This window comes from Glandiceps talaboti, chromosome 4, assembly GCF_964340395.1.
Source record: "Glandiceps talaboti chromosome 4, keGlaTala1.1, whole genome shotgun sequence".
Taxonomy (NCBI): Eukaryota; Metazoa; Hemichordata; class Enteropneusta; family Spengelidae; genus Glandiceps; species Glandiceps talaboti.
This window is the reverse complement of record NC_135552.1, coordinates 26,228,044-26,362,180: the sequence shown is the minus strand read 5'-3', so window position 1 is coordinate 26,362,180 and position 134,137 is coordinate 26,228,044. Positions and strand designations below refer to the sequence as shown.

At 35.3% G+C, this 134,137-nt stretch overlaps 10 protein-coding genes across 15 annotated transcripts in view; 5 read left to right on the top strand and 5 right to left on the bottom strand.

Annotated features, from left to right (window-relative positions):
* Positions 1-383, bottom strand: part of LOC144434545 (glycine cleavage system H protein-like) — a 5,192-nt gene extending 4,809 nt beyond the window's left edge. Inside the window, exon 1 of the mRNA XM_078123008.1 lies at positions 334-383. The gene's annotated coding sequence lies outside the window, so the exon portion shown is untranslated. The remainder of the gene's footprint in view (positions 1-333) is intronic.
* A 6,778-nt stretch (positions 384-7,161) lies between these two features.
* Positions 7,162-9,723, top strand: LOC144434658 (uncharacterized). The gene is made up of 5 exons (XM_078123164.1): positions 7,162-7,284; positions 7,516-7,614; positions 8,100-8,258; positions 8,619-8,714; positions 9,370-9,723. Exons 1-5 carry the CDS (start codon positions 7,195-7,197, stop codon positions 9,463-9,465), a joined length of 540 nt encoding a protein of 179 aa, XP_077979290.1. The 5' UTR covers positions 7,162-7,194; the 3' UTR covers positions 9,466-9,723.
* Positions 9,724-13,081: 3,358 nt separating this feature from the next.
* Positions 13,082-16,480, bottom strand: LOC144434666 (uncharacterized). The gene is made up of 4 exons (XM_078123172.1): positions 16,343-16,480; positions 14,434-14,763; positions 13,912-14,015; positions 13,082-13,347 (listed from the first exon to the last, which is right to left on the bottom strand). The coding sequence occupies exons 1-3, from the start codon at positions 16,343-16,345 to the stop codon at positions 13,944-13,946; spliced, it is 405 nt and encodes a 134-aa protein (XP_077979298.1). The 5' UTR covers positions 16,346-16,480; the 3' UTR covers positions 13,082-13,347; positions 13,912-13,943.
* Positions 16,481-17,845: 1,365 nt separating this feature from the next.
* On the top strand, positions 17,846-54,115 carry LOC144433821 (uncharacterized). 4 transcript variants are annotated; one of them, XM_078122192.1, is made up of 10 exons: positions 17,855-17,930; positions 43,491-43,546; positions 45,483-45,896; positions 46,980-47,088; positions 48,762-48,911; positions 49,181-49,286; positions 50,311-50,452; positions 50,933-51,115; positions 52,189-52,276; positions 53,152-54,115. In XM_078122192.1, the coding sequence occupies exons 3-10, from the start codon at positions 45,517-45,519 to the stop codon at positions 53,266-53,268; spliced, it is 1,275 nt and encodes a 424-aa protein (XP_077978318.1). In that variant the 5' UTR covers positions 17,855-17,930; positions 43,491-43,546; positions 45,483-45,516; the 3' UTR covers positions 53,269-54,115. The 4 variants fall into 4 exon arrangements, with proteins under 4 accessions (XP_077978319.1, XP_077978318.1, XP_077978317.1 ...); XM_078122193.1 differs by lacking the exon at positions 43,491-43,546 and having other exon boundaries at positions 17,846-17,930; XM_078122191.1 differs by lacking the exons at positions 17,855-17,930; positions 43,491-43,546 and adding an exon at positions 44,756-44,929.
* Positions 18,366-44,488, bottom strand: LOC144433820 (TBC1 domain family member 2B-like). 2 transcript variants are annotated; one of them, XM_078122189.1, is made up of 30 exons: positions 44,293-44,488; positions 41,950-42,032; positions 41,488-41,556; positions 39,970-40,044; positions 38,654-38,726; positions 38,111-38,179; positions 37,569-37,635; positions 36,640-36,781; positions 35,140-35,280; positions 33,860-33,892; positions 33,660-33,705; positions 33,117-33,241; positions 32,443-32,577; positions 30,819-30,918; positions 29,829-29,945; positions 29,400-29,506; positions 28,672-28,757; positions 28,043-28,145; positions 27,284-27,395; positions 26,874-26,960; positions 26,135-26,199; positions 25,509-25,584; positions 24,366-24,461; positions 23,750-23,815; positions 23,360-23,418; positions 22,579-22,722; positions 22,299-22,365; positions 21,980-22,159; positions 20,440-20,517; positions 18,366-19,934 (listed from the first exon to the last, which is right to left on the bottom strand). In XM_078122189.1, the coding sequence occupies exons 1-30, from the start codon at positions 44,470-44,472 to the stop codon at positions 19,842-19,844; spliced, it is 2,874 nt and encodes a 957-aa protein (XP_077978315.1). In that variant the 5' UTR covers positions 44,473-44,488; the 3' UTR covers positions 18,366-19,841. The 2 variants fall into 2 exon arrangements, with proteins under 2 accessions (XP_077978315.1, XP_077978316.1); XM_078122190.1 differs by having other exon boundaries at positions 35,158-35,280.
* Positions 54,116-57,578: 3,463 nt separating the features above from the next.
* Positions 57,579-66,059, top strand: LOC144433555 (26S proteasome regulatory subunit 6A-B). The gene is made up of 12 exons (XM_078121875.1): positions 57,579-57,623; positions 58,555-58,635; positions 59,203-59,328; positions 60,027-60,134; positions 60,830-60,939; positions 61,429-61,519; positions 62,088-62,160; positions 62,819-62,889; positions 63,511-63,756; positions 64,182-64,327; positions 64,847-64,928; positions 65,336-66,059. The coding sequence occupies exons 1-12, from the start codon at positions 57,579-57,581 to the stop codon at positions 65,444-65,446; spliced, it is 1,290 nt and encodes a 429-aa protein (XP_077978001.1). The 3' UTR covers positions 65,447-66,059.
* Positions 66,060-75,888: 9,829 nt separating this feature from the next.
* Positions 75,889-83,359, top strand: LOC144433917 (uncharacterized). The gene is made up of 4 exons (XM_078122322.1): positions 75,889-76,027; positions 77,698-77,799; positions 79,131-79,261; positions 81,555-83,359. The coding sequence occupies exons 2-4, from the start codon at positions 77,708-77,710 to the stop codon at positions 82,250-82,252; spliced, it is 921 nt and encodes a 306-aa protein (XP_077978448.1). The 5' UTR covers positions 75,889-76,027; positions 77,698-77,707; the 3' UTR covers positions 82,253-83,359.
* Positions 83,360-85,155: 1,796 nt separating this feature from the next.
* On the bottom strand, positions 85,156-88,195 carry LOC144433787 (large ribosomal subunit protein eL32-like). Its single transcript, XM_078122151.1, has 4 exons — positions 88,157-88,195; positions 87,008-87,129; positions 86,041-86,193; positions 85,156-85,381 (listed from the first exon to the last, which is right to left on the bottom strand). The coding sequence occupies exons 2-4, from the start codon at positions 87,104-87,106 to the stop codon at positions 85,223-85,225; spliced, it is 411 nt and encodes a 136-aa protein (XP_077978277.1). The 5' UTR covers positions 87,107-87,129; positions 88,157-88,195; the 3' UTR covers positions 85,156-85,222.
* A 3,541-nt stretch (positions 88,196-91,736) lies between these two features.
* LOC144434673 (uncharacterized) lies at positions 91,737-117,409 on the bottom strand. 2 transcript variants are annotated; one of them, XM_078123176.1, is made up of 16 exons: positions 117,275-117,409; positions 106,940-107,249; positions 103,577-103,645; positions 103,248-103,277; positions 102,681-102,866; positions 101,900-101,995; positions 101,344-101,464; positions 100,121-100,229; positions 99,627-99,720; positions 99,176-99,280; positions 98,204-98,318; positions 97,590-97,714; positions 97,350-97,437; positions 96,926-96,995; positions 96,127-96,364; positions 91,737-93,666 (listed from the first exon to the last, which is right to left on the bottom strand). In XM_078123176.1, the coding sequence occupies exons 2-16, from the start codon at positions 107,081-107,083 to the stop codon at positions 93,622-93,624; spliced, it is 1,635 nt and encodes a 544-aa protein (XP_077979302.1). In that variant the 5' UTR covers positions 107,084-107,249; positions 117,275-117,409; the 3' UTR covers positions 91,737-93,621. The 2 variants fall into 2 exon arrangements, with proteins under 2 accessions (XP_077979302.1, XP_077979303.1); XM_078123177.1 differs by lacking the exon at positions 117,275-117,409 and adding an exon at positions 111,844-111,999.
* Positions 117,410-120,314: 2,905 nt separating this feature from the next.
* LOC144433878 (U1 small nuclear ribonucleoprotein A-like) lies at positions 120,315-125,479 on the top strand. The gene is made up of 7 exons (XM_078122270.1): positions 120,315-120,467; positions 120,855-120,927; positions 121,402-121,574; positions 122,007-122,112; positions 122,942-123,091; positions 123,634-123,742; positions 124,260-125,479. Exons 2-7 carry the CDS (start codon positions 120,864-120,866, stop codon positions 124,417-124,419), a joined length of 762 nt encoding a protein of 253 aa, XP_077978396.1. The 5' UTR covers positions 120,315-120,467; positions 120,855-120,863; the 3' UTR covers positions 124,420-125,479.
* The last annotated feature ends 8,658 nt before the right edge of the window (positions 125,480-134,137 follow it).

The window sequence follows — 134,137 nt, the reverse complement described above, 5'->3', positions numbered from 1 at the left end:
AGACCGGTATTTCGACTATTGTAGGCATTGTCTAGGTAATGGCCCTAGCAACCTTTTTGCCAAATATGTAGTGTAGTCAGTAAGTAGCTTGTGTCACTGGCAAATTTGGTACACACACCAGTAGTCACGGTACAGTACAGTAGCCTACGTACGTGTATTTAGTCAAAGAACCACATGACGTGTATAGTATGTGGAATATTAAAAACAATCTTGCTCTTTTTGGTTGTGACATTTCTTTGCACAAAAGATAGACACACTACTCTTAACATACTCGATACTGGGCATGGGGGATAGGCAGGATGACTCGGAGGAGGGGCTAGGGTCAAAACTTACCTTGCAAAATTTTCCTTCGGCGCACTGTGTCTTGGTCGATGTTTCAAATGGTTCCAAGCATTTGTTTATTCATTGTGGCGGTTGGGGCAATGAAGCATGACGAAAACCTTCGATCGTTGACCATACAGGACAGACAGGTCAGTGAAATTGCGCCCTCTTTCCGAAAGACGAATGAGTTTTATTTGCATGACCAACACGTAACCATAATATGAAATTCCGCCCAGTTTTACTACGGGAAATACTTTTACAGTAGTTATTCAAATATCAGTCACACGTAAGTGGAACATCGTTCCTGAACATTTCGAAATGATTATTAAAGTAGCAGTAAACCTTATCTCAAATCACTTTGGAGGATTGTGTGCATTTCGTCAAGAAGCCCAACTATTTTAATATTATGCAATATTTTATAAATAAGTTCCGAACACACGTTTTTGTTTTTCTGTTTTTGCGTCCTTTCCGTTAATGATGCAAAATGACGTCATTAGAAATAATCCATCTGTAGTCTGAAACATACGATATCCGTGCCACGCTATCAGCTAACATCCAATGGTTTAGAAGCCTGGATACAGATAAGCCATATTAGTTCCATCCACACTTACAACTTGAGTCTCCTGTTTGACGACTGAATCCCTAAAGCATTCTTCACTTGCTGGTAATAACGTTGAACAAGTCTAGTAAACTTAGTCGCTAAGTAACGAAATTGACTGACAAAGTCGGGAGATTATTCTGTTGAAACCGAGCTGTACTGCCCCGGGCTATGCATTTCATTATCCATAATCACCAGACATAATTTTTACAGTAAGTTGAGGGCGCATGTCAATCTGTGGACTTGTACAAACGATTCCTTTGGATTTGGACTTTTCTTGAGTTCACTGTACATTTCCAATAACAGTTGAATAAATACAAACACAATTCGTCATTTTCATTCTATAATTAACAGCTCCACTACATATATTTAGATTTCTTACTTTGAATAGCGGTAAAATTCAAATAATCTACGAAATAACAACAATCTCGCAAATCAAAGCCGGTAAATTTTCAAGTTTCGTTCACACATAGCATAATTATAGCATGGCAATTTAACAACAATGAAACAACCGTGAAACACAATCTAACATCCAGGCTACAACCATCTCGGGCGTAGGCTTCTAGTATTTTGTTACGTATCATTTACAGGAAAGGCGTGTCACTTTTAAACGGAAGCTAGGAATCACGTTATGAGTTTACTCACAAAAATACATTTATTATTAACTACTAACGGATAGAATGTGTACAGGAAACACTTCTGTCCCCGTGTATTGTGAGATAACCTCATTTATGCATTCTAAACTTGGAATAGGAGTAAAATTAGAAATTACATGTTCACTTTCACCCATTCATTCGTATAGCCTTGTCCAGACGTTTGACAGCTATTATTTTGGCTGTAACCAAGTATTGATATACTAAGCTGCAGTGAAGCTGGGTAAGATACGAAATATTCTTATACTTAAAATTTTGTTTTAAAATCGAGAGAGCAAAATCTATTTTACTGAAGCAGTGTTAGACAAATCGATAAAAGTGGCCCATGAACTTTAACATAATATTAGCGATGTTATTTCAATAAGGGTTTTACCATTAATCTTCTAGCAATCGGCGATTGTAAAGTTTTGATTTAGAATCGATCATTGATCATTTATCCTTGTCAAAGATACCTATAGAAAAAGTACTACATTCTCCCAATGGTATCCGTTAGGGCAATTGTTATGTAAACTTACATCAAGACAAGGGAAGTACTAGTAGTCGTTATTTTTCATCTGATACACTTTCAATACCATATACTATAATGTACGCATGCTACACAAGGCTTATATACCTTTCAACAGTTAGAGTTTTCCATTTTGAGTGTAGTTCATGTTGAACCTATGGATAGCGTTTTGTTTTGAAAGACCGCCATTAAAAAATTAAAATGAATTACGTCATAGTATCTTTACACACATTAAAAGTTTCATCACGAGAATCAAACAGTATCGCTATCATGTTTATATGAAACTGCCATTATTAGAAGATGTTTGGCAAAGAAACTCAAAAAGTTAAACTTGAACTGGGATATCATTTGACATCTATAGACCGGACGTTTGTACAAAAAACGTAGACTTTTCAGATTCAAAATTTGACGACAGCAAAGTATCAGTTTAAAAATATATTTAGAGGATGAAGTAAACTAATACAACGATCACATTAACTTTTTAGTTATTGTTCTTAGCTCGTTTGATTAGAACATCCGAACGAACGGACGACAAAACCTAGTTTCAAACCTGAGATTTGAAAGCAATTATTTTGGAGAAATAAATTATCAGCCATTTACTCCATTTTTTGTGTCGTTGGGATTAGTTTTAGCATGGGGAATCACATGACCACAGACATCGCAATGGAAAGGATTCTTGAAAAGGACACGTTGATTTCCGAAGAAGACCGAGACTTGACGAAGTATGAGTATCCGTTTGAAAATCTTATTTTAGAAGGCGGGGGTATAAAAGGAATTGCTTATGCTGGAGTAAGTAAGGTATGAACAAACAATCCAGGCAATCTCTGACGATAAATTGGAAATGTATTTTTTTTTTTCTCCGGCCATTTTTTAAGGATAAGGATTGAAGTAGTTTGAGTGGTATTGTTTAACGTACTTCTCGTCATGATTAAATGCATACTGAAAGTTTCTTTATCTCCAACTGATAAATATAGTGACTAAATGTCAATATCGTACACCCTGAAGTATATGAAATCATATGTAGATAAATGTATGTGTGTAACTGTACACATAACACAATACAACTTGAATACCACCATAAAATCAGCATCACCCAATACCAAGCACACGGCGAATGTGAAAAACGGGGATTAGCGCGAGGTTATTAATTACCATGTGTATTGTCGTCTTCCATTTTGAGTATCTCACTGAAAACTTACTCACCCAAAACAGAATATCTGTCGTCATGATCACGTGATTAGCTTACCTGCCCGAAATCATTATGCTGCCACCAAGTTTAAGATCGAGGAGCAGTCGCCAACTTGCGATCACACATGTAACATGGCATTTAAGTAGTAAGGAAATTTTCTGTGGATAAAGTGCCCCAGTTACAAGTAATGCATGTTGAAATCTAGATTATTATACCACTGTACTGCAACAACAGAAGTTAGTATTACATGTACTTGTACAGGTCCTGATGGACGTTGGGATGTGGCAAAACTTTAAACGTTTTGGCGGTACAAGTGTAGGTGCGATGATAGCATGTCTGTTGGCTGTAGAGTATTCACCATGTCAAGTAGCGCAAATGATGAACGAAGAGCTAATACCCATTTCATCAGGTAAGTTTTTTTGAATGGCTGACCGATATTTTTGTCTTTCTTAAAAAATGTTTACAAAGGGGAAAGACAGGTGGTTATGCAGCACAGAGTAAATAAATCTATTGGAAAATTACTGTAACAGAGAAAGAATAATCAAATCATTATATTTATGCCATAAATACATAATTTACAAACCACGGTGATCATCAATTCTGTGTCGCTTTCTGGTTTTCCAAACACTATACTATATATAACACTATACTATAATACAAAGGGATTCACGTATTAATCACTCGATCAATGTGAAGTTCTTAAAATCGCTCCAAATTTCTCTATATGAAAGTATGTTTCAAAATCTGTTCTTTTTCAAATAATAAAAGAGCTGTTTATCGACTGTAATTTTCAAGGAAATCATCCATCTTTGATTTTCCCATATAGTTATCACGGTGACAGTATTCGGTGGCCATATTGGATTTAAAAATGGCATCTATTTTTAAAACTTCATATGGTGACCCTCATTATCCTTGATTTGAATCGAGAATGGGTTTCATGTCTACAAAGTACCAGAGGAAAAAGGTGTAGTCTAAACGTTATATTTCTAGGTGCATTCAACGTTAATTGTCTTCCAGATTAATTCGGTGCAAAGTACATACCCGTCAACATTTAATGATTTATGATTCCCGTTTTACAGATCATTCCTGTGGCATCTTTAGTTTTATCCCCAATCTTTTACGACATTATGGTTGGAATCCGGGAAAAAAATTGTTGGAATGGTTCGGTGAGAAGTTGGAAGCAAAAACAGGAAATTGTGACATCACTTTTAAAGAAGTAATTAATTTTAGTTATTTCCAAATATAAAGTGTCTTGCGAAGTTAAAGCGGAAATGACGTCATGATAAATGTTCAAATCGTAACTGGTGAAGCCTATTTGCATGCATGTTTTACTTTTTTCACTTTATTGCGCACATTTGAGGTAACAATTCTTGTTTCCATGCCAATATTACGATTCAGATGACTTTTTTTTTCAGTATCTTCAAAATCTTGATCTTGAAAATGTCCTCATCAAAAAGCTAAAATACTAATCACTTTGACACATACTAAAACCAGGTCACATCGATCGATTGTCGGGGGCAACGTGGTAAGCCTTATGTCATAATATACACTCAATATCAGAAGTAGCTTAACTTAACCACAGTGGGGGTCTTAAGGGAGGTGGTGGGTTTGAGGGAGGTGGGGACTTGAGGGAGGTGAGGGGAATTAAGCAAAACTCAGTCTATACCATTATGTAGATATCTTATAAGAAATTCATAAGAAATTCCATACGTTATGGATATACATGTATTATGTAACATGTTATAGGTATTCTGGGGGAATTGTTTTAACCTGCAAATACTATAGCATTTATGAAAACGCTCAACGCGAACGTCTAGCCTTGTTTACTTGCTGCCACCAGATGGCGCAGTAGCAGGTATAGGTATTACATTTCAACATTCTGAATAAATAACTGATTGGAAAAACAAAATATATTTCTTGTTGAAATATATGAGACCCTCATTTCTTTTCCATTTTTTAAGTTCATGTGTGAAGCTAATTTTAGTGTGTTGGATATTTTCAGCTTTTTTGTCGTTATGGTAAGGAGCTGTGTATCGTCGTGTGTAACGTCAACCAGATGAACGCTGAATTTTGTCACGTGAAAACCACGCCTAACATGCCAATAAGACTAGCTGTCAGAATGTCTATGTCCATACCAGGTAAGAAAATAACAAATCACTAAACTTGCATTGCATTGATCTGAGTAGCATGGATTGCCTGAATTGAATGTCAGTGTAAAGGAGTACTCGTTTTCTATTTTGTTACAGATGTATGAATAAAAATCAACACATCAATTTGAAAACAAATATAAAAACTAAACTAAACTCGAGTACATTAAGCCAGATATTCTTTCAAGTCAATCAAATCTGAGATCAATCAAACGAATTTAATATCAACTAGCGGCAATGAGAATGAAACACCGGCTGTCTAATATAGAGAATTAGCAATAAGAGCTTATACATATACCTTCTAAGAACATTCTTGAATTTAGTTTTACTGTTGATAGATTTTAATGAGACTCAGTATGGTATGTTATTCCAATCATAGCTCCATCATGTATAAAGGAGAGCTGGCCAAGTCTAAGTTTCCTCGCTGGTACACTCAAGGACATGACAATTTGTCACATATCTAATGAGGAAACACAATATGTGAAAATATGTAAATCCAATTGAATTTGAGAAGCCAATTTTACTTCAAGTAGTCATGCCAAGATCTTAGACTTAGACCAACTTCTTGGCCTAAATCTTTTATCTCTACCTCCTCCAGGTTATTATGAGGCAGTCACGTACGATCAGGATGTGTACGTAGATGGCGGTGTACTTGTCAACTATCCAATTCATTGCTATGACGGTAAGTATGTAGGTAGCAGTATACATATTCCAGATCTGTGTTATCCATACTCTACCGTATCACAAACCACTCCACCCCACACTGTCCTAACCTACATATAGCACTTCTATATCACATTGTGCCATTAATTACGACCAGTCAATAACTAACGCATTGCACCAAATCAAAGCCTTTTATACAGCTAGTAATATACATGTAATTGTATTACTATCGTTGGTGTAGGTTGGTGGTTATCTTTAAAACCAGAAGACTGTTTCCTGGTCCGAATGCAGCCTTTAAGGCAAATACACCGATTATGGAAAAATAAAGAACGTTTTGGTGAATTCAATGAGAAAACACTTGGAATCTTACTGGTATAGTATATATAGTTTTACTCATAATGATCTCAGCCTTGCTTTGGAAATGTCAATATTGAGCTTTTATTCCTGGATATTAAGTTTAATTACTGCATGACAGTCATTACAAATCATCAAATGGTTTTGATTCAGTGTCAAAAATTACCCATTTTGAATCCCGACCAAAAACAGTTGTACCGCGTTACCAATGACAACGGACGTCGGTTTGTAAGCGTAGCACGACTTCTGGATATTATAACGAATATCACAATTTGTTTGAATGTGGATGAGAACAGTTGTTACGATTGCAACACACTACAAGTCCAAACGTCTTCCTGGAGAGGGTATAAATATCACAATACAACAAAGGCGTACAATGCTGTGGCGCTTTGATTTGCAACAAGTTAATATGAAAAATAATAAATTACATAATAAATTTATGTTGATGCTTGTTTTATATTAATGGGAGACAGTGTTCTGAGAGAGAACCGGAAGTATATGAAGGTGTCATATTTGACAACGGTCTTGAACAATGTGCACGACCAGATACCACGTTAGCCAGGTAAATCACTAAAAGTTTATGTCTGAATTTTTTTTAACATTACCTTTCATTCTTAGTATTTTCGATACAAATTATTTGAGAATCATAAGATTTTGAAATAATAAATTTCAATGACATATTCATGTTTTCATTTAGGAAACGAGGAGACGAAGAACATGCAAAGGATGTTATCGACGCAGAGCACAAGCTTGTCTCCGAAGCAATGAGTACATTCATAACAGCACTGGCAAACTGCGACTTGGATAAGAATTGTACGATAGATAAGGAGGAGCTGAGTGATGCCATAAATAAGGTAAAGGTACATGTGTACTGCATGTCAAGGGTCAAATTAGTTTATATGTAAAATGCATGTCTTTGAATTTGCAAATAACAACCACAGCAAATATTTCGAATCAGCGTGTTTAGACGTAAAGTACATTTTCAACAATTCCGGAATATTGAAATGTTATAGTTGATGGCATGCTCCGTTTTCGTTTCGACCCTTTTATGGCATTGATACTGTGGAATACATTTCTTTACATAGAGTAGAGATTTTACTGAAGACCACGCCAAAACACTATTTGGAGTCGATTGCCAGATTGGAGAGGTTTTTGAACAATTAGACACTGATAAGAACGGAAAGGTAAGAAATAAATCGGCTACAAGAGAAAAATTGTCTCCATAGTCGTAAGGAATGTGTGTTATTTGGCTTTTCACGATACAAAGATATACTAGTAAGGTATGAGGTAGTTGAAAGAGTTTATAAAGTTACTAACGTTATACTTGTAACGAAATTGACATCATGCTAAGTCCCTGTCAGACATTGAATACTACTAGTTTTTACAAATTTACACAGAAACTATACCAGATGAACAACTCTGAAACTGTCCAGAGTATCAGCAATGTTACCGACATGACGCTGGTTGCATTGTCGGGCTTATTTCGATTCAGTAATGGTATAGCTTATATATCACAAATGGAAAGTATCTATTCAATATTTAGACAGGATCGAACGTGTTACTTTCTACTTGTATGTAGCCATAGTGTTCAACATCATATAACCAAGATTATATTGATAACATTTCAATTTTGGAATTTTGGACTAAATCTGTGTTATTTCGGTCTTAGATTACTTTTAACGAATTGATGAGATTTGCTGAACGGAGAGGGATCGACCTAGAAAGCCAATTCGTAGGGTACGAGCGTAAAGAAATCAGTAATATTGGTGAATTTCTGTCCCTTTTACGAGAAACTGTCTTAGTCAACCTGAAAAGGCTTTACGTCACGGTCAGTATATATTTTTTTAAACTTTTATAAACGATCTCTAGCGACATAACAGAATTCGTCATTCAATGAGAGCCAATATCTGCCTGTTCAGTTATTTCACATAGACTTTAACCAATTGTATTGCTGAGCTGAACAAAACTTAGTCTAAAACATCGTCACACATTGGCTGAATTATTTCTGCATACATTCCAGCTACCGTAACTTTTGCCTAATTCAGAGTAATATTGAATTTACTAAAATAGCTAAAGCCTTTCGGAAATATTGCTGGAATAGGAAACCCGATTGAGCAATAACAACACAACAATGTTTCATTTACACGACTTTATTTGGATATCGACCATTTTTATGGATTTGTTTTAGGAACGCGATGTCGATCGTACAATCGCGGTAGATGTCGATTACCTTAGTGCACTTGACTTCGAAATGGAATCTGAGGACAAAGTATTTGCTATACAGGTAAGCATTTCATATGTAGCATTCGTAACAGATTATGAAGTGATTGCATTGCATTGTGGGCAATGGGTGAAAACAACTGAAGTGTGCGAATGCGACTCATCAAGTACAAAAACACTATATGAAGTAACGTAGGGATGACATGGATACTGTCGTTGCATAACTTCACTGTAAGGATAGCTTAGAGCTTCTTTTCAATAACCACAACCGTGGGTTCTGTACCTTAGAAACGGCTTAGCCTGACATACGTTTTGGCGAAAGCAATCCCGACCTACCTAAAAAAGCAAATAAGCATGTATGTATTAGTTGTCGCAAGACGTCTGTGCTTTGATATGATAAGATAAGACGAGACGAGGCGAGGCGAGACACGACACGACACGACACGACACGACACGACAAGACAAGACAAGACAAGACAAGACAAGACAAGACAAGACAAGACAAGACAAGATAAGATATTCTTTTATTGTCCACTAAAACTGGGAAATTTTCCCTTGAAACCAACCGATAAAAACAACGAAACTACTTATAAAGACAAATGCTCTTTTGGGACCTACTTGAAATTTGTCCTTTTATTTAGTTATGTTCAAACTTTTCAAGGCAAACAATTCGTCATTGATAAGTTAAGTTTAGATATACATTTTTGTTTTATTTCCAGCGAGGAGTCAATGCAGCAAAACATTTCCTGAAACATTACATAAAGAAGAACAATCCACCAATTAAAGAAATTGAAACATTGCCAGAGACCAACTGAAAACGTAATCGCGTATACCATGGCATCTTCTATTGTTTTAACATAATTGGTGTTCCGAAAATAAGTTCTCGATTTTTGACTGAAAATATTATGGCTGTTCACTTCTCTTATATATCTCCGACAACTTGTTAAAGACATTTGCAAACTCAGAATGAATGGTGGAAAAATTCAAGAACTTTTGGAAGAAAATGGTTAACGACAAAATGTATCTCAATCGACAATGTGATGAAGAGATTGACATTTTAGTTAGTTAGCTACAAGTGGATCATATTTTGAAACTGTTTTGTTAGATAGAATGGCATACTTTCAATACTGTACACCACGAGGTGTATTGAATCATCTGAAGGTAAACTTGTCTATGTAGCTGTACACATAACACGGTAACGAAAACATAATGAATTTGTATTTTATGGGAAGGACCCTGGCCCTGTGATCAGCGCCGCCATCGACCAGAACAAGTTGAATTTTCATACAATACACAATCATTGTGTGGTGATCGCTCTGACTGCAAAAGTGTACCTCAATTTTGAATATCTAATGAGCACTGCCATAAAAGGTATCGAACCTGGTTCGAATTATGTAACCCTCAGTCCATTTGTGTGCATTAATTGTGGCATGGACCGATATTGCGATATTTAGTATTTTTGCAATTTCGTCCCATTTTTCTAGAATATATTAAATTCTAAATATAGTATCAACCGAAGCTTTGCTTGTTTTACTGATGAAGAAAACTAGGCGTCGCTATTGTGATCATTTGAGTGTAAATTAATCTCACTGCATTGTCGCCAAGTAGATTAATGAAAGCATATGACTTTGGTGTCTCAACAAGAGATTAGTATTCACCTGTTCATTTGTATCCTTGTTTTAACATGGTTCAGAATTCCACTAACGAGTTAACAATGTATACGACTTCATCTTTTAACTTTGAACCAATCATACGGAAGACACCCTGACTTCACTGTCTAAGAACAGAAACTGTGTAATGTAAACACTTTTTTTTTAATGCAATGTTTAAATTCAATAAAGTTCAAAAAAGAACCCGATGGAGGACTGGATCTCGATCTGGGAAGTAGACTGGAGAGCCGTAGATTTCGATGTGATTGAACAATTCCCATGGTGCGCTAGTGGTCTCGGTACATTATTAGTCCATGACTATATAAGGTAATTGTACCAAACGAGTAACTTATATATGATGTAATATACATATACTAACATCAAAAATGCTTGGCGGGCATTCCAATGACTGACTGAACGGATCAGAGCACCACCATCTGCCAAATATGAACAACATTGCATTGGTTTATCACATTAATACAATAACTTATGAGATGGACAATGACCACATTAAGCAAGCATGTCAAAGATATGGGTTTCTGTGATCTTGCAATTCTCGCTATCTGCAATACAATTCTACACATCACTGTGGAGTCAAATGGAACGAAGTCGCGCGACAACGCGTTCTAATGTCGACAACTACACTTCCGGTCGGCTATGCTAATACACAGGAATGTTTCTTTCCCATTTTCAACTTGTAGACATCTCTTGTAATTTTGCTCTGGAAAGATACTGTGCATATTTAAATTTCCCACCTCCATAATTATATGAGCTTAAAACTTGCGTTTATCTTATTTGTTACAAATTAAACTGTTTGGAAGAAACATTCACGTGTATTGACATAGGCGACCAGAAGTGTAGGTGTCGACAAATGCAAGCGCGGTCGCGAGACTGTGTTCCATCTGACTCCTTAGCGATGCATAGAATTGTATTGCAGATAGCGACAATTGAAGCTGATATGATAGCTGAAGGGTCCAATGGGCCATATGGTCTTCTAATAATAACAACTTTGCAAGTCTGCTCTACTCAGTGCCGACCCATGGCAGGCCATAGGAATAGAAACACATACCCGCAAGTTATCAAGCCTGTCCTTGAAAAGCATATGATCGGTCAATCCCGTTCACTTGGTGAACTGTTTAGTAAACGTTACATATGAGAAGTAAATTTATATGACGAACTGAAACTCGAACTGTCATGTTGTGAAAATGCCGAGAAGAAGAACGGGTAAATTTGAAACGATATACATTACTAGTATCACTAGAATCACTAGTATCACAAAATTAGATGTTTTTATCAAATTAATTCAACAACCTATGAGATGGTCAGTTCATGGAGAGTTATAAAGCTAATGACCACATTAAGCTAATATTGCAAAGATTGCCGGTCTGTGTGATCAATATAAATAACTTTCAAGTGGACACACCTATGCTCTTCTCAGTGCCGATCGATCGGCCGGTGGTGGGAATGGAAACATGTATCCAAAAGTTAAAAAGACCTGTCCTTCAATTACTCTGTCAGTCCACCCCATTCTGTTTGGTAAACTCACAAGTTCTAGAATTATTAAGACGCAAATTTAGGGGTTTCACTGACCCTTTGAAAAAACGTTACATTTGTGAAGTAATTTATATGAAAGAGTGAAATTCGAACTGTCATGTTCGCTTATAGTATCGAAAGAAAGCCCGAACGTCTAGCAGCAAGACTAGCTACTATAGCTTTGCTATTTTCTGTTCTCAATTTATCCTTTTACCTAAGAATGTAAAATATTTCTTCTTTTTCAATGCTGTAACAAATGGGTAATAAACAAATAAATAAACAAATAAGTAAGTAAGTAAGTAGATAAATAAATAAATAAATAAATAAATAAATAAACAAATAAGTAAGTAAGTAAGTAGATAAATAAATAAATAAATAAATAAATAAATAAATAAATAAATAAATAAATAAATAAATAAATGATGATGATGATGATGATGATGATGATGATGATGATGATGATGATGATGATGATGATGATGATGATGATGATGATGATGATGATGATGATGATGATGATAAATAATTAATAACATAAATGTCGAGGATGAACATCTGTCTAATCTTTAGTTACGTCAACACCAAATGTAAAATAAATCTTATCAACATAGGATGAACACAATTTAGGAGACTTCCTCTGCTGAAGGTCATCAACAGAACTTTGGGCCCTCAGTCCGCAATACGACATATTTTCGAGAAAAAATAAGATATGACACGAAAATTTCGAGAAATGGAAAGCCTGGAACAATGCTCAACGCGGCTATTTTAATGGCACATTACCGTAGTCAGTCAGTCAGTCAGTCACTTGTGCTTGGCAGTAAACCACTTAGGAATTGTGTGGTACGGATTTTTTTTAGGGAAACTCCCATGAAATACTCTTAGGAAAACGTTGTATCAACAAAACGAGAACATCCTTTGGCCTGTCAACAACAGCTGTTACGATCGGCGGAGAGCCTCTCGACAGTGTGTTGTGATCGCAGTCAAATTTCATCATTTGTACGGTATGGGTATTATTAGTCAATGGTGTTCAATTGAACTTATTTAAGTGGCACATGCATAACTCTATTCCCCTCACATATACATTTGTATAGACATTTATATTCATGTACAAATGGTTATGCAGACACGCCCATACACAACTACACACAGACACGTATATTCACATTCTAATCTGGCCATTTCTGAAAGCATACGTGACTATTTATTATATTTAGTTGTTATACAGATAACAGTAAAATCATTGCACAAATCTTACACAAGGCTATTAACTATTTAAACTATGCTTGGTGTCGTTTTTCCTGGTGGTTTTTCTGGTACCAGCAGGTCACAGTTTAATTAGCACGCTAGACTAGACTAAGTCTAGAAGTCTAGAAAGCAGTGTTGATGGGTTGTTGTACCATCGGGTAACACCATGTTTGCACATATCATCTCTCTAGTGCCAGTTACCTCTCCCACGGGTGCCCATGAAAACCGTCCTTGGTATTTGGGGAATCTAGCTGCGCAACCACCCTCAGCCTGCAAAAAAACCCAATGAATTGATGTTGTCATATAATATAAGGTATATAACTTATCTTATGGCAATCGTTCATATCCAAGTCATGTTTAATGGATCTAGAGTTTTGATAAAATGAAAATCGTGTTTTCAGTCAAATGCGTATTGAAATAATGCCGCTATCAAGTAGTATATTCATGTAAATTTGACCTCAAAAATCATCTTGTACGCTTCGAATTCGTGACGGTGAAAGACCAATGTCGGAATACGACTGAGAATTAGGGTATAAGAAAAACAGTTATCTGGCAGAGGATTTTTGAGAAAAATAGTCCATGGGCATGACAAAGGAATGGGCCTATCCTAACGACTAAAGTCATAGCAGTTCTATGAGAACGTGAGATTCAAATATTGTACGTTAATATAAGTCAATAGCTGTCAGTGTATGTTCTAGAATGTATGTAATGCGAATACTCATTTATCTTAGTCATAGTAATGTTGCTGGTTTCTTCACAAGTAAAATACACCTAAATATAATAGTCAACTCGTATTATAGCCATAATTGTTGTGTCTGTAGGTAAAGAACTTACTTCGCAATAATTAGTCACGCTGGTCGTGTCCTCTATAGATGCAGTGCAGTGTCACCATAGCACCGAAAGCAGTCATCCAACATATCAACACCTTCACCATCGCCCTGTAATTATAAATGATGAAAAGTTGAATAATAACTATAAATCTAAAGAACTCGAATGTGAAATCGCTATACTAATACTTGGGAAGGCAAACTAAGTCTCTAAAAAGGGTCAAATCGGAACGATAAAAAAGGACTGGTATGTTTGGTTAATTCAACTATGTCTAGACTATAGACTATAACAATAACAGGGCGTTTCGTTATACACAGAAAGACGGGCACATACAGTATTATTTCGTTGGTACAAATTGACATAAGCCATAAGTACATACTCTGATCAAACAATATAATGTTGAAATCAATATATCATAATTGCAAAGTGATAAAAAATCGCATTATTATATTACTTTTAAAAAAAGAAAGGAGATATTGAATCTGACGATATGATCATAACATATCCCTTGCCTGTGTTTATACTTACCACTTCATAATCCGCATCCCAAAGGTATTCTAGTACGCCGATCTCATAAGTGGCTTTCCTCCCCAAGTCTGCTCTAACCTTCAAGAAAGTTCCAGATTGCCTTGTTATATCAGGGTCATGTGCTTGGTTTGCGATATCTCGTAGCTTCTCCGGACACGATTCACGAAGTGTACAGTTGATGTATTCCAAACCAATCGTATCCCATTGGGTGATACAATTATAGCAGTCAAGGTCGTCGTAGTTGTCTACGAAAGCTTGGCCTTTGTACACCCGGTTAAAGGCCGAGCTCAGGGGTATTAGCATCAAACATATTATGAAACCTGCAATCGCCTGGAGGGAAAATAGACCATGCATTTTTATGAATGTATGTTCAATAAAAAACTTAGGAGACAACAAAGTTGTTTTCTCATTATGATAAAGAAGACAAGTAACAAATACCAAATACCAACCGACAAGTATGTGTCAGGAGCTATTGATGTGTATAATAAAGCCGCAAATCGTTGTTACTGATTAGACTATCAGAATCTACATTTCAAGTGGCTAGTGTTTTGCCATGTATTAATTATCAAAACCATACTGAAAATCCATTCAGTTGATATTGCATTCAATCTTTTTCTTTCTTTCTTTCTTTCTTTATGTATTTATTTATTTATTTATTTATTTATTTATTTATTTATTTATTTATTTATTAACCATCCAACAGCCCAATAACAGGAGGAAAGTTCAGTGTTAATGCAGGAAGAAACCGGGGTACCCGGGGAAAACCTGTGTTGTTCCGTAGAGTCAAACTGAACGACACTCTTCTTTCTTACAGCGTGGTAAATTTAATCAAACACAGCTGATTTACTAGTTGAATATAAATTCATAATAGTTATTATTCTACATCCTAAAGATTTTCTTTTAATATTTCAATGTCTATCCTTCTAATCTTACATCATTTCCACTAAATGTTCATAATGTGTTCCATGTGAGTAAAAAAGGGTCGTCCGATGATTTATGATACAAACACCTGCTGTGACATTAATAGCCGTAGTTTTGAACACTTTTATCCCGTGACACTAACATACCCGCAAGTTGTGTGACAAATACAAAAAAAAGAAGGTGATCACCTATGAGGTAATATTTTACAAAGTTACTTCTTTTTATGTTGGCATTCCTCAGCTGTTGATTAATACAGCAGGCAGACAACAAAATACGAATGCATCAATATGAGTATTATTCACCGTAACTTCTTGTATGTTAGCAACTTGCAAATTTGATGAAAGCCATGTACTTTCTCCCATAAATTATATTGGCACCCATTAAACCATAAAATAAATGGCTTTGTATATGAGTATATATATATATAAACTCCATTTACTTTACAGTGTACATGTAGTATCAGCTTTGGAGGATTTTGACAACAGAATCTTCGGAACAAATCTATCAATGTGACTATCTAACACAGACTGTAATTGCGGTCTACCTAGACTAAGGGGGGTACAAAAAGAAGGGTTTTACGCATGTTTAGCATTGATAAAACATCCATTTTCATAGGAAAGAAAACAAACGCCACACCCCTTTGCCACCGACTTTGTAAAAATTTTTAAATAAAAAAAATAGCTCTGTATACATCGATAAAAATGCTAATTGATGAACCATCCCATTGTACAAAATGTACCTGTGTGTGAACTCCAGGTACTTGTGAAAACTTCTCTGACACCAGGTCAACAAATTATTTTAATTCACGTGTACATAACCTTCTTGGAGTACGAGTATGAGGAATGATAATACACGGTTGCCCAGGGATATATATCATATATTGAATTTCAATGTAAATACTACTGAAAGGTTGAACAAGTGTCAGTCACGATCACTCTTAAAATGATGAAATAGTACAGATAATAGTCCCCTTTTAAGCTACACTTACCATATCGTCGGTTTTGTCTTCTACTTTCAAATCAAACAAACAAACCTAGCTACGATTTGTGCGATATAACGTTTCACTCACGAGTGTATGTTTGGCAGGGACTTATTAAAAAGATCTGTTTATATACGTCCTGCTTTGGGGGTCTGCGAATGCCTGAATGTGGTTATTTCATTAGCTGATATCAATATGCTAATTACCAGCAACCGTCGATAGCAACGATGTCATACTCTATTTTAACCAATACAATATCGTTTTACATTCAACTCAGAGACGTGGCAAAAGGTATGTAGTCCATTGCATTTACGAACGAAAATCAGTGTAACTGTCTTTTTTTTCGAAATGTTCGCCAGCTAAGGCGTAAAAAAATTGTGTGGTTCCGATTACATTCAAGTTTAAAATAGGTGGGCTAGGTATATTTTTTATTTTCATTATATTATATATTGTTTCATGTGTGAGTGTCTAGTTCAAGTTTTCCATTGTTTTCCAAATGGTCTCTGTGTTGTTTATTCTCTCCTATCAGATGTACAGCCATTACAGATTGGAAAAACAGTTTTAGAGTGTCTATTTTAGTTGATGGCAGTTTCCGCACCCACTATTTCTTGCGAGACTTCGTGATTTTCGTGATTTTATTATTATTTGTCTCGAATGCGTAAAAAGAAGTTTAGGGTCGGCGTCAAAAAACTAGTTGGGGTCGGGTAACCGGAACCAAACAATTTTTTTTCTTAATAATTCATCAAGGAAAAAATATTTTCTTGAGTCTGTCACAACCAAACTAAAGGGATAATATTTAGAAGTCGTCTTCTCCCATAGCGTTAACGCTGACCAAGTCTAGTTCCTGACGACCGTATTTCGATTTTACACTATGTTATCTTGCTGACGACCGTATTTCGATTTTATTAATATGTTATCATCATAGAAGATCATGTAGTGTAAAATAGGTATATGGTCGTCAGGAAGATGACATAGTGTAAAATCGAAATATGGCCGTCAGCAAGAACACATAGTGTAAAATCGAAATACGGTCGTCAGGAACTAGACTAACGATAGGCTTACATGTAAGCAATCATTTCAAAGACGCGGGTCTGTGTGATCGATAAAAATAACTGAAAGTGATACACAAATGCCCTACTTAGTTCTGATCGCTCGGCCCTAAGTTACCAGGCCTGTCCCCTTCAATGACTCGGTCAGTCATTCCAATATTCTGTTTGGTAATCCCCCATGTCCTTGAACTATTATGACGTAAATTTGGGTGTTTCATTAATCCTTTGTAAACCCTTACATCTGAGAAATAATTTCTATGACGAAGTGAAACTCGAACTGTCGTGTTGTGATTGATAAGGGTTGTCAACTAGAGACAAGCAAGAGGCAGGGGGGGGGGTAAACATTACATTTGAAACGAGGTACATTATTTCACATTTTCTACACTGTTTAGTTGACAGAGCCAATTTGAAAGTACACTATTACATTTATAACGTTATGGTTCGAATTATTGCTTTATCATCCAGTGATAAAGGCAGATCTATAAAATTGGGAACAGCCAGCTCTATCAAGTGGCAAGCAGAATACCTACACTGGGACATAGAATATGGTAAGTGTAGTCTATTTCAAATCTGGAGTTAGGGAGCCTTCAATATTCACAACTCAATCTAACCCACTGTTTAATTTAAAATGCCATAAAAGCTCAAGAACATAAAAAATAACGCCAATGGCCTTGTAACTCAACTGTATTTGGCTGCTGCTATGGGCGTGGTATTGTTGCTAGGCATATTTGCATACATTTTCAGTATCTTTATTCTCTTGCCTACCCTTCCCAGTTTTCATCTTTGCACTAGGTTGAATTCATGAAACTGACTTTTATAGGTCTCGAAAAATAAAGAAATGCAGTTACAACAAAATCAATCTCACTTCTGTTCCCCTTTAAGGCAAGTTTGGACTATTGGGCGATAATTTCACAGCTTTATCCCTGCTAAATATACTGAACATAGACCATCATTCTACTATGTACACGATTGTATCATGTTTTCTTTTATTCAATACCTGTGTATTATAACAATGCATCTTGTATTTCATATTGCTGCATGCCAATATTCAAAAATATAAACATGAAAATATACAAAATTTTGTAGACAAAAAAAAATTACGACAACATGTCTAATTTTAGATTTCTACAACAAAAGTACATAAATTTGCAAAACACAGAAAGTACCCATTGCACCAGAGACAATCAGTTATAAATTTCAAACTATACTGTCATCTGTCAAGAAAGACATTCTCAAACAACTTTTTACATCTGATTCTGTAAAACAGAAACTGTAAGTTACAGAATTGTGCACACAAGTTTGAATGCATATGCCATGAAGACACAAGTTACATTATCTGTCATGGAAGAATTCACAGTATATGACTGACAGTCGAATTACAAACTGAGAATACTGTTTATTTTCCATTTATTTTATGGTAATTAAAAGGAAGACATATGATGAGATCAAGATAAGGTGATCGGGATATGATTTGTAATTTTAAGTCTTGTATATACTATCTTGACTTTTGCTGCATTGTTATGTAATATAACCAAAAACACACATGAAAACACGATGGTCTCAGTATAACTCAACTCAAAAGGTTTCAAAAAGTTCTGACATCACTTTTACTCTATTAACAGAGCAATATCTGGTCAGGAAATATACATCTAGTTATATACTATAATTACTAGTTTCTTCTGTTAATTTCAGAATATAAAAGTTATTATATTTACAAAGTGGATTTGCCAAAAGTCTTGAGAGTGAAGCGATTAATTCTGTTCTTATTTGCATACAGGCCAGGTGTTTTTAAAATAATAAAATAAAGAGTTGCCAAACTAAGAACAAAACTTGCCAATGGAAAAAGAACTCTTTCTGATCAGCAATATTGTTTTGTGAGTTTGGCTTCTTTTGCACTGTCTTGCAACACCTGGAAAACTAAATCTTTATTGTCAGTGTCAGAAGTTTGGTTTGAAAATAAGGTGTATGTATGTGTGTGCTATCACAGTCCTGTTATGTACAGATCATTGTAAAGTATTTAAAAGTACTTCCAAATTATAGAACTATGCATGTGAAATATTCGGTTTTCCTCTTTTTGAAAATGGTACTGGACCTTTGACCTTGACCTTTGTCTTCAAGGTTAAATGACCAAAATTCAAACTTTAAGAATTCTAACAGTACAACAATATCAAAAGTAGGAATTCAGTTTGCATCTTGGTTTTTTTATTTGCCAAAGCGATGAATTATGGTGTTGACTTGGTCATGAGACACATAAAAATACAAAGGCTACCCTGATCAAAAAGTAGAAAGTGCTCAAAAAAAAAGATAACAGATATGGTGATATATTCTACCCCTGAGTATCAACAAATATATTTACAAAACAAAAGTACAAAAAGTTGTTCTGGGCATGAACGATATAAAGAGGAAGACAACCTATAATAATACTGTATAATAAAGTGAGGTGTCACCATGGAAACTGATTAGTTATCTTCATCACTAAAGAGATCTTCACCACCATCATGATGATGACTGATAAACTCTTCTCGAATTGCATTGAGTTCAGCAAGTTCTGCCTGTAGAATTCAAAATAATGTATACATTGGACATCAGTTATGACTAGGAACTAAATATATTGCAGTTTACAAAGATACATTGCATGACTATATTAATATGGTAAAGTTTTATATAAAATTGACTACATGACAGTTTTAAGATGTTTGTATTACACTTAGAAATATTGTAAAAATTAAAAGTATAAGTATATGGCTATCACAAAAGCACTGGGCTCTTGCCTGAGTGAGGGCGCTAACATGTTTCAATACGGTATTATTTATGTTTGAGATTCTGTAAGTGGTTTGAGAATCCACATTTGAAAAAAAACAAAGAAATTGATAATTAATGCTAACCCTATTTGACCATCAATTCTGACAGTGTGCTGCATACTTAGCTGTTGTTGTTGTTGTTGTTGTTGTTGTTGTTGTTGTTGTTGTTGTTTTGAGTTTTAAAACCAAGATGGAATGGTAAAAAGTTTATATCAAGATAAAATAGCACAAACACTGTCGTTACTATAAACGTTACCTTCACTTGCGCTAGGTGATATGCTCTTCTGTTGTTGATTGGTTTCCTTGGAAATGGATTCAAGTCATGGAATGCGATCTGTAATGGACAGAAATTGGTAGCATCTGTATGAGTAACAGTCAGGAAACTAATAGTCTGTCCGGCCATGTCCTGCTAAGTGCTAAATACAGGGTAAACTCAGAGAGGGTCATGTCCTGAGTGCTAACAAGCCATTGAGAATGACATAGTCCCCGCTATGATTGGGTTTTAAGGAATTAGCACTACTCTGATCACGCAACAACACTTGTGAACCTAAATCAAACAGACTTAGATATGTTGTGTCTGCTTGTCGGACATGGAACATGCCTACAACAATAAAGGATTGGTCGGGTATGGGGGATCATATCAATATGAAAATGGATATGCAAATGTATGTCATAGAACACTGTCCTAATACCAACTCTGAATGAGATCTGTTCAAGCATGTCTGAGTTATGGCTTTGGACATGGAAAATTCACAAACAAAATGGCTGCCAGGCAGCCATATTGGATCGTATCATGACGAAAATGGATATGCACATGTATGTCATAGAACACTGTCCTAATACCAACTTCAAATGAGATCTGTTCAAGCATGTCTGAGTTATGGCTTTGGACATGGAAAATTTGCAAACAAAATGGCTGCCAGGCAGCCATATTGGATCGTATCACAATGAAAATGGATATGCACATGTATGTCATAGAACACTGTCCTAATACCAACTTTGAATGAGATCTGTTCAAGCATGTCTGAGTTATGGCTTTGGACATGGAAAATTTGCAAACAAAATGGCTGCCAGGCAGCCATATTGGATCGTATCACAATGAAAATGGATATGCACATGTATGTCATAGAACACTGTCCTAATACCAACTCTGAATGAGATCTGTGTGAGCATGTCTGAGTTATGGCTTTAGACAGGGAAAATTCACAAACAAAATGGCTGCTGGGCGGCCATATTGGATCGTATCATAAAACAAAATGACGTGCATATGTATGCCATAGCATGTTGCCCCTGTACCAAGTTTGAAAAAAATCGGTACAGGCATCTCCAAGAAACGGCTGCGGACGGACGGACGGACGGACACACGGACGCACAGACGGAACCCAATCCATAAGTCCCCGTTCCGGACTTCGTCCGCGGGGACTAAATACAGGGTTAACTCAGAGAAGTTATGTCCGGAATGCTATATACAGGGTTAACTCAGAGAAGTTATGTCCTGAGTGCTAAATACAGGGTTAACTCAGAGAGGGTCATGTCCTGAGTGCTAAATACAGGGTTAACTCAGAGAGGGTCATGTCTGGAGTGCTAAATACAGGGTAAACTCAGAGAAGTTATGTCCGGAATGCTAAATACAGGCCAAACTCAGAGAGGGTCATGTCCTAAGAGTGCTAGATACAGGGCAAACTCACATGCAAATGCTATCATCAAAGAATACTTGTTGATTTTCTAAACGACCAAGGGTGTTATACTTATGAGCAGCTGTTACAATGTGTACATATTAATAAGATTATCCTTACTTGTGCAATTCTCCTGACATCTGTCATCTTCATTGGTATGTGTCTGAGATAGTTGAATATAGCCATGTAATCTGGTATCTTCAAGATATCCTCTTCACAAACTTTGAAGAAAGCCAGTGAAAATCGAAACAACACCTTGTTGCCTTCATACAAAAAGCTATCCCAGATTCTCAGCATGGTCTGATGGGAATAATACAGAGATTAAATGTACAATGTTAGTAACATATATATCAGCTGATATCAATGTTGCTCTGAGATATGAAATCTGACATCATTTTGAGTAGAACAAAAAAATATACACAATAAAATAAAAACTTACCTCTGTTGGAACGGTTTCGCAAAATACTGTGAGAAACCAATTGAAAGTGATAAGTGAAAGATCCACACTGTAAAAACAAATACATGAAAGTTAATTATTTCAATACTTTCATTTTCAGTTGTCATATGGAACATCTTAAGGCAGCATCAAGGAATACCAAAACTACACCAGCTGTAACTAACTGAGTGATTTAGCTGAAATATTTATTTACACTTTGAGTTCAGAACTAATACAAAACATGATTCCGGAGCAAGGAAGTACGATTTTGGGTTGTACTTACCTGTATTGGTCAAGATGAGCACTAAGTCTTGGCATTTTATCAGCTAGTAAGTCTTTGAAGACTCTTTGATCTGTCTGTGATCCAATCAGTGTTTTACTGTAATAGTCTTTGGGTTGTATGTGTTCTACGATTGCTGTTAAACACCTAAGATATCAATCAAATCACTTTGTCAGTATCTTAAAATATCATCAAAATCTTAAATGAACTGTAGATATACATGCACACACACACACACACACACACACACACACACACACACACACACACACACACACACACACACACACACACACACACGCACACACCTCCCCTTTACTAACAGTCAATGGTTATTACTCCATGAAATAAATCAAACTGTACTCTTTTGAACTGCCACAAAATATGCTACTTACATGTAAATCAAGATGTTGAGATGTCAACATACATTTGAATTCTTTAAAAGTATAGATAACAGACAGGGAGTTTTGGGCACACTAACAGGAGTTTTATTTGACACTATCTAAAGAGGAATGCTACTTCAGGATATAGAGATATTTTTGTAAACTTTGGGTTCTGGAGAGTCATTTCATGATTTCACATCACATACTAGTAATTTTCTGCTTGATTGCTAAGAAAATTACTTTATTTCTTATATTGGTGTTTCCTCATTAAAAGATAATGTTACTTGGGGAAGAACATTTAAAAGTCTTAAGGTATTATTTGAAATAAAGATAACATTCCACATTCAAATATTTTTTCAAGTCCCACAAGTTCACACAAAGTGTCACTAGTTTGGACCTACCAGAATGCATCTTCTTCTGATAAAAACAACAGAGCAATGGCTGCTATTCTATTCAACCCCTGTAAGTATAGAATACAAATAAAAAGATAAATCATACATGTACATCAGATAAACCTTGGAAGCACTGAACAGTTTCCAATTTCAAAGTATATGCTATGTAAGTATTAATGTCAAAATGTTCTTGAAAATTCAGAATTATTAGAATTATGAATTATTTGTGGTATCAAAATGAAAATGATGCAAAAACCTTTAGCAGTAAGTTGCAAATTTAAGACTGCATTGCCATCTATAAAGGATTTATTCTTGGTGATGACAAGTTTGTCACTGACTTTCAGACTAACATACACTCCAACTCACCAATCAGTAAGTAAAACAAGTAAGTACCCTTACCTGACAGTACCCAATATCTGGATTATGGCAACTATAGGCAAGTAATATTCTCCGCAGCTTGGGAATCTACATACAATGATATTATGACATAAATCAGCATTAAAAGTTGAAAGTGTACATGCAGTAATTATGTGTAGTTAGGTATGTACTATGGACATATAACAGGTGACACGAATCTGTACTGCACATTTATAGCTTACCCTGGTAATTGTGGCAATTCTCAATAATTATACATACTGTTGTACCAGGGTTTAAGGGAAGACCATGGCATGTATAGTAAGTAATACATTATTTATGCCTGACAGTGTATTTGTAGCTGAGATAACAGAATTGTTACTCAGATGGCATCCTCGTAAACCACAGCCTCTTTAACGGCACTGTCTAAGACGTACCGCCAGGAAAAAATAAACAGCTCTGGTTTGCGAGAATGCTGAAATGGTTAATATTGACTACTACATGTATGCTGGAAAGCATTTAAGGGGCTTTAACAAAAAGGCTTTCAATCAAGTCATTTTCTTAAAATATGCCTGAAACAGATTCAGTTTACACATCGACCATCAGTAGCAGTTACTCCCACTTCAGTGATGCATGTACAAAGAATGGAATGTATACTTACCCCCTCAGAATCCATATTTTCATAATGCTTGTTGTTGGGCAGTGTTCTCAGCAAATCAAGTTCTATCTGTTTAGCTGATGGCTGTAGCTTGAAAAGCTGAGAAATTAACAATACATTATTAGTCAAAGAATACACCAATACAAGCACATCATATCATTTTATTCTTTTTATAGGATTAGTTAATCCCAACAGAAACAATGATTTTAATTAATGAGTCTGATTTCTTTTTTTTTAAATCATCAAAAAATTCAAATGAATCACTCAAAGTAAGTTGAATATCACCAGAATCAAGAGAGAAAATATCAAAGACTTTGTGGATCTGTATTATCAAAGACTTGTGGATCTGTATTATCTAAGACTTGTCGATCTGTATTATCAAAGACTTTTGGATCTGTATAATCAAAGACTTGTGGATCTGTATTATCAAAGGCTTGTGAATCTGTATTATCAAAGACTTTTGGATCTGCATTATCAAAGACTTCTCCTGCATTCAACATTTTGATAAGGTTTTACAAACTCTTAGATGAGTAAAATTTACAAAATTTAATGTTTTCCTTACGTTATCTCATAACTTTGGAGGAAAACCCAGATAAAAGTACTGAGACCTAATTGAGATTTACATTTGTATGGGCTTTGATAAAAACACCAAATAAAAGTAATGTGAATCACAGAGGTCGTAGCATACAAGCAGTTCAACATAGTAAACATTGAGGTTTTAAGATTCATGAACTCACGGTTCACCGTATAAAATGATTATTTTTACTCATAATGTCAAAACATTTCTTGGAAGTGAATCTCAAAGTTTTGTAAACATCTCATCAACATTATTCTTTATCAATTGTAATTATTTCCAATCCCATGTATTAATTTATTTAATTAAGTTAACTAACCCTCTCCCCCCTCTCCATTTGTACGTCCTGTGTTTTCTCTGTAATGTATTGTTTACCTTTGTATTGTCTTGCAGTTGTTTTGGAAATAAAAAAAAATAAATAAAAAAAAATAAAAAATAAAAACATCTCATCATCAGCATCATCAGGGGTATACTACACTTCCATGACATTTGATAACAGCCCATTGTAGTACATGGACTAACACAGGTGTAAGAAGTTGGGATATTATTGTGACAAATGATACACTTCTTACCTTGGAATCCTGTAAATTTTGATAATATTCCTCTCCTTTCGCTTCCTTGATAAGCTTCATTCTCAGTTCAATACAACTACATTTGGCAAATTTTTTAAATATGAAATATACAAAAACAAAAATATCATAATTTAAATTTTGAAGTGTCATTGTTTGATATCATGACACAGTCTTATGTTGTTGTTCAGACCACTAACTACTAGTAGTGGTCTGAGGTTGTTGATATTGAACTAATATGTCCAGACTGACCTGGCATTTTTAACCTAGCCACTCCCTTGAAAACCACGATGATTACGGTATGGAGCAAATGCTCTTTTGAGTTGAATCTTAAATTTACTAGATTACAGTTTTTATGCTATCATGAGAAGTTTGAAATATGTTCAGAGAAAAGTTTCAAATTTATCAAGTCATACACATATTGAAAATCAGACTTTAAGTTGAACAAAAGAATTGCTACTATTTACAAGATCTTGTTTAAAACATGAAGGTTAAGAAATGCTTCTGAATAATTTTGACCATGTTTGGTGTTGTGGAAAACCCCCAGGGGGTTCCTAAGTCATTCACGACAATGAACCACAATTTGTAAATTTCAGGTTTGAAAACATTCTTTTGGCAATGGCACTTACCCTTTCCAGATTTTATCCCGATATTCATTTGGAATACCAGCCCTGATCAGAGATTTTAATTCTGGCTGAAAGTGCAAACACAACAAAGATTTATGGAAAATGTATCAAACAATACAACTGAAATGTAATGCAGACATGGAGACATAAACATGAACTACAGATAGATGTATAACAACTTTGAATCACACTGTTTGATAATGGTTTGTAACATCAATGTTATCCACATCAACATTCTGACAAAATAACCACCTGAAGTCAAGAGTAATGAAACACCACTCGGCTAATCTATTTCTATCAAAAACACTGATTTTGATTCATAAGAATGACATGACATAATCAACATTCACAAAATTGACAAAATTCACATTAATTCAAGGATTCAAATTTTCAGTCTGTAGACAATGGCAGATGAAGTACGATAATACACAGACACAAAGTAAAACTATCATTGTTGATTTAAGCTATCAATGGTTGTGGATGTAAACTACACTCAATGATGGGTGGCTTCTCTGATAGCAAGTTTTCCTCAAGTTGTTGTACATCCAACCTCATTTGGAGTTTACACTATCTCGATTAAACTCATATAACCAAGGCACTGTTCTTGTGTAATCTACCACACACAACTGTAGTTTAAATTTAGTCTGTGGCTATCTTTGTTTGCCTGTAGCATGTTTTCCCTATAGTAATATCTCATGATCAAGAAACTGTTATGATCTTATTGGAACAAGTTTTTACTTACAGATCTTGTAAATGGTCTGTTTTGTTGAGCAACAATATAGTTTTCCCATTTCACTCCGGTTGACATTTCCAAGTCCATCATCCTTGTCTGTGGATAGGGTAAAAATATGACGAAATGTAGTATGTTTGACATTTATCAAATTCCACAATGAATGTCAGTTTCGTGTACAGTATTATGTAATAAAAGCAGTACATAAGTAAATGTTGTCGATCTAAGAAATCTTTCGACTCCTAACTTTCAAAACCCAAAGAAAATTCTATAATTGTTACAAGAAATAGAGCATAACATTTTTTATATGTGAATGTTGGTGCAAAATTATCGCTTGTCTATAACGGTTGAAAAAACTTATCCAATAATTAGTCAACTTAGAGAGGAAGTCTTTTTCTACTGAAATATACAGAAAAACTTACAGCAATTTCATCAGATCTTCTTTGTAAATCTGTTGCCCTGGAAACCAGAGAATCTTCATCAGCACCCTCCAGTTTCATACTGAATCCATACCTGTCATAATCATCATGGCGACTGGAAAATAAAAATATTAGATGTCTTTCTTCTGACAATAGTAAAAGCAAACACTAAAAGTTACAGTGTAATAACCATTCTATGTGTTGTCAACTGATGCTGCATTAGGTGAAACTGAAGTATTTTTTGAGAGAGTTTTGTTACATATAAATTACTTACTCTTTGTGGTGATATTCTTAAATATTGCCTACAGGTAAACTTTAGGACACATTACCCAACAGCACATTAAGCATTATGAAAAATTATTTTTGGTGTCCTTAAATATGTTCATTGGGTCAGCAAACATACTTTATAATTAGTTCTTCTGTCACAATCAATAGTTCTAATTACTTACAAGTAATGTTTCATCTGTTCAGGTCAACATGTGTTGTCAAACTTTCTGTTTGCTAGCTTAATTAAATGCTAGGTAGCATAGTGGCAATGACATGTTTTGGTGTGCAGCTGAATCAGGTAATATACATAACTGCCAGTTCACCTTTGTTCTAACATTATGGGTTGAATATACAGGATACATGATGGGGTCATATAGTCTAAAATTGAAAATTTTATCTTTTACTTTTAAAGGCATTTTTTTTCTTCAAATTTTGAGATTTGCAAGATGCAAACTTCATTCTACTGAGTACATGAATGACGTTGTATATACTGACCTAAATCTGCCAGGTGGTCTTTGAATAGTGTCAGAAGTATCAGTGTCAAGTGCTTCCTCTAATAATCTAGAGACCATGTCATCATTTGGCCCAGAGACACCCTCTGAAAAAACAATGGAATAATGTTAGGAATCATCACCTTGCAAATGGTAGACAATGGAATTGTTTGTAGTATTGAATTTTGGTGTCAGGATAGTTTTGTGATGAGTTCAGAACAATCTCCTTTCACAGGTTATACTGTTCGATCCACAGGTCAGTGTGACAACACTTTATAGGTTAGCATGTGAAATTCAGTGTAACAACACACTGCACTTTTCTGGTTAGTACCAGTAAATAAAATTCACAATGACATTACCATCTCTCAAGGCACTTTTCCTGTTAACATATGAAATTCATCAAGCCCATCTTCGCAATGAATTCTGAAAATGTCTTTAGTTTTTTCGTTAGCAGGTAAAATAAATGTGCATTCCTACAGTATTTTACCACGGTTGCCACCAAAATTATGATACAAGGTACAAAGTACAGAAAGCTTTGCATATTTTAAAATATTTCCCCTATGTTCTCAGGGTTCCCCAACCTTAGCAAAAGCACTGAGTTAATTATCAAACCTGCATACAGAAATTACCTACCTCTTCTAGGTCTGTCCACTTCCTTCAACAGCAGGAAATATTTACTTTGAATTCTCATTAGTTCTGCTTCTTTCAGTGCAGACTTTCTACAAATTCAAGTTCAAAAAAGAGATAATTATGAACAATGCCACCGTGGTACTTAGGAAGGTTTAACTGTTGATAGTAATGCTAATATCATGGTAAGCAGCTATGCTGCAAAATCGAAAAAAAATATGTTTACTGTTTTATACCCATGTCAAATGTAACACAAAAAAATAGAAATACACAGAACAAATACATACAAATCAATTTTGACAGACCACTAGAAGTTTATTCAAAAACGTTTTCCATCTGCGATCTAGTTTCAATCACCCTATTTTTCTTTGTCCAAAATATGTGATGTCTTGTTTTTGATTGCATAAAGACTGCAAATTTACAACAATAAAAAACTCATTAGTGTTGTTGGTGTTGTACAGCATAACAACATACGGAAACAACATAAACCTAAAGTCGGCCATTTTGTGTCCTGTGTGACTCTGTTTAATATGTAGTGATTAAAAGTGTGTACATGATGACAAATCTTTCAGTTCAAAAAACACCACAACCTACATGTATACCTTAGTCTGTAATTTCAGTTCATTAAACACCACAACCTACATGTATACCTTAGTCTGTAATTTCAGTTCAAAAAGTTCAAGTACAATACTTAGAAATTGTCATCATTAGACTGTATGCTATAAAACACTTACTCAGCCTGTGTTCTTTCTCTGGTCATATCATTCTCTCTGAGCTGATTCAGTTCTAAGATCTCTTTATTCAGGAATTTATTTTGCATTTGGAAGGCCTGACATGAATCCTGGGAAAAAAGAATGACATCAGACCATAGTATTACAGAAATGATGTGATGCTTACAACATGACTGATCAACTGGAGTACCATTGATAAATAGTGCCACTTCTTACTACATTCAGTGAGCGGGCTTCACTGTACATTTTCTAAAAATTGGACAAAACCAGTACTTGGCAAATCAAGATGATGTTCAGGCAGAGTGATTGACCTATTTTTTTTTTTTTTTTTTTTTTTTTTTTTTGGGGGGGGGGGGGGTTGGGGGGTTATCACAAATACTTCTTTCCTGCTATTTCTCTCTAATTTATTATAATTTTATATGCTATTCTTACCTTTAGTGTTTCAATTTCCTTAGCATCTTCCATGGCTTTCAGTGCACTGTTTGTACTTGCTGATCTTGGCTTTTCTCCTCTGGCTAAACCTGAAGTGGTTTCTTCCAACTCAAAGATCTACACATATTTAACAAAGTACATCAAACTAAAGGTTATCATCATGGTTACAAATTTGAGGTTTAAATTACTAAGTTTGAATACAAATTACGATTCTTCAAAATGTCACTTTATTTGGAGTATTTAGTTTTTCTGTACATTTATCAATCAACCTCTATGCCAAAATTAGCAGTTATGAAAAGACATGAGTGACAGATTGCATATGTAAGATATGTGTGACACATTATGGCTTCTCATATATCATTCAAACACACAAATATTGGAATATTGTAGTATATATGTGGCCACTTTCATCAAAGGCCTGCTCATTGAAAAGAAAATGTACCAAAATGAATTGCACATTTTGATTGGTTGGCACCATATTCAGTATTTGCATATTGGGGAATGTCCATTGGTTGATTACTTGCAACACTTTCAAAATGTCATCATAACATTCTGGCATGTACAAAATGTAGTGGGACTCATTGAGAACAGTGTCTACTAATTGCACAAATCGGGTTTAAGCTAAGGAGTCTATCTCCATTCTTATCCCTAACCCTACCTTAACCAAACTCCCTAGCTTGAATATAAATATGTAGTATCTATAAAGTCAGACCAATGTTCTACACTCCTGCCAGTAATACAAATCAGAATTATGCTAGGGAGTCTATCCCTATTCCTATCCCTGATCCAATCCTAACCCAACTCCCTAGCTTGAATATAAATGTGTAGTATATATATAAAGTCAGACCAATGTTCTGCATTCCTGCCTGCAATACAAATCTGAATTAAGCTAGGGAGTCTATCCCTATTCCTATCCCTGATCCAATCCTAACCCAACTCCCTAGCTTGAATACCAATGTGTAACCATTGTGCATTGACTTTGTCACTCACCTGATTGGTTAAACTGACAACAATTTCATCCTTTGCTTTCAGCATCTCAGAATACATGGCATTCTGTTCCTTCAGAGTTTCTATTTCAAGTTTACATGACCTGTGAAGTAAAGAAACATCCAATCAACATATATACAAATACGTTCACAAAGATGAACTGTTGTGGCCAACTCAACCTTGCCACATTCAGTCCCAATCTATTACTATACCATCTAGGGGCAGTGATGCACAAAACTAGAGGTTCTAGTCAAAAGCGTTTCACAATGTTTTCATATTTGCAGCTGTGTGAATTGTTTAAAAAAATTTCAGAAGATATACTTCCTTTTTGAAATCAAATGCCATTCAGTCACATCATATACTGGATAGAGTTCAAACACTGGAAACAAATACATTAATCCATGGAGCTCCCATTATACCTCCATCATTAATCTATGCTCAACTACTGCTTTGTATTGTTGGAAGCACATATTTATCACAATTTCAATCTTTCCAAGTGAGATAAACAAGATTTACTGTTTTTATCCATCCATGCATAGACAGTTACATTCCCCTTCCCTGTCTATGAACCATGTAAACACATTTTGTTTATGTTACAATTGCATGAAAACATAGAATTTTTTATATTACTTAGAACTTGTGAATGATTTTCCATGTTGTAAATTCAATACATAATCAAATAGAAACTGAATGATCTAAAAAATTCAACTAAAAAACATATTTTCCTGAATACCCTGTCAACTTCAGTCTTCTTCATGGAGTACATTGTCTGTGATTGAGTATCACCAGGTCAGTAAATGCAAGCAGAGTACATTGAAATATGCATAGGACTTCAAGTGTTGATTTCCCAAAACAAAGGCAAAGTGTGAAAACAGGTGTTTGCTTTGAAAGCAACAATGCTATTATTTCTAGCTGTTAAACCATAGATAATACAGGGGGTAATGAGACATGAGATAACTGTCCAGCTCAGCACCATTCCTGAACTTCACACTAACACTAACCATGTTTTAGGGTCTATGCACTAACACACACATGACACAGGTCTTATATGGAAAAACTCTACAAACACAGAGAATACACTGCCTACATAATCTCAATTCTAATGGTATTTTGTCAACAACTTGATAATATCTACTTTGAAAAAGACTTTTTTATGGACAATAATTGATGTATCTTTCTCTGAAATATTCAGTATTCTTAAAATGTGGTGAACATAGTGGTGTTGTACTGAACTCTTTTGTAAAGTGTTCATTGATTGGTTAATTAACAATTAACAATTCACTGTATACCTGTTATGGTATTATCCAGTATACACATACAATCAACACAGAATCCGTAATATTCTCAGTTATTAGTACTACCAGTAATAACAGTACAATATATTTTGAATATAAAGGCCAGTGTCAGATAAGCAAGAAAATTTTGGATGTGGAAAAAAGTTGTTTGGCAGAGGCTTACAAAGAATTCATTGAATCCTTATGGCTCCACTTATAATATAGACTATAACTGTATTATAAAATCATTGAGTTCAAACAGCAGGATTTAAATGTTATAATCAGTTAAACAGGTTATCTGTCAGAGAATATTGACTTTAAAGAGAGTGAAAGTTTTCTGATGAAGTGCTTACCTCAGCTGATCTTGTAAATTTTCCCTTTCATCACGGAATTCATCCAGTAATTGTTTTAACTGAATCAGTTGTTTGTCTTTCCGTTGGATTAGTAGCACCTGCTCTTTCTCTGAGTCACATTTCAGGTAAGCATCACTAAAACAAAGTAAATACAAAGATCATTAATACACTGAAATGCTATGGAAATGTCACAAAGTGATCAGAGCTAGAAATTAATAGGAGTCCTACATCCTAAGACCACTAATTCTTGTCTTGAGCTGGGTTACCACAATTTGCAGCTTGTAGACTTGGCTTGGCTGACTGTGTGATGCTATAGAAGATAACAGATTTACAGTTATGATAGTGTTTTGATAACACTCATATTTACAATGGTGATTATCTGTTTCCAGTTCAAAAGGTACAGGTCACCATCCTTGGGCTACCAATTTCAGAGGCAGTAGCCCCCACTGGGACTGCCAAAGGAAACATTAACTTTGGGCCCTTGTGATTCTATGGGTATGTACTCTAGTTGTATCAGTAGACACATAAATCATAGACCCTACACAATAGGGGCTATGCATAAATCAAGACCAATACAACCAAAGTTAACAAGAGAGGAGAATGATTGCTATTGCAAAGTTTGTGGTTTAATATGTAACAAAGCAAGAACAAAGTCACTGTTTTTGAATAATTACCAAGAGTCTTTTTCTAACTGCACTGCTGTTAATTGTTTGTGTAGCAGGGCAACAACTTCTTTACTAGCCTGGACCTCCATCTCCACAGCATCTAACTCCTCCTTGAGTAAGGCTATTTGTAGAGACTGCATTCATAACCATGCAAAGACAAAAAACACAACTATTTAAATCACTATGACTACAGCATCTACTTCTTCTCTTAGTAAGGTTATGTACTGTTTCTACATCTATAAATAAAGACAGATACATAGTCCTCTAAAATTTGTAACTAAGTTTCAATTGATAAAATGAAAAGTCCAGTCATACTAAATCTGCCTTCAGCATACTTGTATTGGTTATCAACTTATATAATTATGATATTGGGTGACCGAATATCACCATGGTAACTTAATTCTCAACTTAAAATGTTTGTGTACATATGATGGGAAGAAACCAATAACACAGAGACCATTTGGAAAACACATAACTACAACAATTTTTTTTATTTAATAGACCTAAAAATTAAAGAACTCTAGAAAATGAAAAAGATTTGTAATAATTTACCTGTGAATGTTCACTTTCCATTCCTGGTTTGGGTAGTGTAAATTTCCTGTAATGAAAAAGTAACATTATTTAGCATGTCAAAATACATTCTTGTCTCAGCAAGTACTATTAACCACCAATACAGTCAACAGACCTATATCGGCAAATTCTATCAAATTGAATATTTATATCAAAATATTAATATTAAATATTGCACTCACTTCTTTAATGTAGATGCTATTCCTTCCTTTGTTCTGAAATACAAGTTAAAGTAAAATACGTAAAAAGAGATATCACTCACTGCATTTAATTATACTTAACCATTTGAAAACTTCTATTTGATATTTATAATACACCAATCCAAAATAGACATGTCAAAAAGCCATATTTCGGTTATAGGAAAGAGAAAAGATTTCATGGTTTGGCCACTAGGAGTGCTGTTTGCAAGTCATTATGGAGCAGAAAGTGAGGGCCAATGAGCATTGTAGCATAGAGACAGCAAATATGAAGTTACTGCTCAGTTTTCATGTTGTTCTTGCTGTATTGTCTTATAAGTGGCCACCAGTAATCAAAACATGTCTTCACATAGTCTATCTGCTAGACCTCGGATGTTCTTCCGATAGAATACGTCACACGCCCGAACATCGCTATCGAGGATGGAACATCCGAGGTCTAGCAAATGTCAGCAGGATATAAATAACTGCAAATCAGAGAACCGTATTAGCGACAAGCACAAACAGAGGACAATAGCTAATTTTTCATGCATATTCATCTTAAGGAGGGGCTTGTAAAAATAACCACCAATGCGTTAACTAAAATGTGTGAATGACAACATCTACACACTCATGGATCATCAAACACAATTACCATAAACTGATAAGACATAGTAATGACATAAATGTGTTTGTCAACACCTACATGCAGAGATTGAATATATTAAAGTATATATATGCATACATGGCCCAACCCACTAATCTCAATGGAATGTCCGGTCTGAAAATGACATTAGCTAGACTGTTCGGGCAAGCCCTCATTGCGAACTTCGTTCGCTTATAGTATCGAAAGAAAGCCTGAACGTCTAGCAGCAAGACTAGTCTAATCACTACTATGATGTGCTTTTAAAAATAGAGTTCTTTCACATACATTTTATTCACCGTTTCATGCACTGTCATGTAATCAGTGGTCATGTGATCAGTGGTCATGATGAAGTAAGTTTAGCCCTCACTTCATCAAATCTGAGGTACCCTTTTGCAATGCCTATTTGTAAAATGGTTGGATCTTCAGTAGCTGGTATGGTATATTGTCAACCCCTAAATCAGACAACCTCTCTAGATTGCAACCCTTGCTACTATTTTCATAAACCCATGACCTTTGACCTATGATAATGATCAAGCCTAGCTTCAGTGCCTTCTAATTCAGTCATGTTGTCATAGAAACACCTTCCATATACCACTAAATTTGGAAACAATAAAAAGAGCATTTAAAATTTATTGAAACTCACAATTTATTTTTGTAGGACATAGATTCCATTGCATTTTTGTCACCTTCTACCATCACAAACTCTTCATCATCATCATAATCATAGAACTGACTCTGTGGTCTTGGCGATGTTACATGAGTCTGATTATTTTGTGACCTTGACCTAGAGGAGAAAATAAAATAAAATAGTCCAGTACAAAATTTGTTAGACTCAGAGATGAATCACAACTTAAAGAGAAAATTAATGTCTTTTATGATAGAAACTCACTGTAAATAGTCAGGAAGATTTTCTGGATAAACTTTTATTTTTTATCCCAAGCAGGATAAATTGTCTTTGAACCCTCTGGTGTGTGTAACTATGACTGAATGTGGAAACGGCTATGTATTGATTCTACTCTCAAAGACCTACAAAAAAGCCAGGGGGTCGGACATATTTTGTCCAGGGCAATATTTCAGTAGACATGTTTGAAAAGTATTTTATCTGAAATAACTGTATCTGTTTATCCCGATCAGGATAGGGATAAATCAATGATAACGTTTTAACTCAAAAATTCATAATCCTGATTGGGATAAATTCAGAAAGTATCTTTGAATGTTTTTATCGCAATTGGAATAAAGAAAATATCCGCCATACGACAACTTTGAACAAAACAGTAAAAGAAGATGATAATTTTACAAGAGAAATGTTGGTAAAATATAAAACTTATATTCAGAGGCCTTACTTCTTACAACAAGTACTAAATTAAAATCTTTTGTCATGTGAGTGATTCTGTGTGTCCTTTAAAATTCAATTTTTCATCTAAAAGTGTTGTTTCAGAGTTGACACTACATTTATAATGGTTAAATGGTAATCAACTATTTGTGCAAAATATCAACACATAACTATGAAAACATAACCAAATTGTAGTATTTGTACTTGGAAAGCAACACATATTTTATACTGTAGTCATAACTGTTGCAGACTTCAAGATACAATTTATACAAATTAAACTTCATTTCGAAGCAAGTGAAAGAATAATCAGTTTTCTGCTACATGGAAATCTCAAGACAAAATGTGAGCTGTTCTGTAAGAGCGTATATGTGCCCCACTTATGTAATAAGTCAACAACAACTTCCATAAATGGAAAATATATTTTTCATGAGTTCAACTTTGGAAGAGTAAATTTGAAATGATTTTGACTTGCTGATCTGTCTACTCAATCTGATTAAAATCCGATGTGGTGAAAGCGGCTAGATGTCCTTATTTACCTCTATTCATCGTGTTGTGACGTTTGTTTTGTTCGGAGTGATCGCCGCCTTCCGAACAAAACAAACGTCACAACATGATGAATAGAGGTAAATAAGGACATCTAGCCGCTTTCACCACATCGGATTTTAATCAGATTGCTGTCTACTCTGATCATGTGATGTTAATTATTCACTGTTAATATCTCTGAAACATTATAATTGTTTCAAATTTACCAGTCAAAGATGACTATGTTCATTAAATAATCTATCATGATGCAATATACTTTGAACTTACCGAAATTGGTTTCTAAGTTCTGTTTTCCAGTTGGTCAATGAGAAGTTGAAGATTCCAGAATGATACAAGTTTGGAGATCGAGCTGTCTGTTCACCCACTGTCTCACTGGGTTTTTCTACCTGTGATGTCACAGCTGGAAGAGCTACAATGTAACAATTTCACAATGTATTTAGTATTCAGGCATCAGCACATAAACATGAATGATATGAATGACAAAGTACAACACATTGTGACAGCGCCCTCTAGAGAGGCACATTATACAACTGAATCCAAACAGACCAACTGCTTCTGGTTGCCCATGTATGGTTCACTCATGTGTATCGACTGTCAAAGCTTCAGTAGATGAACAATTAGTCCTGCTGATGAAAACTCAACTATAACAGCCATGGACAACAATTAATGGGAAAGTCCAGTTAGGTTAATTTCTACTTTTTAAAACACTAAGTCTAGGAGTGATCACTGCAATCAACTTACATTACAATTTTCTACATCAGTTAATTCACGTATTCAACTTGGAAATCTTGTAAAGTGACCATACTGCATTTACATGTGTTCTGCCATTTTGGGGGCTTCTTGTAACGATTTGTTGGGAAACCTCTTGAGATGACGTCACTTTTACCCGAATCTTTTTATCATCACACTCTTTGCATTTGTTGGTAAATATTCAATAAAAGTGTACTGAAGGCAGGAATAAGTCTGACTGGACTTTTCTTGCCCAAACTAGAAATCCCTGTTATCCTTACGAGAACTAAGAGTACTAAAAATTGTAAAAGTTAGCTTGCCCAACTTTGATTGTTATCCAAATGATAGCTCTCTTATGACTTTTCACTGCAAGTAATAATTAAAGAAGAAGATCTATGTTTACCATCGTGTCTGACTGTTCTACCCATAATTTTAGTGGCTGGTGTAACAAACAACAGTAGCCTTACCAGACATACACTGTGGGACTTCTAACCTTACTGGTTCATCTGAACACATCAATCCTGATGATGGCCGCTGTGTAAGTGAAAGAAATATGTTTACATGTATATAAAGTGACCACTTAGACTTCTCATATTTTGAAACTTTTGAGCAATTGTTATGAATTGTTTTTAGAAACATACAGAGTACTAAGTATGTAATACATTACATTCACAATAAGTCTAACTCTCTCTCTCTCTCTCTCTCTCTCTCTCTCTCTCTCTCTCTCTCTCTCTCTCTCTCTCTCTCTCTCTCTCTCTCTCTCTCTCTCTCTCTCTCTCTCTCTCTCTCTCTCTCTCTCTCTCTCTCTCTCTCTCTCTCTCTCTCTCTCTCTCTCTCTCTCTCTCTCTCTCTCTCTCTCTCTCTCTCTCTCTCTCTCTCTCTCTCTCTCTCTCTCTCTCTCTCTCTTCCTCCCCCTGTGTGTGTGATGAATTCACACATGATATTTTCAAAGGGTATCAATCAATGAAATAATGACATTGATCATTTCAATCCTGATTACCCTACTTACCAATACAGATGATACATTCCTTTCTTTGGACTGTGCTGTCCTCAATAGACTGTACTCTCGTCTTCTTTCCTACAATTACAAACAATACATAAAGTGATGTCATATCATTGTGAAATATACAAGAAGCTAGCAGAATCTCATAAAGCAATCAAAATCTGCAATTCGATGCAGTCATTATAACCATATTCATATTGATACAAACTTTTCACTTTACAATACATCTTACTGATTCAAACTTTATGACCATGACAATTGTTTTCTGCAACATATCTTACTTCAAAATGTTTATTTTTATTCTTGATCAAGTGTCAATCATATTGTCATGACAATTCAGATGGAGTTCATATTCAAATGCATCAACTGTAAGTAATTTGCATGATTGAAACTATGGTAAACAATTTGTTTTAAGTTTTACGTGGCACCCATATTCAAGTCTAAAATTCTGATACCATTTTGAACATTTGTAGGAGGACCCCTGTTTTTTTTTTCGTGATTTTGACAACACATAATATTGAACAAAGAATTTTGAATTTTGATGCTAACCTGTAATTCTTGTAGCCAAAACATCATGGTACGGTTGTCCTTGGCTTGTAGGTGATATACACGATCTTTGGTGCTGTCATTGAGAGAGATAAATACTGTGTTAAAGCACAAACATCTTGGCATTGCTGTAAGCTGAAGGTTACTGAAATCATCTCTACACTATCTACACATGCACTACTCATCATGTAACATCTGTAAACTTGCAAACTCCATGACATGAATCATAGTTAAGTTTCCTCCTTTTATGATGGTTGAGTAGAATTCAAATTCCTTAGAAATGTATATGAAGAGTGTGTACTTAAGTAGTTATTCTTGCTACTGCAAAGTACCCAAATTTTTTATAAACCCACAGCATTGTTGTTAATCTACCACATTTGAGTTCACAATTAGATTTACGAAATTGGAATTCACAAAGTGGTTGCTCAGAGACTAGAAAAAGTCAATGAATTCAAGCATTTCTATACTGTACAGTGTACTTATGTGAAATATTACTTTACATACAGTAAAATTTTAACTTATCAAAATCATGACTAAAAAATATGAAAAGTGATTCTAAACTTTTTACTGCAGTCTCATGACAACATCCCATAGTTTAATGTTAGTAAAATTTCAGGATGTGCTTTTCATAATTTTTCATACTTTTACCCAGTTAGTATGACATGAATCTAGATTCCATGGATATTCACTCTCACAATTAATATTACAATATCTCATATTCTCTATTATGACTTAGTTTTGCTACTTTTATAGTCTAATTCCTGACAGGGACCATTACTACATGTGTACTTCATCGCTATCCCAGTCTAGTCAATCCCATTGCTCAAGGCATTAAATGTGGTTCAACCCCATGGTGGGCGAAGCGCAAACGGTGCATGTCAGTAGTAATCCATCACAAATTGACAGGCTGTTGTCATCATTCTCATGTTTCTAGGACTGATATGATATGTAAATGTCCAAACCAGGACTCTACCTCCAGTCTATTTAAACTAAAATCACATGGGGACACAACGACGTCATCATGTTTATATGAACACCATAGGGAGGAGCACAGATATCTGTTCTCGAGCAATGGGATTGACTAGACTGGGATAGTGATGAAGTACACATGTAATATGGTCCCTGGCAGTGATGAAGTACACACGAAATATGGTCCATCAGGAACTAGACTACCTTTATCTAAACCTCTGTAAATGACTGACCTCAAAACATTGTCTGTTTTTGTAGCTTGCTATCTAACCTTCATTTTGATATTACACACTACAAGGATACACCACATAAACACATACACATGACACAAACAGAACAGTAATACTTACGCTATTTCAAAGTGATTTGTTTGTTCACCCTCGGTAAGGTCAAAGGTCAATGAGGAATTGGCAATGTCAATTGATCTGAATACAGATAAGACAAAGAAATATGTCATTAATGCTGGGTACCCTAAATACAATTTTACTGCCAAGGTACATCATAAAAATAACTGGACATTCAATTTCTGGGTCAACACCAGAACGTCCACTCCACACACTACACATGCATTACTGTTGGCATACATTGAATAAGCTAACCTTCTTGTTCTAGTTTTAATAGTTTGGGTATACATATATGTGCCGCCCTTTGGGGTGGGGTTTTTCACCCTTTGGTCTAACATGGGTACTGTATTTTTAGAGATAAGGAGTCTAAAATGGGGTCCACTTTACACAATTTTCAATTTTGTTTGGTCTAAAATGAGGTCCTGGAAGGAACCACTTAAGAAAATCTCAACTAGTTCGAAATTTCCAGGAATTTCCCTCGGAATTTCCGCCAGCTAATTCGCTTTGACATTTTCATATCAGTGATAATATGTATTTTGGTCTACAATGGGGTTTTCTAAAAATTTGAACGGTCTAAAATGGGGTATTGTTTTTTGGTCAAAATGGGTCTAAAATGGGGTCTGGGGTTGACGGCATTGGCCACACACCCCTACCAGACCTGGCCAGTGGTAATCCCCTCCCCCTCCCCTTCCCCCAGGGTTTAACCCCCTAGCATGAGGTAAAATACTATTACAGATAGTGAGAATTCAGATTTTCATACACCAAATATTTTTTGCAGCTACAAATAACACTGTATGATTTTTTATTTCAAAATAAAGACCTTTTCCAAGTATATATGTGAATAAACCAAGAGGGTAAGTTACATTGTGTTGTTCCACCATCCTTGGTCGTCTTCTTTTGAGAAACTTAGGCCAATGCATGTGGGTGTCCTAACATGTCATATCTACAAACTAATGTAAACTTTATTCATTGCAAAGTGGTTTGTTTGTTCACCCTTAGTAAGGTCACTTAAGGTCACTTAAGGTCAATAAAGCATTTACAATGTCAACTTAGCTGAGTACAGATAAGGTAGAGAAATGGATGTTTCAGATTCACTTGTACCCAATAATTAGAAACTACAACTTACAAGGCATAATATGTGAAATACCAAAATAACTTCTACAGGTACATTTGTATATATATGTAAAAATAAACCTTTATTTATCACATTGACTGATTACAGAAAGATTAATGGCATTTTGGTTAATAATAGTACTAAATATTATGTTTTGAGTCATTATTTTTCGTTTTGTTTTTATCAGACAAGTTGATATTGATCAGGTGTTTACAGACCAGCTGTTCAGTTAGGGTCATTAAATATATGGCAAACTATCGTGCAGTGGTATTGTAGCACAATTCTATAACTTATAGTCTCTCGCTCCAATTTTTGTCTTTTTCAAAACCTGCCCTGATTTTTTTCCAAACAGTGAACACCCCAGAAGGCCTCTAAAATGTAAAAGAAAACAACATAAGTGCATTTCTTACCCTAAGGGTGCATAATCATTGGGTGTTCTGTAATAATAAAGATGACATCTTCTTTGGTCATATATAAACCTGTGATGAGAGAGATTAATAAATATATCTCAGTCACAAATATATACTAAAACAGGTTATTAGTTTTTTTAAACTGGTGTTATTGATAACTTGTAGTTTTAAATACATTCATACAAAGTAGATATTAACTGCATGTTTAGTGGAATCTAGCTTGACACCCATTTTATAGTTTTACAAATGGTTTCTACAACATATACAAGTATTAATGCTTTACTTCTGCCACTCTTGCTATTATATTTACACTGAAAGTGTTAGTCACTATAACATTGTTATTTATGGGGCAAATCTTGCATTGTTTAATACAAATACAGACAGTAACAACATGAAAGGAGAAAAAATAAAAGAAGGATTAAATATATAGAGTAAATCAAGACAAATACAAAAATGTCAAACCATCTTGTCTTGTAAGATTTTATCAAACCCTTTGCTCCCAGTTTATTGAGGTATCCACACAGTTTTGGCTTTGAAGCATCATCCTGTAATATACAAGAATGGGTTTTATATTTATAATATGACAAGAGTAGAGATAAAAGAATTTATTTGGATTAGCACAAGCAGCCTGCTATGAAGAAGGCACAGTTTAGACAGAAATCTCAACACAAAAAGGAAAAAGACATGGAATCTGAACACTTTGTTTATAGATATTCAAATTTAATACAAAAATGAATACACAGATCCAGATTTGAGGGGGTGGGGAGGGGGTCACATTGTCCAACATGACTTAAACACTTGCATACATTTAGAATTTGACGATTCTATGCACTATTAAATATAGATTAATATGCATAGATATTTAGAATTATGAAAAACAGAAAAATAATAACATAATTTAATTACTCTACTAAAGACAAATGGAATATTTCAATATTCTAACAAATATAACTGCAATCTTCCATTGAAATAAAACCCACAATCCAAGTGAAAAATAATTTTTACACTATCATACTACCTACATTTCTAATCTTAAATCAGCAAAAATTAAAACCAATACATGAATACATATGTGTTATAAATTGTATACATGGTCTCTTTTGTAAGTTTCCTGTGATAGGTTATCTTGAATACCAGTCTCCACAGGAAGTTTTGTACCATTTCATCATGTGATTATCATGTGATTATCATGTGATTATGTTGTATGCACAGACAGGAACTGCCCTGTGTGAACTTCAACCAGGAAATCACCACCCTGAAATGCCTAAGAACTTCTCTATAAATGTTTTTACAGCAAGACCATGATTTAATTATTTTATAAGGTCTAAAAAAAATAATTGTTTGGTTCCGGTTACCCGGCCCCACCAAGCTTTTCACTGCCGACCCTAAACTTTTTTGTACATATTCGAGAAAAAAAAAATCGCAAAAATTGTGAAGTCTTGCAAGAAATAGTAGAAGAGGAAACTGCCATCAACTTAAAAAGACACTCTAAAACTGTTTTTCCAATCTGTAATGGCTGTAAATCTGATAGGAAGAAATAAACAACACAGAGACCATTTGGAAAACAATGGAAAACCTCAACTAGACACTCACACTGGAAAAAAATATAATAAAATAAAATAAAAAAATCTACCTACCCCACCTATTCTAAAATTGAGTGTAATTGGAACCACACAATTTTATTATTAGGCCTAAGTAAACTATCATTACCACCATACGACAGCATATTCCATATTTTCCATACTCATTCCATATGTCTTATTTATAAACAACCAAACTGCAAGCTATCTGCAAGCTATGCATTCTTTCTTTTTTGATGTTTGAAAGCAACTTATCCATATTCTGCTAGATGTGCCTCTACATTTATTGAAAGGGGGAATTTTGATGCAAGACATGACATAGCTCTAAAACTTTGTTAGAATTCTACGTACATTCATAATTATGTATGTCTACCTAGCAGTGCACTCATTGTTGTCTTGTATCTTATATACTTGTGCAATCAGATGACACCCCAATATGTGAAGTCAGATGACACCCCAATCTGATAAAATCTGCTGTGGTGAATATGGCTCAATTTCTTTCTTTATTTCTCTATCCTTTGTTTATTGTCATTGGGGTCCAATTTTATTGTTCTGGAAGTGATTATCTTGAAGAAACCAAGCTCATCACACCACAGTTTAATCAGATTGATGACACCCCACCCCCCACCCCACCTTGAAAAAAATGTTCACAATAAACAATACCATAACATCAATATAACTAAGTGTTTTACCATCTGTAAGGTAAACTTCAAGTGTGTTTTGTAAAAAATCATTGCCTTTCTCTTTGAAGGTGAATTTATTTATATAAATCATCTTGACATGTAACTTTACATCAACAATTATTTTTATGAAACAACACTAATGCAGCTGTTAGAACAATGACACAGGAAATGGGTGTAAATCAATTGATATGCTTTAAAAATGGAATATTCAGCTCTGGTAAAGGTAAGTTTGCACTATAAATTATAATGTCAGACGGTTTAGAGTAAACAGTGCGATATAAGTTTACACTGTCAGTACTATGGTGATGTCTTAAAGTGTAATTTGATTGGACAAAAGTTTAAGTGTAATAAAAAAAACTGATTTTATAATAGCGACTGTCAAACGGTTTTGAAGGATTACTTTTATTTTCGTTGTATGATGACTGGATATCTCGAACCTATGTTTAGATCCAGAGTTATTAAAAGATCACCGCCCACTTCTACTACATTTATTTCGAGCTTCCCTGTGTTTATTTCAAAATTTGACAAACGAGTTACATTACCTGTTTTATCGATTCACCCTCTGTCCTTTCCTCGCTGTGCTTGGAATGTTGGTCTCCTTCTCCAACCTTCCTTGTATCTTCCTTAATATCACTGACATCATCATCGAACCAAATCAATGTGGCAGTCGGTACTTCTCGGACTGGTTGTTTAGGTCCGCCCTGCCTCCCCCCAGACGCCATGTTTTCTTCCTGTGATCTTCTGCAAACTTCCGGGTGTAATTGTAAAGCGATAATCAAAACTATAAATATGATACCTTGTTTTCCTCGAGTTAAAACAATTCAACAATGACAAGACGTGCTATTATTTAAAAGGCTCAAATTATTCCTTGAGTGCATCAACCAAGAGACAGCACAAATATCCTGCTCCGTTTATAACATTACTTGCGTTTAACAAGTTGACCTTTGACTTGCATAAATTATATGCACGGTCATAGGTCACGGGATTGTTATCGAGCGCGAGCGATGAACGCACTGGTGTGTTACATGTTGTTTGAAGAAAAGCCGAGTCGTTCACCAGATCAGACTCTATAAACTAGATCAAGTACTATTCAGTACATGTATGCGATGTTAGTGTTCAAGCCACGGTGAATGTAACAGCGCTTCTTAGGACGATTGTGTGAACAATATCTCAAGTTCTGTGAGTACATTACACAGGCCGGATATGGCTCAGTGTTGTCATTCCTGAGTTCCATAGTACATTGTAATTTGCAATGGATCTAATAATAGATCCATGAATTTGCCTACTAACTACTTAGGAAGCAATCAATTTACTAATGTGTCGTCGACAATATAACTTAATACATGTAATTAGCTGAGAATTCAACTAACATCATCACTATGACAACTGTCTGAGACATCCATATTCATACAATTTTATGATCCATTTATTCATATCGTAGTATTTATGAATATATTATATATAGTTTTGCACCAAGTAAATGTAGAGACATCTTAGCAGTGTGAAGTGGTGATAATTAAAATGTAATTTGTGCAATTTTTTATCATCTGTGAACTCCATTTTGATTATAATGTTGATGATGATGACGATGATGCATCATCATTAATATGAACCTTTTTTTTTTTCTTTTTTTTTTTTTTACATATTTGTTCAATACCATGCATGTTTTCTGAAATTTTACTCAGCCTGAAAATTTATATGAATGTACTTTTCTTAAAATTTCTTCTGACAGGTGGATTTAACAACATACACGTGTAATATATGTCATGGGTTCAAAACAGAGAAATAAAACACAACCGAAGAAAACCAACATAGTCAAAGAACACAGTAACAAGCCAAAGGATAGCACATCTCAGCTAAAAGATGTAGATCATGGAATGTCAGCGAAGAGTAATCAGTCACGGGTTACTCTGACGCTATTTACATGTATTGTGTTAGCTGGAGGTGTTGTATGGAAGGTACTGGAACAAGACACAAATCGGGATGAAGAACAGACATCTATGAACAAAACCACCGTTGTCATAGAACTGGATGAAAGTTTAGCCGATAAGTTAGATTATTATGGTGTGACTTACTCACTGCAACACATTGATAGAAGGCATAACTTAAGTTTGCAGGAATACCTAGATGTGTATGATGCAAAATGGTAAGAATTGTACGTTACATCTATGTAATTATGTAGTGTGTGTATTTATAGTATGGCTTGCATTTTATTGCATAAAAAACAAAAAAGTTGTGAATGTATCCTTGCAAATGTTCATGATGTCAGTAATACTAAGACATAGTATTGTATAGCATAATCAAATTAGTATATGACTTGCAGGTAGTGTATAACATTTTCATTCTCGCAAACCAGTTATTATTTCTACCACTACATTTCGAAATATGAATGCATCCATGAGCAGTGGGAGGCTCGTTAAGAACGTTGCCGTAAAACAGGCCATGGTTTGCGACGATGAACATTTTGAGCTAGTCATGAATGTAGATTGCAATTAGGGATGACGTCACAATCAAGTGCATTTTAATTACTCATCCTATTAAACCACAGACAAGGCTGCAACACTTCCATGTCTGTGTCCTAACTACTGATCATTACACTAGTGATAACTTGCAAAGACTATTCACTATGGTGAATATTCATAAAGTCTGACACGTACATATCCATGGATCAACATGTTAGACAATGAATGGTAAACCATGTGTACATTTCTATTGTCTTTTGTTTGTTGATTTTAATATTAAAGATTGAAGTGGCCATAGTCTACATGTAGCAGTCTAAGGTCGGATGAAATGAACAAACCAACTGAGACAGTTATCATTTTGAAAATTGAGCAAAAAGACAAAGACTGTACGTGACATACTGTATGCTAGCTATGAGGATGTATAATCAATTAATCTATATTCCTGGTTGTATACCTACTTGAAATATATTTAGTTTAAAAATTAAGTATTCCTTGTTATATATATACTTTCCTAGGACTGCCACCTTGTAAACTTATAATGGGTTATTGTGATCAACAACTTGGGTGTGCCACTAAAGAATGATTGGGAAAGGTCAGAGGTCACTATTCAGTCAAATTAGTATACCATACATAATAGGTATTATTGGTATATTGCCATGGCAATGAAAAACTATTCTTGTGTCTTTTCATGATAAATTTTGTGAATTCTCACATTCTTGATACTCTGTCATCTTATCACAAATATTACTATGTAACTGATTTTACAGGCCAGTACTCGTCACTGATGTTGTTCCAACATGGCCAGCTTTCAACTGGACAAAAGAATTTTTTGCGAAGAACTATGGCGATGTAAGGGTAGCCATGAAGGGTGTGGAGGTAGGACTGTATAATGTATACATCACAGTTAACACTGTACTGTCTTCCACTGCAACCATATTATGACAATATCTTTTACATCAAACACATAATCATGACTGCTATTTTGTTCTTCATTCTCGTAATATTCATTTATTAGTCCAAAGAATAGTTTACCGCCCACAGCTGTACAGAATAATAAATACAATATACACAAAACCCTTGAAAAGGGTGAATAAAAACAAAGACAAGCTACACAAATACAAATACAAACTTAAGTCTATCTTTCTAATTATGTCCCTTTATACATGTAGTTTCACAGGGTTTTTTTGTGAGTTAGACATTTCTTGTATCCTGAAACCGTTTGAAAAACAATAATATATGCTTTACAAACTCAATTACAGTGTTTGTAAGTGTATAAGGACACAAAGAAAACAAGCCTCCATAGGGGATTATACACCAGTAGCACTTCATTGCTGACATACTAGTATGTACTGTATATACTGAACAGTATACACTTCGATGTACTTTTATGATAATGTCTACACATTTTTGTAAAGGCTGGACTCATTCAATTGTCTTTGATCTCAACTGAAAACTTTATCATCCTGGGTGTCCCTTTATTCCAAAACTTGCTACACATAATTATTGCTTTTAGCAAGTGATTAACAGCTTAGTGACCACAGCAATGAATCTTGCAATCTACATGTACACCTATCTGTGATCTTACCTTGTGCTATTTCCAGCCTCATACATATTAACACACATTCTTGCATAAACCATCAACACACCTACACTACAGTTCCTCTATCACTGTATCAATGAGAAGTTAAAAAATTACCAAAACACACATCATTCAGCAATGTCAGTGCTACAAATTTACTAAATACTTTGAACCATGCATTTCAATATTTGTTAGCACTAGCACCCAATTGTCAACAAACTTTCTTTGCTTGAATGATGAAACTAAATTTGAATTAGTTGATTTCTACTGGTTCGAGTGATCTGATACACAGGTGATGTGACACACTATGGAATCAGGGGTAATGATTACAGTACATTGAAGGTTACTCTTCACTGGCTTTGTTTTGATACAACCACACTGAGAGCTTTCAACTGCAATTCACAAAGTTAACTCGACTTACAATTTGCAACTGAAATCTTTCAGTTCAATATGAAGTATATGTACGTTGAATTTCTACTTTTTACAAGCCTATCCTCAATTATTTGGTGGTCTGAGGTCTACCACAACAGTTGAAGTTCTGTCACCAATATCCACGTCTCTATGTGTACACTACTGGGCTACTACTACAGGGCTTGAATTTAATTTTTTTCTTTAGTAGTCCTAGTGGGTTACCAATTTCAGAAATTGGTAGCCCAAGTATTGTGATCTTTAGTCCCATATTCCTGAACTGAAAACAGATTTCCTGTATTGGAAATATGTGTTATTAAAATACTTTCATGTCCATAAATTTTCCATCTTCATCACATAATCAGTGGTAGCCTGAGTGGGCTACCAGCTACAAGTTATGGTAGCCCCATGACAAGAATTGGTAGTCTGTGGGTATGGCACTACTGTGTTGGAGAGTGACATCAGATAATTAATGGCCGCTGTGAGTACACACACCTTAGAGGTGCATTTTGTTATACAAATGTATAAAGTACATTAAAATGTCTATCAATCCTGTCCACAGGGTAAGCTTACAAAAGCTGAGAGCTTAGCTGTTCCATTGAAATTATTTGCCGAACATGCACATGAAGGAAAACCTAAAATGTGGACTTATTTGGAAGATGAACTGTTTATTCCTCAACATCCTGAGCTGAGGAAAGACATAGGGGAAGCAGTAAGTATTGGTTGTTGAGATATATCTCATGCTTATTTGATATTCAAGAAAACTTTAAAGCACTTTAACAACACCCATATTGTTAATTAATAAACAGAAAGTTATTTTTGTTAGCACAACTGAACTGAAAAAGCAAACCTGTTAACACAAAAGCACTAGGCCCTTGCCCAAGTGAGGGCATTAACAGTACTCGATCTGATATATTATAAATGAAATTAAGGTACTGTACATGTAATGTTGTTTTTATTTCTATTTGAATTATTTTATAGATTTATTTAAAAGAGGATTTCTTTGAGTTGTTTCCTAGTGAAGTACAGCCATGGAATGCTATGTTGCTATGGGGAACAGCTTATTCCAGATCTTCACTACATATAGGTAAGTAACATGTCTTTTTAGACAGTTGGTGGTGTCACTACACTGTAAGATACGTCGTGTTTCTCCACCATCACCGGTCTCCAGACATGAGAGGTGTTGATCGATGTGTGAGGGCGCTTCATCATGGGTGTACCTTAACAGACTATGGCATCACTACCTTGATGTAAAGTTTGTTATGAAACAATTAAATAAAATGTGGTGACTTGATTTTATTGACTTCGTGTGTAATTATATTTTAAACCAGAAAAAAGATTGCCCTCCATCATCAGTTACAGTTTATGTAATTGTTATGTAAAGATTTTAGTAGTTGTCATTGTGGAAAATAAACTAGGTCTGAAACCTGGGGCTTTAACACAATCATTTCAATTATGCAAGAATGAATGTTCACAGATTCTGGGTTCATAGTATCAAATGAAAACGTCAACTCACAGTCAAAATAATTGTTGGAAGACTAGTGAAGCCCTAATTATTGCTGATGTCTCGTCAGCGTCATTAGGGGTGTTCATTAGGGGTGTACTACATTGATACGTCATGATAACAGCATTAGGGGTGTTCATTAGGGGTGTACTACAATGATACGTCATGATAACAGCATTAGGGGTGTTCATTAGGGGTGTACTACATTGATACGTCATGATAACAGCCCATACATTGTAGTATAAGACATCAGTGAACATTTGGGATTCAATTCTAATAAATGTGTTGACTGTGAGTAGAAATTCTCATTTGATTTATGACTATAGATATACAGCAATATAAATCAAATATGTAATCTGTAAGCATGAAAAAGGAAGACCCACAAATAAGAACACATTCTAAATGACTTCTAAGTGACCATGAGGAAAATGACTAAGTAAGGTGTAGTTCTTTGAGACTTTTCAGTTCCCTATTTCATTTAAAGCCAGTTATGGTGACTGAATACATGATAGATGGCTGCCATATCACCCTCATCTCAAGTGCATGAATGAGTATTTCTGTCCATTATATCGTATGTAAATTTTTATGTGACTCATTTTGGTCATAGATCCATACAACTGGACTGGTACTAATGCTGTGTTGAAAGGAATCAAAAGATGGAAGCTATACCCACCAGGGCAGGATGAGTATCTGTATGTATTTGAAGATCAAAAATCAGGTTTCCCTCTGGATTGCTATAAATACAATAGGTAAGCTACCAATTAGCTGTGACAAATAATTCATGATTTAGAAACTATAATCCAACACATCAGTCATCTGACTTACTAAATGTGCACCTTAGGTCCCATACTACCAAAAACATAAGCAATAAATAGAACAGTAAATTTTCTTGATTTGTGAATGACTTTTGTGAACTCATACAAATAAACTAAATTGTACTATGGTGGTCAGAACATTGGCAAGGTAATAGCTTGCATAGTGTTTGTGGTGTAACACATTTTGTAAACAAAACACATTTCACTGACAACTACTTGATTGTGAAGAAAATAAAAGAAAACTTTATTGTTGTTATCATTGTGTGGATCATTTTAAGGAGGTCATATACTGAACTGGCTGGACATGACATTGATGGAAAACAGTGTATTTCAGGCAAATTAAGATTGGGACCAGAATGAATAAAGACAATGCAGGATTTTCATCAAATCCAAAAATCTTTATTATCATTTCAGTCCAATTGATACACATGATGTTGACTGGAAGAAATATCCCAAGTTCAAAGATGCCAGGGCCATTGAATTTGATCAGTATCCAGGAGAGATACTACTAATACCTACAGGGTGGTTTCATCAAGCATTCAATGTCAAGGAAACCATGGCGATCAGTAGTCAAGTCATGAATACTAACAACTACAGGTAGGAAACTTTTATACCTGGAAGAAATATGTTTTATAAGTAAAATGTCTACACTATGTGCCTTATTTCAATACAAAGTAGTATGCCTTTGTATTCCACATGAAAGAGTTACTTTTTTCTTTTTTTTTATTTATTAAACTTCGACAATAAGTCAGGGGAAAAAGTCGCACAGGTGGCAAGCACCTATATAAGAGCAACCCTCCACATACAACAAATGGATAAACAAACAAGAACATATTAAAAACAGTAAATACAATATATAAAAAAATATACACTAACGAATAACATACGAGAACAGAATTAAGAAATACGACACTTGGCACAATGACATCGATTGACCCATGTGCAAGTATTAAAAGACAAAAAACTATTTTCCAAAAGATTTCTATAAAATATATGGAGATCGTTTTTATATGAGTTGACACTTACTGCAAACGACAAGTCCGATTTGACTGGGCAAGCGTTCCATGTATAAAATATTCTGTTAAAAAATGACTGTCGGAATGCTTCACTGCGAAATTGTGGCATTTTCAGTAAGCTAAGCTACATATACTGTACACATTTTGATTGACTTGAATCATTCTCACAAGGCAGAGCACATACATTTGTATTACTGTTGACGCAATGAAATATGAAATATAAATATTTGGTGAGTACGTTTTGGACGGGATGGTGCTGTAAAGAGGCCTATGTTTTATGACAATAGCCTTGAATACTCAATATGTTCCCCTGAAAAACTTGTGATCCCACATGACAGCCAGAATGCAACAGGCACATTTGCGTGCAAATATTGTACAGAACACAACTGTAGTAAATTTTATGAAATGCCATTTCTCGGCCACATTTTAGGATGTTTTTAACTGACCATACATGTAGTTTTCAGAGTGCCCTGTTAATAAGATACTGGCAACAGTGTAAAGGTGAAAGGCTCAGCTTACATTTGATAATCCCTCATGATGGCATACTGCTATTGTAATATATTTTGATTCAAAACATCTGTCATTGGTACCCCAGTAACCCCATACTCACACATTTTAAATATGTTTATTGTATAATTTTCATATTTTCCTCAGAATCCTACTTGAAGAAATTTTGAAAGCTGACAACCTTGGTGACCAAGAATTACCAGATGACTTAGATACTTTATCACCAAGGCAACAGGCATGTACATGTAATCTACTTCATTGTTTTTTTTGGATCAGTTGCCAGAGCTGAGTATGACATGTAATGATGTTGTCTATATAATATAATATGATATAACTGCATTCCATGGCATGTGAGTGCAAGGATTGTGTACATGTGGTATTTGCATGAGTGCTTATGGTGTTCTCTGTCGAGACTGTAGTGTCTATGTTATGTTGTATTGTGTTGTGTTGTGTTGTGTTCAACAGTTGTGTTGTGTTGTGTTGTGTTGTGTGTTTTGTTGTGTTTTGTTGTGTTGTGTTGTGTTGTGTTGTGTTGTGTTGTAGGTTCAGACTGTTATGTCCATGTTAATATGTTATGTTACAGGTCCAGACTGTAATGTCAATGTTGTGTTATGTTACAGGTCCATACTATAATGTCTATGTTATGTTATGTTATGTTACGTTACGTTACGTTACGTTACTTTATGTTACGTTATGTTACGTTATGTTATGTTATGTTACGTTACGTTACGTTATGTTATCTTATGTTATTGGTCCAGACTGTAATGTCTATGCTGTGTTATGTTATGTTGTGTTATGTTATATGTTGAGACTGTAATGTCTATGTTGTGTCATGTTAAATGTCCAGACTGTAATGTCCATGTCATGTCATGTCATGTTACAGGTCCAGACTGTAATGTCCATGTTATGTTATGTAATATTACAGGTTCATACTGTAATGTCTATGTTATGTTATATGTCATGTCATGTCATGTTATGTTACAGGTCCAGACTGTAATGTCTATGTTGTGTTATGTTATGTTACAGGTCCAGATTGTAATGTCCATGTTATGTTATGTCATGTTACAGGTCCAGACTGTAATGTCTATGTTATGTTATGTTATGTTACAGGTCCAGACTGTAATGTCTATGCTATCTGAAGACATACTGAGAAGAGGGAAAGAAGTGACTCAGGATATCCTGGACCAGTTTGCTGGAGAAAATATCTATAAACAAAGGTTACCATAGTGACCCAAGATGCCCAAGGTGTAGATGATCTGTGATATTATGGCTTGAGGTTATTTAGTAAAGTGTCAATCAAATGGTTACCATAGTGACCAAGTGATACCCAAGATGTAGAGACTAGCTATGATATCACAACTTGAGGTTATTTAGTAAAGTGTCAGTCAAATGGTTGTTTAATCAATATCATTTTTATCAACTTTAATCATATTGATGCTAGCATGGTATGCATAGCTTATTGCATAGATGTACCATGGCAACCATTATTTCAAAGCTACCAACATTATTTCCTTTCTTTTGCACACTTTGGTATCTAAAATATATATCAGCATATCATGACCCCACTGCGTGCTATATCTATAGCTTAGTATAGTCACATGTACACTGCCTAGGGTTTGAGTCTTTGCCAAAGCAAAGAATAAATAATTCTCACAAGAGCGACCTATGTACTTGTCCAACAAAATGTTCCTGAGTGGTGTAGTGATGGGGAAAAGAGTTGCTATGAAAAGGCAGAGTGACATACAGTCATGTCATAAGTAAAATATATGAAATTATTTGAACATTCACTAATTGTGCATAGGATAGGATAAATTTTAGAAGAATACTTGAGTTGAGAATAACAACAATGAGGTACTTATGAATTTGTTTGCCAAAATCTTGCTAAAGATGTATTTTTTGTGGATTTTTCAAATTCCATTTTAATGAAAGAATTTTGAAAACTTTCTCTTTCATTTCATTTCTTTTGTTATTATTTTTTACTGAAGTTAAAATTGATGCAAAATTCTTGTGTTTTGAGAGTAGTTGTTCATCATTTACAAAATTGACTTTTTAAGTGATAACCTAGTACATATACTTAATATTCATAGATATTTATATATTGATAGAGGTTGTTGATATTACAGCTGTATACTGAGTACTGCTCAGCCCTTGTAATTTAAATTACCTTTTGCTTGTATTTTTCGAACATTTAGCGAAAAAACTTGCTGATATTTTTATTATGTGTTATACTGTATGTATTATGATGTTATTTATTGCTGTACAAACATTGTGTCGTGGTACGTAACTATTGTTATTTTTTCAGCCAAGCATTACAGTGCAATTTTGTTGTTTATCAGTAAACATGTGACATGCAATGTACTTACTTCTGTTTTTATGTTTGTAGACTTTCATTCCAGCTTTTATACAAGGAATATGTGTGATTATCATACCTGACTCAAATTCTGGTGGAGGCGTACAACTAGATTTCTGTTACTTCCTTTGTATAATATCAAATGTTTTTTTTATAACGGTTTTTCTGAAAGTGGTCTCTTCTTTCCACAGGTGATCACTCTCAGAAGAACAACAATAAAACATAACAGATAATGTGTAAAGGAAATATAAGTAAATAAAGGAAATTTATTTCTCTGTATTCCAACATCAGATTTTAATGAGATTTAGCCTACCTGTACTCTTGAAGGACAACTGATTAGCAATCCTGACTGCTATTTTGGTGGATAAGTGAAATGTTAAAATCAAAATGGCAGTGAGAATCGCTAAAATGGTAACAGCATGAGCTGTCAATTAGGTTAAGTCTTACCAAACAAATCAATTTTAATAGCAATAAAATTAATGGAATATTTGAAACTCTAGTGCCACTAGCTTCACTATTAAACTTGTCTGTATTTTAGTTATACGAATTTGTTCCAACTGTAGTCCAATCCGGGGTGTATAGTGCGCCCTCATCAGTTTAAGATAAGACTAACTGCTTACAGGGTTCACTGTGTGACCAGTAAGGAACTAGTCTAATGTAATGATTGAGGGCACATCATATAAAGAGGTTGGGACTGTGGGAACATTTGATTCATTTGTACATACCCAAATTAGGTCAATGTGAAATGCAGTTTAGTGGAGCCAGTGCATGGGATTATGGGAGCATTAATTGCTGGAAAATGTAAATAATGCATTATATGAAATGTTGTATCCAGCCTGGAATAGAGTTGTAATTTTCATTTAGTATTTGTTTAACTGATTGCCAGCAATTAGATTCAATTTCATAAAATAGTTACATGTGTTTTGTAATTCATTTTTAGAGTCAAGTCATAGCATAGTATATTATATTATAATTGTGTTTTGTCCATATTGACATATTGTTCAGTTGTGATGACCAAAAGTCATATTCTGATTTTTATATTTTTAAATGTTAGCTTATATTTTGATGTTACAGAAATATTTATTGCAGATAGTAATTATTTAAATATAGATTTTATGAGCAGTGTTTTTTTCATTTTGTCTTGTATTTTTAGTTCTTGTTTGTTGTGATATTTTCACTTGTCAGTTTACGTATTATATCACCGGTGTGACTTATGTAGTAAATTCTTTGGAAACTAGATGTTAAATCGAAATTTGTACTCAAAATCAAATGTTGTGAACTAGAAACCAGATAACACTAAAATGATACCTTTCTGCCAATAAGTGATAATTTCTTTCAAATTACACTCTCTACACTTAGCCTGTTTACAGTGTAAGAGAGAGATTAAATCAAATAATGCTAGCACTGTAAGAAGGCCATGGCTACTCTTTTACTTCAGCAAAGAAATATTTTGTATGAAATGACAATAAACATTACAATATTGTATATTTTTATTTTTTATTTATTTTTTTTTTAAATCAATTTTCTACATTTCGAAGTCCATTTTTTGCCAGCAAATATTTCATCTCATGTTGTAAAATACTGTTCTTGAGTATGAGAATGAAAGTTCAGGGACTCCCAGGGCTCACAGTTACAAGTGGAAATTTCTATACACTTCTTTGAAGCAATATATGCAAAAATTTTGCTGACATCTTGTCACAAAGGTTTATAGTAGTTGTCATTCTGGAAAATAAACTAGGTCTGAAACCTGGGTCCTGAAAATAGTCATTTTGCTTCTGTATTCATGTACTCTAGGTTTATAGTATCAAATGAATGTCTACTCACAATCAAAATAATTGTTGGAAGAGAATCCCTAACCCTAATTTTTTGCTGATTTCTTGTCAGCATCATTAGGGATGTACTACAATGCATGACCTGTGATAACAGCAAATTGTCGTACACGATGACATCAAAATTTGAGATTCGCTTCCAAGAATGTTTAACTGTGTGAGCACATGCGAGCAGTAATTTTTCATTTATAACTATTTTTGATACCTTTGCATAGAAAATGACGTCTAATCTTATCTAATTTCTTTAACCTATTGGTAATCAATTTTGATGTGTTATTGGTGGATAATTTGCTTTTAAACAAATTCTTCATTTTTGGCAAAATGATATACGTGGACATGATAATTGTTAGTACAAAGTACTGTTGTAATTTTTACATATAAGAACAAATCCTTGCTTTGTGATAATACAAGTATGAGATTTTTGTAAATTATGATGTGTAAGGTTTTCATCTTTCATATTTTCAGATCTGTTCAAAGCAGTATACATATGAATTGTTTAGGATTTTTGTGAATTCTTGATCTGTAATTTAATTGTTTATCCATCCATACTTTTTGTGTATTGTACTTTAATGCAATAAAGTCTTATTGAGAGTATGCCAAATTGTTAAAAAGAGCTTCACACTATTAATGAAGTGTACTTAGATTTGTAATAGTGAACTTGAATAAAATGCAAAAGTTTAATTTCTTCAATATCTTCTCACTTTCTCTTGAATATGAATGTATGCGGACTTTTGAAAAAATAATTTCAGTCTACAATTTTCTGAACTTTGATCACCATACATTTCTTTCAGTGCCTATTCATAAGTTATTTATCAACTACCCATCTGTAGCTTTTATTTTATTGATTTATTTACTTACTTAGTTGGTTAATTAGTTAGTTAGTTAGTTAGTTAGTTAGTTAGTTAGTTAGTTAGTTAGTTAGTTAGTTAGTTAGTTAGTTAGTTAGTTAGTTAGTTAGTTAGTCAGTCATTTATTTCCATACATTTCTTTGATGAAAAATATTTCCTGAATATATCAGAAGATAAAGAAAAAAAAGAATCACTCATATCAAAATGGAAATAACCATGTAGTCACAGAAAATGTCCATCCAAATGAGTAAGACACCCTTAAACTCTTGCAGGTTTTTTTTATCACTTTTATACAAACTTGCACATAAATAAGATATGAAAAACTTTTATTCACTTTTGTTCTGAGAGGGTATTAAGTATACGTGGTTTTTTTTTCTGATATACATCATGAGTTTTATTTGCACATGGTATACCCAATCATGCGACCTACATGTGCGACCTAACGTGTATGCGCCCTCAACGTCTATGTAACCAGGGGAGGTACGCAACTTCGAACAAACTGATTTCAAAATGGCGCAGACCTTAGAAGATAAAGCGATCTGGGAAGATGGAGAGGTAATTTTCGCCTTTTTCATGCCCGTTTAAACAAATTTTCTCACAAATCCGTGACTTTATAAAGTACTGAATATATCTGAGTCAAGAATTTTGAAATAGTAAGAGGTTTTACCACACATTTATACCCTGGCCGTTCGTCGGGGTGTTTGTGCATGGTTATTATATGCATATCCCTTAGTCATTCATTAGGAGCATTGTACATGTGAAGCCGATATCGTAAAACGACGGAATTAGAGTTCCAATTTCTAGAAATAATGATAGAAAAGTATGGTTTATTCACCTACGTATCCGAGGAATTGTCTTTCGTCATTACTCTCAATATACATGGCTAAACTGACTTGCTGGTAAATCACGTGTGTTACTAGTTGCTGCTGTTTAAATATTCAATCATTGTTATGACCAGGAACACCCCCCCCCCCCCCATTACAAAACTAATATACTGTAGATTGAATTTAAAGTAAAGTTTGAACATAAGGCTCTCACAGGTTTGTAACATAATTGTTACTTGACTTTTGATAGTGATATGATACATTTAATATATACAAATTTAGTGTATTGATCAATCATATCTGATAATCATGTGCAGACAGTTTTTAAGAAGTAGGCAAATTTGAATAGACATCTACTACAGACTGTAATTTAAGAACTGGGGGATTTTATAGTCAACTTGATAACTGCAATGTTACAACAAGTCTGGACAATGAATCTGTCGGGTGGAGAACTGAGTAACTGTATAGTTTACATTTGAAAGATGACTTTAGCATTTTTTATGATTAAAAAGGCATTAGTTCAGCACAGCTCAGCCGCAAGATTAAATACAAGTAAATTTATTCACATACATACGTATATATAATATGTAACTGACTACTGCAGGTACAAATGTACATACACATACCAGTTCAAATTGAATGACCTATTTCATGTATTACAGGAATCTATCGGTGAAGAAGTGTTACGTATGTCAACTGATGAAATCATTCAAAGAACAAGACTACTTGATAATGAAATTAAGGTGAGTAGAAGAGTGTCAGTAACATACAGCGAAAGTGACAAAAAACTATATACACAATACATTATAGTAAAGACATCAAGTCTACACGTGTGCTACCTTTATTGTACATCATGTAAAGTACTTTAATAGAAATAATCCACACTGGTGATCTTACTAAATAATGGAGAGACATTGAGGGAGTTATTTATGTAAACCCTTGCTGACAAGTGGATAAAATGTGAGTGCTAATTGTATGTAGTCTATCCAGATTACATATACCTTGTGCCACTTTATGTTTTAAAAATATAACTGTCAACATGTCATAGCCAATAGAACCAATGGTATTCCAAAGGGGATATAATGTAAAACATTAGAAAGTGAGCACATGTTGAAAAAATGTACCAACACCCCCTGTTTGTAGAGTCATGCTGAATAAACTGCCACAAGAGATTGTAATGCTAGTGGAATGATATCAGTAGGTTAAGGACACATGTATCAATGACTAATTTGATACATGTATAATGTCTTTTTTTTTAGGCATCAGTGTATCACCCTTCCTCATTCCAATATTGTTTTGTGTGATTACAGATTATGAAAAGTGAAACTATGCGTATATCTCATGAATTACAAGCACAGAAAGAAAAGATCAAAGAAAACACAGAAAAGATTAAACTCAACAAAACTTTACCTTACCTGGTATCTAATGTCATTGAGGTAAGTAAAAGATTAAACTCAACAAAACTTTACCTTACCTGGTATCTAATGTCATTGAGGTAAGTAAAAGATTAAACTCAACAAAACTTTACCTTACCTGGTATCTAATGTCATTGAGGTAAGTAAAAGATTAAACTCAACAAAACTTTAGCTTACCTGGTATCTACATGTAATGTCATTGAGGTGAGCAAAACAAACCTTATTATCCACTTTGATTTTACTTATTACTTTCTGTTGTTCATTGTCCAAAAACATAACATAGATAAATTCATCACAGTGAAATGTATAGTCACAAAACCATCCAGTTCTTCACATGGACGTAGATATCAACCTAATGTATCATCACTGGTAATTTATACTTGTAGCCAGGGACGCATCATAAAAAAGTGACCGCGACCTCTGGTATAACTACACATACTAAACATGTATTGTATATTGTGCACCCTGGACTCAAAATAAATACAGCAACCACTTCAGTTAGCCTGCAAGATCTGTCATTGTTTCTGCTTAGTGAGTGGTTACGTAAGCAATGACTGGATATTTAAGACTACCACTCCCTTTGGCAAATTAGAGTTATATTATCTACCTTAGGCTGAAAAAACAATGCCATTTTCAATCTGTGATCATTTGAAATAAAACCCCAACTGGAATAACAATAGCAAACACCACATCCCAAGTAATCATATCAATATATTCAGCTTCTAGATGTTGATCCACAAGATCAGGCAGAGGAAGATGGAGCCAATGTTGACTTGGATTCACAGAGGAAAGGCAAATGTGCTGTTATCAAGACTTCAACAAGACAGGTCAGAAAGTTATACTTGTAAAGTAGCCAGTACCTATACCATGTATACCCCAAGGTACACAGAGACAGGAATTAGAGCACTACCATGGTACACACAGACAGGAAGTAGAGCGCCACCATGTGGCAAATTTTAGAAAGGCCTGTTACTTGATTCAGAATAGTTATCACTTGTTTGATTATCAGGTTTCTAATTATTTTCTACAAGTATTTCTTGCCAACTCTTACAGTTCATAAGAGTATTTTGTAATAGCTAAATAAGAAAGTACAAAGTGTAGTATTTTTTGAGAGTCTGACAATGAGATTTTAATCTGTGATCTTGAAAATAACACCAGGAAATTTCAAGTACATAGATACATGTTCCAAAAACACTACAAGTAATTGTACAGTGTTGGCCTGTAGTCAACAAATTTGAATCTTTGCCACTTGTCTAGGAACCTTTTCACTCATGATAGGTGAATAGTACACACACACACACACACACACACACACACACACACACACACACACACACACACATATTTGTTGACAGTATCCCCTTCCATGCACATGTGCATGTACGGTACTACCTTGTAAGTATTATTGTAGGATTAAAATCCTTCTTGTTGCCTCTGAACATGGTCAGGCCATGTGTTCAGACTAAGCATGTACACTGAGTTTCATTGCAGATGTTGATAATCCATCCTTGAATCTTTGCAGACATATTTTCTTCCCGTAATTGGTTTGGTGGATGCAGAGCAGCTGAAACCTGGAGACCTTGTAGGTGTCAATAAAGACTCCTATTTGATCCTAGAGACATTGCCTCAAGAGTAAGTTACTTGTTTCATTGAACGATGCATGGAATCATTCTGAAATCAAAGAACCCAAGTGCAAAGTGTAGAACATATTGGTTCAGTATTCAGCATAATGGTACCCAGAAAGTACAGTGATAGTAATTGGAATTGTCACAAATACATAAAATATAAGTTATCTTATTATCACAGTATGTATATGACATTTTGAAGTAAACAAATTGAGATATCACATCCATTTTGACTAAAACAAGACATCAAAATAACTAGACTCGTGAGCATGAAGACACACTATAACAAACAGTGTAAACACAAAAATTGTAGATGCAATTTGCAAAGCATTATTGAATGATAGTTAATACAAACATGTCAGCGAGCTACATCAGATGTTGTAAACTCTCATAGTAGGATGCATATGAGACTTATTGTATATATGAGACACTAAACCATTTTTACGATTTTTTGAAGCCACAGTTTTGTAACTAAATGTTTGATTTGTTGATGTAGGTTTGATTCCAGAGTGAAAGCTATGGAGGTAGATGAGAGGCCAACAGAACAGTACAGTGATATTGGTGGCCTTGATAAACAGATCCAAGAGGTAAGGTTAAAGGGTAACACCTCTTCAGGAAATAGAGACATTTTCATAAACTGGGTGCTGAAGAGTCATTGACCAATGAATATGTATGACTCCTAAGAGCCTAATTCCCTTTAGTGTAAAACATCCCTCATGAATATTCATTGTTCAACCATGAATACCTTGTATGTTGCTGCTGCTGACTGCCATGATGCAGTAGCTCACAGTGCAGATGCTCTATAAAGGCACAAGATGAACTTGATGTTTCTCTGAAATTGTAGGTGAAGTAACATCATGAATTGATTCTCCAAAATCCATAGTTTATGAAAATATCTTTATTTCCTGGAGAGCCATTCGCCTTAAACTCCCCTCAAAAAATATTTATATGCTATCTGGACATAAACAGAGATATTCTGTGATCACCATTCTCCTTGTGTATATGTTAAGTTATTTAATCCGGTTAGTACAAGACACTATACAGTGACAGCTGTCTATATTATTATATACTTGCTAATAGACCTCATTTTACATACCATCTTGAATATTTTATCTACATTTACTTACAAACTTCATCTGTTTTGTCTTTCGCTAGCTTGTAGAGGCTGTTGTGTTACCAATGACTCACAAAGATAGATTTGAAAATCTAGGAATTCAACCACCTAAAGGTACAGTACAGTACAGTGCATGATTATGAGTCTTTGTATGTGAGATCATATGAAAACCATGAAGAATGAAATATTTAAGCAATAAACCACCCCCTGGGAATGGTATACCAAGAGGTTTTGACCAGTGAACAAAATATATGCACGAGCAATAGCGCCCCCATCCCTGCACGGTCTGCAACATTCGTAGACGAACAGTGAACATCAAAATTTGGATGCGTGCCAACTGTGCATTATCGCTCATTTTAGACGCGCTAGTTCGATGTCTAGACCCATCAGATCTCTCGATTTGCGCCATCAATATACTGGTATAATATAATACCAGACAATCCATTGAATGTGTGGATAAGTGATGAAATACTATTCACTATATTATGAACATGAATGATTGCAAAGATAAGACACTTAAATTTTTTCAAATATAACATTTAAAATAAGAATATCTCATTACCCGTACAGTGAAAAGTGACCAAAAAGAATGGTCCACCCAGCAATTTGTATTCAGAAATACAATCACTTCCTTTTATCTGTTATCTCCGTGACCATTGTTTCAGGTTTCATGTTGTTTTTCAAGTCTTTGTCAACATATTTCTGGTCAGCTTTCAGATATGACTACAGTGTTTCAATGATTTGACTTTTTGTTTTTAATTGTTGTATTCAGGTGTTTTATTATATGGACCTCCAGGTACTGGAAAGACACTGTTAGCAAGAGCTTGTGCCGCTCAGACAAAGGTAAGAGAACATACAATGATGTACGCAGGGAAACAATGTGTAAACATCATTGCCTCCTTGTTTTCACAGTTCAACATGTAAAACACAAAAGTATAGGATGCTGATACAGGTATAACTCTGTGTTTGGTAAGCACCAGTCAACAGCCATATTGTCACTTGCTTGCTTACCTTGGACATCTACTTTTTAAATATTTACTGAATGTTTACGCATGTAACTGAAAGCGAAGCCTTTCAATGACTTCCAGTGTGTGTTCATGATGGTCCTTTACAATAAGACTATCACAAATACAAACTATCCCTATATTTGAACTAGAACAAACTTTAGCAGTGAATCTTTGCTTCGTTACTGCTCCATGGCTGGTTGACCCCCTGCTTGTGTGATGTTGGCCCCACTCCTACCTAAAGTTGGTGAAAAACCTGTCATTAGTTAGAGAGCTGACAGTACATCTAGGTTGGACCCAGATGATAAATTTTCTTTTTAAAAACTAACTCAGAAGTTAAAGCAACTAACCTATCATTTCAACCAGTGGTTTGGGATTGATACTCTTGCCAAGCTAACTAAATCAGTATTCATGTCACTTTGCATGGAGATGTTTCATAACATTGTTTCTTTGTATACAGTCTACTTTCCTCAAGTTAGCTGGTCCACAGTTAGTACAAATGTTTATTGGTGATGGAGCCAAACTGGTCAGAGATGCATTTGCTCTGGCTAAAGAAAAGCTGCCTGCCATTATCTTCATTGACGAATTAGATGCCATCGGTACAAAGAGATTTGACAGTGAAAAAGCTGGAGACAGGGAAGTACAAAGAACTATGTTAGAATTACTCAATCAGCTGGATGGATTCTCTTCAAATGAGTCAATCAAGGTAAGGAGATCATGGAGATTTGCAAAGTGTGAGACTTTTCCCAGCTAAGTTTTCCACCAAATGTGCAAGATGATTATTGTTAAGTAGTATTTTCATCATACAGTGAAACAACAAATTACGTCTGAACAGTTGTGAATATTGATTCCTCTTTACGACATCATGTGGGTAATAAATGGAGATAAAGTAACAGTTTGTATAATGCATGTGATGTTTCCCACCTCTGTGAAGCTTAATATAATAATATTGCAATATTAGAACAGAAATGTGTTTTGTAAACAAATGCTAGGATTGTAAACTTCTGAAAAACAGCAATGATCAGGAGTTGGTTGCATGTTATGTCTGCATTCTTCCTTTGTATTGCTACTAATCTGGTAGCTGTCACACATTTTCCTGGTAGCTAACAAACTGAATTTTCTTTTTGATAGGTGATAGCTGCAACCAACAGGGTGGACATATTAGATCCTGCATTGCTGAGGTCTGGCCGTCTTGACAGAAAGATCGAATTCCCAGTACCAAATGAAGAAGCAAGGGCCAGAATTTTACAGATTCATTCCAGAAAAATGAACGTCAGGTAAAAATGAATATTAAATATGTTGGTAAAAGTACATCAGTGTGGTATAGCAATATGATTTAAATGAAAAAACCAGGACCTCATCACTCTTGAATAAGAAATTCACCTTTCATATTTGAACAGATCATTTCTCGTGAACCAAAAAAATGCACACCAGGTATTCAAATAATTCTGCAATATCCATACTTTTTTAAGGACCAGTAGGAGTTTGTCTTATTTGTTTGCAAGTGTCACCTTCTTTATGACAGATGTTTTGTCTTCAAACTTAAAACTTGATCAGTTTGCAAGACAAAGTAGTAGTCAACTAATACAGTCCATTAATGAAAGTCAGTGTTAGATATCTCAAACCTTTTTTTCAGAAGACCTCAAAAATTATCCTCAGTACTTCTATTACCTTGGATACTGTAGTGTTACTTTTTTACAGAGTGTAAAATAATTTTTAAAAAAACTTTGGATTTACCAGATTTTACAAATTACGTGGAGAAATTACAATACATATTCATTTTCTATTGTTTACAGTTCTGATGTGAATTTTGAAGAACTTGCTCGTTGTACAGATGATTTCAATGGTGCTATGTGTAAAGCTGTTTGTGTTGAAGCTGTAAGTATTTCAAGTGTAATGTGTTCAAAAGTATGCACCAGTCTGTATAATCCTACATATCCAACTCTATCATCTCATAGCCTGTTTATGTCATGATCTGAGTCTTTGCTTCGCTGTCTCACAAACTACTTGTACTGATTGGTTTGAAAAAATGCACTCAAAACTGATTGGTTACAGTGGGGAGTGATAACATACATCAGCCTAATTGACCGTATTCAAATGAAGTAAATATGTAAATGATGCATATTAATAAGATATGTATATTGTAATTGCAGTAGTATAATTTTGAGAACTTATCTTCATTACCAGAACAGTATTTTAAAAATGACATTTGAATTTGATGAATTAAAGCAATGAATAAAGTGTCGTTTTAGTAATTCAATTTTTTTGTATTCTTTTTGCTGCAGGGAATGATAGCATTACGTCGTGAGGCCACCGAGTTATCCCATGAAGACTACATGGATGGTATTTTAGAAGTACAGGCAAAGAAGAAAGCAAACCTTAATTACTATGCGTAATTTATTTGTTGTGACAATACTTCAATACAATTTTTTTAATGTGAATTAGCAGTCATTCACTGAATACAAACTGTCTGGATCAGACTATGTAACTGTTAGCACCATGTATCAGTATCAGCCCAGAACACTAACTAAGCTTTTCGTCATGGCCAACAATTCAAAGCAGTTTCCATTGTGACAGCTGTCATTCAAAATTTGGACAAAAGCAGTGATATTTGACCAAGTTCTGACAATATAAAATTCTTTTATTCAACTTGTATTTATTTGTGTACAAACAAATAAACCCCCCTCCCCCACCTCCTGTAGAGAGAGTAGTAAAAGGGTACAAGCATGTTTCCATCTCGCAACAGCAAGGAACTTTAATTCCGTAAAAAGTCATCAGTTTTTTGCCTGATAACTATGGTGTTTAAAATGATGTGTCATGTAATAGCAGTCCGTCTCTAAGAAGCTAAGAACTTTCCAAGTGTTAAAACATTCTTAGCTTATTTCTCATATATATACACTGAAAGTCAAACTGTACATATAAAACACATTCTGTATCACTCAACAATTTATAGAGTTTATGAGTCTACACTTGGTTATTTTCTTCCACCATGCTTAGTATTCTCTAGAAAAGAAATATTATGGAAGAATAAATGTTATGATAATTATTCTTGTCATTCTGTGTGAGTTATTATTTTCCGTATCACTATTATATAAACATCAGAAACAAAACGTTTCAAAAATGAAAAGTACTGTCAGTTTCTTCTTGTATGTAGTTGAGAGTTAAGCAGTATTGCACATTCATATCATTCTATTGCAATCAAAGGTGAAATGTGCTTAAAAGTGACCACTTAAAAAAAAACTGAATTAACAAGTCAAGTCTTTGTAACTCAATATATTGCAGACGATTAAAAAACATGTAAATATTTGTCATTGAATATATAATAACAAACTTTCTTTTTTAGACTTTTTTGCAATTTATAGTAATACAAACATAGGCTCCTTTGCGGAGGATCTATGCATAGACTTGGTCTGAGTTGTTTAACATTGTTTCAAGTGGGAAAACATTCTATAATTTTCCTCAGGTGTACATTCATAGAGTATGATTTTATGCATTCTATCCTATCTCCCTTTCTTGACAGTACAAGTGTTAACAGTAGTTCTGAACAACTTGACGAGATGTTACTATGACAGAAATAGCTTCAAACTTCCTAAGTCTATCTGTAACATTGCTTGTAACTTCATCTAGGCCATCAACCAAGATAAGAGGTATTCTTTGGTTATTCAATAGATGATTCCACAACTGCTGCATAACAGTCAAAAATATCAATCAAGACTTTTTGTACAGATTGGTCTCTCACATGCCCCCATCAAGGATTCTGATGGTCTACTGCAAGAGGTTGTATAATGTTGGACGTTTTCAGACAGCAGTGACCCTGGTTTGATTGTCATTTTGACATTAAATCATGATTAATGAAGACATCAGCCACGGGGCATTGACTGCTTCGTATTTATTGTTTTTTCAAAATGTTCAGTGGCATGCGTGGTGGTAATGGTGGTGGAATCTCTTCCTCTGAGACTGGAGGGAGAACAACTTTTCGATATATCCTACGTTTTATTTCCCAAGATTTATCATTTTCGCCTTTTGACTCGAGGACAATACAGCAATTATACCTCTTAAGAAATTCTAGTCTACTGTCAAAGGTAATACTCCCATGTTGCAATGAGTTATTTGCATCCAAGGATGAACATAACTGGTTCAAATTGAACCCTCTCATTTCCCTCTCGAACCAGTCGTCCAAAGCCATGATCGATATGTATTCTACAGTATTAACAATGCTGCATTGAAAGTCGATATCTTGAACGTAGTTGTTGTCTTTAAGAACAGTACATACTTTCAGTATCTCACGGTGAGGACAGACAAAATGACCCTCTAGTTGGTGGATGTCACATTTGAGAGAGATACTCTTCAACGACCGGTTCTCTGAAAGAATTATTTTAAGATTTTCACAAATCATTTGAAAGGCGTCACTAAACATGAGTGGGAAGTCAAAACAAAGCTGTTGGACATGACTAGTAGGTTGCTTCAGAAAAGTCAAAAATATTTCAAGAATGTAGTATCGGAAGTCATTGTACCATTCCTCGCCCTCTATGGGGAGTAACTCTCGAGAGACACTACTTGCTGGATACCTTGCACTTAAATCATTGAAGAGACGCAACGACTGAGTTAAAGCACTGGCCAGTGTAAGATGCACTGCATTTAACTGATCTGTTTTCAGTGTTTTCCCAAACAAACATTTTGGTATGAATGGGAATTCATAATCAAACGAAACAGTATCCACACCCACACAACCTTTCTGGGATTTCAGCCATTCTCCAAGGTTGACTGCTACCTTTTGCATGAAAGCATCAACATTGCCGCCAAGAAATCCTACCAGGAATAGTGCTGTTGTAAGATATTTACTTCCATTAGCCAAACAGTCGAAAATTTTCTCCCTGTGACTTCCCTCTGTGCAAGCAATGTACCTAGCTGCCAAACTTTCCTGTACAGTTTTATGTGGAAATGACACAAGAGTTGTAGGCTTAAATCTTGATGACCCACAATCAAAAGTTAAGAATCCTATGTCATACACGGCATCATCTGTGTATTTGCATTTTAACTCGGATAAATCAAAATGCAACTTATCTTCATATAGACCATTCCATGCTATTTCCCCTATGTAGAACAAACTATCTTCGATGACTTTTGGTACTGCATTTCCCTTCACATCTATGTTTGCTTTATCACAGTATCTTCTCGCAACCGAATAATGAAGTTGATCATAAAGCTCAGATTTAGTAGCTGGAAAATCAAGTTGATGATCTTCCCACACAATGCATAGATAGATGTTACATAATGGATTGCATGCCAGTTCCCATAGTTGTGATTCATCGCCAACTTTGTACAGAAACTTTCTATACTTTTCCTCTGGTATACCTACATACTTAAAGTATGATTTCATGCATTCTATTCCATCTTCCAAGGTAAACCCTTTATTGACAATGCAAGTGTCAAAGTGTTTTAAAACACTTAGTGCAGTATATGGACGAGATGTTACTACAATTGAAGTGTCGCGAGACTCTACTAATTTCATCACTTCAGCGGCAACTTTTGATGAAGCTTCATCTAAGCCATCAATGATGAATAGAACTCTACTTTGGTTATTCAATAGATGATTCCACAACTGTTCTTTGAATGTTTTACTTCGATACTCCTCTGGAAGTAATTGTGCTACTATTGTGTCTTTCACAGTCTCCTGCATATTGCGTGCTTCAAGCAAAATCACAAAATCAAATTTCCCCGCCAGGTATCGCTTCTTTGAAGACCAATCATAGGCTAGTTTTTGGCACAGAGTACTTTTTCCTGTACCAGGTTCTCCGCGAATTATAATTTTCTTTGGTAGCTGACACCTTTCATGGGGTTTGAATATTTCCTCCAGGCTAAGAACCTCGTGTGCCAATCTGTAGGAAAAGGATAACAATTTCCTCAATAATGAATGCATGGTAATCCTTTCACATGAACTAAATGCACTAACATGGTATTTTTGAAGTGGAAAAATTTAACCCAGTAATGCCGACGACAGTAAACAGAGTTTACATGCACACTACGTCCAAATGCATACTTGAACTTGTAGTTTATTTGCGTGTTTGCTAGTGCTTGTTTTGTCGCGTTTTTTGTGTCCTTGTTTGTTTCCTTGTTCCAAAAGTAACATATTTATCATTTATCAGAAATATAAAGTTTGACCTGTTGTGACAAAATAGATCTGCTTATATACGTTGCAACAAGAAAACGCAACAAAGTGCAATACATATAATTGGCTAGCTTATAGGAAACACTTCTTAAATGTACATTGGCTAATAAGTGTTGCCATGGATATATGATCGATAAACAACCCAATATATTTAATTCACATAATTTTGTAACAGATAGACATACCTTGACTGGTGATTTTCTAGTCTTAAATTGGTGTATATCTGCTCTAAGTTCAAAGGTTGAAAAAACCCACACCATGGAACTGGATTCACACGTGATGACACTGTCTTGTAATGTTGAATTATTTCATTAGTCAAGACTTCGATGACGGCTAGAATAGGAACATGTTTGATAAGTAAATCACAATAGCATTCTCAATGTATGCATAAAACGACAATTGACTATATTTACCTAACATACCACATATGTACTAAATATTGATCCCTGGAATTAAATAAACATATTAATATCAAGACATTGCACAAAAGTACATGTTTATCACATACATACATACATACATACATACATACATACATACATACATACATACATACATCGACTAATGGGGTTCTGATAGGAATTGACACTATCATTCTGAGCATCCCTAGATTATCTACCTGGATGTTTTTCTTTGTTCTTTTCTGCGTATCCAGGTGTCCATTGTTCCACCTGTTGTGCTAGATCTATCCTTCTTGCATGTCCAAGTATCTTCACTACAAACTGACGGTTGTCTTGGTTTAGTAGACCATTCTTAGTTAATGCTTCAAATAAATCATATGGATGATGCATTGCATCACGATCACGTCCTGGTATCACTGTGCACACGTGTTTTAACTTTTTTAAATCACCTATAACAGATACATACACAAACATACATGCGATAAAACATACATAAATGACATGGGGAAATATATAACAAACCTTAATGATTAAATAGCATATATAATTTTTTATGTTTACGGACAACTTGTATATTAAAATATGAATGATATGGGGAAATATATCTAACAAATTTGATAGTATATCCATTTTTTCTATGTCAGAAGAAGTTTTTAGAAGAACAGTGTTAACGAATATCGTGTATTATTAGGGAACTGTGGTACATACATAAGGCCTCTATCTTTTGTGAGCGAAAATAACCATTTACATAAACAACACATGGTCCATAGCAAAGCTCACGTAGCTGAAAGTCATGAATATACGTGTAAATTATATAAAACACTCAGACACGCTTACTGTCAGAGATTTCTTGTGAGATTTCATGAATAAACAGAGTAAACTGATCCAAATTCATGTCTCTATTTTTCAAGCCATCTTTCTTTTTAGGATTGACTTCTTCCGTAGACTTTCCATCATATTCAACATCCTTATCAATTGCAATTGTATCGGCTTGGTCATCTCTTCTTCGATTTTGGTTCACCCCTTCAGTAGATGGTTTGTTGTTATGGTAACTACTTTTATCTTCTCGGTTTCGTCTTCTCTGTTTACTATGTTTGTTGCCCATGGCGACATGCAGATTAGTAATTCTTCTGTCATAAAAAAAGCGCAGGGTTTGTGTTAAAATAATTACACATAGGTATCTCAATGTTAGAATCGGTATTAGTTCTAATATCAATATAATCATTCGACAGCTGAGACGTGGATATCGCAGATAACAAAAACAATAAGGACAATGTGTGCAGGACAAAATTGCATGCAATGCTAATCAGTAATAGTGAATAACCCTCTTCGCTTCGCAACAAAATAGATAAACATCCAAAGGGCGTATTTGGGTTTTTGAGTAATCAACCACCCTCTACCACCACAATAGTGTTACGGCATGAGCTCTGAATGAAGGGTTGATCAGATGAACAAAGACATATTCACTAAAATTAGGTAGTTAGCTATAAAAAGACATTGTATGTGTTCATTAGTGGTCAATATTATATATAGGTAGTGTAGGGGCAACTTTAAATCTTGAGTAAAAACTTTGATTTGAATATGTTGCCGTGTGAAAACAGTGCACTAGTTGTGTTACGATTGAAAATATCTTATATTTAGGAATTGAGTCCAAATTTACACAATTTTGGCGAATTTGGGTATGTCCAAGTGATCTTACGAGTAGGAACATCGCTCGGATGCACACAATTATGTAATTGGGAAAACATAACGATAATTTATGAGAAATAATAGTTTATACCATGTGTGATTTAATATGGCGTGATGTGTTACATTTTGAATCGTATGATTTCTTTGTTATCCAAGAGTACAAATAAGAATAAAAGATTCTAGTCTCCAGTTAGTTATGTTTAACTGTGTCGTATTCATCAACGTAATAGTTGTAAGTGGCCATGAGGTGTCATTTTTTCGAACAGACAATCACAGCATATTGTAACAATTAATTAGACACTGATCTATATTAGTGATCTGCATTAGCCATAGGTAGTAAAGAAACAGGTTGAAATCATGATCGCTGTTGAGGGCACTAATCTTTGGGTGCGAACCCACCCATCCAACCATCAATTTATTTTATTTACCATGTATACAGGTACAAAATACGTTTATCCACAGATAATGGAGTACTATTCAGGGTTTACCATATTACGAATAAGTTATTGTATCTAAGCAACAAAACATGATTCGAAAAGCATTCCAGTTGCAGCTAGTATAGTGCCTGGTATATGTGTATAGCTCTGGATTTATACACTTACGGGGTTTCGACACGTCTTGAAGACGTCTTGAAGACTTGTCGCAACCCCGTAAGCGTATAAATTCAGAGCTAGGTATGTATAATGAGACTGAGTACAGGCATGCATGCAATGCATCGCCCTTAGGCTATATTGTGTTTAGTGGTTGAACCACGTCAAACATGGCGACCACCTATTGACAAATACAGACGATAGTCCTTCAATAACACAATTTAGACAAAGAGTGACTTCAGACCCTAAATACATGTCACAGCACAACTTAGAATGAACTAGCCGCCATGTTGGTATTTGGGTGCACGAAGACATGCTTAAAATACCTAAGAGCCATTATTAAACTGTTCAAGGTTATCATTTATGACCGACAAAATCGATTTTTTTTTCATCGTTTAAATTACATTAGCACCTTGAATAGAATGCTAGTTACTTTTAGTTCCCTTTGGATCGCTTAAACACACCTGCCTACGCTTATTTTAGCTTTCAAGAAAATACACTTTGTTAGAGTTTGCAATTCTGACGAAGCACGTTTGCACACGCTATTATATCACATAATAAAGATATTGCATTCAAGAACTGTCCTTTGTGATGGGTTTTATAATGGTTCTACCAGGCAATACATTCAGGTGTTTTAGTAAATTTCCATATTTCCATAAACATAACCCAAGACCATGTCCAGTAGAATGGTAGGCCTATTAAACACATGATACATCGCCTGACCAACATTCTTATAATTGAAATAATCTTATAATATCTGAGTAGCAATAGCCTACCTGAGCTCTGTATACAGTTAACTATGCTGAGTTTGTAGCCATTCTACATGTATTCCATCTGTCAGCAGCGTATGGGTAGTGTGTCGTTTAATGTGTATGGAAATAGGGCAAAGGTCAGTCACACAATGGACAGGTTGTATGCTCAGTTGCAAAGATTAGAATTGGACACGAATATTACAGCTACTGTCATATACGTACACTGAAATAGTGACAGCATGTGCACAGATAAACAAATTTCAAGTGCATATTTTCCTCAACAAATACAGCAAAATGCATACAGTGGACACTGAGTATCAAGCCTGAATATTAGTCTAGTTCCTATACAGTACCGTTACTGTTAAACGTCCACCCAGAGTTTTGACAAAGTCGTCACTCTACAAGTCCTGAGATACATGAGATGCAATTTAATGTGGTTTAGAAACTATAGTTGGCATCCAGACTGAGCCTGAACAGGAGAGTCGGAAATTCACCTCTACAACAGATTCAAACGTTCAAGCACAGAAGCCTGACCTATAATTTGGTTATGTCAAGATTCAAACCAAGCATCAGAATATTCGTAATCAAACACAAAAATAGAAAGGATAGTACAGACCATGAAAGTCCAAGGGGGCTTCTGTAATAATTACAAAGGGCGCCGGTTAGTAGGGAAGAACCATTTGATTTCTGGGGGGGGGGGGTGTGGAGGAAGTGGGTATGGCAGCAATTTTTTTTCCATCACTGCGACAGCTCTTTTTTCTATTGTCAGTCCTACATCAAATTATTTTTTTCCATGCTGAAACAATGCAATTTTTTCTCGGGTACCAATTTTGTAATATGCGGTTCATAACTATATCTACATGTCACTGGTTCACAACTAACTTGTTCTGTGTATGTATGTATGTATGTATGTATGTATGTATGTATGTATGTATGTATGTATGTATGTATGTATGTATGTATGAATGAAGAGTTTAACAGATCTCACGAATTATATGCAATCAAAATTGAACCACGTTCAAGAGAATCATGTTTATTTCATAAACTTACAATTCCGTACAATATTTTGTGAAATAAACTTTTGTGAAATATATTGCACATACTAGGCTTACTACTAAATACTAAAACAGTTCAACTCCATTCAAAGTATTATCAATACACTCCAAATAGAAAATACACTGTTTGTAACTGTATTCATAAAAAGTACACATAACACAAAGAAGTTGATACAGAATAACGGCAACTCTCGGCAAATATTGAGTTATCATCGGAATTGTGTTACTAAGATTGGTCACCATTACCGTAATGACAAATACAGAGTTTATCAAATTTTAAGACCAATCTTATGTTCTAGACCAAATTCTCTACAGCTCTGCCGGACAACTGTTGTCACGCCTATGAATCCAAACTGGGCCTGTAAGATGCGTAGAACTGGATGTTAAGTCCACAGTAATCCATTTTACGGAATAAACACCGATCAAAGTTGAGATATAATACAGCTAGGAAGACATTATACTTCGTAACAAATTACTTTGCTATCAAACATAACGATTCACCTGCACAAAGTCACCCAATTTAGTCCAGGACCTGTACTTATTCATGTGAGGCTCAATTAAATTCAAGGCCTGTTTTTTTCACATTTCCCGAATGTGAACTTGAACAATTAAATTTACCATCATGACCAAGTTTGATCAGTTTATCCTTCATGAATGAGTTAGGATTTCTCGTGTACAATCCTTGGTGTGCGGGGTGGTACTTTGGGTGCCTTTCGGAAGCATCAAGTACATTTTCATTTGATGACAAAGCTTCAGATTGCATTGTTTGCCACGAAGAATGAGTTTTGTCTTCAGATTCTGTTCTATCGAGTATCATAAGAAAATCATACCGAATTAGATGGGATATTTCACTCTTGACTTCGATCTTTCCCTTTTGTAACGACTTATTTTCGTTAAAGGACACAGGAGTAGTTTTTTAAAACCATATGAGTAGTTTTGTTTACCATGGGAGTAGTTCTTTACTCCCATGGTAAAAAAAAATACTCCCATGAAATAAAAACTACTCCCATGGTAAAAAAAAAAAAAAAAAAAAAAAAAAAACCTACTCCCATGGTAAAAAAAACTACTCCCATGGAAAAAAAACTACGCCCGTGAAATAAAAAATACTCCCATAGTAAACAAAACTACTCCCATGGTTAAAAATAAAATAAAAAACCTACTCCCATGGTAAAAAACTACTCACATGTTGTTGTTTTTTTGTTGTTTTTTAAACTACTTCTGTGTCCTCATTAAGCTTCCGTAGTAACTTGTGTAAGTTATACTTTCAGAAAAAAAAACCCAGACTTGTTACGACTGTACTAATCCAACATCTGGCTTTTTATGATACAATTACCCGTAGGCGTATAGTTTTCTGAAAGTATTGGACTCTGAGCTTGGCAGTGCATATGAGACCACAACGTACTGAGTAAGGTTGCCCCACAACAGTTATATACTTACAACAGCTGCAGTCTCATACGCCATAGTCAGTGCATAAAATGTTACATCGACGCCCCCAACCCCATCCCCCACAAACGACAACACATTTGTACTAATCACCCAGGCAAATGACAGGTCACAACATAACACATAGTATGGAATAGTCCTGCTTGCATACGGAGGAATTCGGGACTCGATTCTGACAATTGTCCCTCCCCCTCAAGTCAGTAATACAGACTCGTGCACCGTCATGGAAGCAGGACTAAGTACGGAAGTATTTACTACACTACATTTGCACTGCACTATACCACATGTTACAGTACACTACACTCCCGGACTACACTACACTACACTACACTACACTACACTGCACTACACTACACTACACTACACTACACCACACTACGGTCCCAAACCTACCTGTTGATCAGATACAAGCACCAAATTCCTTATTCAGTGTAGACTGTGGAACCTTGCACTATCACTTTTTTAACATTTGAGACGCACCCGGCCCCTTTGCCATTCAATCTGATTCGTAGATCCTAGTAAAGATAAGCTTACATCAATAAAAAGAAGATTAAAATCATTGCGAAAAAAGAAACTTTGAAGAACAATTATTGCACCTTAGTGTACATCATGTAGGTGCCTTTTCCTTTGGACTTTCGTTGTCAATCCCCTCGAGCCTCCGAGTCACCAGCATCGGTGACGATTGCCCTCAACGACCATATCACAAACGCTGCTTTACTACTACTATACTCAGTAGCCCCGCCCTTCCTCCTTGATCGAAGCTCCCGGATTAAAAAACCCGGAAGTTGGTCCGGTATTTGAGGAAAGTCGTCTGGGGAATTGTTTTAGTAGTTGTACACGTCACCACACATGGTCGTTCGTTCGTAACCAGGTCGCAGGTAAGACTCAAACTGATCGTATATTCGCAGGGTTGTATATGTTACTACTACTTCGGTCGAGGAAATACAAACTGCCGTGAAGTTATGTATGTCGGACGGAAGCTTCCGGAAGCTATCCTAGTATCCACTACAAAGCACAGACAAGTAATGACACGGGTATACACAGCTGTGTACGAGCTATGAAAATAGCAGATGTTACCAAAAAACAAGTTAGGGAGCCTTCAGTAGGGGGGTGGGGTGAAATCACACATGGTCTGTTAAGTAAGACATATGACCCTCCCCTCATTCTCCATTTGTAAAAAGTGACCCTCCCCTTTGTCCCATTTTGTAAAACATGACCTTCCCCATGACAAGTGCATATACTGAACGTTAATCAATATTATATGTATTCCTATCAAGTAAATGATTTTGACTGTGTGTTAGAAAGCAATATTTCTACATATAAAGTGACAAACAGTTACCTTTCTCTTATAATCATACACATTCTATTTAGTATCTAAAACGTGCTTTCCATATTGTGCATAGCCTGATCTGGTCACTTGTAAAAGTTCCCTGATATCATTGTCATCATCATCATCAGCACCTTCACCTTCAGTATTGCCATTATCAGTGTCACTCTAATCTGACTCACTGTCACTACTTGAGTCAGTACATATGTATCGCTGTTTGTGTTCTCTATGACATTCAAAATTAAATCATCATCATCACCATCATCATCACCATCATATTTTAACAACAAATATCACACGTACAGTGAGAGTGATAAGGTGAGGTGGTACACTCAACAAAATACATCTTTTTATAAAACAATTTTCTTATAATATATATATTTTTATTTGTTGTATTTTGGCATGTAAAGTACTCGTAAAAATAAATGTTGAGTGCTCAGCTCACTTTACGTCTCAAAACTCACAAAACAAATTGACAATAATTGAATCTTCAATTTGGTCACAAAACTGCAGATTGTAAAATGTGACCCTCCCCAAACATTGTAATGCAAAATATGACCCTCCCCCAAGAACAGGTTTGTAAAATATGACCCGCCCCCCCCCCCCCATGTAACTACTGAAGGCTCCCTTACCGCACTAACTGGTTGGTATTCGGAACAAGAAATTATATTCTAGTAAAATGTATACACAGTCTGTCGATAACTTTTTCCCCAATCATATCGCATTACCTGTGCAATTGTAAGAATCAATTAATGCAAAAAATGCACACACAAAAAAAAAATCTTGATGTAGATAAGAAACCAAACAAGAAAACAAGATATGTAAATTGCAGATCATAAAAAAATATTGAGAAACAATTTCAATAACTGTCTTAGTAGAAATCCTTGAATTTATATAATTGTGATGTTGTTGTTGTTGTTGTTGTTGTTGTTGTTGTTGTTGACACTGTGTCTTGTTTCATGTGTTGTTGACAAACGTTACGTTGTGCTAGTGTTTTAACTGCAAAATAAACACAAACTATTATATAGCAAAGTATGATTTAAAATGATAACGGTTTTACAGTAACAGTAGTAAACACTCACGGACATTCATGTTAAACAATGAAAAGTAAAATATAAAATATAATATTAGTGATCTTTTCAATCTCAGTCTTACGTAGTTGAGTGATATAACTTTTAAGTAACTGGAGTGAATGAACTGTATGTGCGTTTTTCTTCACAGATTTTCAATAATGAAGAAATTACTATTGGCAGGAATTGTTGTGTTAGTTCTATGTCTTGGCTATGTTCTTCCACATTCTTCTGACCAAGGCCATGATACAGAGTAAGTGATAATAAGAAACTGATGTTTATCTTCCGGATCTGATGCATATTTAGAGTCAGTTTTCTCTAAGAACCCATTTACAATGTAAAACCCTTAAGATGCCATAGATTTTTCATGCAAAAGACTCCCTAGGTCAAGCACATTTCCCACTACAGAGTAGGATCTTACCTACTCTACAATTATCAACTTTAACTTGAAAGGAAAAATAAAACATAATCAATCCTACTTTTTTCCTTATCCACCTATTATACATATTGTCAAATGAATATTAATTTACCCAGATATGAGGTGAAGATGTGAAAATCGAGAGTTATTCTTGTCTGCATATATGCAGATGTGGCCTGGTAACCCAGAAGGGACTGTCTGCTTATATGCAGACATGGCATTGTAACGGTTAATAGACAATAGCAAAATCTGGTAAGGTTGTACATGATGTTTCCTGCCATAATTTTGGTGAATAATTTTGGTGAATAACTTCCTGAAATGCTAGAAGGGATTCAGATAGATTTTACGTTTTCATTGTGTGATAGGATAATTTTCATAATTATATTAATAATAATATGGTACATAAATTACCCAAACAGAACAATAGAGCACTGTCAGGTGATCATGTTGAGACACGTTCCTTGTCTGAGTTGACATGTTAATAGTCTGTTATGTGTAGACTTTATATGGCACTAAACATAATTCATTATCTATATACATGTATTTGCATACATTAATATGAGCAAGTACCATCTGATATCATAATGAAATGATAACTCATCCTGTTGTCAACTCAGCAAGTAGGAAATCTCAAACTACCAGGAGGCCAGTTGCAAACTTGGTCAGTATGAGTTTTACATACTAGTATTTCACACCTTGCAATTGTACTGTGGTTGTCATCACCCTTGGGTCGGCCAGACTGTACTGAAAGGATGCCACAAAGTGTATGTACCATCAGTGTGGCGCCTGACAACCAAAGGCCTATAGTGTGTATGATGATTGTCCCATTGATTAATTAAAGTTGGGTTGTAACTTGATATCACCCCCTATAGAGCTCTATGGGATTGGCCATACTGTACTCAAAGGGTACCTGTGAAGCAATTACATATGGAGGTAGTGACGTCTGACAACCAGACTATTGTCTTGGCTGTACGTCCTCCTATAGACCAAGTTCACATGGCTGAGTTCACAACTGGACAACTTCTCTCAAGACCTGCTATATGTATAGTAATAGAGATTTTCATAAGGAATACATGTATCAGGAATATGCAATTTACAAAATATCCTTTCCAAATCAATTTGTACTGGTTATCACAGACTATATTTTGTATCATTTCATTTTCCAGACATTTAGCACTTCATCTTGGTGATAGATTTGATTTAGATGAGGAAGGTGCAAGACATATATACCAGCACATGAGTGAGATGATTGATTTGCCAGAAAGTGTGAGAATGGGAGATTTTGATGATGATCAGGGTAAGTACATGTATAAATACTAAACATAACAATGTTTAAATTATTTACTAAATATGGTCATATGAAATTAGTGTTGTAAAAAAAGATTGTACTGAAAATGGTTGTAAAGTATTTACCAAATATGGTTGTATAAAATTAGCTGGTATTACCAAATATGGTTGTAAAGTATTTACCAAATATGGTTGTATGAAATTAGCTGGTATTACCAAATATGGTTGTAAAGTATTTACCAAATATGGTTGTATGAAATTAGCTGGTATTACCAAATATGGTTGTAAAGTATTTACCAAATATGGTTGTATGAAATTAGCTGGTATTACCAAATATGGTTGTAAAGTATTTACCAAATATGGTTGTATGAAATTAGCTGGTATTACCAAATATGGTTGGAAAGTATTTACCAAATATGGTTGTATGAAATTAGCTGGTATTACCAAATATGGTTGGAAAGTATTTACCAAATATGGTTATGTGAAATTAGCTGGTATTACCAAATATGGTTGTAAAGTATTTACCAAATATAGTTGTATGAAATTAGCTGGTATTACCAAATATGGTTGTAAAGTATTTACCAAATATGGTTGTATAAAATTAGCTGGTATTACCAAATATGGTTGTAAAGTATTTACCAAATATGGTTGTATGAAATTAGCTGGTATTACCAAATATGGTTGTAAAGTATTTACCAAATATGGTTGTATGAAATTAGCTGGTATTACCAAATATGGTTGGAAAGTATTTACCAAATATGGTTGTATGAAATTAGCTGGTATTACCAAATATGGTTGTAAAGTATTTACCAAATATGATTATGTGAAATTAGCTGGTATTACCAAATATGGTTGTAAAGTATTTACCAAATATAGTTGTATGAAATTAGCTGCCATTACCAAATATGGTTGGAAAGTGTATATTTTACCAAATGTGGTTGTATGAAATTAGCTGCTATTACCAAATATGGTTGGAAAGTGTATATTTTACCAAATATGGTTGTATAAAATTAGCCTTAAAATCAGGTATTACCAAATATGATTATAAAGTATTTACTAAATATGGTTGTATGAACTCCAACTGTTTTTTCATCCCAAAAAAAAAACCCAGAAGTTGTGAACAACATGAGTGGTGTATTTGGAGCATCACAAGAATTTAGTGTGCATCAGTGGTGCATCCAATTGGATTAGAGAGTATATACTGTTGAACACTCACAGTCACCTTTAAGTTCCCAAAACGTATTCTAGTTGGGTATTCAGGAGTAGCCAGCATTCTTTCAAGCCAGATGCATTTTTGTGGCCTCACATAATACATCATGGAGAGTACTGTTAAGATCCAGGCATGTTGTTTTATGATGATGAGAGACAGTTAATGGAATAGTCATTATTATCAGACACATTACTATAGTATTAGTACAGGCATTGATGTATATAAAACTTTACAGCCCAGTTAGGCGTACAAAAAAAAATTGTGTGGTTTTGATTCCATTCAATTTTAAAATAGGTGGGTTGGGTAGATTTTTTATTTTATTTTATTTTTTTTTTCATGTGTGAGTGTCTAGTTCAGGTTTTCCATTGTTTTCCAAATGGTCTCTGTGTTGTTTATTTCTTCCTATCAGATGTACAGCCATTACAGATTGGAAGAATTGTTTTATATTGTCTTTTTAAGTTGATGTCAGTTTCCGCACCCACTATTTCTTGTGAGACTTCACAATTTTCATGATTTCATTATTATTTTTCCTGAATACATAAAAAGAAGTTAAGGGTCAGCATGAAAAACTAGGTGGGTTTGGGTAACCGGAACTAAACAACTGTTTTTATTTGGCCTTATGGGTCTTGTGGACCAAGATTGTACAGCAGATGGGCCTGACTTTAGGAGGGAGCCCATAAGCCATATTACTGGGGTCTATAAAACCCATAACAGGGCCATAAAGGTTGATTCATATATCGTATGTAGTGGCACAAAAACATCATTTGAATCACATAACGCATTATTTTAGTGAAACAAAAATGTAAAGATATCAAGAGAAAAATCAAAAGCCAAATCACTGAGCAAATGGATATTGATGAGTGCATCACTTGCCATATTTGAGCAAAGTGTGCCAGCACGTCGATATGGAAAATTATTGCCTGTTTCAATGTGCACGCTCTCCATTTAATTACATTGGAAGTGATACTGGGTATATGATGATTATTGTAAAAGTACATTTGTACTGATCAGATGCCTTCACAGTTCATAGTTTCATACATTTTCCAACCATTGTATCTGTGTTTATACTTGTTTTCATTTCAATTCTGAACAGGTCGTTTCTACATGTTTGTGGCTCATGATTATGACCAGAACAATAAACTAGATGGTCTGGAGTGTTTGGCCATGTTGACAGATTTCTATGATACTAAAGATGCTATTGACGCAGGACAGATGGCTGGTAAAATGTCAGTTAGAGAGGTTGAAACGCTGGTGGATGATTTGTTAATTAAACATGATCTTAACAGGGATGGCTACCTAGATTTTGCAGAACTCCATAATCCTAACATAGTGTCCATTTGGAGCAAGATGAATGATTATATTGATGAAGTGGAAAAAAACATTGCCAACCAACCTATGCAACAGCAACATGGTGTACACCAACAGAGTCAGCAACCTGTACAGTCACATATCCAGGCAGCCAACCAGCAACAGGCAGCTAATCCAGCAATACAAAGAGGACAACCATCAGCACAAGCTGGACAGGTTCACCATCAGCAGCAACAAGCAGTACACCATCAGGGACAACCACCACATATACAGGCAGCCAACCAGCAACAGATTAATAATCCAGCAATTCAAAGAGGACAACCATCAGCACAAGGTGGGCAGATCCATAAGCAACCAGTGCAGCAACAGCAAGCAGTACATCATCAACAAGCAGTACCACAGCAGCAAATGCACCAACAACCTCCACCACCACCACAACAACAACAACAACAACAACACGGTATTCAACAGCCAAGACAATAACACTAACTACTGCTGTGTAGTATTTATAACGTTAACAGTGTACAATTGTAACATATGTTAAAATGTTTTAGCAGTTAGTGTCCGTTTCATGACAGACACTGCACTATTCAAAGAATCGGATTGATTTTATCACCAAAACAACTAATGATACTATGCTACCAATGAACTTGAATTGTCACATCTCAGTGTAATTGATGCAATTGGTCCAAATGACATCACATGACTTTCTTTAGAGCACTTCCTATTGCATGTGATAATTGAAGTGACTATTAAAGCTGATTGACTTGCTTTTAACTGTGGGTACAGGAACTATTTTTTATTACATTTTATTTCACCAATATTCTATAAGAACAGACAACTCATAATGGTAAATTTAAGAAGTGATTTACAGCAGTTACAGTAAAAAAAGGAAGTGTTCATCAGAAGACTGTGTACAACATATAATCAAAGCTGATCATTTGGCAAGTTGAGGTAATCGTTTTACTTGCTAGATAAAAACACTTTTACTGTCATGGAGGAGAGACTTGTATTTACATTAATTCAGCAAGCAAGACTCCTTTCAGTTACAATCCTGATTTATTCATCAGTAAAAGTGCCGTATTCAGCAGTTAAAGTGCCGTAGTCATCAGTTAAAGTGCTGTAATCTGTCAAGTAAAACAATCTCAACTTGCAAAATGACCGGCTTTGATTGTAAACGTATATATCACATACAGCCTTCATGTAATGTTTCCATTTTTAACTGTAAATGTAGCAGTTTGTATATGTAGCAGTTTGTATATGTAACATGATAAATTCCTACAGAATGCAGATTGTCAGAACGTGTAGTGGTGCCGTTGTTAATTACACCTTTCACACACCTATGGAAACATGTAAATTTCACAAAAGTGACAAAAGTACACCAATTTTACTCTATAGAGTACATTACACCCACAGTTCTCCTAGTGTTGAAATACATGTATCTTTCTGGTAATTGATAATGTCATTTCCTTGTATACTATGGTATTAGATTTGTAGTAGTAACTTTAATTTTAATAGTAAAACTTGTACAACTTTAATGGTTATTCTTGCAAATTTCCTGAAGGTGAAAGGTATCTATGCTAAACATTCCTACTAAATATTTATTTTTTGTCATATTTTTTATATAAGATTACTGATCATTAAAAATAAATAACTACACTATCCAAGATCATTGTACAAGTGATTTTTTCTTGAATATTTCTTCAATTTTAAAAATCTCATGGTCTTGTCTATCAGTAGGATATACTTTGTATAGCACACATGAATGCTCATATACATACACACCATACATACAAGGGATTATTAAGACTTCTGTTTTGCCAATGGTTTAACTTGCTCATCATTTATAGCACCAACACGCATCAGAAAGACGATAGATTGTATAGTTTGGCCAGAGAGGGCTCCATACGACATCAACTTGAATATGGAAAGTGGCAATGCCATGCCATATAAAGGCAGGGGCAATCTGGGTCCATTCTTTTAAAACTACTTTAAAATAAAGTTTGTACAGATTTACATTTTACTGATAACTTTGTGCACTGCGGCTGATTATCATTTATGATGTAAATTCTAACCTTACTTTTCTAATCTGAAGTACCCTTGTACGACACCACTTATTATGAAGAAGGCTACTGAAGTTCACGGGTAGAATATGGTGTATCGTACACGAACCAAATTTGTGTGCTTACTAACCCAACCCATGCAGATGATACAAGTATTACTGCAAAAGAAACTGAAATGTCAAATATTTGGGATAATACAATACAATACAATTCAATACAATACACATAAGTTTGCTATACATGACTCTGAATCCCAGTTTACATCCATGTCATGTTACCATGACAATACATGTATTACGATATTCAATCACACATTTCATCACAACAAATATTTCAATGAAATAAACTTCAAAACTTGTGGTTATTGCATATGCTAGTCCTGTCCTGCAACTTGACATGCATTGAAACACAGATCTTGGCAGGGCTGCTCCAAAATCTGTTTCAATATAGGTTTGGCATACAAAATGTAGCCTGTTACTACCAAACACAGAGTTTAAATACTACTGTAGTTATGTTGTTGATTTTCAGGTTCCAAGCTACATTGCAGTGTCCCTTGTGAAATTTGAAGTAATATTTTCATCAGTATACAACAACAGAGGGACACATTGATCTGTTTACTTGCAAATTATCTTATACAAGGAAAAACTGACGACACCATTTTCACTCGGTCGGGTCGGGTCAGGTCAGGTCAAGTGACTTACGACCAACAGTGTCCAACCCTGGTAACTTGCACCCAATCCTCTACATTTACAAAATACACATGGTTATACAGAGAGACTTATGACAAATCTTAGAACAGGCCCATGGTTACTCTCCTTCCATCTCCTTATCTGCCTAAGCAGGCAAGATAAGAGTGAACATATAACAGAAACGAAGCTCATTTAAATGCAATGACTCCATTACTAATGCTGCCTGTTGCTAACCTTTACACACAAAAATAAGCTACAAAAAGTTGATGGATTCTTAATAAATATTTTTAGCATTTCACAGAGCTAGCTTGTCAGAAATGGCCTAAATATTGTACAATCACACCCACACCCAAAAGTACAGTTTATTTCTAGACTCAAAGTTTAAATATCTCTATTTTCATCAGCTGTCAATGGAGGTCACAGCTTTTTAGTGACTTCTCACATGAATGCGACCTCAATTGACTGGTGTTAGTAGAAGACTTGGACCAAGCAATACATACATGTAGCTCAGAGCCTGGAAAATATCCTTATCATATAATCACCGAGTGCTCCTGTCTAAGTGATGTATTGGGTGTAACTTTCCAAAGGCTTGCTACATCTCACATACCCCATTACAAAAAAGATACCACACATATTTCCTGTGAATGTGATGTTAGACTTTATTACACAATTTATACAGGACAACAAAGTACAGGGCACATTTACTCGTTTTCTTCACTGCGAAGTCTGGCATTGGCGTTGGTCACCTTGATAGCTAGTTGTTGTGCTCTTTCTACAATCAGTTTTCTTTTCCTGCTTGATACATTGTGAGCAATCTCTGCAGCAAAGGTCCTGTTTGACATCATCAAAACTTCTAATTCCTGTATAGAAAATACAGTAACAGCAATTAGACTATCACATGACACAAATGTATGCCCCATACTCCCCTATACTGTAGTCCTTGACAGTATCTTGACACCTTAGTACATATACTAATATGGAGTCTCTCACACACATAATTCTACTATTTGTTAAATTCTGTAATGACTAGAAAGGTATATACAGTGATCATATTTGTAGTCAGTGACAACTAACGCTTTCAATACAAATGTATACTGTGGACTTGAGTCTGAGGCGTGGTCACTGAACAGTAAATATACTATACAGTTTTAGTTGCCGAATAGTACAAGTAGTATAGTGTTTTTGTCACTGATCAGTATGTACGTTAGACAAATATTCGTGTTTAGCTAATGGTGAAAAGTGAGTGACACTGACGAACCTATACTATTGGTCAAGACAGATGTAAAATCTATCACAGCTATCACGGTTGCAATAAACAATACAGTTTCACCAGATTTATCTCTTTTATCAGTGTTTTCAAACGTTAGCTAAAACACTACTGAATTGATGAAAATGCTGATATATACATCAGGACAATAACTGCAAGAAGCAAAGCTGACTTCCACAGTAACTTATCTTATATATAAGTGATTTTAAAAATTTCAAGATGTACTGATATATCAAGGTTGTCCACACTTACTCTCACATTGTGAACCAGAAATTTTTTGAATCCATCAGGTAACAGATGTCTTGTCTTCTTATTACTACCATAACCAATATTGGGCATTTTATACTGGCCCTTGAATCGCCTTCTGACACGATTGTCAATACCTTTTGGTTTTCTCCAGTTTGTCTGTACAGATAAAAATCACATTGTAAATCCCTGCTGCTGATATACAATATGCCATATTGGAGTTACTCAGTTTGAAGCCACTTTTTCAAAGAAGCATCACACAAAAGCACTCCTGGTTAGGCAAAAATGAGGGCTACAAGTTTGTCTTTGATCCAACAACACAGCAAATAGAGCCATAAACAGAATTTGTCTAAACTTCTCAAGTTCTTAAAATTGACACTACTGAAAACAAAATAAGCAGAACTCTTTGGACTTCTGAGAAAATCATTAACTTTACTGTGAAGCACTTGAAAATAAGGAGTTTTCAAAGTAAACCAAAGTATTTAACTGTCTTTGCAAACCTTTGAACAGTCCTAGTGCCCAAAATATACAATTATTTGTATTACTGTAAACAACAATATGATATTGTATGACAATGTAATTGTTACATCACAGTGTCCATCAGTTGCTCCATTCAAGATTTTCAACTGAACTTACAAGTATGTATTCCATTCATTATTTAGCCTTCACAGTGTGGCTGTAATACATTTCTATACATAATGAGGTGTTGTAAAAAATTATGCACAAATATTTTTCTACAGTTTATCTGATTATCAAAATCAGCAAACGAGAAAGTTTGAGATTTGTGTCTATCATCCCTAAAGTTGACGCAATAGGCTTTCTTTTTTCATACTCTCTTAGTATGACACTGGATAAATACAAATTGTCGATCTCTCTCACTACAAAGCGGTCCTTGCTGTGATAAGGACAAGCAGATTATCAATCAAAGGAGAAGTAAGCTGTTTTGATTAATAGGAGATGTACCATGACTTACCTTTAGTTTGTGATAACGATCTGACTGATGTCTAATGAATCTTTTCGTCCTTTTCTTGACGATCTTTGGCTTGATCAACGGTCGTATGGCTGGAGCCATCTTGCTTGTCTATGTGGGATCACCTTCGAATACAAATGATTACTAGTATGAGAGAGAGCGCATTGGCAATATAGCTGTGTGCAAAATCGTGAATTCAATGTTGGAAATCAATGCTCACCAAGTACTGCCTGGCAACCCCACCCCAACATAAAATATTTGGTTACTGATGAAAAACACAGCATGGCAAGACAGAAGACCACTTGACCAAATATGTATGCTGTTTTCTCAGTCCCATTTTTGGAATGCAAGAAAGTGGGGGACCATAATAAAACTATGGATGTTGATAATAAAACTATGGATGTTGATAAAATGACTATGGACTTTCTTTAATGTCAAGTTGTTATTGTTTGTAAGATTGGAACAGTGTCCCCCAAGTGTATCTAATAGTTTACAAATGTCACATTTCTTCTCTCATAAGGGCGATACCTAGCCTAGCCTGTGCTCTTCGGGCCTTGTAACAACACTGACTAATAATCATAATCATTATCACAAGTTTTATATAGTAGCATGTCACTATCTAAGTCAATGTGAAAATCAGCAACATGTCTGTCCTCAGACATGTCATTTGGGACGTATCGAAATAAAGTCTCCACACGTCAAACTCAAATATAAACGTTGTACAGCCTAGGCTAATAAATAAAACGTTACAATACAGGCGAACTTGCTAAACGTAAACAGAAACTCCGTCGGGAGAAAACATCTACTCTATGTTATAACAACGGTGTAATTTCCTCTATCTTATCAAATTCTCACATTTTAAATCGCTGAATGCAGATCATAGTCAAAGAAGTTCCATCGTGCATGTATAAATGGTAGGGTACGACATCACACTTGCATGCTTTCTGGAACTGATCGAACTGACATATAGGGAATAATGTGATGGTACGACACATGTTAAATGGCTAAAAAATGACAAATCTTTCTGTTATATCTTAAAATACTAACGTGGGGGACTCTTTAACTCTTTTAATTATCAATTTACAGTGGTTTTGTTTAAAACATTGGAGGATGGGGGAGATTATCATTGATTCTTCATGGAAACAAGCTCACCTACAATACTGCCCTATCCCAAGATGGCGGAAGAGAACGTGACGACGGTGCATTGTCGTAGATGGCGCTATATCCTCGACACATGCGACATACAGCACAGGGGACCCAGAAACCGTGCACGTGTGACAAACAAAACAAAACAAAACAAAACAAACAAATAAATAAATAAACTATCAAATAAATGACAAATGAGCAAGCAAACGAAGACAAGTATAGGGACAAATAAAATATAATGTTTTTTTTTCTATACCCATCACTATAAAAAACTATGGGTTTTTTTTTTATAACGGTGATGCTTATAGAAAAAAAAAACCATATCCAGTATACCCCCATGAGTATCTGTTTATTTGCTGGTTTATTTAATTATTTCATTTGTCCCTATACTTGTCGTTTGTTTGCTTGTTCATTTGTCATTTATTTGATAGTTTATTTAATCATTTGTTTGTTTTGTTTTGTTTTTTCTTTTGGTTTGTTTTGTTTTGTTTGTCACACGGTTCCTGGGTCCCCTGTGGTCTGAGATACAGCATAGCAGTCGAGTCGTAAAAGAGCCACCCCGGCCGGATGAGCCTGGCCGGGGTGGCTCTTTTACAGACATGCTGTTTGTTGTACACTACTCCTCTTTATTTAAATTTGATAGTAAAGCACTTACTGAATTTGCACATTGCATATTTATTCACTTGTTGCACACTGATATTTCTACATGCTCATCACAGATAACCCATACAAGGCAAGGTGCTAAGTACATACATACATACATACATACATACATACATACATACATACATACATACATACATACATACATGCATGCATGCATGCATGCATGCATGCATGCATACATACATACATACATACATACACACACACACATAACATACATACATACATACATACATACATACATACATACATACACACACACACACACACACACACACACACACACACACACACACACACCCCAGACAGGCACACACACACACACACACACACATACATAACATACATACATACATACATACATACATACATACATACATACATACATACATACATACATACATACACACACACACACACACACACACACACACACACCAGACAGGCAGGCACACACACACACACACACACATAACATACATACATACATACATACATACATACATACATACACACACACACACACACACACACACATACATACATACATACATACATACATACATACATACATACATACATACATACATACACATACAACAGACACACAAAAAGACATTACTGATTTATTGTAAAATGGGTTGTTTATTAGATGTGAAATGATCATAGATGGATACTACATGGACAGCACTTGTTTATACTTCTATAAAATCTGACACAGTATTAAGCCATTACACACTTCGCCTTTAGCACATTGGTACCACTCAAGGGTTAACATTGCAATAAAACATTTTTTTTAGAGTTGATTTTTATTTTTACATCACTACACCATATTGTACGATAACATGTTGGTAATATACATAAAACATTTCTTTCAAAATTTTCAATTTCACATTGTGTATAAGTTTAAAAAATCCAATCCACCATATGAAGTGGCAATTGCACCATACAACCTCAAGGTCTAGGTGCCTCTTCTGTTCACAGAGAGCACAAACCTCTTTCTCTTACCTACTCTATATGTCATCTCCCTTTCATCCTTAGCTGAAATCTCCCCTCCCCTTCACACTTGAAATGTTAGAGAATGAAATGAAACAATGTCAGTATCTCAACACTGACATTGAAAGGAAGTAATGCATTTTGCTCTGATCTTGTATAAAATGGACAGAAATTGCCATCAATGACTAACAGCAAGGAATAATTTACTTTCTACAGTGAAATTCAACAATTTGGATTTGATCATACACTACACTAGCTGTACTATTTATGGAAATGTACATCGCGTTGGTGTGATTCACACAATAGCAGAAACTAACTGTTATGAAAATGAGAACTCTAATAACCCCAATCAATATCACATGGGGAGGAAAAGCCCATACCCATGATCAGCTATGGGGCAACTATTTGTGTGGTGTGGTGCAGTAAAGCAAAGATTGACATTTTGTTACATCTCCAGAAACCAGTCACACAAACAGTTTATCTGTGATAGCATTTTGAAGGAAGAAGAAAGAAAGTCACAAACACACAAACACGTCATTTTGTCTGGAAGGTACTCTTATAAAATTTACCATTACCTCAGTTTTTATAATTTTGCTATATAATTACTACATCCACTTTCACAGCTAAGAAAGACCTAAGGTGTGTTGACACATGAACAGCTGATCACCAGAACAGCTGATCCCCAGTAACTTAATTTGCTAGCCTCACACAAAATGTACGCCATATGTATTATAATAAACACTGCCATTTCTTGTTCCTTCCTTCCTTAGTCTGGCAAGAGAACTAACAATACCAGCTTTACTATTTTTAATAAAAGTGAGAGACATTTATACACATAGGGAGGGGGGAGCAATAAAACTTTTGTATTTTACAAGATACACGTTACAAATCTAGGTATGCTTTTATACGTTAAGTGATTCAGCCATTTCAAAATAAACTATTTTTTTTTCTTCAAATTACTAAAAGTTGAAAATGAAGTTTTGATTAGAGGGTTAGTATGACACCCCATGGGTGGCAAGACCAGGCTGACATGGAAACATATGATATATAAACATCCAAACACATATGCACCACTAAAAACAATGCACCATACAAAACCCACTAATATATAGTTTTCTGTTTGTTTCATTATGTTTTTCATTAACAGGAGAAAATCATACCAAAAAAAAAGAGAACCTGTCATGGGGAGTGACAGGATAGGAATGGCCAATAAAGACTTCTAAGTAATCATAAAATACAACCTGTTATATTTGGACTTTTTCAAGCCTGCTTACACCACAAATAACAGCATGTGTATATACCAACAGAACTTATGTTACTGCCAATAGCTATATAACCACTGAATTGTGTTGCCGTCATTTGACTGGCTTTTCTCAAAAAATTCAAGTCTGATATAACACGCACTCATATTCATAAAGCATACATGCCGTTATTTCTTAACGTAGAATCCAATGTAATGTCTGCTGAATGTACAGTAAGTTAGCGTTCAATGGCATCTGTTGACTGTGTCCTCTAATGAAGAAGACATTCTGAATATTGAAATGAAACCTACAGAGAACTTAAAGTATTAAAAACAAATATCAGTTATCATCTGTTAGAAAAAAATATTACTGGTTGAGATGTAGGTAAAAAAAATGTTAGAGTGTAGAGTATATAATACTTTGGGCTATATGGATCTAGTGGAGACGTACTGTACACAATTCTGTTTACTACAAGTACATAGAGATGTGGGAGACACACATAGTTCTGTACAGTCATGTCATCTAATAACACTGGCTACAAAAAATACTATAAATAGCAAACAATTTGATTTCCCATTAAACTCATATTTATGTATTCAATTATTTGTTCATCAATAAATTCCCTTTGTGCCTTCCTTCAATTTCTGCCCACCTCCCCCCCCCCCACCCACCCCCACCTCCAGCTATGATTGCCATGGCATCTGCTTGCCTTAATATACATCCCCCTAAGTAGATTTGATTTCAAATTTGTCATGATCATACATGTGAATGCTTAATCATATTTCATATTCACTGTTTGTGAAGGATTCATAATCTGCCATTTTGTTTTTACTAAATCTGGGTTTTTTTTGTTATGTTGTCACTTAAACGGTCCTCAGATCACTACATTCATGAATGGCCAACAGTAAAGGTGGCAGGATAACACAATTCTGAAGACATCTACACAAGTTGTTCATGAAAACACAATCAACAGAATGCGTCGAAGTGAGGAATGCAGAAGTGTTGGTGCTCATATGATAAAAGGTTTGTGGTACAGTATATTGTAAATTTACCCACGATTACAGGGAGAAAAGGTTTTTGGTATCATTGTAAATTTACCCATGATTACAGGAAGAAGCCCACGAAATGATAATGGTCAGGGGAAATCTGGACTATATTGTCGTCATAATGCCTTATTTTAAATTCTCCTGAAACTTTGTATTTGTATAAATGGCATCTGAAATAATACTTCTCTTTAAATACGCTATGATCATTGAGACTATTCTTATCAGAATGACATTTATCAAGTTCCAATAATCTTGCTTGTTGAATATTTTGTCTGAAATAAGCTTTATGCTGCCACAAAGTACAAACACATGAAATTAGCCATATGTCATTATTACATTGTATGATATGATACACACAATACACACTCTAGGTTGTTTGGATGGAGGGCACCTTTGGAAAAAAACCTACTCACAAACTCAACAAACACTTTGCAGTATACACAAAAACAATCTAAATATTGTCAATAAACATATAACAGAAGGATGTGAAAAGTATTATTTGCGCTCTTGATTTTTAAATATTTTTGTTTCTAAAAATCCAGTATTATTCACCCTTTCACATCTGTCATCAGTGAACATAAATTATTGATTCCTCACCACGGTTTACGGTCGTAGCAGTTGACTGGTACTAATATCCATCTGGAAAACTTCTTGTGTAGTGATGGAGGACGTAGTCAAGTGATAACTACTACACTACATACTTTCCTTTCAATCTCTAGATTTCATTTCCACTACATACTACATTTAGTCTTCAAAACTGTTTATGGTTCTCGTTATACATATTCTGAGCACTAAACTGTTGGCTATTAATTCATAGCATTTGTATAATTTGTCTGTATACTGAGGAGAAATTAAAAAAAAAAAACTCTCCAATTTAGAGTTTCATGTGCTAGAGTTGTCACCAAAATTTTGTCATGAATGCTACTAGTCTGTTAAGTTCAGTCAGTCGTCATTTGAGCTGGCTTATCAAGACTTGGTTATAATTGTGATTTGAAATTGGCATGACAGTACATCACTCATCACAACATTAGTTTTTGATACATCACAGTATGTACACCATTGTATTGATCACTGCAGCAAACACTGTCCCAACTCCATGAAATCTGAATGTCTTCTTGTCATTATCATCAGCAAATGAATGATATCATCTTTTCAACAGACATCAAACCATACAAGTTTCTACATTCTGTAGTCTTTTTCTCACTCTTCTTATTCCTGGACTACCATTTGGAAAAACTCCTTTGTTTCCATCACTTATGTAAATCTCAAGGTCAAGGTAATTCACATCATATCTGTCTTTTTTGTTTTTCATCTTTTTTTTTTCAGTTCAACTTTCAAATCATTCACCAAGTCTTCAGAGAACCAAATTTTCAAGTGTTGGTCCTTGCTAACCAGTCCCGTACAGTTCCTGCATGGATCCCAGTTTTTGTGTGTGATTTGCTCATACAATAAGTTCTGATCATTTACAGTCCGTCAGCTGTATTGTTGTTGGTGTAATCTTTACTAATACAGGTCTACAGGTCTACAGATTGACCATAGCTCTATAGGGACCTTGCATCTTCAAATACTACAATAAAAAATTAATATAATCCAGTCATTTCAAGTTTAGTTAAATGTTTTCATGTGGACTAAACTGCCATTAGTCGATTTCCTGGTTCCAAGATGCATTGCATGAGAGGACATTGCTTACGTTGTTACATTTAATCTTGTTTTGTCTTTATTACGTTTGGAATAACATTTTCATCAGCAAATGATGGAAAGACATGTTGACCTCTTTGATTATGAGTGATTTTATAGAACAAAGACTAAACACTATAAATGACAGAGAGTGAGTTTACATGTGAACCCAGGGTATGGTAAGGTTACAACCATCCTGAATAGAGCATACAAACCCTTCAGCATGTACACAATACATAGCAGTGTATGGAGAGACGTGCAATGCATCTTGGAACCGGTCTATTACTAATTTACAAAGGTCATAACACACAAGTAGTTCAAAGTTTTTTTAGCACTGAGCTTTCAATCGGTCTTGGATGATGATCCTCATCAGATGACAAATTCCATATTTACAGCTGACCACTAGGTCTATTACTGATGACGATCCTCATCAGAATGACAAATTCCATATTTACAGCTGACCACTAGGTCTATTGCTGATGCTATCTCAGCAGCATGTCCTCAACTAAAGGATTAAAAATGTTATCGTGGGTCAAAGTCATACAAATTGGAATTTTAGTGACTTAATGACATGGGATGGACACCACGTGATATGGGATGGACACCATGTGATATGGGATAGACACCATGTGATATGGGATAGACAACACATGATATGGGATGGGATGGACACCACGTGATATGGGATAGACACCACATGATATGGGATAGACACCATGTGATATGGGATAGACACCATGTGATATGGGATGGGATGGACACCACATGATATGGGATGGACACCATGTGATATGGGATAGACACCATGTGATATGGGATAGACACCACGTGATATGGGATAGACACCACATGATATCGGATAGAGGAACATCCAAGTCAGAAGGAATTGCTGTACATCAGCGGCATCACAAATTGGTTCTGAGGACACAATGATGCTAGGTGTCTTTCTGTTTATGTCATCATCATTCATCAATACTATTACAGTAATAAGGTTGGGAAGCCAAAGTAATAGATGTGGGATCTGGTAAAATTTGCATAGATTGCCACCCCTTGTATCACAATTTTCCACCCCTTATATCACAAAACACTAACATACTTGGGGTAATCATATTTTGTTTACTATAACCCTTGACAAAAATTCAGTATCACCATCCATTCATTAAAGATCTGGCAAGATAGTCAAAAACAATACCACTAATACTTTACACTACAAATCCCCCAAGTTAACTTATGACATGCAATAGTATGTGAGGCATTGAGCATTACATGCATCCAAAGTAATATGTAAGCCTAACTGCATAACTGTAGACAGCAGAGGGGAATCCTTCCACTGTCTTTAGCATTACTAAGGTTCATCACCAACCACCTCCTGTGGCAGTTGACTCAACAGACAGCATGCATACAAAGTAATATGTAAGCCTAACTGCATAACTGTAGACAGCAGAGGGGAATCCTTCCACTGTCTTTAGCATTACTAAGGTTCATCACCAACCACCTCCTGTGGCAGTTGACTCAACAGACAGCATGCATACAAAGTAATATGTAAGCCTAACTGCATAACTGTAGACAGCAGAGGGGAATCCTTCCACTGTCTTTAGCATTACTAAGGTTCATCACCAACCACCTCCTGTGGCAGTTGACTCAACAGACAGCATGCATACAAAGTAATATGTAAGCCTACCTGCATAACTGTAGACAGCAGCGGGAAATCCTTCCACTGTCTTTAGCATTACTAAGGTTCATCACCAACCACCTTCAGTGGAAGTTGGTTCAACAGACAGCATGCATACAAAGTAATATGTAACCTTACCTGTATAACTAAAGAAGGTCCACCACCAACCACCTCCTGTGGAAGCTGGTTCAACAGACAACATGCATACACAGTAATATGTAACCTTACCTGTATAACTAAGGAAGGTCCACCACCAACCACCTCCTGTGGAAGCTGGTTCAACAGACAACATGCATACACAGTAATATGTAACCTTACCTGTATAACTAAGGAAGGTCCACCACCAACCACCTCCTGTGGAAGCTGGTTCAACAGACAACATGCATACACAGTAATATGTAACCTTACCTGTATAACTAAGGAAGGTCCACCACCAACCACCTCCTGTGGAAGCTGGTTCAACAGACAACATGCATACAAAGTAATATGTAACCTTACCTGTATAACTAAGGAAGGTCCACCACCAACCACCTCCTGTGGCAGTTGACTCAACAGACAGCATGCATACAAAGTAATATGTAAGCCTACCTGTATAACTAAAGAAGGTCCACCACCAACCACCTCCTGTGGAAGCTGGTTCAACAGACAGCATGCATACAAAGTTATATGTAACCCTACCTGTATAACTAAGGAAGGTCCACCACCAACCACCTCCTGTGGCAGTTGACTCAACGGACAATTCTCAATACTCATAATCAGAAGTGATGAACACAGAGCTAGCTCAAATGGTAATGAGTGCAAGTGAGGGTTGTCATTTAAATACAATTGTTCCAGGTTACTCAAAGTTCCAATCTCTTCTGGTAAAGACTGCAAATTGTTCTCTCCAACGCTGAGGAACTGTAAGTTTGTCAGTCGTCTGAAAAGAACCATAACAAACACAATCCTAACATCAGATATCAATAGAATACACCTTGCAAAGTCATGTAACTGTTTATATAACTGGGAGTTCAGAATGAACAACCTTGATTAGTACATTGTAAAACACAAGAAAACTATGGTATCAAATTTCTACTGACTACTTTTCAAAGTAACAAAAATGTCATCAATAAAATTAAGTATTGATAATACTAATCTGAGAACCAATATGTTAGATGTAGGTCACACAACTAATACAGCATATGGCTGTTTCATTCATTCATTCATTCACTCACTCACTCATTCATGCATTCATTCATTCATTCATTCATTCACTCACTCATTCATTCATTTATTCATTCTTCCATTATTCAAAGAAAGTGATCGTGTCTGATTTCATGTGACTGTAGACAAACTTTGCTGCATTGTCTAATGAGACCTGTAAAGAAACTACTTTTATTTTAGCTCTGTATTTAGGTAAAAGCAGTTGCAACAAGTTCAGGTAAATTTATCATTTCTGTCTGTCTGTAGTATATGCTATGTTCAATGGTTCTACACTTACCCAATGGTTCTTGGTAAAGTTGTCAACTGGTTGGACTGCAACACCAATCTTTGCAGTTCACGTAAATAAGCTAGTGACACAACAAGAGAAAGACATATTCAAATAAGATGATAAAACATTTATGTAGGTGTAAGGTAACTGTACATTCTGATTGGTTGCTGAGTTAAATGACATAACAAAACACTTGTGTGAAGTCCAAACTGATTGGTTGCAGAGTTAGATGATAACAAAATGCAGATGTAATGTTCATCCTGATTGGTTACCAAGTTAGATTATCTCTGTAATGTTCATCCTGATTGGTTACCAAGTTAGATTATCTCTTCCTGCATATATCATGTAGAACCTGATTGGTTGCCAAGCTAGAAGATATAACTTAATCAGATATCAATTTGAACCTAACTGGCAAAGGATGGAGTGTACTTACCAATCTCTGAGGGCAAAGACTCCAGCTTGTTCTCTTCCAAATCCAAAACTCTCAGATTTTGTAAGTTACCAATGCCTCGTGGCAATTTCTGAATTCATGAAATGTCAGAAAGAAGAAGAAAGTTATATACAATATCCAATGACTATTTGGTGATCTACAGAAAATTGAGATTTTATAAACAGGCTGTGTGTATATATGGACAGATTTTTTTCAGAATACCATGTTCTAGACTAAGCTTACCTTGAGTAAATTATTACTAAGTATTAATACTTCCAGTGACTCCAGAGATTGGATATCTTCTGGTAATTTGCTGATTTGGTTTGTCCCCAGATTCAACTCAGCCATGTGTATCCAAGTACCAACATCTAGCAAACACAAACAATGTCATCACAGTCATTCATTTGATGATTGTGAGGGATGAACAACTTGTAATTCTAACAAAAGTGACATCAACATCATCGTCGTGACTGCAGAACACTAAGTTGTTGAATCAAAGTCATCCTGGATGGTTTCAACAAGAGGAACCGATGACTGTCACCAATGAGTTAGGGATGTAAAAGTAGATGGCCATTTTTTGATACAACTGTGGAAAGCCAGCTTTTGGCAGTGACACAACAGTGACATCAACATGACTGAAGAACACTTAAGCTGTTGTACTAATGTCACCCTGGATAGTTTCAACATGAGGAATTGATGACTGTGACCAATGAGTTAGGGATGTAAAAGTAGATGGCCAAGCTGAATAGACTTTTTATTATACACTGCATGCCATGGCATTGTCAACAAATGAGTAAATAAATAGATCAATCAATCAATCAATCAATCAATAAATCAAGCAATCAAGCTATTAATACCTAGTGGTAATGCAGTCAGCTGATTCTCCTTCATATTCAGTTTCGTCAGACACTTTGCTCGACTGAATATTCCAAATGGAACCTTGGTTATGTGGTTGTGTTCCATGTTTATTGACTGAAACAAAAAAAAAGGAATAAACAGGAGAAGTGTTAGTTATCAAACTATATAATATACTGCAGCCATGATGAATGACATTGCTCAATATCCCATCTATATACAAACTGTCAAGAACAGTTATGATATATTAATTAATCTCTCTTCTGCTGCTTGAAATAAATTTCTGTTCTTGTGCCAACCATATGACACTGGTTATGACTCATTGAAATGTTTGAAGTTGAGTATCCTACTATACAGTTGCATAGGTACATCTACATGAGTTACTTACATCAATACCAGAAAACTGAATACCCTAATTCAGCCTAAAGCATGTAACCTATATAGAGAGGCTTAGATACAAATATTTACATGTGTTATATACATGTAGCATCACAATTATGGGATTCATAATTAATACATGTATTCTGTACAAGACATTCGAACATCAAATGTATACTCTACATGTACCATAACGGTAACTATAAATATGTGATAAATTTTTGTCATTTTTCTTCAATTACATGTCATAATTTTGATATCAGAGTTCAGAAATATAACAGTGAACTGAGTGTTGGATTATTCTTTTGGGTACTACTTTGCAAGATAAAATGTTACTAACTTCAGAAAACAATGGCATGACTTCAGCCTTCTGAACAGAAGATGTGAATGAGTACATGTACATGTTCCACTGTCTTTTAAGTTTGTGTTTCGAACACCTAGCTGAACACAATTCTCTACATGTCATTGATGTGTATGCATGTAATGATAATGGTCTGATGTGTAATGCATTCTCATTATAATATGCAACTAATCCTCTGTTAAACCATGTAACTGGCACTAACAGCAGCTAGATGTGTACTGGGTTAGCAACTTACATATACAGTAGCAAACTGAGAGGGACCTCCAATGGGATAAGAGGTGAAGTTGTTCCGTGACAAACAGAGGCTGGTGAGATTCTGAAGACTAGAGAGTAGTCCTTCCTGTAAAGTACATAACAAACATAGTTATTGTCCCAGATAGGATGACAAATTTGAGATAGGATGTACAGAGAGTCATGTAATAGTCTTCTAACTAAAACAATTCAGTCAGTACATAAGGGATAGACCAATGCTGAGAGTCAGAAAGTACTGTAGGTCAAATCTATTGGTGTTCCCCAGTCATTTTAGTGCCACATTTCCAAACAAAACTAATTGTAAGATTATATGGGAAACTATGAAACTGTTACCCCTTTCACCCTTCCCCTTACCAGGGTTCCCAACCTTTGCGCAAACACTGTAGCAAGAGGGCATACAGGTCTCAATAACAATTCATTCATGCCACACATACCGGCAAAGTAGAAATGTTGTTATTTTCAACATTGAATTCTTCCATTTCAACACAGTTACTCAGCGACTTTGGTATTGCCTGCAGACGATTATATCTGGAGAGAAAAAACAGCAAATATGCATGAAATATAAAAATGGTAAATGAGTCTGGGTTGAATCAAATTCATAACTACCGGGGTTATAACTATCATTACTTTGTGTGAGATTTAGACTGGGCTGGCTTTCGATTCAGGAAATACTTTTTATCAAAACATATTCTTGTCATATTAAAAAAATTGAGAAAAAACAATATCTACCATTAAAATGATGAAACAAATTGACTTGGTATAAAAATCTCAATGTGACTTATACTATATTTCTATAACCTATCGGTATAAGTGCTTAAAATTATAAATCTGCTGATGTAAGTATCCTAAAAATTTTCCTTCATTATTGTCGCTTTTGTAATAAGAATTCTAAAATCTCTAAATTCTGAAAAATAAATGAATTATTCACCTTAGTCCTAATCGACTAAGCTGCTTGAGATTACCGATAGAATCTGGTAAATCTAGTAATTCATTGTGTTGTAAATCCAGTGATGACAACTGAGCACACTGTCCAATCTCTGTACAGAAAAAACAAAATTGTAAGTGTATATTTGCGTAAAACTATGTACATTATTATTTAAATCTAGTGTTATGACTGTGTTAGGTAACGTTAGACATCACTTAACCATTCCTTGAATACTTGTCATTGATACTGCTCAGATTAAAATTTCCAAAAAGGGATTTAATTCTAACTGTAAATAAAACAAAGGCTATTCTACTTGCATCTGACTCACTTTTCACCACTGACATGTATTGAAATTTGACCTGTTTTCGAGAGAAAAGACACCAGGCAATAATATCGTTCAACAAAATATACACTCAATTTGTTCATACCAATACTTTACTACAACAACATCAACAACACCCATCCCCACTTCTGCCCCCACCCCCTACTACATCTGTTTATAACAGATTTCAAACTAATATTTTTACTATTAGTTTGTGAAAGACAAAAACAAATAAAAAGATTAAATCACTCCAAGTCCTTTCAAGGAGTCATTAATTGATCAATTCAAATAATTTACATATCCTTTGATCTCAAAATCCTACTGATGAAATCAACATGAGGACTTTGACACTGTCACATTAGTGATAGTACTTACTTCATATCTCTACATCAATTTAACTTTCAATTCAATTCCATCTAAGTTTAGAGTCTATTTACTTTGTTATCTACACTAGTACTTTTTCCTTTTTGCTAACAACAGGGTACAAGATGAATGTTACTTCATGGTACGCATGTGACACCTAATTCTGTTATATTTCTTTCTAAAGTTCTGTCTCAGTGAATTTGATTCTGACTTTTAGAGTGAATTTGCCCCAGTGTTGTTAATATGTTATGTTCCACACACTTCTAGTCACTGATGCAGAACACACCTGGCAACTAAAGGTACATCAATCAAATGTTTCTAAACATAATGACACACTTGACAGCAACAGTTGGTCTTCCAGTCTAGCAAATCTCATTGTTATACTTCCATGATTGCCTGACAGTAAGTCACATGAAGTTTGAGAGCCCTTTTTGAATTGTGGGACCTTTCTTCAAATCACCAATATCTGTCCAATAATACCACTAATGAGAACAAGTATAACTTTACTTGTATGGTTTGAATCAAATAACACAAAACCTACCTTGAGGCAAATGTTCTAAGTGGTTGTGAGAAACATCAAAGTTTATGAGGTGGACAAGTTTGCCAATGCCTTGGGGTAAATTTCTGATTTTATTCTCACGTAAACTCAGCATGGTTAGGTTCTGTAAAAGAAATCAAACAAGGGTCAATGCCCCTGCACAGTTTGAAACATGTAGAACAACAGAAAAGGGCATATTGGACATTATCACAACTAGCAGTGTGCATTGTAGTATTTCAATGTATGGTTTAAAACACATGTATCAACTAAGCTACTAACATAGGTTTATGCTTGACATGAGTGATGAACACTGGTACACTTTACATGATGGTAAGTAAATACACCACATGTCCAGTGAATACCTGGTACACTTAATAGTAATACATGATGGTAAGTAAATATACCACATGTCCAGTGAATACCTGGTACACTTAATAGTAATACATGATGGTAAGTAAATATACCACATGTCCAGTAAAGCCTATCATACATGGACTGAAACATACATGCAATGATGGTTAATACAAACAGACACTTGAAATCAATCAATTCAGCTTACTATTAAACTGGAAAGTTCTTCTCCAACTTCTGATATCCTGTTAAACCTCAGGAATAAAGTAGTTAACGATGTTAACTTGTACACAACTTCAGGAATCTATGAAAATGAAATAAAGAACACAATCTCCAGTTAACACTACTGGGATAACTTACCTAAATATTGATATAGAGAATTATTAACAGAAAGTGATTGGGCCACATCATGTAAGTTATATACATTTAAAATACAATGTTCTCCACAGGTAACCTGTTAGATCGCAAGGCTAGATTGCATCACAATTTACATATCAATAACATGATAATGTTCATGATTTGCATAATGATATCAAATGCATATCTTCAACATTGAAACATACTCTTCTATGTTTACAAATATTTAACATATCAACACATGGACATTAGGGAGATCAGCCATTTCTCTTTATGTATTGTCATTCAAAGCTTACTAAAGCTCAAGGATGGTAGAACACTTTTGAAACATGGCAGAAACCCAACGTTCTAATAAGTCTGTGCTATCAATGTTCAACTAAGACTGTACTACGAGGTTCAACTAAGTCTGTACTGACGAGGTTCAACTAAGTCTGTACTAATGAGGTTCAACTAAGTCTGTACTAATGAGGTTCAACTAAGTCTGTACTACGAGGTTCAACTAAGTGTGCTATCGAGGTTCAACTAAGTCTGTACTAACAAGGTTCAACTAAGTCTTATTTTCTTGAGGTCAATGTGCCCACACAAAATCAAATCAAATTTAGTGAAATGATGATAGTATCGTTGATTCTTACCTCCTTTAGTTTATTATGCCTCAAATCCAATACTTTGAGAGCTTTTAGTCGTTCTAATGATGTTGGCAAGGAGGTTAAGGAATTCTCACTCAATGCAAGCTTCTGAAGATTACTGAGATAACCAATCTCCAAAGGCAGACATTGTAATCTGTTTCCATAGAGGTAGAGTTCTACTAACTGAGTTAGCTACAAGAGATGCATGAAAAAAAAAATGGTTTTATACACAGAGAAAGGATCATATCACATACATAGAACCTCTGTATGATTAACGTACATAGGTGGTGGTGGTGGTGGTGGTGGTGGTGGTGGTGGTGGTGGTGGTGAGGGGGTTATGAAACAGATTTGTAAGAGTTTTGTGTAATTGATAAGAGAGGACACACTGATTACCAATGATGCACATTGAGACCAATCACAGACAAATCATTTACAAAACAAACAGGTGCATTACACACACAAGTCTGCCCGCCCCGCCCTGCCCCATCCCCTCCCCACCCCTGTCCTGCCCTGCAGCACATCAGTCCTATCACCATTTATAAAGTAGAATTATGTAAGAAATCCAATACTTACATCTTTGATGGAGCTTGGCAAAACTGATATCTATAAACAGAAAAACATTTTAACGAATTATAGAAATCGATTTTTTATATATATTCTGTACAGTTTTTTATATGGTATATGTTCTGTACATTTTTTTAAATTATTTTTTAAGCTTTTATTTGCTTTTATTCAATTATACAACTATCATCCTTCTTATCTAACTCAAGTCTTGTATATAAAGAAAGAGTGTAAAATCACAAAAGGGCTCCTCCATACAGTCATGTTTTTTCTTAACCATTTATCTTGGTTTTTACGAATTCAATAAAACAGAGAAAAGATTAATGATGGTATGAACTTACAGCAGATTTACTCAAATCAAGTCTTGTGCCTCCTTGATCTTTGCACCTCAAGAACTCTTTATTTACATCCTGTAAAGAAATAAAAGATAGTGTTTCTTACTCTTAGACACAAAAATGAAAAGGACATCATGTTTATACTAACGGGAGCAGGGTGGGGTGAATTAATTTTTATATATTATAGGGTATTTGTAGAATTCTACTTACTGAAGTGTATTTAACCATCACTTGCCATTGGCAGAATTCAAACATGTACTATTTAAATATTTCATGTGTGATTCCATGACTTAATTTTAATATGTATGTATTTATGTAATCAGTTTAAGAAACCCTCAAACTGTGAAGACAAACAGAGGACAAATTTTATACCTCAAAACTAGCACTAGTACATGTAGTTGACGTTACCGTTTTCAACACCTATGTACACGTAGAGTTTACAATCTCAGTTTGTGCCATTTTACATATTAATCAATTATAGAGACAAACAACAATGTATTTAATTAGTATGTCTTTGTAAACTATGATATTGGATTGGAAGTACCAAGTATTAGAATTTGGTGATTTTTTAGAGATCTCAAGCCCTTGTTTTCAGACATGGCTGGTAATACTCACTGCAGCATGTAAAATATTATTCTATACCTACATGAATGCATGGATTTACTATCATATGTGTTTATACTGTACATTGAAATCTTTTTCAGAAATTTAAGGAACTGTCTTTCTATGAAATTCTACTGCTAAAATTTAAAGTTTGTGAGAGCCTGCTGCTTTATTAACACAAAATTGTGTGGATCACTAAGAAAATCTGAGTAGTGAAGCATTACAAACAACATGTGAAAGGGCTAGAAATTAGCAGTAGTAGTGGGCACATAGACTACTAAACATTGCATCTACACCCATGTTGATACAGTGGTAGTACTGGGCACATAGACTACTACACATTGCATCTACACCCATGTTGATACAGTGGTAGTACTGGGCACATAGACTACTACACATTGCATCTACACCCATGTTGATACAGTGGTAGTACTGGGCACATAGACTACTAAACATTGCATCTACACCCATGTTGATACAGTGGTAGTACTGGGCACATAGACTACTAAACATTGCATCTACACCCATGTTGATACAGTGGTAGTACTGGGCATATAGACTACTAAACATTGCATCTACACCCATGTTGATACAGTGGTAGTACTGGGCATATAAACTATAGCTAAACATTGCATCTATACCCATGTTGACACAGTGGTAGTCTGTTGGACCAATGGATATCAATAGAAAAACTGCAGTTGAAAGAGTTCACTTGGCTAAATCTAACTAACAAGCACTGAAGTCAAATGAGTCCTGCTGTGCTGTCAGGTGAACTTTCCTTACACTGGTATCTGTTTTTAAGTATTTGGCCTTTCAATCAAAACATTCTGCTGTCTGAAAAGTGGTAAAATGTCATACATTTAAGCTGTAAATGTCATGGTGGCAATGCTTGAAACCATACCCATGTACATTATTCATTTACTACATAGTTTCTTGCCAAGTTTGTAGCTATTACAGAGATCTTATTACATATACTTTCACTTTAGCAGTACTATACATTATAGTTTACTTGGGCGTATCTTGACAACCCTTCCTGACATCATGTACAGCTGTATCATTGACCCATGATAAAATATGTGTGTGGGTGTGTGTATGTGTGTCTTCTGGTACAACACCCCAGGCAATGATCAAAAATACATGTGGCTCCAATAAGGTAACCCTGCCCTTCACTTTTGATTTAAAACATTTCAGACACTTTGTGAAAGATTCAATGAGATAAATTTTGGATATCGAAAAGTATTGAAGCTACATGTACGTACAGTGATGTCTGCATATTCCTGTAAGTCTTTTGAAACCTAACAGCCAATGGATGTCAATTTAAGGACAGTCACACTGAACAGAAATGTTACATTACAGTCTACAAAACAGTCCCCTTTCTACCCATCCCAATCCAACATTCAGTTTTTACACCTTCCTGATTCTTTATCAACTACATTTGTATCATCACATTCACATACAGGAGAAGTGGGGAGATTTTAACTCTGTACTGTCCTGCCAACATAATACCCAGGTAGAGCACAGGCATAAATAGTTTCATCAAAAATAATTTCATATATTAAATTGTGACTCTGTTTTGCACTTCAATCATGCAAATTAGAACGATATTGATGAGTTCACAATTTGGTGGAATTTTCAACCGTATTTCCTGTTTTGCAATAGAACATTTAAGTTGTACACATTTGTCTGTGTTACAGCAATCAAATACTTGGCGCATAGGGATACTTTTGCCTAGTGCAATCATCACACTACATTTTCCCCAGGGCTAATAAAAGAAATACAATGGCTAAAGGAATTTGAATTCATACAATTTTTTCAGTTGGCCATTACATAACAAATATGTTTCTATCCTTTACTGCAGGTCACTCTATACAGGATGTCATTATAGACACATTACTACCCTATTATTACAATACATACAAGAAGTACATACACACTGTACAGACATACATGTATGTGTATCAACAGGATACAGACATTTCTCTTACCGTAGTAAGAAAACTGAATATATAAAAAATTAATAGTTATTGAACCTCAAGTCAATTAAAACACATTATACATGTAATTGTCTACAATCACATGAATGTGTGTTGAGGTGTTACTTTTAACACAGTAAAATGAAGTTAGATCAATTTTATCTCCAACGATGTCAAGATAAATAATATAAAAATTACTACTTGGGCCAACAACAAAAAGACATACATGTACAAGTACCTTTGAATGATATCATCACATGAAGAATTGCATATGATACATGTACATGTACAAATGTACCTTACTTTCCATATCATCACATGACAAATCATATCATCACATGACAAATTGCATATTATAATACACGTACCTTACTTTCCAAATCCCACCCCATATAATGTTGCTTACATACACATCATACATGTAGTCAGTTATAGATACATAGACAGAGTTTGACAGGCTGTATGCAAATTTTTAATGCAGGTAACAGAGCTAAAATCTCCCCTCCCTCCCCCTCCCCATTGTTTTTTTTTTTTTAATTTATGACTATAGTATTACCTATTCATTTTCTTCATCTGATTCTGACTATATTTTCTCTACATAGATGGCACACAATTGTTATCATGTAAAAACTACATGTATTTCTAGTAAATTTTGACAAATAAATTTCTAATTATAGTATTCTTATGATTCTTATCATTATACTTGGTGTAGTCCTGCCATCATGTGTTCTAGAGAAAAAAATGTTCATGTACATTTGCAGAAAGAAGCAAAAGTTGAATCTGTCAAACTTACTAGGTCAGATTGAACTGGTCTCCTGTTCTTGTTAGTAGGTTTGGCCATTTCATTTCCAGACACTTTAACAGTGACCTGTTTTTTGCCGGAGGGCTTTTCAGCCTTAGCATCATCATAACCACTGGCCTCTGGTGGAACACTCATATTGGTCTCTAGGTATAGCACAAGATCTTCAACATATGAGTTTTACAGAGATTAAGAAACAATTAGACAACTACTGCTACACAGTCTTGTATGCAGTACACTTGGCTTGTTGTACAGACATCACTATTTTCAATGTGTTACAATTCTTCTATCTCTTGGCACACACCTGTAAGAAAACAGAACAAACTTAACATTTATTCATTCATTCATTTATAAAAGAGCAAATGTTTGAAACTTGTTTGCATCCTTAGCTTCCAATGAGTTGTTTTCAGCCACATTTTCACACTCTATTTTGATATGTTTCAGATGAGTTACATATAGTAGGTGTTGTATCAGTCAGCTCCTTTGCCTTTTAAGTTTTACCACCTCTGTACAGTCAGGGTTCAAACGTACATTGTACCTGCATAGCCATCATGCATGGCTGGCTTTTATTAAATGAACCATGTCTGTACATAACAAGAATGATATTTAAATTGGCTGGATCTGACAGAACAATGTTTTCCCTTAGTACAACAATGCAGTTTCCTCCTGCTTTAATTAACATTCACTAGAACACAAAGGTGCTACACAGTGGCCACCATAATAAAGATATTTAGTAGAGTAATAATATTATCATTGGAGACAGTTTTATTATTTTGTATTATGAAATGGTACAAGTTATGAAATACATAAACAGTTGCAGTAAGATACGAAAAACGTACATGTTACATGTGTATATAAATTGTGGTCTGATATACCATACATGTACATGTATCATGCAACAGAACTGACACAAATAGTCTGTTGGAAAACAATTGATGACATCACTCGTAACCAAGATCTCTATTGTGAAGCACTGATGATGTCACAGCCTTATTTCTGAAGCACTCGCAAAAATTGATGGCATCATAAATATATACACATACACTGTTGCACATTCAAGAAGTGATGACATCATGACTATTCATAATCTTTGTTGCACAAGACTTGATGACATCACCATTAGCTATGGTTTCTATTGGACAAGAATTGATGAAATTACTGGTAACTACAATATATGATACCATTGGTCGAGAATGGTGACATCACAGGTAACTACAATGCATGATCCATCACACTGGACAAGAATTGATGACATCACTGGTAACTACAATGCATGATCCATCACATTGGACAAGAATTGATGACATCACTGGTAGCTACAATGCATGATCCATCACATTGGACAAGAATTGATGACATCACTGGTAACTACAATGCATGAGCCATCACATTGGACAAGAATTGATGACATCACTGGTAGCTACAATGCATGATCCATCACATTGGACAAGAATTGATGACATCACTGGTAACTACAATGCATGAGCCATCACATTGGACAAGAATTGATGATATCACTGGTAACTACAATGCATGAGCCATCACATTGGACAAGAATTGATGACATCACTAGTAACTACAATGCATGATCCATCACATTGGACAAGAATTGATGACATCACTAGTAACTACAATGCATGAGCCATCACATTGGACAAGAATTGATGACATTGCTAACCTAATTGATTGTAATGGAGTAGTTGTAGGCTTTGTACCATTACATACACAGTGTAAATATCTGGGTTATGGCCTAATTAACACACATGTACGGGGTGACATCAATGCATGGCACATGTATGTTAAACTTATAGACTGATGTCCTCTTGAGAATTGTGGACATTCTCTTAGATGTGCTGTAATGATTGCTAAGGAGACAATAACTTGTCAATAACACCTGGGTTGGGCTGTCATGCAACACAACTGTTTAAAACTGTCATAAATGATACTAAACATAGATCTGTATGTACTACCGGTATCTCACACTCAGTGTCTGAACAGCTTGAAGGCAAAATGGAAAGTACAGGATATATACATGTAGTACATGTATGTACACGTACACTATATACGTTATATACATATATGTGTAGTATATACATGTCTATGTATATAGTAGTGTAGTATAATATAGTATTACTATATACATGTATACTACATATATATAACATTATGTTTACCTTGTATAGTGTTACATGCATTTGTAAACTTTCTGTAGTCTGTGCCATCGAGGCAAGCTACCAATGTAAGCTACACTACAGACATGAACCGAGCATGTCTACATCGAGGTCTGTGATTTTGTTTCACTGTCTCACTAACTGTTGTTCTAATTCATGCATCAAGTTGTTATTATGATTGTAAAATATTCCATCTGCTGATAAGTCCCAATGGATAGTGATTATGATTACGGCTTGATTATTCAAATGAAGTCATTAGGTAAATGAACACATGTAACTGGGATGAACAGACACCTCTACATGTACATGTATGCAACACAGGAAATGTGTTAGTCTTGGTTACCAAGACTCTCACCACTGGGGGCTCTTCTTCGAAACCACCTAGACGAGAGTCCGGGGAAACCACGTTCCAACTACCCCGCACTGGAAGTCACAGTACATTTCTTTCGAGTCATAAAAATGGGCTTACGAGGTCTGATTGTTGTAAATAAGATGTATCACTATCAGTTGCTTGAGAAGTGACAACCTGTCATTAGGTATACATACCGAAATCGTTCGGTGTGCAATGTTGGACATGAAGTATTTCCCAGCATGCACTGCTCACAGAGATATATCCGAGCTGGGTAGTTAGAATGTGGTTTTCCTAGACTCATTTGAGTGGTCTCATAGAAGAGTCACAGCAGTGACATTTGGGGTAACTGAGTCTAGACGTGTGATAATCTATATGTAATTATGTAAATTAAAAATATGATAACAGCTTTGTGGTGTGTGGCAGAAATAATAACTTGATTATACAGGAACAGGAATTACAACAAGCGATTTGTGAGAAAACAAAGTATTCTACATGTATGTAACAAATGATGTGTGATAATATATATGTATTTATGTAAATTAAACTTATGATTTAGCTTTGGGTATGTGCCACAAATAACGACTTGATACGGGGAATTATGACAAGTGGTAAGTGAGACAGCAAAGCATGATCACAGACCACGATATAGACAGTCTAGAGACATACATACCATACATGTACAAAAGCAAACAATAGAATACCAGTATACATGTACATATCAATACATGTAAATGGTACATCTATTCACAGTTAACATATTTGGACATGTTATGTTTTTGATGCAGACAATGTATTATTACTGGGTTGGCAATGGAATCCAGTGTAAACTCATTATGCATGTAATCTGTCAACATAGATTCCCCATCAATTAATTGTGACATCATCATGGATTACAACTTCCATATTTTGATGGTGAATTGGTTAAGTATGTACTATCTGCCAACAGCATCAATTTCTCATTACATTGTTGTGAACAGAATAGTAGTGTTTAGAAAAGGAGAAGTGAGTGCCTTAATTTGCATAGTTTCCAAAGACTGTTAGGCAATGCTGGAAAGTGGCACAGGTTGACATCATAAACAGTTTACCCGTGTGCAAATACTTCTATAGTATAGATATACATTGTAACCTCAATTAAAATATTTTAGTATACAGGTAATGTTAATGTCAATTCATGTCATTGTTTTTGATGACATTACAAATCATCTCCTGGCATTGCTCTTACACTCATTAATGGCAAAATACTGTAAACCCAGAAATTTTCACTAAACACTTATTTCCACTTCGCTAGAAAACAAAAATGCAAAAACAAGTAGTGACTAAACTGCCTTCTTGTATATAAACACAATGTACCAGTCTGGTAAAAATTAGTCTTTGAAAACTAGCTGAAGACTGTAAAATCGCAAAATTTGTATAGGTGGAAATATCTAGGTTTACAGTACTATTGGAGATTCCTCAAAATTTTAATATATATAATATATACTAACTTACTTCATCAAATTGTTTACGTACAACAGTATGCCTGAATATGGTCCAGGTTTTTGAGCTGTGCCCCATAGTAAGTGACAGCTGAATACACTTTTCGTATTAAGAGGAATTATAACTACAAGTATCTTTTCAAATATGGCAGAAATTATTTCCAAAAAAATTCATGCAACTCATCTTGTACCCTTTAATTTAAATAACTCAACTCATCTTTTTTTTCTGACTCAAGTAAGGATATAGAGGCTTTGTATATTGCCTTTTGTTTCAGGATAATTATTAAAATGAATTCACGAAGTACATAATGCATTCTATATTAGAATTGACTTTGAGTGTTCATTAAACTGAACAAAAACATGAATCAATCTGTCCAATGTCAACCTCAATCTATAGATGTAGTGCTTTCATAATGATATCATAAATTACACGTCTCATATACCCTGATTGATTACGTGATGCTTGGAAATTCTAAAGTTGCATGTACCTACAATATCATCCATCATACGAACACATCACATAACATCGATATTGAACTTACAGACTTCACAGTAGTTTCCTGATCCTACACAATATCATATACATGATGTATATTTTTGGTCACAATTATTAAATATTGCATAACTAATTTTTCATTGTAATTTTGATGCCAGTGGGAATTTTCACACATTTCTATACACTGAGTGAAGTTTTAATTGTAAACTTCCTATAAATTTCAATGATCAATAAATGTATGAATTGAGTAAGTGGTATGATGATAACATCCTGGGATGTGTTCACAATAACTGAACAGCACAGCAATTCATCATGGCTAATATGTCATACAGCTCAGCCTTACAACAGACCATCAATAGTACTACAACATACACTATGTTTGGAGTAAACAAATTTGTCCTTACTTTGGAAAAGTTCAGAGTTACAGCTATGTAACATAGAGGATGTCATGAACAAAACATGGACCTTATCTCACCAAGCCTCTTGATTTCATGAAGGAGAGGGAACTAAGCGATATGGCATGCTTTCACAATCGTTATTGACCTGTCGTCTGTCGGCCATCTTAGCTGATTGCCTAGCCTGTCAGCTCTATTACTCATTCATACACTTCTCAAGGTGACTCAGCCTATACATATGCAATCATACTCCCTCATTACAACTGCTATCCTCACTATTTAACAAGCATGTAACCCACGACAAAAATACCACAAACTGTTTTCACTTTCACAAATAAAAAGATTTTCTCATTAACAAAATACACTGGGCTTGACTCATGAAATCATCAGGCATGTATGATTGTACATATATAGACATCACGCCTGCTGATTATACACACTGATGCTATGTTACATACATTATTATACCAAGAAAAGACAACTTATAACTGCTTTATGAACACTGTATTTGTCAGAACAGAATCTGTTGTATTCGATTGCATTTTGCTTTTGTTAGCGACATCTCTTTTCAACTACGAATATCCCATCAAAAATAAATGTTCACCTGTACTTTTTATGTATCATATTGGCCTATAACTGTGACATTGGGAAAGGAACAAAAAAAGTTAAATTAGGTTTTCAATACAAAAGAAATGCCTTGAACACATCACATTCCAATGTATATTAAAACCTCTTATAAAACACCAGATTTATACTGAATGCCTTCCGTAAAGGCAAAGTTTTGAGATTCTCGTTCCTACAGACAATTGTTGGAATACAAGAGAACAACATATGCAATAAGTTATTTTTTCTCATTCATGATTGCTGTTTGCCCATTGCTACTGTACATAGCAATCTCCTGGCCAACCAGAATATGTCAAATCTACCAGTTATCTTTACTGAGTTCCCTACCACAACAGTAGTTTACGAGAGTTTTTGTTAATGGCTGCAAGTACAACAGTGTACATGTAGGTAAAACTTTCCCATGGTATTTTGCAGATGTTCCCTACCAGTGTTTTTTGTTCATGGGGTTAGTACTTTTTAGATGAAATCTACCAGAATTCCCACAGATTTTATTGGGTTCCCTAGCATATACATGTACCAGTGGTTTACAAGTATTTTGGTAATGGCTATAAGTACGTACAAACTGTACAAATCAACCTGCATTCTCCATGTATTTTATTGGGTTCCCTACCAATGTTTTTTGTACTACACAAGTACACTGTATGTAAAATCTACCTGAGTTCTCCAGTCATTTTACCAAGATACCTTTAATATCAGTGTTTTTGCTAAGGGTAGTAAATAGTTAACAGACTACACAAGATCCCTAGGTATTTGACAGGGTTCTCTACCAAGTTCCCTTGGTATTTGACAGGGTTCTCTACCAAATTCCCTTGGTATTTGACAGGGTTCTCTACCAAGTTCTCTTGGTATTTGACAGGGTTCTCTACCAAGTTCCCTGGGTATTTGACAGGGTTCTCTACCAAGTTCCCTTGGTATTTGACAGGGTTCTCTACCAAGTTCCCTTGGTATTTGACAGGGTTCTCTACCAAGTTCCCTAGGTATTTGACAGGGTTCTCTACCAAGTTCCCTAGGTATTTGACAGGGTTCTCTACCAAGTTCCCTTGGTATTTGACAGGTTTCTCTACCAAGTTCCCTAGGTATTTGACAGGGTTCTCTACCAAGTTCCCTTGGTATTTGACAGGGTTCTCTTCCAAGTTCCCTTGGTATTTGACAGGGTTCTCTACCAAGTTCCCTAGAGGTATTTGACAGGGTTCTCTACCAAGTTTCCTAGATATTTGACAGGGTTCTCTACCAGGTTTCCTAGATATTTGACAGGGTTCTCTACCAAGTTCCCTTGGTATTTGACAGGGTTCTCTACCAAGTTCCCTGGGTATTTGACAGGGTTCTCTACCAAGTTCCCTTGGTATTTGACAGGGTTCTCTACCAAGTTCCCTTGGTATTTGACAGGGTTCTCTACCAGGTTTCCTAGATATTTGACAGGGTTCTCTACCAAGTTCCCCTAGGTATTTGACAGGGTTCTCTACCAAGTTCCCTAGATATTTGACAGGGTTCTCTTCCAAGTTCCCTTGGTATTTGACAGGGTTCTCTACCAAGTTCCCTAGGTATTTGACAGGGTTCTCTACCAAGTTTCCTAGATATTTGACAGGGTTCTCTACCAAGTTCCCTTGGTATTTGACAGGGTTCTCTACCAAGTTCCCTAGGTATTTGACAGGGTTCTCTACCAAGTTCCCTAGATATTTGACAGGGTTCTCTTCCAAGTTCCCTTGGTATTTGACAGGGTTCTCTACCAAGTTCCCTAGGTATTTGACAGGGTTCTCTACCAAGTTTCCTAGATATTTGACAGGGTTCTCTACCAAGTTCCCAAAGTACATTGTATTTGACAGGATTCTCTACCATGTACATGTACCAGTGATTATGTAGGAACATGTACATTGTAGGTAAAAGTTCCTCCAGCATTTTACAACAATTTCTCACTAAAGTCACCATGATGCAAAATGATGTAAATCTATACAAGCTGTACCAGATTCCTCCCCCCCCCCCTCCTCATTTCTACCCTTGTTACTACGTTCCCAAGACCTTTAGAGCCAAACACTGAGATGGACCAAAGGACTGCAAACTTAAATTTTATATTTATATGTATACATCATGTATAACATACACACTTTACCAAACTTATCAGACAGTTCATTATCATTTTATGCAAGAATGATATTTACAAAAATTGATAATTCTGGAATTTAGTCAAATTTTAATGAAGATAAATGCAATAGCTGGGTTTTTTCTGGCTTACTTTTAATGGGCAAAACAACTTACAGTTACTTGGATTAAGTTCAAATGTACTTGAATACCTTTGAATTCTGTTACATCATTGCCATAGTAACTGAATTTATCAAATAAGGTTTTGAATCATACACCTAACTTTGTCATCCAAACAAGAACATTTCATATTTTACATAAGAGAACTGAATAAATTAACAAATCTTTCATTCTATAGCCATATCTGCCATATTGAGATACCAATATAAAATGTCAATAATCAAAACATTTTAAAAGTGTTTGATTCTGACTGCCTCAACTCTATCACTATGGGTAGTTTCATTTTTCCTGTCAACCCAAAACTAGTTCAGTGTCTTCCCTAAATAAAGTAACAAAGGTGCAAAGTGCTCATTAATTTTTTTATTGTCCTCATTATATAATGAAAACCATACTATGATACATGTATTCCCAAACACTTCGTTTTCTGTAAAATTTACATCAAAACAGCCACAAGATCCTACATTTCCCTTTCTGGTCTCAAACTTGCAACCAAAGTTGTTATTGTTTTCCGAGTCCTCTTGTGAAGTTTTTTTAGGGTGAATTTACAAAAATTGAAAAATTTTGAATTTAGTCAAATTATACAACTAAATAAAAGTTACATAGTCTCTACACATGTAAATGATGATGCTACAGAACATGACGATAGTGACAAATTGTACAAAAGACAACCACTATATGACTCAAAATACCCATAGCACTTTTCCTGATCTGTTAGTCACTTACATGTACTTAGTAGTAGTACAGTAAGACTGACAACTTTGACTTCCAGTATTAGCATAAAATCACAATAGATTATAGTGGCACCTGGAATAAAATACATTTACATACTATTTACATCTTAATAAGACCATTTGAATACATCATTTTAAAGTGACCAACAAATTCATCTATAAATGTTTTACCAGTAGTCATCAACAACCAAAAAATACCAAATTAATAAGTTCATATTTTAAGTCCCACAAATCAGTATTATTGAATACTAAATGCCAAAAATTTGCACATTTTTATAAGATGTTGTCATGATAAAGAAAGAAAGTTTTCATGTTTTGTTGACAAATGTAAATTTATTTAGACATGGGTTGGCACTTTATTTCAAATTATAATATAATGTAACTAGCTCGGATTAGTGGAACAAACATCACGTCTGCATGCTTGCCAGAGTTTTGCTGTAAAAACTAATCTATTACATACAGAAGTAAAAATAAAAGATGTGTGTTCATAGTGACAGTGTACATATAAAGAATTGAACATTAGGTGTTTGGAAGACCAGCAATACAATTGCATTCAAGCTAGGGAGTTGGAGTCAAGGGAGATATAGGGAATAGACCCCCTAAGACAGAGTAAACAACTATGACTGTCTTTAAATGGTCCATCATACTTCAAGTATCCATCACATCTTTTGTTTATATTGTTGTACATTTAACTGTTTTGATATGATCCACTGACTTCTATGCAACCTACATCAAATTATTTGTATTCTATCCTGGTCATCTTTTTGGTCTCAGTTTTTCACAAAATAACTAAAATCTTTCATCAAAAACCAAGCTCTATTGTGAAATTAATACATTTAAAGCCATTCAATGCATGTGAAATTTATCCATTCAGCTTTCTGAGTAGGGTATTCAATTACTTAATTTCAGTCCCAAATGATGGAGTGTTTTATATTGTACATTTTATTATCTTAATGCATACACACTGTCCTACTCTTCTTTCATTGTTTGTATTACTTATGATGATAATTACAAAGACACTATTGCTTCATCAAACTCAGTTATAATTATATGAAACCGTTATCATCTGTTAGAATAATGTTACTCTGTTTGCCTGGCAGCATGCATGACAACTCGTTCCTAACTAAAAATTGCACGACACAGGTACATGTACTAGTATAAATGTGTCATTTGAAGAATTCGGATTTGCTTTTAACAAAGCCACAAAACGAGCAACAACTACCCCACTTGATAATCACTGACATAACAACGTTTGGGTAATGTTAACGTTATATTCATCCACCTTCTCATCATTACAGCTACCTCGCTGTCAGATTTTTTTTCTCAAATTGTCAATTTTTGTATGCCCGTGATTTCAGAACGCACACAAGTCTGTGGTACAGCGGCGCTGTGACTGCACTAATGAATCGAACGAGCGTTCATTTCTGGGTTAATATATACAATACACAGAGTGACACCCCTAGCAAATTACGTTTCATTGTATCGAGACTCTGTGATTCTGCGGTGTGCTACGTTTGCCATGACTTCAACATTAAACAACATACACCAATGGCCTTGGGTGACACCCACGGATTTCCATCGAAGAAAAAGCCAAAATATAACGATTTCAACCGAATGCAACACTGTGAGTGAATTCCTGAGAATGCATACCAGGAATCGGATGTGATTTCTCGCTGCTGCGTTGTCGATTCTTCACATCGAACCCAACAATAGAGCCTGGGTTCGTAATATACCACGGCTCATAACAAGAATCGGAGACTGAGTGTGGCCTTGCACAATTGCACAAATCATCACATCCGATTTACCACCATAAAATACGCATAACCTACCTCGATCTTGTCAATGCAACGTCTATTATTATCTAGTGAAAGTGCTGCAGCTTCTAAATGTTGCACAATCTGCTCGCATGGGGAAAATTTTCAGCAAAATCGGGCGTTTTCCAGAATCCACAATGACTGCTTTTCGCATCAGGAAATGGAGCTGGGAGATGTGCGCATATGTATTGCGCAGAAGCCGTAAAAGATTAGCATGACGTCATCGTTAGAGGTCAAGAGAGGTCAAATAAATGAGAGGTGATTCATCCTGAATCACTAGAAAACTATGGCAGAAAAACAAAAAACAGGCAAAAACAATCCTATAAATGTTTCAAATGTACACCTTGAAATGAGAAATATTCGCGCTGCTTTCCGAAGGACATTCCATAGATCTTTGAAACATTAAGATATTAAAAGGTTAAGTATTTTACCTCATCGAATTTGTGGAGGCGGTAAAGTCAGTCAAAGACCGTATCGACAGTGAAGAATTTAAGTTCCCGGTAAACAGATTTTACACTTGCTTTCTTTTCTTTTCTTTACCTTATTCTGTCAAACTCTCTTTACTCGTTACACGGCTAAAGTTTTGAAGAGGAGTTTGAAAAGGGTTCACTGCATAATAAACCAACAATAACTAAACACGAATTCAGCAGTTTCGGGGACACAGCACCATTGAAAACGTGAAAACAACACAAGAACTTCTCCTTGGTACTCAGTTTGGCATTAATTCAACAAAAAGAACGAGTTTCAAATCAAAATGAAATGACATTGAAATTGTGGGGGGGGGGCAGACATTCGATCTCCCATATTGAACGTTAACTAACAATCATGTATTGTCCTGTTTTTATTATTGTTATCACAATTTTTTAGTGTAATTAATGTTTTTTGCACCACTGTCGTCCTGTAGCAATCCTTTGTAACGTTTATGTCTACCGTGTATTATTTGTAGTGTTGTAAGTTTAAATGCTGGCAGTTTCCCAATTTCCCCTCACGGAATCAATAAAGTAGTATTATTAGTATAGTATGCTATCAAACTATATCATAAATGTTAGTTTAACGTTGTTTATTATAGTTACCATGGCGATAATGAGTTATTCCTATTGAACATTTCAGCCTCCCGACAGAATTGCGACAATATTATAAAAATATAAATTCATATATCAAAATATTACAACTAAACTTACAAAGAATAACTACAGCCTAGATAAAGCATTACAAAAAAAGTTTTAAATTGTTTAAAATGCCTTATCGCTCTCTCTCTCTCTCTCTCTCTCTCTCTCTCTCTCTCTCTCTCTCTCTCTCTCTCTCTCTCTCTCTCTCTCTCTCTCTCTCTCTCTCTCTCTCTCTCTCTCTCTCTCTCTCTCTCTCTCTCCCTCTCTCTCTCTCTCTCACTCTCTCTCTCTCTCTCTCTCACTCTCTCTCTCATATCACAGGTCCGTTTCATCCATAAAAATATGACCTCGTTGTTTGTTTTGTTGCTGTTGTTGATGTTGTTTTTCTTGTTCTTGTTGTTCTTGTTGTTCTTGTTCTTGTTCTTCTTGTTCTTCTTGTTCTTCTTGTTCTTCTTGTTCTTCTTCTTCTTCTTCTTCTTCTTCTTCTTCTTCTTCTTCTTCCGTTGTTATTGTTTTTGGTGTGTAAGTATAACTATGATTTACTTCAAATTTTCCCGAATTCAGGTTTACTGACCTACTAGTATTACTGCAGCTGTTGCTAGCAAGGATGTAAAGTCAGGGGTTTCATCACGTCATAGTTAACGGATAGCATGCACAGAAGCTCTACACTTCCTGAGCAATAAATTAATGTATTCATTCAGTGTTGTTTTGTTGTCCTAGTGCAGTGACGTGTTACTTATGTGCTGGTGGCCTACGTTACGATGATCGATGGCGTGTTCATATAGTTCATTAACGTACTTGGAGGACTGCCCAGTCCAGTCGTACGTCAATGACGGCTTTCACAAAACACTAGCAAAGATATTGTCAACAACCCAAACGTAAACCAATTTGATAATAACAGGACAAAAAAATACTTTAGGAAGCACTCAGTATTTAACGGGGAAGGCCGGGAAATGGGGGTGGGGGGGTGGGTCATTTTTACAAATCGGTTTTCAGGGGAAAGCCATACTTTACAAAATGCAAATTAGGGGAGGGTCACATTTTACTTTGACTCATTTTTAATTAACTTTGCATTCTTTTGTTATTTTGGCCTGATCCCACCGCTGCCACCGGTTCCAAACCTGCTGCTACAACATCCCACCACTACCACCATCGTAATTAACGTATCAGTGAAATGATGTGGTGTGACGAGAGGAGTAGGTATCAAAGTAGTAAAGGAAGAACTAAGGACCTCCTGACTACTAATCTTGAGCTCTAACAACTACTCCACATGGAGTCGTGGCGTTAAAATTGTGTTTTTTTATTACATGTAAAATATTTGAACAACATTTTAGAGAAAGAAAATTGAGGGCCATTTTTAGCACAACGGACTAGGGGAAGGGTCACATTTTATGCCACAGAGTGAGCTTGATTTCCCTCGGCCCCCCCCCCTAGTAATTACCGAAGGCTCCCTAATATAGTTTGTATCTCTCATTAGGTCAAACTATCTATTTAATTATCCATTTGATTGTTTGTTTTAAGCCCGTACCCCATAATCAAAGGCAAAATATGATGCATGGACAATGGTAGCTCCGATTACGCAACTTTCAAAATAGGTAGAGTATATATATCATTGAGGTCACGGTTTGGTGGTCATGTGATCATTAACCTGCACCAGCTGCAACTGGAACTTTTTTCATCAAATTACTAAAGATATATTCACTCAAAACTGGTCAGTTTTTTTTATAAAAAGACATTGTATCCGTTAATTTGTGGTCAATCATGATTATTTGTTGTAGTGCAGTGGAAAGTTTAAATCTTGAGGCAAAAGTTCGGTTTTGAATCTGTCACCATGTTAAACAGTACTAAGCTTAATATTTATAAAGGTTACCAACCTCTCTTCGAAGAAAACATGAAAAAGAAAGATTTATTTTAGCCAACCCGGGGGTTGTTGTTTGTACAGCGCCCTCAAAAATAGAATTCTGGAGAAATTATCCCGATTTCTTCTGTAAGAGGGCGCTAAATTCCCCCGACAGCGCCACGCTAGCTCAACGATTATCTGAGGGAAGAGGACTCTCGTGTGCTCAAGATAGTACAGACTGCCACGTATTATCCGTAGTGTATCCTTTGCACATACAGGTGTATTTTACTTTACTTTTTATTAATGACTAGACATTTCTGTCCGTAGGGCCCAATGAATTGTTGTCTTCAAGCTGGGTCAGTCAGTCACATGTGTTTGTCGCTTTATTGTGTGGCGGCGTCCAAAATGGCTGCCGCGTCTAGTCTGGATAGTTTCATGTACAATGACAAAATAATGTACACTGCATCATGTACGTAGATCTTTTTCCAGCTGCAAACTCCAAAGAAATGCTAAATTATTGTTTATTCAAAAATCTGTGACTTTGATACGATTCGAGAGTGGTTTACCTCACAACTCTAACTTGTGGCACAAGTTGAATGGCAATATATTTAGTATGATAATGTTGTTACTTTAACTTAAATGTCAGTAAAGAAACATGGAAAATCGACCAAATAATACCATTTACATCAACAACCTAAATGAGAAGATTAAGAAGGATGGTAAGTAATTTATTATATTCTAATGTTAGAGCTTTAGAGTTCTTTTCTTGTCAGTACTAAGAAGTGGGTAACTGCTGCCATATATTATGGGATTTGAATTCATGGGTCCACCTTTTCTTTTGTTGAAAAACTGAGGGGATGTACATGTACATACAGTGGACATATCCTTAGATTCCTATGTAATGTGTATATATGTAGTAATCATTGCCGGTCTACTTTTATTGAAGACAACCATTTTTTGGATGAAAATAACAATTCATATTCCAATCTGTATTTACTTCTGGTGTGAACACACTACATGTATTATGCCATATGATATTGAAACTTGAATTTTAGACAGTATTAATGGCAATATGTTGCATCACTATACAATATCAATGCATCATGCCAAGTCACTGGGGTGTGTAGGAAAGAATAAAGATATACAAGTAACAGATGATAAACCGCATTGATGTTATAACCTTTTTCCTACAGAACTGAAGAAGTCACTATATGCAATATTTTCCCAGTTTGGTCAAATCCTTGACATTGTTGCAATGAAAACACTCAAGATGAGGGGACAGGCATTTGTTATATTTAAAGAATTGGGAAGTGCAACCAATGCACTGAGATCCATGCAAGGTTTCCCCTTCTATGACAAACCAATGGTAAGTTTTTCTGTGGATATCTATAATCAAGTGAAGAGTATGTAATCTCTCTTGTGCCCAGACCCCCATTTCAATAATGTTATCTTAAACATGAAGAACTCTACTGAACTGCAATTTCAAAACAGAAAAATTAGTAAAAATGAAAAATTGGAAATTTGGTAAAGACTGACATGGACTTAATTTATATAGTATAGAAAAATGTATGTTTAGTAAAAGTAGATAAAATGTGTGTTTTGATATTTTACCTATACTATTATGTAAAGTTCATTTACAAATAATGGTTGTGCTATGCAAGTTTTGGTGTGAATTCTGATAATGGTGTACTTCACTGGTGGAGACACAGACTAATGTTTGAACTTAAATGTGTTGAACAGTTCAAGTTGTAACTGCTAAAACCACATTATTAAAAAAAATGTATTGTTTGTATGACAGAGGATAGGATATTCTAAGACAGACTCTGACCTCATTGCTAAAATGAAAGGAACATACGTGGAAAGGAAGAGAGAGAAGAAGAAGCCAGAAGAAAAACCTGTCAAAGGTAAATAGTGGAATTGTAGCCTTGTTTTTAGGTCTGTAAGATATGACATTTGTTCCAACTTCCATACTATCAGCCAGCACTCGAGTTGCATGGTTAAGAAGCCTAGTAGGACTGAACCATGTGTCTTATGTAGGATCTTACAGTCTGACTTGTTTTAGATACTATTCCATCTCAGGTTATTTTGCTATCTTGTAAAATAAGGATTATATATATCGTTCTTTTTTCTACTAATCCTAATCATCAAAATTGTAATATGAATCTGACATACACCTTTCAGAAAGTGCTTGTGTGGCACTGTCCTTAGCACTTGCCATAATGCCGACTTTTTAGGTTTTAAGACTTGATTATTTTGTTAGACTTAAAAGATTCATCATTATGGGTTCTCTTTTATTTACAACCCCACATCATCCATAAACATGTCTGTTGTGGTGTTGTCATGGACTATATAAAGCTCTTGTGATGTAGCTAAGCAGCATCCATGGTTGGCAACAATTGACTTGAATGAGGTTCAGTTAGCAAGACACTTTGACTCCTCAATTACAAGTAAAAGTGCTGATGTAATTATGATGTAAAATAATAACCTTAGTCTTCTGTTGAACACTTCTTGTTTAAGCTGTTGTATGTTCAGCAAAATTTGTGTGCTAGTAGGAATCTCCTCATGAGTAGTTATGTATGTCAATTCTCAGACCAATCTATAGAACAAGACACTACATGTATTCTGGACTCAAGTTCGTTTAGTGTTATACTATAGTGTATGTTTTTCTGTCCTTGTAATGTCTAAGTGATTTGTGAATTGATTTGCTGTACATGTTTCCTTTCTGAATACTAGTTGTGAAGAAGACAAAGCAACCACCACCAGTTGCTGCAGCAGCTGTACCTGTACCACAACCTGGAATGCCAGGACAGATGCCAGGAATGGGTCAGCCCGGAATGGGTGGTATGCCACCACTAATGGGACAACCACCACCAATGCAACAAGGTAGGCAGATTATTATTAAATTTATCATGTAGAAAAATTGTCATGCATTCACATCAAATAATTATATATTGTCACAATGTGTCATATGAATTGAACAGATACTTTATTTGGTGGCAATTTTTCATAATTCTGAATTCTGTTTTAACTGAAATTAGTTTATGTTTAGTCTGATTTTCAAATCATGGACAAAGTTTTCTGATATGCGAGCCCTGAGTATAAGAAGTCTGAACATTGGTTATAAGTTGAGGACTTACACTGATAAAGTGGATACAAAATATCTAGGGTAACAGGGAAAGTGTTGATACATTTTCTGTTACAAAGACTCCACTTATTTACAACAGTAAAAGTAACATTTTACTTAAGGATCATTTAGAGATGCTGTTAGTATGAATATCTCCTTGGATTTGTGAATGGTGGTGCTATAATTTAAGTCTTAAACTCAGTGGGTATCTTGCCATGGAATGTCACACTATACTGTACCTGCAGTAGATTGTTCTCTACAAATATGATACTTAAAACTTGTTTGTTTTACTCACCCACAGCACCAGGAGGAGCACAACCAATGCAGGAACAACCACCAAACAATATTTTATTCTTAACCAACTTACCAGAAGAGACAAATGAAACGATGTTGCAGATGTTGTTTAACCAGTAAGTTCCCTAGGAGTAGTAGTAACATTTATTTTTTTTAAAACAACAATAGCTGAATGCCACCTGGGTTATGTTTTATGACTCAAATACTTGCTTACTAATCAAAACAAGAACAAACAAGGGGGAAGCAAAGCTGGTGATATTTTTGTCAGATTGTTGATTCATGCTATACACAGTAGAGCTCCACCACTCAGTTCATTCAAGTTATTTTGTATTTAGGAATGAAAAGCACTAGTACGACAGTACTTCAGTATGAAAGGATAAATAACTTACAAATTAAGGAAAACAAACATATTACAAGAGAAAAGAACAAACTGAATAAGATTTCCAGCAGAGCAAATATTGTTAATTACTCACCCCTGAGTACATGAAAACAAACCTTTTTTCACCAGTTATCCAATTATTTATTAAAATAATTTTTGATGGCCAAAACATTTTTATAGTCAGAACTCGTCTCAGCTCAAACATTGCAAGTTTTCCAGAGGGTAATAATTATGTTTCTGTTTCCTTGTTACAGGTTCCAAGCCTTCAAAGAAGTTCGTCTTGTGCCAGGTCGTCATGACATTGCGTTTGTAGAATTTGAAAATGAGACGCAAGCAGGAGTTGCCAAAGATGCTCTACAAGGCTTCAAAATCACGCCAACGAATGCCATGAAAATCTCTTTTGCCAAGAAGTAACATTCAGTACTATTGGATATGTTTCCCCATTAAAAATTAAGAATCATACTTTTAAAAAGGTCATTTTTCATTTGCAATATTATACATGTAATACCAGGTAAGGAGACTGAATGAGGGTTGGTATTAGAATGTTTTTATTTTGAATGGTAAGACATTGCGACTGACATTCCTGGTAAGACTTGTAAATGTTGTCATAAGCCTAAGGAGATACCAATACAGCCTTAGCCTTATCCAGCATGTAGCAGGACATGGTGGTAAGTTTTGTAATGCTGGAGCTGGTGCAGTGGTAGGTTTGGATCACAGGCATTGCACCACAGCTTGTGATTCAGTTTAATAAACAATGTCCCTTGTTGTAAACATTGCACTGAGACATTCCCTTATTTGTAAAACCTCTTTCAGTCTCACAATTATGGATATATATAATTCCTGTGGCAGTGCAAGTATTTCACCAATTTTTGTGTTTTGTTTAGTATTTGTCAAAGTCGTCATAAACATTGCACTTGGGTTTATGACCAGTGGTTCCTCTCAGTTTTCCCGTGCAGAGTAGAAATTCACAAAATGTGTAAAGATGGTAGCCCAAAGACAATGGCTGGACAATGGTTTTCAGTCAAATCAGAAAGCGAGAATGGTAAATGATTCATTCTGTTATTTGAGTTGTTTGGTTGCATCATCCCAAAACACAATATATACCCAACAAGTGGAAATGATGAAGTATTCCAGGTTTGTCGCAAAAAAATATTGTTCAATAAATTTCCTTCGTAGATAAAATTGCATGTGCAAAGGTTGAGAGGAACCACTGCCATTGTTTCTGTTGATTACATGTAAACAGATACCCCTGTCATAAGCATTGTACTGGGGCTTATGACAAAGAACAGTACAGTTGGTGAAGTGTTAGTCATTGCACTATCTGGCTAACATAACATCATTTCTACACATGATCAGAGGTTGCGAACTCACACACACATTGTTCAGTTTCTTCAATTACTGAAGTGTCTTGTTGACTTACAACTGTTGTGATGTTTTATATTTTTGATCTGTACTTTTTAAATAAAATTTCTGTTCAGTCACAAACTAATGGAAATAGTTGTATGCTTGATAATTATAGTCAAGGTTGAAATTCCCCAACCAATAGGGAAATGCAAAAGCAAACTCCCCAAAATGACTGAATTCTAGGTTATAACCAGATCCCAAGTTTTGGTAAATGAGTTGATTTGACCGTAAAATATCAGTATCTCCAGAAATACAACACTCCTACTTTCTGTGAACTTTCTAAGTTTGAATAATGGTGAACATTCAAAGTTACCTTGACTCAAACTGTATACTAGTATCTCTCAGCTTTTGAATTTGCAGAAACGTGGCCAGTTACTTTCAAACCACACAAAACTAAAGGAATGAAACACAAGCTTATAAATATTTACTTTATGCTCTCATTAAACTTTATGTAGCCAAAATGTGTACACATTTTAATAGAGAAATGTGAACATGATACACTAATACGTCATCACTATAGACTATGGTCATCACTCGCTCAAAACACCCACACGAACGTAAACCGTTCCATGTGACCGTAAAGGTCGCACTTCATTAACCCCCCCCCCCCCTCTTGTTTTACCAGTTAGCACACACATTGTTAGAGATAGTTTCCTGTTCTGCTCTGTTACATGGTAAACTGTGTTTTTGCCAGTACATATACATGTATAATACTTTGAATACCTCTGAAAGAGGGAAATATGATAGCCTGCATTGTTCCATACGTAAAACACTATAAACGATAACTTTTGTTGGGAACCTCGTAAAATGACGTCATGGGGTAACTTGGGTAGATGTTACCGAAAACACTACATGTTGTAAATATTCGATGCAATATGTTCGAGGTAACTTGTTTGGCTTTCCAAGCAAATATTCCATGTATTGTATCACGTCAGTCAGCAATCATATGACGCCGTGTTACCTATTTTAGTTCCAGGGTCTATGAAAGTTATTATGAATTCAATTATCTACCGTTTCAGGTAGAATTGAAAATATGTAGATATTTTAAATTTACAGCAAACCTTAGCCGTGTTAAGGTATCCTGGACCTTGACCAGTAATATCCAGGCAATTAGCACTCGTGAATACTTGAAGGTGACAAACGTGTGTGAAATCTAAATAGTCCATTTCCAAAATAAAATGACACTTGCATTATGCATTGTGGGTTTCATCGCGAGTGACAGCTTTTCACTTTTCTTTCCAATATCTTTCCATTTCCATGCTTCGCTGATGAAGTGTTAGCGCCCCCACCCGAGAGAGAGAGAGAGAGAGAGAGAGAGAGAGAGAGAGAGGGGGGGGTTAAAGATATGATTAGAAAATTTCATGACTTGGGCAAAAAAAAAGATAGTTCAACGGGCAACCTAGCCCATCATATTGGGGTAGGTTGGTCGATTTTTTAGATATTTTTTTAATATGAGAAAACATAGAATGTCTAGAACTTGCCTGTTTAATGTATATTTTATTAGTCTCTAAACACGAGTTTCATATGCGTTCTGTGAGCATGTTACACCGTCAAAAGTCATAATGAGCGTTGACATATACTATGTATATGTAAACAAGGCCCATATACAAATGTACAATGTATTACCTGGGGTATCTCCCCTAGACAGCTATACAATGACGGAAAGGTAAGCTGGAACTTGAAAAGGGTGGGGGTTTTGTGCTCACAAGGTTATGAGAAAGGGTATACTTTTCTGGGTCGGAAGATTGGGGGGAAACCCTACCCAAGTGGACAGTTAGATATTGCTTCAATTTTAGCTCAATTATTTCTATAATTTTCAAAATAAATCCTTAAATTTTCATTTTTCAAACACAATTAATTTGATCAGGTTTTAGCTACTGCGTCATACGAACTGTCGTCTGCATGTGTCGTAGATCACACGGTAAATTATCTATTTTGTGCAACACGGTATGAGAAAGGGTTCCTTTTTTAAGGATTACATTTTTTGTGGTATCAGTTTTGGTTTGGAGGTCTCATTGAAGTATCCCCGGATCATTTTACACAGCGCCCCCCCCCCCCTCAATATAATTAACGAGTCACCATGTACACATGATACGTTCAAATTAAAATCTTCACAATGCCACTACCATTACTACCATTTTTTGTTCGTTTTTCCTGCAAAGCTGCCCAAGGTACCACTAAAGTGCTGTGCAGTGCTGTGCAGTGCTGTTTTGTGTTGTTCTTTATGTGACGCTGTGTTATGCACGTCGCATTGTGTTTTGTTGATAACAACCAACTATAAAACAGAGCGATGTTGATAAAAACTGAAAGACAATCGATGTAAAGTCGTACACTGTTTTGTTTTTATTACAGTCGTTGTGGTAAATAAACAGTTACAGATTCCATTATCTTCACTTCTCCAAACTTAAGTACTAATCTTGATTCAAGGATTGCTATTACACTTCATTCAACTTTTATAGCATCCATTGTGTGTCAGTTAGTTACATAACTAGTGCATTGCTGAAGTGACGACACCAGCTTGTCGTGTTGTGCCGTGCTGTGTCGTGCCGTGTCGGAGACTAGATGAGCCGTAAAAGTCACCACGATACCTACAGTTCAAAGACCATCGAGTTAAATATCAACACGTTTTCTTTCATCTTTTTGAGCTTCTTTGGCTGTTACTTTTGAAAGGTCTGGCAAACATTTGGTGGATATATCGATGATCTCGTACATGCCTCGAAATCGTCCACCATGGGAACTAAAAGTTTTCAGGGACACCTATATAAAGAAATAACAAATAGAAGTATTCAAGGTAGGCAAATCTGTACTGTGTTCTCATACAAATATGTGCAACAATGCAACAGTTACATGAACTGAGTATGCTTACATACTAATAGTGGTCATACATGTAAAAGACCCATCGAGAGGCATCAACATATTAACTGTTTTCACACGGTAAAGTTTCCCAGGGCTGTGTTCCGTAAATATATAAGTTATCTCCATTGAATCCATGTACTAGTAATTATTTACATAATCTAAGAGTACTCTTCTTACGGTTCTTTTGAAACGAGTTTCTTCTTACCATTAAGTATTGTCTGATCAGAACGAGCAAAATCCATATTCATCTCACACAGACAAGGACAAATTTCTTCTTCTAGAGCTGGTCCAGTCGACAAATATATACTTAATTGTTTTCATTTCAAAGTTCAACGTTTTCTAGACTAGAGTTCCTCACATAGTGGTTTTATTGCCAATGCAGCACACTATTATTGTTTATTCTATTTATTTATTTATTTATTTATTTATTTATTTATTTATTTATTTATTTATTTATATATTTATTTATTTATTTATTTATTAAGCCTAGCAAAATTTCAACTTCAAATGTGTCTATTCATGCACTCACCCAAATATCCTAATGCTGCACCACCCTGTGGGTGGTGGTGGTGGTGGTGGTGGGAGTTGGGGTGGGGGGGGGGGTGATTAGATGGTGAATATTTTCCACTTTTCACCTGTACAGTGTGTATGTATATTACCTACTAGTATTTGTCTTTGATCATGACACTATAGCTAGTCTGTGTCATTCGTTGCCGAGGGGAAATCCTATTCGATTTTCTATTAAGTTGAACAAAGGAGAACAAAGGGGGATACCAATTGTAAAGCAAGCCTCTGGTCTGATCTATACATTGTAGGAGCAATGACTTGAGGGAAAGTGAGACTTTAGTTTATTGACAATATCGATCAGTAAACCTAACCTAACTGAATGCTTTCCCGTTAATCCGTGGACGAGCCTACGGGTATTTGTGTTATAACGTCAGCGTGACGTAATTTTTTTAGAACTTAGGTAATTTACGAGTTTCATTCGATCTCTACACATGTTGTAATTCATTAAACTATCAGTTGCATTGACGACCATCACGATTAAACTGCATGTACGCAATGGCCACTGTTCGCAACTTTCATGATTGAAAACATTAAAACTAGAGGCACTGTTTTTTTTCTTTGTGTTATAACAATAAAAAAAACATTTAAGTAATACATTTTGTAAATGAATCAAGATAGGTCTACATACACCACTGACATTAACCATGACCACGTTCTAGATATACATGATGTTCTCGACAAGTGGAAGGAAATACTAGGAAAGATATACATTTTTCTATTGCTCATTATATAATCTGTTGTAGAAGCTATTGATGTATGCACATAACCAACAATGTCACATATCCACTATTCTCTACCATAGTACTTGTATGTACATTTTAAAACTACCACGTCATCCCTCACCCATGTCTAAATACTCATATTATACACATTTTTCCTGATGTTTTACTTGCAGTATTGGAATTTTAATCATTTCACTCTGTCTAATTGAACGGATTCACAGTAAGTCTGATAGTACGTTAATAAATGTGTGAGAATTACTAACTAACCGTCAGTGATCTAATTTCCTGTGCGCAAGATTCTTTATTTTATTTTGTTAGATTGAGTGATATTTTTAATAGAAACGCTTGATTTCCATCTACTTACTAAAGACCTATACATTAATCATGGATACATGTATGTATGTATGTATGTATGTATGTATGTATGTATGTATGTATGCATGCATGCATGAATGTAATGTATGTATGTATGTATGTATGTATGTATGTATGTATGTATGTAATGTAATGTATGTGTGTATGTATGTATGTATGTATGTATGTATGTATGTATGTATGTATGTATGTATGTATGTATGTATGTGTGTGTGTGTGGGGGGGGGTAGGTAGGTAGGTAGTTAGTTATATTACATTGCAAGTGTTATGTTTTCATCCACTCCTAATTCCTAATGATATTATTCATGACGGATGGTTTTCTTTACAGCTTCTTTGTCACAATGAAAACCATTAATGGGATACCGATTCCTGGTACTCCGGAACTTTACGAAGAACCACCGACTGTCCGCACGCCGTCATCATACACGTATAGCAACAAGTCAATTGGAGGCATCGAACTGAAAACACACTTGCCTGAAGTAGAGGAAATTAAATATTGCCCTCCAACACGCCCAGCATCACGATCAGTTAGCAAAATGGAAGGCTTGGAAGACATGGATGAACACGAATCCAGTTTTAGAAAAATTCTATTTGACTTTGGCGATTATGTCTCTGCAGCTGGACTGCCTCGTGTCTTTACAGAAAGGTCCACAAAATGGAGCCGCTTATTCTATACTGTTATTTTCATCACTTCATTTGGTGCTTCCCTGTATTACGGCACGGAAATCGTCCAGGAATATTTACAATATCCCATCAATGTTAACGTGAAACTACTGCTGGAAGCAAAGATGGACTTTCCCTCTGTCACAGTTTGTAATACTAACAGAGTCCGCCACAGTGCAATCTTAGAGAGTAAATACGGTGACTTAGAGTATTTGCTCTCTGATCGAAGTTTAGGAGGGTTATATTATCGTAAGTCTAATGTTTATGTTGTTCCATTTGCTTTGCCATTTTTGAAATTCAAATTGCATATTTTCTAGGAAGTTAGTGCGTTATTGGACCTCGTTTAAAACAATATTTGCAAGAATCCATAGAAGAACCCCTATTGTTTTATGAATCATAAACAATAGTCAACTTTCAGAAATCATAATTAGTTTCAGCCCAGCATCTTAATTCATATTTTTTGTCGACTGACGTCCAAAGATTGCAGTCACGGTCACACTTTCTTGTGGACGTCTCCTATCTGTAAGACGTGTTCTTAAAGTCACAATTTTGGTCCCGTGACCTACTTTACATTGTCCAACTGCTTGTAGACAGGGTAAGTCTTGACTTGATTCCAACGATGTCCTTTACTCACACATTCTCGGGGGATGCACTTCACACTGCTGCAGGCAGAATTGCATGTAACCCAGCACGGCAACATACATGTAACATAATGTCATTTTTTCTCATTATTGTTAAATATAGCCCCGTGTATGCCTGATGACTTCTTGTGTACATCCTCCAATGAATGTTTGCGTCGATTTAAGCAATGCGACGGAATTCGAGATTGTGATAGCGCGGAAGACGAAGTCGATTGTTATTACGGTATGTCAGTTTAACTTTCAATAGACGTACTTGTAAGAGTTTATTCATTGATGTAACTTCTATATGTAGAAATGACACACTACAATAGCAGACTAGTCTAGTTCCTATACCATACAAGTTACGATTACATCCACTCTTTCAGAGAGTATATGAACTGGACTAATAGTAGAACAACATTTCGATTTGATGTTTTGTGAACTTATTTGATAGTGTGTTATAACGTTATACAGTCCTATACATTTGAATTAATATCACTATACGAACAGTCAAACTTACCCACCTTTACCTAACCTATACCCTACCTGTGACCCACCTAACCACTACAGGGGTAAATTAAGTCGAAAGTGGAACTTCGTCTCATACTCACCACATTTACACATAATCTGCCCAAGATTTACCCCGGTGGAAAGACATGGTCAAATATGACTTTTTGTATAGAATTCAGTATTATGCTAAATTCATGTAACTTTCATTGACTTGATACACGTGCATATATGTGTATCCTGACACAGGTAACTGTGGTTATAGACAGCATCGCTGTGATACAGGCGGCAGTCAAGGATATTGTATGAGCACAGACCGTGTTTGCGATGGCGTCGACGATTGTTATGATGGCTCTGATGAAGATGATTGTGGTAAGTATAGACACAGAAAAGGGAATTATTCGGCGAAGACACCCATCTATTAACGTAACAAAAAAAACCCAGATTGATTGCAGCCATATAATTAATCTTAAAGTTTTGATTAAATTAAAACCACCAAGCGGCACTTTCAACTTTATTAGACAATTGAATATCTGTTGGTTTTAAACTGAGTACTATAATTTTATAAATACAAAATGAAATCATAAATTCATTGTAGAGATAATGTGCTCTATATATCACAATTCGGTCATTAAGGCTAATAGTGACTGTCGTTTGTTTTAGGTGATGAATGTCAGGCTTTTGAATGTGCAGACGGATCTGAATGTCTGGCCACTGAATATGTTTGTGATGATACCACAGACTGTGGGGATGGTAGCGACGAATGGAACTGCACTACACGTAAGTGTGACATACCTACCATATGTATACCCCGACCGAGTTTCTTTTTGTTGACATTTGCATGTCGAATGTGTCGACTTTAGATAGATTCCCCTCCACTGTCTATGTTTACAAAGTCCTATTTTATCAGACTGGTCTATTAGTGGTAATGACACTTACAATATACCCATTCTGTAATGTAATATAATATGATATATTATAATATACGTGGTAAAAGTTTGTACAATTGTGACCAGATAGATACTCACGTTATGGTCTCGTAACCGTAACCTAATCTCGAGATATAAATGTGTTCAGAGATCAGTAGAAATCACCGAAGTCTTAGAGCAGGTGTGATAATTAAAAACATGAATGAAAGTCGAGAACAAATTCAGTCCTTCCAAGTCAAGTCATTATTAAAAAGTTATGACAAGTCCTATGTTTTGGTTGGTAGCCTTCACCTGTTCTGATGGTATGGTAAAATGTGCAACCACTGAAGATTGTATATATGATACTTGGGTTTGTGATAATTATGAAGACTGTCCAGACAGGAGTGACGAACCACCTCAAGCTACATGTCCTGTATCAGGTAACTATCGATCTACGTTAGATAAGATACAGTGTTTACAGCAGCTATATTAATTTTCTGCTTACGTTTTTTTAACTGTGTTCTATTTGTACGAGGTGGGAGGTTACCTCTGACCAGTCCGTCATCTGTCTGTCATCTGTCTAACAGGTTTTAACATCATGTCATTTGTCGGGATTAATGCCTGTCTGAGTCAGGTATCAAGTTCCGGCCTTTCATCTGATAAAAGACAGTCATGACGTGTGTTGTTTTCATTGTAGATAAAATCACCTCTTTGATATCCATTTTCAACAATGTACATTACTACCAGACACAATACAGACAAAGAAATCACTGTCTGAATGTCTCCAATCACACGTATCCTGTTAGATCTAAGATCACTATATTAGTGGTCTAAGGTTAGATGAGAGACAATGTCACATGATACAAAAATCAAGACAGAACAACCGATGTTTCCAATACATCGAATTTCTCTGTTATATATTAAATTATCGATTCAGTGTTACCTGAAATGAACCATCAATTTACAACATTAATATGTTTCCCTCCGCAATTACCTGTATAGGGAGTTTTTCTCGTCGGCGACGAGCTGGTAGTCCTACAGTAAGTCCTAACACCGGCAGTACTGCCCGCGCTTGTTATTGGTGTGCTCCCAAGTATGGTACGGACAACACTACACTATCATGTTTCCCGACTTGGTACGAATGCGATGGTTATGAAGACTGTGTTGGAGGCACTGACGAAGATAATTGTGGAACCATCAATTTTCATTGTAAGATTTCCCAGAAACAATCTATTTCCAGTTAACAATTAAAGTGATAAAATTTAATATTTAAAACTTGTATGTATGTATGTATGTATGTATGTATGTATGTATGTATGTATGTATGTATGTATGTATGTATGTATGTATGTATGTATGTATGTGTGTGTGTGTGTATATATATATATTTATATGTGTGTGGGTGTATGTATTTAATGTGGCCATAACTTTAGGTAATTTAAACTTTGACTTTCTTTGCCAGGTCCACAGGATTACGTTGCATGTAGTGATGGTGAATGTATTCACGAAC

What these genes read in the sequence shown, in the direction of transcription:
- LOC144433821 (XM_078122193.1), top strand. Translation starts at nt 45,517, where the DNA reads ATGGGTTCAAAACAGAGAAATAAAACACAACCGAAGAAAACCAACATA. An exon ending in CAGATCTTCACTACATATAG is followed by an intron (nt 49,287 to 50,310) that starts GTAAGTAACATG and finishes TTTTGGTCATAG; the next exon opens with ATCCATACAACTGGACTGGT. An exon ending in CTTTATCACCAAGGCAACAG is followed by an intron (nt 52,277 to 53,151) that starts GCATGTACATGT and finishes GTTATGTTACAG; the next exon opens with GTCCAGACTGTAATGTCTAT.
- LOC144434666 (XM_078123172.1), bottom strand. An exon ending in GGGATGCGGATTATGAAGTG is followed by an intron (nt 14,016 to 14,433) that starts GTAAGTATAAAC and finishes TTATAATTACAG; the next exon opens with GGCGATGGTGAAGGTGTTGA.
- LOC144434673 (XM_078123176.1), bottom strand. Translation starts at nt 107,083, where the DNA reads ATGAGTGTTCCACCAGAGGCCAGTGGTTATGATGATGCTAAGGCTGAA. An exon ending in GCTGACTGCATTACCACTAG is followed by an intron (nt 97,715 to 98,203) that starts GTATTAATAGCT and finishes TGTGTTTGCTAG; the next exon opens with ATGTTGGTACTTGGATACAC. An exon ending in GTCTTTGCCCTCAGAGATTG is followed by an intron (nt 96,996 to 97,349) that starts GTAAGTACACTC and finishes TTGTGTCACTAG; the next exon opens with CTTATTTACGTGAACTGCAA.
- LOC144433787 (XM_078122151.1), bottom strand. Translation starts at nt 87,106, where the DNA reads ATGGCTCCAGCCATACGACCGTTGATCAAGCCAAAGATCGTCAAGAAA. An exon ending in ATCGTTATCACAAACTAAAG is followed by an intron (nt 86,194 to 87,007) that starts GTAAGTCATGGT and finishes TTATCTGTACAG; the next exon opens with ACAAACTGGAGAAAACCAAA. An exon ending in TTCTGGTTCACAATGTGAGA is followed by an intron (nt 85,382 to 86,040) that starts GTAAGTGTGGAC and finishes TTTTCTATACAG; the next exon opens with GAATTAGAAGTTTTGATGAT.
- LOC144433917 (XM_078122322.1), top strand. Translation starts at nt 77,708, where the DNA reads ATGAAGAAATTACTATTGGCAGGAATTGTTGTGTTAGTTCTATGTCTT. An exon ending in GACCAAGGCCATGATACAGA is followed by an intron (nt 77,800 to 79,130) that starts GTAAGTGATAAT and finishes TTCATTTTCCAG; the next exon opens with ACATTTAGCACTTCATCTTG. An exon ending in AGATTTTGATGATGATCAGG is followed by an intron (nt 79,262 to 81,554) that starts GTAAGTACATGT and finishes AATTCTGAACAG; the next exon opens with GTCGTTTCTACATGTTTGTG.
- LOC144433820 (XM_078122189.1), bottom strand. Translation starts at nt 44,472, where the DNA reads ATGGCGTCTGGGGGGAGGCAGGGCGGACCTAAACAACCAGTCCGAGAA. An exon ending in ACAAATCACTTTGAAATAGC is followed by an intron (nt 38,727 to 39,969) that starts GTAAGTATTACT and finishes TCTCAATGACAG; the next exon opens with CACCAAAGATCGTGTATATC. An exon ending in ATGTCCTACAAAAATAAATT is followed by an intron (nt 33,893 to 35,139) that starts GTGAGTTTCAAT and finishes CTTGTATTTCAG; the next exon opens with AACAAAGGAAGGAATAGCAT.
- LOC144434658 (XM_078123164.1), top strand. Translation starts at nt 7,195, where the DNA reads ATGAGTACATTCATAACAGCACTGGCAAACTGCGACTTGGATAAGAAT. An exon ending in TGAAAAGGCTTTACGTCACG is followed by an intron (nt 8,259 to 8,618) that starts GTCAGTATATAT and finishes GATTTGTTTTAG; the next exon opens with GAACGCGATGTCGATCGTAC. An exon ending in ACAAAGTATTTGCTATACAG is followed by an intron (nt 8,715 to 9,369) that starts GTAAGCATTTCA and finishes TTTTATTTCCAG; the next exon opens with CGAGGAGTCAATGCAGCAAA.
- LOC144433555 (XM_078121875.1), top strand. Translation starts at nt 57,579, where the DNA reads ATGGCGCAGACCTTAGAAGATAAAGCGATCTGGGAAGATGGAGAG. An exon ending in TCAAGACTTCAACAAGACAG is followed by an intron (nt 60,135 to 60,829) that starts GTCAGAAAGTTA and finishes GAATCTTTGCAG; the next exon opens with ACATATTTTCTTCCCGTAAT. An exon ending in CTTCAAATGAGTCAATCAAG is followed by an intron (nt 63,757 to 64,181) that starts GTAAGGAGATCA and finishes TCTTTTTGATAG; the next exon opens with GTGATAGCTGCAACCAACAG.
- LOC144433878 (XM_078122270.1), top strand. Translation starts at nt 120,864, where the DNA reads ATGGAAAATCGACCAAATAATACCATTTACATCAACAACCTAAATGAG. An exon ending in CCTTCTATGACAAACCAATG is followed by an intron (nt 121,575 to 122,006) that starts GTAAGTTTTTCT and finishes TTTGTATGACAG; the next exon opens with AGGATAGGATATTCTAAGAC. An exon ending in AGAAGAAAAACCTGTCAAAG is followed by an intron (nt 122,113 to 122,941) that starts GTAAATAGTGGA and finishes TCTGAATACTAG; the next exon opens with TTGTGAAGAAGACAAAGCAA.